Genomic DNA, 144179 nt, shown 5'->3' on the forward strand with positions numbered 1-144179 from the left:
ACAGCAGCTTGCAGGAGCTGTGGGTATGGATGGCACGAACACTTCACAGCTGCAGCTATAAGAGCAAACCTGCCCCCAGAGATGCACTTGACTCCTATTCCCCAGCCCCTCAGCAGAACAGGTTTTCCTTCGCTGTTTTTCCTAGATCTTTTGTGCTAATTGAAGTACTTCAGCATGGCCACTAAGCAAGAAAAGCTTTTCCGGACAGATCAAATCCCTCCTAATCTCAGAAGGAAAAACAAGCAGGCCCTCACCCTGCAGCACACCCTCAGTCACAGACCTCATCCACCCAAACCACCACCCTCTTCCCCTTTGTATAGCTGGCAGCTACTCTTCCTAAACTTTGAACTTTGCCTATAAAAGTATGCAAACACAATCTTTTCAATTCTTCGTGTTATTTCTTAAAAGTGTAAGTTATATTAATGGTTTTACATGGAACTGGCTTTAAGTATCATATAGTTAGGCTTGTGGCCTGGTTTTGGCTGGGATGGAGTTAATTTTCCTCCTAATAGCTGGTGAGGTGCTGTGTTTTGGATTTAGCTTGAGAACAATGCTGATAACACACCAATGTTCTAGTTGTTGCTAAGTAATGCTTACCCAGATCAAGGACTTTTCAGTCTCTCATGCTCTGTCAGTGAGGAGGGGCACAAGAAGCCAGGAGGGAGCACAGCTGACCCAAACTAGCCAAAGGGGTACTCTATACCACAGCATGTCATGTCCTGTATAGAAACTGGGGAGACTTGGCTGGGGGGGGATGATGATCACTGCTTGGGGTGGGCATCAATCAGTGAGTGTTGAGCAGTTGTACTGTGCATCACTTAGGTGATCTCTTTCCTATAATAATAAAAGTAGTTTGTTTCCTATAATAATATAGGAAAGGTATATCTTTCCAATAAAATAATAATAATAATTTTTATATTTTACTTTTATTCCAATTATTGAAGTGTTCTTATCTCACCCCATGTTTTTTGCCTTTTTTCTGAGTCTTCTCCACATCCCCCTGGAGAGGGGAATGAGCAAGTGGCTGTGTGGTACATAGTTGCCAGCTGGGCTCAAACTAGGACAGGCTGTCACACAGGAGTGCAACAGACTGGGCAGCGACTAAACCCCAAACCGCCCCACACCTTCCCCTTCAAGCGAAGATATAAATCAACAGATAACATGCTGCAAATTCTACTCGTTACTCTTGGGCAGAGACACGAATCATTTCTTTTCATACATCTGTCCTCCAGCTCCTCATCTTCTGCACTGTTCTCACACCAATTTCTAGCTCCTGCACAGCATACTGGTGGTGCAGCACCCAACACGGCATTGTTACAAACAGTAAAGGCTAAGGCAATGTGTAGAAAACCATGCCATTTACTGCCAGGGTATCTGACAGACATAGGCCAGGTAAACATGAAACGAATGGCTTAGGATAAATCAAGCATAATCAATCAGCACAACAGCTCAGTCTGAGGAGATAAAGCTACATTTGCATTTATACTCTAACCTGTTCTCTCTCCAAGAACATCAGGTTGTTTGCCTAGATGTTACAAATTACTTGGAAAAAGGGGTGCTTTCATTCAGGCAGCAATTATAGTGTGCTGATTGCTTTGGCTCTTTCTGCAGTGAAACAAAACACTAGCTCACACTAAGGGACTTGGGTGCTGCCAGGGGGATAAACTCCAGCATGGTTCTGCTGGAGGTTTGAAGCATATTGTGTGCTGGCAATCACAGACATACTGTAAGAATCTTTCCTGACAAAAACCAACTAGGATTAATCATTAAAATCATAGAAAGTGAGAGGGGAAGCACTAAATGGAGGATGAGATGAGACTCAGGTTTACTTTCAATCCTAAAATGAGTTTGTATTTTATCTGGTCAGATGCCACAGGAAGGCAGCCTGCAGCATCCCTGCTTGCCTGGTAGCAGCCTCTGTGTGTTAGACGGTATAACAGCAGAGTGTAAATGGCCCAGTGGGAAAGCTGGTAAAAGGCAAAGCTTTACTGGTAATCACAGAGTTTGCAAAAGGCTATGGCTGTTTCCTTTCAGCCTTATCCTGACCTCGTGATTAGCAATGCACTGATCATTATTTGCTTATTAAGACTTGAAAATAGAGGGCAGCAATTTACTCTTCTCCTCTTCCAATCAGGCAAGTGTTCATATGAGCTTTTAGATTACAGAGCAGATGCTGTGACTACTGAAGTGACATTTTCCAGGGACATTACAGGCTTTCAAACAAGTCCTGCTTAACTGGAATGAACCAAAACAAACATTTCCTCTTTGTTTAGATATTAAACTAAAGTGCCTTCAATCATTTCTTCCTTCATGCGGGGAGACATCTAAAGCCATGTACTCAGATACAGGCTTGAGATGAACTGTAAGGCTTGGTAGCTGTAAGCAGTTCTTTGACAGAAAAGGCGTAAGCCTCTTTGCATCCTTGAGTTAAGATCAAGGCCTAGGGAAAGTGCGATTTTCTTCAGTCATGTCCTCCTGCTTTCTATTATTAGCTAATCTGATGGTGGCTGTTTTGGATCCTATTTTAAGATTATTCCCTTAAAGTATCTTCATTTCTGCAAGGAACTGCCTCTCTGAGGGTAACTTGGGAGTCAATTCATCTCCCAGCACAATCTGAGCGCTCGAATTCTGGAAAACAGTTTCTATCTGTAAAAGAATGCACCTCTCTGAACACTTCATGAATGGTGCTTATATAATGCTTTCAATTTCTTAGACTGTAACATCCAACATTTTATATCATTTTGTATCGATGTTCTGTAAAGTAGCACACTCAGCCATTTTATTAACCTTGATGTACTCTGTAACAAAAACAATTAAAAATGTGTATATTCCTCAATGACAAAAATGGAAAATAAGGCCTCAAATTTTCCTCTCAACCAATTCCAAGTCAGTTCCCTAATGTGACCATAATATTAGAATAAAACACGGAAGACAAGGGTAATGCTATGCTCCATATTTTATTTATATTTTTATGTAAACATAATTTGCTTTGTAGGCACAATATAACAGAAGCTCTAAAGCAACAAATACAATCAAACAGTGTTTCAGTTCACTTCAATCAGGCTCAAGTTAAAGAAACGCTTTCACAGTTCCTTTAAGGCAAATTGAGAAATAATTTGTTTCACTTGAAGAAACGATCCAATTGTCTTAAGAGTTGTTGAAAAACACTGTCAGTAGTAAGCACAAACCTTCATTTCCTGTCTCAGTAACAAGTCTCTGCATCGTCATTTTGGATAGGGTGCCCTCTATCACTTCAGATGCGACACTACTGCTTGTGGTATTCTAAAAGGTACTTAGGACTTGTGGGCCAAATTCTGCTAGCACAAATCCTGCTTCCAGAACAGACACCTGGAAAATTTCCATTCATTTCAGTAGTAACATTCACATATGCCATGTTTATACCAGTAAAAGACAGAGCAGAGTTTAGACTGATGATGGGAGTGCTTATCTGTGTTGCACTTGGGTAGATCCAGAAGTATTCCTTTGTACTCACTGCAATTACCTGACATTCTGCTGATCAGAAAATGGCCCTAACATTGGTATGGAGCAGCATGAAGAGTATTCTTGCCTTGCTAACAAAACCAGAAAGAACTAGCAAAAATGATTTCACCTGATTGTTGTCTCTGTGGTGTCTGTGGCCATGTCCAAGATCACCCATCTTTCTTTCTCTCGAAGGGTAATTTAAGTCTACAGCCAACTATAACACAGTTTACAACAGAAAAATGGATTTGCTATTCTGCTTGCCCTACTAATTAAGGCCTTGAGAATGCCACTTTACTGACAGCTCTAAGGTCACCAGCAATATTGCTCACTTGGCCGTCAAATCAAAATTTCTAGTTTTGTTAAGGTTTGTTGCAGGACATCATTACACTAGCTGCAAAACAAAATTGGCCATGTTTCCTACTGTTGTTAGCTTGTGAGTCGTGAAAACTTAATGGTCTTTCTTAAAAGCCCAATTGTCAAGCCCAATACATGGAAACTCTCACTGAATATACATTTTTTTTCTGTGAATAAAGTCCTGTTTGGGCCTGATATGGCACTGGAAGTGCAAGCAAGTTCAAGTTGAAAAGAAATCAATTATAGTGAAGTTCTGTATCAACATCTAGAGAAAACTAAAGTTCTGGTTCAGTTAATATTTCAAAAGCTCTTTTGGCATTTTTCTCCACAGTTATTTCTTCTCAATATTTCTGAGTTTAACCCAAGGGAAAATCCTTCTGGATGAACATTCTGCACAATTATCTTGTATTAGAACAGCAACTTCATGAGTACAGTGTAACGAGATGGACATTAATACTCAGGAAGATGAAACAAACAGAAAAACAAGAGCCTTCTTAAATCACACATAAAAGTCATCCAGACCCACAAGTCTTCTCACTTTACGAAAAGCCTCAGGAGCCCTCCTGCTCCACTTTTCTGTATTAGTTTTTAACTTCTGTCACTACGGGACACTTGTAGATTTAGGTGAACAACTAACCGTGCCTGGGAAAATACTTTCTTTTGAAAGAAGAAGAAGAAAACAAATAATTCAAAGAAAGATACACGGCATTAAATAAGATCTCTGACATTCCTGTTTCTACTGTAGGTGACTGCAGTCCTTTTAGAATAATTGTTTTAACAAAACAATTGAGGACCTAAGTAGATGCTGCTTTGATAAGTGAAAGACATGGAAAAGAGATTTACTTTTGTCATGATTAGATATAGTTTCCACTAGTGGGAGGTAGATAAGACTAGCTGGTCTTTGAATACTTGATCCTGCAAATAATTACAAACATAACTTACATATGGAGCAGAGCTTTTGATGGAACTACTTACCTAGATAAGGTTATCCCTGTGCATAATTTCTGATGGGATTAAGGCCTAAAACTCATTTTTAACAGCTCGTAATTGTGTAGGAGCTCAGCTCCAGCTTGATAGTTAATCAACACATTAGCAATTTCAGAGCAGTTCTTTCCCCATACTGATGAGTAAGCCTTACCAATATGATTTAAAAATGAGATCTAAAATTGGTTTGTATTTTGGACACAGAAGAGTCAGCATGCCCTTGGCAGAAGATGTTGATCTGTCGATAACAATACCAACCGCTACAAGCAATTAAAGTTCTGGGTCTAAAAACAGTGGCTCACTGTCATTTTTCTTTGCCTGTAACGTACGGGGTGATAACTCAGATCAACAGGAAAGCATGATGAGTTGGCACTCAGAATGAAGTATTTAATTACTAGTGCTGATGAGTAATGTGATTATACAATATGAATTAAAGTCTCTCAATTAATGGTTTCTTGCCCAATTTCAGATTCCACAATTCTAAATGAGATATTTCTGAAAATAAAGATAGGATTGCTTAAGAAATGACAAAGCATGACTGAGGAAAATGAACCTCTTTTTTGCAACTTTCATCTGTGGTTCATGAAAGGAAAACTATTTTAACACTGAAAATCCTCAAACATAAAATCCTCCCTCCAGTTACTATATTCTTCCAGACAGCAAGTGGGTAATTTCTTCTTGTTACTTTTTCCAACTTGTGGAAAAAAAGCCCAAACTTCCCAAACAACCTTACGCAAAATGTTGGAATTTGCATGAGAAGGATGCCCATCTAAAATTACACAGTAAGTTAATAAGACTGTTAAACCAGAACAGAAAAATCCATGGGACTCCTACAGGGAAATTGGTATTACACAGGAATGTCATAATACTGCACTGGATGAGAATGGCACTTGAGTTCAAAACAACAATGATCAACAGCTCATAGCTCAGCTGACTGCAGACAAATACAACACACACTGTACTACAGCATTTGTTCACTGATGCACAGAATAATTTCCCAGACTTGTTCCCTTCTACTTCCCCAATCTGTCTGCTTCCACCACCTCCGGCTGTTACTGGATGAATGGCATGCGCTCTTTGTTCTCATTATCCCCTTCATGGTCTTCTTCTTCTTCTCCAGCCTCGCTTGTCTCTGTGCTGTCATTGGCCATCTGAAGGATGGAAGATGAAGGACATCTGAGCACTTTTTACACTGTTTCATTCATTCTTACTTCAGTTTGATTCATTTGAAAGAGTGACTTTAAAAATGAAAGAAGATATGGCTGCAACATGAAAATAAACATTCTGCCTGTGTAAAACTTTTGTTGGCCACTACACCGCTTCCAGCTAAAATTGTAAGCTATTCCCTCACTGCTCGCAGCTGAATTTGCGTAACAGAAAGCTGCTCTGTGGAACAATTGTACAAGTAAATCTGTGCGCTTGTACTGATATTGAGGCTCTAGCATAGGAAATACGACTGTGTAGGAAGTTCACAGAATGTGTCAGACCTCTGGTTTCAATGCCTGTAACACTGCTCTTTAATGCCAGCTAACGGATGGGATCTAGCCCCACATGAAGGCACAGTGTCATGAAAACTCAGAGGAGTGGATCTGTAGATGCTGGCACAATATACGCATGGCAGCACAAATGTTGGATCGGAGTGGGGAGAAACTGCATCTCTGTGGTTTTATTGAAGATGCCTGTACAGGTACTAGGCAGTTGCAGAAATCTGTAGTTCAGGACAGTATTTAAGCAGCACATAGTGTTTTTTCACATGTGAATATTTATTATAAGCTGTGTAAAGGTGCAAGACTCTCCTGTACTTCATACTGTCTCTGGAGGCACAACCAGAGTGTAAACTGGACAGGTGGCAATGTTTAACAGCATAGATTAGTATGACTGAATTCTCTTATATGCCAACATTACCTCTTTCAGGACACAAGAAGATTCCTGTATTAGCTTATAACTGTTTCAAAACCAACTAAGCAAATGGCCCATTGACTTTTTAAAGAGAAATGCAGTGACATTATATGTTTCCTGTTTGATTACTAGTCTCTGCTGGAAAAAAACACAACCTGATTTTGATGGAGAAAAGCAGTGGTCTGAAGTTACCCACGTTTTTGAATCAACACACTTTCATGAAAGTGCATCAAATTTGTTCTCACCTTTCAACCAATGGCTATTGTGAATATACAGTATCAAGAGAACAGGTGGAATAAATGTGTTAATGTTGTGTTATGGATTCTTGTTTATAGTTTCCAGATACAATTCAGCTGCAAAATAATGCCCAGTTTCCGTATGTGAGGTCCCAGAAGCTTTCTTTTTCTTTGCAATGGTTTTGTATGATTTCTTGAGCCAGTTTCAGAGCAAGCACAACTAAGAACTTAACTGTAATTCCAGGCTCTTTTCTGTTATTTTAAAACAGAAGCTATCCCAGCAAACTTCAAACATCAGTATTGATCTAAAGTCAGACTTTCATTATCTTCTTTACTGTTCATCATCATCATGCGAACATGTAGGCATGAGTCTGACTTCCTTTTACTACTGCTCTCTAATGTTTCAGTGCCATGTCAAGTGCTCCAAATGCAGTGGATCAGAGCTCCATCACAACTATCTTCCTTCAGAACATTTCTAGAAGGGAGTATTTAGATATTGTGCTTCTTCATATATTATAAAAATTTACAAGACATTCCTACCAAAACTATACTCTGACTTACGCGAGGGAATCAGAAAGCACTTCTACATTTGTACACTGCAGTAATATTGACTGTGTCTTTTTCTGTTCAATTCACATATTAATACAGGAATTTTGCATTATGTGAAACGTCTTATTTGTTTCCCATCACAGGGACAGAAATAGATGTAGCAGTTTTATCCTGATCTAACACTTGTAGACGTGTTTCACAGAGGAAGATAGCTATTCAGTATAGAAAGTGATTTCTGGGACTCTAGGAATTGCAGTTGTATTTCACTTTGTGTTAAGTAGATAAATTATTATTATTGGTTGTATTTAGGTGCTGTGGATTTAGAAGAAAAACAGTATACAACCAAAATCATATCGGACATGTCTCCAAAAGTCCCTACCATGTTTTAACCTTTGTGACTGTACACCATGTACATAGTGCTTTGCACTCACCAGAGGAGTGGGTGTTTTCTCCACATCCAGAATCAGTTTTCCTATATTTCCTCGGTCATGGATTCTCTGCATGGCTTCCTTCACCTGAAAGACAGATAAGCTACTGATAATTTCCAGGCACAGACTAAGAGAATTCTGAACTCCTTCCTTCCAAAACCAGCAATATTTAAGGCATGTTATGTGCAAGGTCATTCAAACAGCTGTTTGAAACAAAATTAATAGTAACACATTTTTCAGACAATTTGTAAGGCCTGAGTTTTGCATTGTATTTGTCAAAATGGGATATAAGTCTTGATGACAGTTCCTGAATAGCATAATACATATATAATGTTAATGGAGTACAAAAGTAATGGTTAGCTGTGGTGAAGAAAGAAATACATGTTCAGGGAGTTAAGCCTTAGAGGTTGCTTATTAGATATTCCCTTTGCAGAGTACTTATCCACAAACACTACTTTCACTGAAAGCATGAAATGTTTCTCTAATTGACCTCTGATATATTCTCATTCATTACTTTTTCATTCCTATAGAGGGAACGCCGTACCCAGGCAGTGGCTGTGATTAACGCAATGCAACGGTGTATTTCTTTCCTTCTTTTTTTCCACCTTTTTTTTTCATTTTAAATAAGTAGTGTCCTACAGATACCACTAAGACTAGACATTTAACAGCTGGCTGCAATTAGCACATGTGAGAAAGGAACAAAAACTTCTTACTAGTGCACTGGGGAGGAGTTTATTTTGATGTATGACATTTCAAAACTCGTAAGATCTGAGTGTTGATGAACTGAAATAGTGTGTGCATTGCACTGAACGTTCAATGTGCAGCATGTAGACCACCATTAAATCACTGAAAACTGGAAGACGTCAAGAGTTCCCTCACTTTCATGGTGGGAAACTTCAGGAACTGAAAAAGTACTGTCTCATATCACTATTTTTTGCTGGCATAACAGGATATGTTGAGACAAGAAACAGTTTTATGTTAACAGGATCTACCATCTGTGACATAGTTTTATTGAATATTTTAAGAATAATGGTATAGAAGTTTGAAACGATACGCTGACTTGGGAACAAGCAGGTCCCACAATATATTTAAAAGCCTGAATTGGGGTCCAGACACCTAAGACAATTACTGAATGTCTAACACAGAAGGAGGTACGAGATTTTTAAAGATACTAAGTAAACACAGATTTCAACTTCCAATTAAATTTAATGGATGCTGTGCACAAAATGTCTTTACCATCTGTTAGCCTTATTTTGAAAGCCAACTGCAGTGAACTCAGTATTACAACCTTAATTTTGCAAAGTGGTTCCTTCAATTAGTAAACACCAGACTTGACTTAAAACAAAAAAACGTTAGAACAGAAGAAAAAATGGACTGGAAACCACAGTGACTATCTAAGTTAGGGCATTACTGTAAATTAACCTCAGAAAAAACAGTCTGACACTGGATAGAATGTTTACCTCTAATTGATGAAGTTCCCTTACAGTATAAACAATACCTAAATATTCTGTAAGACTTGTTCTGCACAATGGACAATATTCTTTTAAGAATATCCAAAAAAGACTCTGAAGAAGCAGCAGCTCCATTACTTTTTATTACTCTTATTAGCCAAAATCAAGGTTTTAGAAGTCTATAGCACAGCATAAATAACCAACCTGTATGTGACATAACTGGAGAAATCAGCAAACACACTTGCTTGTCCACTGAAAGTTATTACCAGAACTTCATATGGAAAGCAGGGGATGCAACTTTCATTTTAATTTGCATCATATCACATTAAGCAACACAAATTTGAGATAACGCGCTTTCCCTGCATTTTTACATGCACAATATCAAATGTAAGACTCTGGAGAAAGGTTCAGGAGTTGTTTCCAGGACACTTGTAAGTAGCTTGTAAATGCAAACAGCAGGCAGAGGCAAAGGGAACAATAAAACTTGCAACAATAATAGTGGCTGTGGAATCCAGAAGGAGCTATTAAAATATATTAAAATTCTGAAAAAAAAGTTTGAAGAGCTGATATAACATCTTGTCACAGTTTAAACCCAGCCGGTAAATCAGAACAATGCAGCTGCTCACTCACTCCCCCAACCCCTTCCTTCTCCCCCTCCTAGAGGGATGGGGAGGAGAATGGAAAGAATGTAACTCCCATGGGCTGGGATAAGAACAGTCCAGTAACTAAGGTATAACACAAAACCACTGCTGCTGCCACCAATAATAATAATGATAAGGGAAATAAAAAGGGAAGAGAATACAACCGCTCACCACCCACTGACCAATACCCAGCTCAACCTGAGCAGCAATCTAGACCTTCCGGGTAACTGTCCCCAGCTTACATACGGGGCATGACGTGCTGTGGTATGGAATACCTCTTTGGTTTTTTGGGTCAGGTGTCCTGTCTCTGCTTCCTCCCGGCTTCCCCTCCTCCCTGGCAGAGCATGAGGCTCAGAAAGTCCTTGGTCAGAGTAAACATTACTGAGCAACAACTGAAACCATCGGTGTTATCAGGGCTGTTCCCAGGCTGAAAGTCAAAACCACAGCACTGCACCAGCTACTAAGGAGAAATGACTGCTACTGCTGAACCCAGGACAGTATCAACCCCTTATTATTCCATATCATTCATGTCATGCTCAGATCCCACAATTTTCAATATACTATCACTCTTGTCTCATATATATATATATATGTACATCCACACACACACAAAGAGAGAGATATCATTCCTTAGTGCATGGGCCAATCCCTATAAAGCTGCTGAATTCATCTTGTCCATGATGTCAGGCTCCATCTCTTTTAACAGTCTTTCAGAGCAGGACAGGCTGTGTGCAAGGTTAGATTGGTGCCTGCTGCTGGCCTCGCCTGGTCCCTGCTGAGCTTGTCTGGTTTCGTCAAAGTTCATTCTTTGTTGGGATGATAGTCGACAGGAAGTCGGGGCCAGCTGATGGTGACCTGAAGACATCTAGTTGGTGGGCTATAAAAGTGCTACATAGCAGGCAACAGTATACAATTAAGTTCATTGGCTGTTTTCCCCTAAAATCAAATCTCCTTGAGGTACACATCGGACGTCCGCATCTTCCAACATTACCCACCAAGTTTGTCCTGGTCCGTGAGCAAAAGAAATCCCACGAGTGGGTTTGCCTTTACCTGAAGCAGAAACAACCCAGACTGTCTTCCCCATCAAATTCTTCATGTGCACCACAGGAACTTGATCCCCTTCTACAGTATGTAAAAGTTCTGACTGGGCTGGGCCAGCTCTGTTGGTGTTGACCAACCGGGTGGCCTTTGGTAAATGTGTATCCCGATGTTTGAAAGTCCCACCACCCATTGCTCTCTGTGTGGCTTTTAACAGCCCATTGTACCGTTCGATTTTCCCAGAGGCTGGTGCGTGGTAGGGGATGTGATATACCCACTCAGTGCCATGCTCTTTGGCCCAAGTGTCTATAAGGTTGTTCCAGAAATGAGTCCCATTGTCTGACTCAGTTCTCTCTGGGGCGCCATGTCACCACAAGATTTGATTCTCAAGGCCCAGGATAGTGTTCCAGACAGTGGCATGGGGCACCGCATGTATTTCCAGCCATCCGGTGGTTAAAATCATTCTTCCAGGTCACATGACAGAGAGGGCTTACAATCAAACTGTAATTTGGGATGTGCATTCTCCAGAACCCCACAGCACCCAAGAAAGCTTGTGTTTCTGTGTTATTAATTGGTGGAGACATTGCTGTTATCTTGTTGATCACATCTGTGGGGATCTGTCTACGTCCATCTTGTCATTTTATTCCCAAAAATTGAATCTCTTGTGCAGGCCCCTTGACCTTACTCCATTTTATGGCAAAACCGGCTTTCAGCAGGATTTGGATTATTTTCCTCCCTTTCTCAAAGACTTCTTCCACTGTATCACCCCACACGATAATGTCGTCAATGTATTGCAGGTGTTCTGGAGCTTGCCCCTGTTCCAGTGCAGTCTGGATCAGTCCATGGCAGACGGTAGGGCTGTGTGTCCACCCCTGGGGCAGTCGGTTCCAAGTGTACTGGACGCCCCTCCAAGTAAAAGCAAACTGTGGCCTGCACTCTGCTGCCAAAGGAATTGAGAAAAATGCACTGGCAATGTCAGTCATGGCATACCACTTGGCTGCCTTTGACTTCAGTTCGTACTGAAGTTCTAGCATGTCCAGTACGGCAGCACTCAATGGTGGTGTGACTTCATTCAGGCCACGATAGTCTACTGTTAATCTCCACTCTCCCCTAGGCTTCCGCACTGGCCATATGGGGCTATTAAAGGGTGAGCGGGTCCTACTGATCACTCCTTGGCTCTCCAGTTTATGGATCAGCTGATGGATGGGAATCAGGGAGTCTCGGTTGGTGCGATATAGCCGCCAGTGCACTGTTGTGGTCGCGATTGGCACTTGTTGTTCTTCGACCTTCAGCAACCCCACAACAGAAGGATCCTCTGAGAGACCAGGCAAGGTGGACAGCTGCTCAGTTTCCTCTGTCTCCAAAGCAGCAATACCATAAGCCCTTCTGGGTCTTTCAAGTACCCTCTCCTGAAGTAGTCTATGACAAGGATGCATGGAGCCTCTCAACCCGTCACAGTGGGGTGCTTTTGCCATTTCCTCCCAGTCAGGCCGATTCCAAGCTCCATTACAGTCAACTCTTGGGATCCTCCTGTCACTCCAGAAACATAGATGGGTTCCACCCCCTGACAGCTTGAAGGCATCAGGGTACACTGTACACAGGTATCTACAAGAGCCTTATACTTCTGTGGGACTGATGTGCCAGGCCATCTGATCCACACAGTCCAGTAAATCCAATTGTCCCCTACCTCCACCTGGCTCTAGGCAGGGCCCCTCTAATAATCATCACAACGTTGGACACTTAAGTCTTGTAGAAAGGGATTATTCTTCTTTATCACAGGAGCTGGAGTAAAACCAACTCTTCCACTCCATCTGGGAACCTGCTCACCTGAGACTGAAGCCGCAGCTTTCATGGGGTGATCATCCTTGACCTTTGTTCTCCTCTTCAATTCATGCGCCCGTTCCTCTAAAACTGAAATAGGTTTTCCATCCCACTTCATCATGTCTTCTCCGTGATCCTGCAGGTAAAACCATAGGGTGGCCCGTGGCATATACCTTCTGTATCTCTGTCGAGCAGTAGGACGCCTCTTGTTAATAGCTGAGACGTGTGTTGGTACACGTGGGGAGCTGGATAGATCAGATAGATCGTCTCTCAATTGTCTGAACTCCTGAGACAGTTTTTCCACAGCCCAGATGATGGAAGGGGTGAGATTGTCTTTGAACTCTCAGAGTTTATGAATCATTTCATCCACTGTTAGTGGTACTATGCCATTCCGGGTTATTGCTGCCAATGAGTGTGCATATGATGATGGTGTACTCCGTGTAAATTTCTGCCACATGGGTCATGTGCATTTGACTACATCTGGATCTACGGATGCATTCACAGCATCTGGCCTGTGACAGATCATCTCTACAATGGCTGATTCCCTCAGAGACTGGATGCCTTTGTCTAAAGTAGTCCACTTGGCTGAATGACTCATAACATCGTCCTTGTAGGGAAACCTTTCTTTCACAGCTGCCAAGAGCAGCCTCCAAAGGCTGAGGGACCACTTCTCTTTTGCAATTGCTTTGTCAATTCCCCCTTCCCTAGCAAGTGATCCCAGCTGCTTGGCTTCCCTACCTTCTAGATTTAATGGCTCAATGTCCGACTGGAGACCAGTGATGAGTGGTGTCCCTCAGGGATCGGTGTTGGGACCGGTCTTGTTCAGCGTCTTTGTCGCTGACATGGACAGTGGGATCGAGTGCGCCCTCAGCAAGTTTGCCGATGACACCAAGCTGTGTGGTCCGGTTGATACGCTGGAGGGAAGGGATGCCATCCAGAGGGACCTTGACACGCTTGTGAGGTGGGCTGATGCCAACCTTATGAAGTTCAACCACGACAAGTGCAAGGTCCTGCACCTGGGTCGGAGCAATCCCAGGCACAGCTACAGGTTGGGCAGAGAAGAGATTCAGAGCGGCCCTGCAGAGAAGGACTTGGGGGTGCTGGTCGATGAGAAAATGAACATGAGCCGGCTTCAGTGTGCCCTCGCAGCCCACAAAGCCAAGCGTATCCTGGGCTGCATCAAAAGGAGCATGACCAGCAGGTCGAAGGAGGTGATCCTGCCCCTCTGCTCTGCTCTCGTGAGACCTCACTTGGAGCATTATGTGCAGTTCTGGGGTCCTCAACATACAAAGGACATGGAACTGTTGGAGCAAGTCCAGAGGAGGCCACGAGGATGATCAGGGGACTGGAGCACCTCCCATATGAAGATAGGATGAGAACGTTGGGGCTGTTCAGCCTGGAGAAGAGAAGGCTGCATGGAGACCTCAGAGCAGCCTTCCAGTATCTGAAGGGGGCCTATAGGGATGCTGGGGAGCGACTCTTCATCAGGGACTGTAGTGACAGGACAAGGGGTAACGGGTTAAAACTTAAACAGGGGAAGTTTAGACTGGATATAAGAAAGAAGTTCTTTCCTGGCACTGGAATAGGTTGTCCAGGGAGGTTGTGAGTGCTCCATCCCTGGAGGTGTTCAAGGCCAGGTTGGACGAAGCCTTGAGTGACACAGTTTAGTGTGAGGTGTCCCTGCCCATGGCAGGGGGGCTGGAACTAGGTGATCTTAAGGTCCTTTCCAATCCTAACTATTCTATAATTCTGTGATTCTATGATCTTTTGTTTTCTTCTTGGGTGGCAATGTACTGGGGCTTAGCCTATGCTTACAGAGCCCTGTTCACCACTGTCCGGTGAATGTCTCCTTCATAGGTTGACCACCCAAGAAGAAAACAAAAGATCATAGAATCACAGAATTATAGAATAGTTAGGATTGGAAAGGACCTTAAGATCACCTAGTTCCAGCCCCCCTGCCATGGGCAGGGACACCTCACACTAAACTGTGTCACTCAAGGCTTCGTCCAACCTGGCCTTGAACACCTCCAGGGATGGAGCACTCACAACCTCCCTGGACAACCTATTCCAGTGCCAGGAAAGAACTTCTTTCTTATATCCAGTCTAAACTTCCCCTGTTTAAGTTTTAACCCGTTACCCCTTGTCCTGTCACTACAGTCCCTGATGAAGAGTCGCTCCCCAGCATCCCTATAGGCCCCCTTCAGATACTGGAAGGCTGCTCTGAGGTCTCCATGCAGCCTTCTCTTCTCCAGGCTGAACAGCCCCAACGTTCTCATCCTATCTTCATATGGGAGGTGCTCCAGTCCCCTGATCATCCTCGTGGCCTCCTCTGGACTTGCTCCAACAGTTCCATGTCCTTTGTATGTTGAGGACCCCAGAACTGCACATAATGCTCCAAGTGAGGTCTCACGAGAGCAGAGCAGAGGGGCAGGATCACCTCCTTCGACCTGCTGGTCATGCTCCTTTTGATGCAGCCCAGGATACGCTTGGCTTTGTGGGCTGCGAGGGCACACTGAAGCCGGCTCATGTTCATTTTCTCATCGACCAGCACCCCCAAGTCCTTCTCTGCAGGGCCGCTCTGAATCTCTTCTCTGCCCAACCTGTAGCTGTGCCTGGGATTGCTCCGACCCAGGTGCAGGACCTTGCACTTGTCGTGGTTGAACTTCATAAGGTTGGCATCAGCCCACCTCACAAGCGTGTCAAGGTCCCTCTGGATGGCATCCCTTCCCTCCAGCGTATCAACCGGACCACACAGCTTGGTGTCATCGGCAAACTTGCTGAGGGCGCACTCGATCCCACTGTCCATGTCAGCGACAAAGACGCTGAACAAGACCGGTCCCAACACCGATCCCTGAGGGACACCACTCATCACTGGTCTCCAGTCGGACATTGAGCCATTAAATCTAGAAGGTAGGGAAGCCAAGCAGCTGGGATCACTTGCTAGGGAAGGGGGAATTGACAAAGCAATTGCAAAAGAGAAGTGGTCCCTCAGCCTTTGGAGGCTGCTCTTGGCAGCTGTGAAAGAAAGGTTTCCCTACAAGGACGATGTTATGAGTCATTCAGCCAAGTGGACTACTTTAGACAAAGGCATCCAGTCTCTGAGGGAATCAGCCATTGTAGAGATGATCTGTCACAGGCCAGATGCTGTGAATGCATCCGTAGATCCAGATGTAGTCAAATGCACATGACCCATGTGGCAGAAATTTACACGGAGTACACCATCATCATATGCACACTCATTGGCAGCAATAACCCGGAATGGCATAGTACCACTAACAGTGGATGAAATGATTCATAAACTCTGAGAGTTCAAAGACAATCTCACCCCTTCCATCATCTGGGCTGTGGAAAAACTGTCTCAGGAGTTCAGACAATTGAGAGACGATCTATCTGATCTATCCAGCTCCCCACGTGTACCAACACACGTCTCAGCTATTAACAAGAGGCGTCCTACTGCTCGACAGAGATACAGAAGGTATATGCCACGGGCCACCCTATGGTTTTACCTGCAGGATCACGGAGAAGACATGATGAAGTGGGATGGAAAACCTATTTCAGTTTTAGAGGAACGGGCGCATGAATTGAAGAGGAGAACAAAGGTCAAGGATGATCACCCCATGAAAGCTGCGGCTTCAGTCTCAGGTGAGCAGGTTCCCAGATGGAGTGGAAGAGTTGGTTTTACTCCAGCTCCTGTGATAAAGAAGAATAATCCCTTTCTACAAGACTTAAGTGTCCAACGTTGTGATGATTATTAGAGGGGCCCTGCCTAGAGCCAGGTGGAGGTAGGGGACAATTGGATTTACTGGACTGTGTGGATCAGATGGCCTGGCACATCAGTCCCACAGAAGTATAAGGCTCTTGTAGATACCTGTGTACAGTGTACCCTGATGCCTTCAAGCTGTCAGGGGGTGGAACCCATCTATGTTTCTGGAGTGACAGGAGGATCCCAAGAGTTGACTGTAATGGAGCTTGGAATCGGCCTGACTGGGAGGAAATGGCAAAAGCACCCCACTGTGACGGGTTGAGAGGCTCCATGCATCCTTGTCATAGACTACTTCAGGAGAGGGTACTTGAAAGACCCAGAAGGGCTTATGGTATTGCTGCTTTGGAGACAGAGGAAACTGAGCAGCTGTCCACCTTGCCTGGTCTCTCAGAGGATCCTTCTGTTGTGGGGTTGCTGAAGGTCGAAGAACAACAAGTGCCAATCGCGACCACAACAGTGCACTGGCGGCTATATCGCACCAACCGAGACTCCCTGATTCCCATCCATCAGCTGATCCATAAACTGGAGAGCCAAGGAGTGATCAGTAGGACCCGCTCACCCTTTAATAGCCCCATATGGCCAGTGCGGAAGCCTAGGGGAGAGTGGAGATTAACAGTAGACTATCGTGGCCTGAATGAAGTCACACCACCATTGAGTGCTGCCGTACTGGACATGCTAGAACTTCAGTACGAACTGAAGTCAAAGGCAGCCAAGTGGTATGCCATGACTGACATTGCCAGTGCATTTTTCTCAATTCCTTTGGCAGCAGAGTGCAGGCCACAGTTTGCTTTTACTTGGAGGGGCGTCCAGTACACTTGGAACCGACTGCCCCAGGGGTGGACACACAGCCCTACCGTCTGCCATGGACTGATCCAGACTGCACTGGAACAGGGGCAAGCTCCAGAACACCTGCAATACATTGACGACATTATCGTGTGGGGTGATACAGTGGAAGAAGTCTTTGAGAAAGGGAGGAAAATAATCCAAATCCTGCTGAAAGCCGGTTTTGCCATAAAATGGAGTAAGGTCAAGGGGCCTGCACAAGAGATTCAATTTTTGGGAATAAAATGACAAGATGGACGTAGACAGATCCCCACAGATGTGATCAACAAGATAACAGCAATGTCTCCACCAATTAATAATACAGAAACACAAGCTTTCTTGGGTGCTGTGGGGTTCTGGAGAATGCACATCCCAAATTACAGTTTGATTGTAAGCCCTCTCTGTCATGTGACCTGGAAGAATGATTTTAACCACCGGATGGCTGGAAATACATGCGGTGCCCCATGCCACTGTCTGGAACACTATCCTGGGCCTTGAGAATCAAATCTTGTGGTGACATGGCGCCCCAGAGAGAACTGAGTCAGACAATGGGACTCATTTCTGGAACAACCTTATAGACACTTGGGCCAAAGAGCATGGCACTGAGTGGGTATATCACATCCCCTACCACGCACCAGCCTCTGGGAAAATCGAACGGTACAATGGGCTGTTAAAAGCCACACAGAGAGCAATGGGTGGTGGGACTTTCAAACATCGGGATACACATTTACCAAAGGCCACCCGGTTGGTCAACACCAACAGAGCTGGCCCAGCCCAGTCAGAACTTTTACATACTGTAGAAGGGGATCAAGTTCCTGTGGTGCACATGAAGAATTTGATGGGGAAGACAGTCTGGGTTGTTTCTGCTTCAGGTAAAGGCAAACCCACTCGACGGTCTTGAACCAGATTCTCTCCTACAGTGGGCCTAACGTCTTCATTCTCACAGTCCCTGTGTCTGCCTTCCAAGACTTGGATGGTGTGGTCAGAGCATTTGCCAGTAAAGACTGAGGCAAAGAAGTCATTGAGAACCTCAGCCATCTCCAAATCCATGGTAGCCAGTTCTCTTGATTGCTTCCGGTGAGGTCCCACGTTGCCCCTCGTCTGTCTTTTAAAACGTGTAATTGCTAAACACTTCCATTATATACCTCCCAAAGTACAAAAGTGATGACCACACTGGGAATGCAAGCCAGACCACTTTCACAATCAATGAGTCTATTGTATTAGAAATCATGACCAGGAGCTATAGTGAAAGAATCCTAGCCCAAGGCCCCCAGCTGATAAACATTAACACAGCAAATACTGGCTGTAAGTAAGGTATGACGCGGTGAAACTGTGAGATCAACAACTTTGAGAGCCAATAAATCAGCATTGTGATGAGTGACTATTAATCCAAAACAATGAATGCTTATCACAAATACGATTAGACACACTCTGGTCAGATCTGCCGTTATCTCAACCCTTCGTGCCTCCATGTTGGGCACCACAAAGAACTGTTGTGGTTTAAGTCCAGTCAGTAACTTGGAACAACGTAGTTGCTCACTCACTCCTTCCCTTTCTCCCCCCTCTGCTGCAGGGATGGGGAGGAGAATCAAAAGAATGTAACTCCCACGGGTTGAGATAGGAACAGTCCAATAACTAAGGTATAACACAAATCACTACTGCTACCACCAATAATAATAATGATAATAGAAATAACAAGGGAAGAGAATACAACCGCTCACCACCCACCAACCGATATCCAGCCCGACCCGAGCAGTGATCTAGACCTTCTGGGTAACTGCCCCCAGTTTATATACTGGGCATGACGTGCTGTGGTATGGAATACCAATTTGGCTAGTTTGGGTTAGGTGTTCCGTCTCTGCTTCCTCCCGGCTTCCTCTCCTCCCTGGCACAGCATGAGACTCAAAGTCCTTGGTAGGAGTAAACATTACTGAACAACAACTGAAAACATCGGTGTTATCAGGGCTGTTCCTAGGCTGAATGTCAAAACCACAGCGCTGCACCAGTTACAAAGAAGGAGAAAAATGACTGCTACTGCTGAACCCAGGACACATCTGTATATTTTAGTGTTATATGGAACTTACCTAACCAGTTAGTCAAATTCTGTACTAGTGCAATGCCATTCTGAGTTAAGAGACCATTTCATAAATGAGTAATTTTTATATTTATGGCTGCTGGCAGTCCACTTATTCAACCAAGACTGCAACTACTTCTTTCCCAGGGTGCCTGAATATTAAAACCATTTCCTCTTATGCTATAGAGAGCAGAGAGCACTGAAAACCTTCTTTGCTATGCAAGTATGGTTAAGGCTTAAGTTGTCCTATGCAGACTATATAAAATTATTTCCTTTTCATGTGAACATTTAAGTGCTGCATATATTCTGCTCTCATTGAGTGTGGTATGGAGCTTCTGCTACATCTGTGCCCAAATGTTTGCATGTTATCAATGAAGACAGTGAATCACTGTGCACTTGGTTAAAATCAGAACCAGGCTTAACTGTCAGTACAGTGAGATTTGGGGGTTCTCAGAAGTGGTTGAAATTTGGTTCAAAATAAATATCCCTTCCAGTAGCAAGGATGAAAAGGGTTTCCCTCTTATTACAGAATAGTACTTCTCCCCAGTTATTCTATATTGTCTGCTTTTTTCATTTGTCAGCTGAAATCCAAGAAAATGGACCTGATGTATTTCTGTTTATATGAATGAGTTAACTGAATTTCATATTCTGTAGTATCATCAGCAGAAAGCTCTTGCATTGGAAATAGTGCAAAGCAGTGTTTACTAACATAGTTTCCACCAGAATAAAGGACAAAAAATTTGTTGGCCTTTGTTTGCTTTCAGTATAGCTCAGCCCTTAAAGGGTTTGTGTAGAAATTAACACTGAACTACAGATTTTAGCCTTGAGAGGCCCAGAATCGGCACAATTATGTATCACAGAGCCCTGCACTGGAGTCAGATTTTTATACATCAGTTGACAATTGGAAAATTCTTCCACTTTCCATGTTATTTATGCAAGGAAAGTTGGCAGACCAGTTATGGAAAAACAAGACCAACTCAGAATGCTGTACAGCCATGCACTGTCTGATGAATCCAACATAGGCACTCCTAGGCAGCAGTTGAGAAAAACAATCAATAGCAAAGAAGAAAGAAAAGGAATCCCAAGTTTGACCTTTCCCTCAAGCCCACTTACATTAATTCGTATTTTAGTGTGACATACTGCTTTTAATCGTACTCTAGAGCAGAATCATCTTCCCCTATCTACTCAGCCTAGTGGAAAATGGTAACAAACACAGGCAAAGGACCTTTCTAACTCAGTTTGAAGGAATTTGTGTTTGCTCTAGGGAATATGCTTTTATAACTGAATATTTTGAACAACTATATTACTCCCATCCCTTTCAGCTCTACAAACTGTACAGTCAAGGATATGTTATCACATATCCTCATTCAAATGTTTTTCAGCAATGACAGCAAACTTGGAAATTAAGATGACCTATGCAATAATGAGGTCATCTGTAAAACAAAACCGTATGATCTTAGACAGAAAAAAGCAATGAACCTCTAGGTCCTTTACAAGTCATGTTTACCCTGTCAGAAATAGTCAAATACTTATTTTTCATCATAATTCCCCAGGTACTGAAGGTTTTCTGAGCCTTCAATGAGCTCTTTCCTCACACCACTCTGCTGGACCCAAGCAGAGAAGAAAGCAACATAAAATACATAGAGCTCGTTTGGGAATGAATAGAACCATCACACTGTGTTAATATTATTTAGCAGCTTTAGCAATTCTAGGAAAATTTTAGTCTATTAACACACATTTGCACATTTAGAAAGGTGTTATGCTACCAATGCTACCAACAGAATTCTTTGCAGAAGCCTTGATACAGAGGATAAAAAAAATCACAAAGCCGGTCTGTTGTAAAAAGACCTATTTAAGTGTATTTTCCTAAGGGGATGTTACGGTTGGGATTTTGGAGCTTCCCTTGGATCCAATCCATTTCTGTCCATCTGTATTGTGCATCACACTGGGAAGAGCAACAATTACTGTCAACAGACCTTGGTAGGAGATTAAGGGCAGAAATACCTTCGTGTTACCAGTCAGAGAATGTTCTAAAAGAGGTTTCACAACAGCTGTGTTCTCTGAACATACAAATTTTGACAGCTGTACTGAATCCTCTCCAACACTGCCATAGTGTCTCCCTTGAGGTACTCCTCAAAAGTATCAGGAAGTTTGGCTATTTTACCCTCTTTTAAGATTTGTTAAAATTGCAAGTGCAAGCTTGTATAAAAGAAAAAAAGAGAGAAGCAAAAATTATTTTGGTTTCTTACTAGCATTTCTAAAATAGTAAAGAACCAATAATAGCAAAATACTATTAGTAATGCACTAATACTGCAACTAAGAAACCACCTTTTAGGAACTACATTATATTAAATTACTTAATAAATTCAACGAAGTGCTCTGTCAGCACTCCTGACATATAATTTGCAATATATTTCTATATGATAAAACTATGTAAAAAGGCACAAAATTAAGCATGCTATTACCTGTAACCACTCAGACTGGGAAAAATATCTTCATACTGAAATTAGAAACTGCAGCCACAACACATTTTTTTACCCAAATGGTTTCTGCAAATCTAAAATCATGAAAGCCAGCTATATTCCAAACACAGCAAGTAACATAATATGCTATCAGATTATGCCATTATATTTGAATTATCTGTAGCTAGTTTATGATTACATTGGTTTTCCACAGCTTTTGATGGAAGTGTGTAAAACCAGTCCATTTTAAATCGACTAAACCACTTCTTTTTTTATCCCCTGAAATGCACCTTGTACGCCTGCCTTAGTACTAGGGGTTTTCCTATGTTCTTGGTTTTTTCTTGTTTATTTTTAGCCCTGTGTTTTCCCCAGGTGAAGTGAGTAACTGGGACAGATTTGTTGTCTAGCTTTTCATCTGAAGTCATTCATTTCAGGTCCCCACCTCTAGTGTCCTGCTAGTGCTGGCACGGATCCTTCAATTTGCTGTAGCCTGCAACTGAAGTGAGACAAAGAAGGAGAACAGTGCCTTAAAGAAGATACCTTACGATTTAACCTTCGATCACCATTACAGAACAAGCTAAGCTCCTGAACAGGAACAAGGGAAGCCTCTGAACAGAGATGTTTTCCTGGACATAAGTCTGACCCTTCATAAATAATGTATGCCTGAAACAATTACACTCCAACTTTGTATTGCTATAGTAAAGCCTCCAATTGTTTACTCATTTTACTTCAAACTACTTTGCTGGCTGTTCTGCATTTGAAACCAAGAGCCAAGAGTAATCTCAACCGAGGCATTCATAAATGCTTGCTGACATTCAGTTGTCTCTTGAAGTTCATTCTGTTGTTAGAATATAGCAAAAGCAGTCTACTGCTTTATAAATACAGTAAAATTTAAATGCAAAATTATCTGTTGCACCATTCCACAGTGTGAAAGATAAACACAGCCTGCCTAAGAATTGAATGCCATTTTCAAGCCTTTGGATATTATTTTAAACATAATGATCCATTTCTGTATTTGGCTCTTGTAAGGAGCCCACCTCAGGAGGAAAATAAAGAGACTGTGAAGCTGGAATACTAAACCGCTTGCTAAGCCAATATAACACATTAGGGGCTTTAGGCCCATGTCAGTAATATGAATGTTTAGTAGAGAGAAACAATGAAAGCAACATGCCATGGAAAAACATCTTAGTAGAAATGTCAATACTTAATGCTTTCATCATCGCACATGAAGCTGTTCAGCTTAGTAATATAATGAATTTTATCTTTTGTATTTAGTAAAATCATACATTTATTTCAGAAAAAAAAAAATTAATTAAAAGACACTGGTGCACTAGAAGAGTAGCTGTTAATTTCACGAGGTTGAATGCAGTTTATTGCACAAAGTGCCATCTGCAGAGTAGAGTTCCATTTTTATAGATGCCTTCTTTACTCCCCCACTGTCAGCTAAGACAGGTTTATTGGACAGTGGCAGAGGACTTCATACTTTCTTTTCTTGGGTCCCTGTGGTGATAATGAGGTTTATCTTCATTTCCCTGAGGTATATTGAAAGTTTAGTCTTTTTACAATAAAGGTATCTCATCCCCCTGTCTGGTGAATTAGGCTGTAGTATGAGAGGCTGAAGAATCTTATGACAAGTTACAAATTTAATCCAAGCCAGAAGCGAAATTAGTTCAATTATCTCAGTGTAATATGTCAAACTCACCCATTGTTCTAATGATGTATCATCATGTGCTGTCAAAAAGGTGATCAGTACCCAAATAAAGAAGACGTTCCTCACCTCCAGATGGTCACAGTGGAACAGAGCATCAATTTAGTTTATGATCTACAATCATAATTTCCCCTCCCCTCATTAGTTCTACACTTTTAAGTTCAATATTGCTGTTTATTTTCACACGTCACATCAAAGAATCTCCTTTTGTCCCATTTACACACTGAAAATGTCCAAGCCAGCCTACATGTCAGGACTGTTCCCCTCTAGTCATGAAATGATCCTCTCTCATCCATCATAAACTGCAGTGCAAAGGTCACCCCAAAGTCTTACTTTTACAGCTATGTCCCTTCTAGCATGTGCTAGAACTTAAATTAGAAGCCTTGGTTCACAAATAGGTTGGAAAAGAAAAAAAGAATAAGTCAGATTATCTCATGGGATCTAACAGCATCATCTTTTGTTTGTGCTGTGCAAAACAGAACCAAAATCTATGTCATAGTGCTATTGTGAGGTTCAGTAGAGGCTGGAAAGGAAAGCACACAGCATGACAGCTACTCTTTGAGGAGAATCTGAAATATTCTGTGTATATGAACAAATGTAACTCTCTGTTCCACTGCTGTAACTTCCCTGACATCACTAGGTTGCATGTGAATGACAGAAACAGGTACTGGGAGAGGATAAAAATCTCAGTTGATAAAGGAGTAATGGTAGTGTTCAACAGGCTTCAATTACTCAAACATATGTTCTGTAATGGAATATTATTCTTCAAACATGGTTTTCATGCAGGTCAGCACTTGGAGTACTCTTCCAGTCTTGGCAGAGCATGAACTTTCCATTAGCAGAACTCAGTATTTTACTTCTGAAAGCTGAGAGAGCTTCCTCCTATTACCCCTGCGCTAGTCCTCTATGTTCAGCTATAAAAAAGAACTTCAGCTTCTGTGTTACTTCCATGCAGGCTCTCTCTGACATAAGAGCTATCTGCAAAAGAATTCCTTACCAATAACTAATTCTTCTCTTGCTCACTGTCGTGTGTCTGAGAAGCCTGCAACTGCATCACGTCTGCAAAATCACATGGACAGGATCTCCATGGTGATAGTGTCATGAGGTATGCAAACATCAGCTGGCAAGTCAAGGTTACTTTGGCAACCCAAGTGCCACAGGTAATGATCCAAATCTTGTTCAGGTTTATGAAAGAATACTCTGATTGAAAAACTTGACCATTTTCCATTGTAGGGCTGGTTCTGTTCTGTTGCTGTTCACACCAGACACTATTTCAGTGAGCCCAAAGCCATTCTTATTAGGATTACAAACACTAATATAAATAATACTTAAGCATCATTTGTATGCAGTAATAAAGCAAAAGATGCATACTGCAGTCTATTCTAGCTGACATACTGCATAAGCAAAGCTTTAATACTAAAGCTGTCATTAGCACTAAAAGGCAACATGATTTTTACTATCAGACTCACTGCTTTGGTCTATTACAAAGCTATGTAACAGGACTTGTGAGCTGCATTGTAATTCTCAGACCACGAGAAGAGTTTTCTTTCATGTCATTGGCATATACAGCTTTTAAAACTGAACACAGAAACCCATGCAAAGGAAAAAAACGTAGTCTGTCTTCCGGATTACGTCTGTTTAGCTTTGGTCTGTGGAAGGGAGGAAACTCAAGAAACCAAGGATAACAGTTTCTTAACTTGCTGGCAGTTCTGAGGGAAGTCGGCTGGTGAGCTATTCTGTGCAGATTTTGACAGGGCTTTAGGGCACGAGAAGTACAGAGTATGTAGCAGGCCTGGCTATGATCAGCAGCATAAGGGGTCATGGAGTCCCCTTGCTGGGAAGCTAACACGTCATGTCATCCTGCTCGTACCCATCTGAAATCAAAATCAATTTAATCCAACTCACCTGTTTAATGCTCAACTATTGCGCCAACTGTTTTGCCTGCGTACATGTAAATATGAAGTACTTTTAAATCCCTTTCATTCCTCCAGTGCTATTCACAGCTGCAAAGAGCAGCTCTGGCCTCCATTCCCTTCTGCTGCCTGTCAGTGAAAAGAGACCTTTTCTCTGGAATACCTTTTAGCCTCACTGTATGTTGCCATAGCAGCAAGACTAAAACCAGACCCTGGATAAGAAAAATGTCAAAGGAATAAAATCTGACGCCAAAAGCGAATTCTGACTCTGAGTCCCCCCTTGGCTACTGAAGATATCTATTACGTTATACATCTTCTAGATGGAGAGCTACAGCTGCAGCACTGTGCTGTTTTCACTCTTTCCTTATTCCTATAAGCTCCTGCTGACGTCAATGTGTACTTGTTTTGCCTCAATAAATTCAAAGAAAAAAAAGAGATTTAAAGCCTTGTAATTACAGAATAACTGAGCCAAATCTTGGCAGCTTTTACTTGCGGAGTCAACATGGGTAAAGCAGAAAAAGGGCAGAACCAACATCAAATTAAATATTTAGGAGTACTAAACAGCAGTGCCTCGATTACCAGTTTGGTGGGAGCTTTCCTACACGGTAAAAGAGAAGAGGCCTTCAAAACTGATCCATCAACACAGAGAATTCCAGCAAGTTAAGACAGCTCAGGGGGATTCAGCACTTTCACAGTTAAAGACTAGTGTTTTGAGTGCAAAGAAGTGCTATAGAAAGAACATCTCTATAAAGACTATGTGTATTATCTCAGAAAAAACTTCACGGAGTGAGAGGCAAAGCTATTTTTGATCTTCACTGGCACAGCACAGCTTTTTCCATTATCATTTGTTATTAACATAAGCTTAAAGAAAAAGGGGATTTTTTTTCTTCTGTATTAAAGCTATGAGTAGAGGAGGTCAGAACATTCACAGCACTTTTCTCCATTCTAAGCAATGATGCATCTTATAGTGAGTTGCAGCCCTGTGTGCACACAGGGATACCCAAACACTCCAGAACCTTAGGGTATTTAAAAGTGTAGTGGTTCAGACCCCACTCTAGTCTGGTTTCATCCACACCAGTAGTCCGTACACTGGGCAAAATTCCTTTGTCTGCAAAGGAGTTTTGGCAGCCACAGGCAAAAGAAACAGGCCCTCTGCATTTGGTTAAGATGCAGCAATCTCCTGCCTAAATTGAATTCATATATAATGTTCAGTTTGGTGTATTCCTGTATTCCATCACAATCTGTTGTAACAATTTATGACAGGAGATAAAGTTTATTACATTCAACACTATGCAATTAAAAAGAAAAAAGACATCTTATGTTGTTACTGACTATCGAGCTCCATGACATCAATTTTTTAAACTCTTGCCTCAGCAATGTTGCCCTGTGATCTCCTTGAAAAAAACGTTTGGAGAAAAACTGCACCAATCCACAAGTATGTCTCATTTGTTCTCTTTCATATGAGCAGGCTTTAATAGTTTGGTGTCATTAAACTTTCCCCCTCTTACACCCCCAGAACATGCAGATTTAATTAAAAGCATACTGCTTTGCATAGTGTTGTATTGTTGTCTTTCGAATTATAATGCCTAGGCTGTAGAAGGTGAATATTACTGATCTCCTCTGCAGCAGCAGTCCTGTCTGGTTACTTCTCTGGAGAAATCTGACAAACACAGAACCCTCTTCATACAAAAGTGAATGATCAGACAGCCCTTCTGGAACTATGCTGTTTCACAGCCACACAAGAACGCAAATCTGAAATACTTCCAGGACCACGGCTTTTCATACAGACTGTCTAGACACTTGCAGGACACTACTTAAAGACACAAGAATTTCTGCTTTGACACCATGTTCTGAATTGCCTCTGAGCTAACTAGCTTCAAGGTGTTCCACGCCAATCCATGTCTTAGCTCTGCCTATGGGCAAACACCACAAACACTGTCACCTGGGGGGTCAGGGGGAAACCAACAAACCAGCTTGCAAAATATTAGGGGATTCCTGAACATGCATTTATCAAGAAACAGTGCCGACTCTACCACATTTTGTACATGTGTGCAGTTACACCAGAATATAAATGAAATACCAAAGACTCTGCTCTTTTCTGCAGGGACTCTGCTTCATCTGAGCAACACTGGGGACTATAGGGTCCTGACTGCCGAGGTTCCAGGCGCAGCAATTTTACATTACTGACAGTGTTGAACCTTTGCACTGATAGCACCTGTGGATATTACTTGTGGATTTAACACTGCTTCAGTGTATGGCTGCTTGCAAAACATTTGAATTACATGCTTTGGTTTCTTTGTCTTTATGACAACATGTAATACTTACATAGTTAAATGGCAGTATTTCTCACCAACACTTTTAAACCTAAAGCACTGCAACCTGCATGACAGTAGTTTCCTTCCCCCTCACCTTGATCCCTAATCAGTAGGCCAATTATGTAAAATTCTGAAACTCATCAAGGTAAATCCCAAAGGTCTCTAAAGATCCAAATGAGAAAATATTTCTCCTTTGATTTCTGGCATATTTTGGTTTGTTTGTTTCAGAAAGTGGCCCCATGAGGATTGCACATCTGATTATTCGTAAGTCATCACTGTGGTTTTATATTATTCCAAAAGCTCTCTAAGTCAGAGTCTACCACCGGGTGCCACTGCATAACTTCATTAAAGCTATATTTAAACAAAATCAAAATCCACTGATATATTAAATTGTAATAGAATTATAATGCTAGAGAGGATTCATGCTTATCCTCAGTTTGAGCTACATCAGTTTACATCAGTAGGATCGAAATCATTTTATGTAGGTGAGAGGAAAGATACCGGAATTTATCTTGTTTGCCAGATGACATTTTTACAATATATTTTGCAGCCTATTTGCTTTATTACTTAGCATTTCTCCTGGCACTGTTAAAAAATGTCTCCTTCTAAGGCTATATTAAAGATCTTAACTCCACATAAATATTGTACCAATGTGATTGCTATAAAAATTGGTTTAGTTTACAAGAAGTTTAATGCTCATGTATGAATTCTCATTCAGCTCAGCATTACACTGTATCGACTGAAATCAAATTGCTCTGTAATTGGTAGCAGGGAGCCAAAGCAGAAGTGTTCATGTGGTAGAACATCACCACATGACAGTTTCTAATCTAATTCAATTAAACTTGCATGTGTAGATGCACCAAAAAAAAAAGGAAAACGCACATATACCAGTTACAATAATTCAGGAAAATAGGCAAGAACTTTAATAACACATTTTGCTAGTTCTAGGCTAACGCAGGCTTAACTGTAGGGACCCCTATAATTACTCTGGATGTTTCTTTTAAATTGAAGGAAAAAATACAGCATTGTGTTCTTCCTGCTAAAGAACTCAAACCTTTTTCCTCAGGAAGGTTTAAGATCTTGAAGGTATTTTACCCAGGACCTAACCATAGCATACAATAGAAAAGAACGTAGGTTCTTCTCAAGGTTGTTGGTATTTGGTGGTGGTAAGGAATTCACTTTTACACAATCTTTATTCTACTAAACTGAACACATATTTGGAGCTGTCTGATGTGTGAGGCTTTATTTCTTAGAGATACTGTCCACATTTTCAGATGTGTGCACTTCAATACCACATTCAAAGCCTGAACTTCGATATTCAAACTAGCACAGTCAGTAAAATCAAAACACTGAAAAATCAGCTGCTCACTTGAAAATCTTAAAATTATGTTGCTTCCTTTTGGTATTGTTTTCTCTACATCAGTGATCATAACAAAAAACTGCCCTACAAAATATCTTCATGTTCAATCATTCACAGCAGGCTAGTACATGTAAGAACCTTTTAGTGCTGACAATTTATCTGCTCTGCTGCCCTGGTGTTAATTTATATTATCTGTAATGAGTAATACTATTATTATTAAACTGCAATACTACCTAAAATTCCATTATCACATTAAATTTGGATTATATTATGCTAAGAGATGTCTTTATGCCCAAGAGTAATTTTGCTTTTAAAACTCATCTGTGTTCAAAACGATTGGAAAGAATATATGAGCCATTTTCATTAGGTGAGAACATTTACCTTGATTGATGATTGTTATGCACTAAGATAAAGTGTAATTTGGGATACAATCATTGCATTTTGTTCAGGGTAAAATTATATAAACCAGGAAAGTAAGCTTGCTTTCAACTAAAGCTCCCCACTATTAGGAAAATTTAAACATAGTACATATCAATGTTACAAGATATTACAAATTCTTAAAGCTTTAAGACTTTAAAAATCATGTGACAGGGAATTCTGCACAATAATAATTAAAAAAACCCCAAACAAATCAGAACAGTCTAATATCTAGATGGCATTAGAATTGAGTTGTATATAGTGTGTGCTGCTGCTACAACTGCTAAGTGCCCATGACCAACTTTACAGCCTTTCGGTAACCTGCATAAGGCTCCTGGTGAACCCCAAGAGTGGGCTGAAAGCACAACCTGGAAGATGCTTGTTTCCACTGACTGGGATATTTATTCTCTTGCTCTCTAGAGCATAATCAATTAGTATATTTATGATGAATCTCAAGGTGTAAGGACTCAAGCACTGGAATACACTGATTCACTAAGTTTAATATTCAACTGTCCTTCCTAATTATAATCAATATCAGCAATGGATCACATGGTTAATATGTAGAAGATTACATACATATTACATGTACAAAATTATCTTCTCGACAAATCTTGCAGGTAAGACAGTAATAAGTCCTTTTTTGGGGGATATCAGCAAAGCTGGTTGAAATAGAACACAAAACGTGTGCCTTCTTTACAATAAAGAGAATCTAGTAACCTAATCAGACTATTACTATGAAAACGAAAAAAAAAAATGCAAACAACAACCCAGGAGATGAATTTTGTGCTACTGCTCATGAGATTTCAAAAATTGTGTTAGTCTGCCAAAACTAGCCATCAACACAATTAGTTGCTGAGACACAAACTTGGTTTTGCTGATGGAACTAATAATTCACTTTTTCTTTGGCTACTGTTACACAGATACACTGATAAGAACACCCCACGAGAAGAACCGGAATGTTCACTTTAAAAAGGCATTTCTAAAACCAAAAAGACCCAATTAATTTCATTTACCAGAGTTTTGTGTCAGATGTTACTTGTTACTAACAACTAAACATCCTTCTAATATAGCTAAAAGCTTATGTCAACATTATCTCTTTATAGAGCAAGAACATAAAATCCCCAGAAGCAGAAAAACAGGATCTAGAATATACAGCAGAAATGCTGAAGGCAAAACATCTACTGATATTTCCCACTTTTCAGCCTCTGAAAAAAGCATCTCATTCCCTTCTGCTCTATGAACCTCTCTGTTCACTGTCAGTCATGGAAGACAACCACAGGTACCAATGCTGCCAATGCAGCATCATTTAGACAAAATAGACTTACCACACTTAAATAGGGAGAGATATTTTCCTTATTCTCATCTCCCACTCTTTTTTGATTCTTTTCACTTAGATGGCTTTCTAGGCATTCATTGATTAATGAAGTCATAAATTATACCCAGCCAAAATAACTAGTCGGATTTTTGCAAATCAGAGGCCAAAATGTCATTCAAAATCATTAGGGATCTCTTCCCAGTCTGAAAATGAGAAGGTTTCAAAGGCAGGATGAAGCAATTATTTGTATTCTGTATTGTTCCACACATACAAGGATGACATCTCAGCTCTCTCAGCATCACCAGGCAGACTTCATTAATTCTGTCTCAGGTATTTTTTAGATGTTTAGCACCTGGGAAAATAGGTCTTTTTAAATTGGAACCGAGACTAAAACGTTTCTGAGAGTATGAAAATCCCTAGGAACTGTTTTAACACAAACTTCAGACTTCCCCTTCATGACATCCTGGGAGAAAAGCTGAATTTGTCACATTTGCAGCCCCTGCCAGTTCAACTTGAACAATTGAAAGTTTTCTTTCCAAACCAGTCAACTAATTAACAAAGAAGCGTGAGTGGAATTTTCTGACAGAGAGGAAAATCCTAGGTTCCATTCACAGGCTCTGTGACTTGAAGCACACACACTAACAGCTTGCGTGACAACAATCAAATAGCATCTAAATGTGTCTTTGAAAAACTTCATTTCTAATGCTTTCCCTCTAGTACCTGCTATGTATCTAGTTGTTTGCATTTATGGCATTCAATAGTTACCTCTCTGAGTGACAGAAAACACTCACTGTTCCAAATCTTAAAAGAGTTCCTTGCCAGTCAGTGGTACTAACAACTCTCTGAAACAGGAGATAGAAGTAATCTTTCTGCTAGAATCCATTTAAAATTATTTCTGCTGGTTGATGTAGTGTATTGGCATATATTTAATCAACCTGCATGCAAGACTGGGAGAAGAAAAGGCAGATGTTTGATGGCATTAGCAGGTAGGAATAAAAAGGAACAGATTGACACGTTTGGATCTAGAGTATAAAAGCAAGTATCTTTTGTTCTCTAATACTTCGTGAAGAATTTATAAATTGTTTTTGAATAGGCAAATGACTCCCTGAAATCCTATTTTCCTGACTCTTGAGAACAGATTAAATTCTATGACACAAACTGTGAAAATGAAGTGTAATGCAAATGTGTTGAGTCAAACATTCAAGATAAACATAGAACAAATATACTCCTGGAGTTATGCATACACATTGGTGTTTTTAAAGGTATCCTTGAGGTCTAAAGTACATCCCTTCTGCTTTGCCAAAGCTTTCCCTAACTGGTTATTTTTTTGCATGGATACAGTATCACCATATCGGTTCAATATACAAGGAATGTGTGCCAATCCATTACTTAAAACCTAACTAATACATTTCAGACTACTCCTATAAAATATGGCTTCTTCACAGTAATTAATCACCAGCTTGCTCCATGTAATAGCTTTGTTCTTATTTTTTCTAATAAGTGACAAACCAGTTTTTCCCATACCCAATCTCTTGTCCCTAATTTAATTAACTGGAAGCATGTGATCAGTTTATCTTTAATAGTGCACATTTGAGTGGAATCTACCAGTGCTTCCTGTATTATTTTTCTGCCTACTTTCCCCCCACCCTCATCATCCGGAACCAAGTCTACATGTTATTTTCCTTTGGCCTGCAGTTACAGAAAGCTATTATCTCTGTGGCACGCAAGGGCAAATAGAAATGACAGTCTGTCCTGACCCAGAAACATGTATCATGACTCACCACTGCACTTTCAATTTCCAATGTCTCATGTCTTCTAAAAAAGTATTTTCTGCCTGTGTATCTCCATAACTAATTAATTCTTAGCAGAGTGCTTACTAAGTAGATCAGAAAAGTGCTGTAGCTGCAGGCTGTATTTATGTTAATTGAGAGGTTTAGTTTCACACTAGTCAGCTTCTAACCTTTGTAACAGCAACATTTGAACAGAGAATCAATGTTCATCAGATATATTGCCAAAATACTTTCCCATGTCAGATACTTGATTCAAAAACACTAAGATACCATTCCCCTGAATTGAAACAGCTTATTGAAATTTGATAGAACACACACCATTCTGAGATTAGAGCCCCCAGTAAATGGACTGAGTCACAAAAGCTCACAGAGATGCTGAGATACAGCCCTGGGGCTTGGCTGTTAGAGGCCAGAACTCAAAATTAGAGGTTTTTAGGCTGAACCACCATCTTTTCCCTAAGATGCTGTACGGCACTGAGCGAGTGAAGATATCCGCTGTCTCCTTTGTTATTCATCTATTAAATGAGTGTTATAGCATGAATATTCTCAGCATGCACAAAGGAACATTCTGAGGACTCTAGATGGCAAAATTGTTTAAACACTTATTCAACTGGCAGGCTAGACAAAACAAGCTACATTTCAGAAGCTGTAAAGAAAATAAAAGAATGCACAGAGCTGAAATAAATTACTTGTTTAATTAAATTCTATTTGTGTAGCTTGAATTTCATGCAGTGTTAATGAATAATATATAGCAATTGAAAATAATTGAGTTTTGCTCACATACTAAACAGACGTAACAAATGAAGTCCGAGTTTCCTAAAAAAAGACAACTGGCTTACACCATCACTTGCTGATACAGGTAGGAAGGGTAGAATGAATTATGAAGCAATATGAAGTCATGTTAAGCAGCCTTAAACAGAGAAGAAATGTAAATGAAATTACATAGGCATTTGGTAGGAAATTAATTATTATAAAGAGCAGGGAGGATCACATAATCAGGTATACACAATTTTTAGAGAGAAACAAAATTGCAATACTTAATTAATCTCTTGTACTTTCAAGGTATGCTTTATTCCTCTAAGCACATAGCATTGAAATAATCTGGAGTTTTAATTAATATTTACTTCAGCTAACCATCTTGGGAAAACTCCATTGCAAAGTCTTTAAATAAAGTCTCCTAACTCATGGCTCAATTTTCATCCATTTAAAACTTGTATTCATTACATCTAATGTGAGTGAAGTAGAACTTAAGTGGAATGGCTTCTCCCTTATTTTCCCCAGGTTTTTAAAGATATTTTAGCCTTCAAGTGCGTATAATCTGACTGTGAATGCAGAAGCAAGCTACCCTGAGTTACGTGGGGTTTGCTTCTCAGTCTGCTTTCCCTGTATCTCTGTTTTGAAACCTGTTACATCAGTAAGCCATAGCTCCTTGCATTTTTATATGCTTTGATATCTGCATGAATCTTGTATTAAACTTGTGTTAGAACTGTTTGCATGCAAAGAAACAACGGTGAGGAACAGATAAAACATTTAAATTTACTTTGACTGTATAAAATAAGCACTGTAGTTCAAAGGCAACAGAATCTCACACACAGGAAGAGCAGAGTTCTAAGGCAGCATCACAGTTCAGTATGTATGCAGAGCTAAGACCTGTGAATCAGGAAAGCAGTTTAGGAACAACTGCAAATGAAGTACTGTCAAAGAAATATTCATAGCATCAAAACAAGCAGGCTCTCTACCATAGTGCTGGATGAGCAACCATAGCAAAGGGAACACCAATATGCCTGTGGGAGCTTTCACAGAATGAGTTACATTTCTCTCTTTATACAATATAATGCTGTAAATTGTTTTATGCTAATGAGAATAAAGTAATTATCTTCTGTATTTCAGGGTGGGTTATTACTTTGGTTATAAATGAACTTCCACTTTTAGCATTTTACTCTAGATAATTCTGCATACCTTGAAGAACAAATACAGATGCTACAAAAGTCCTTGACTTCAAAAAACAGGTGTAGTTTGCTCAGCTGAAGAATCTGTTTTCATCAAGCAGCAAAGACAAAAACCTGCACACGTCATTATTATATTATCAGCAAAAAATACCAACCCCAAAACACCCAGACAAGCACGAGATGGCATTTAGTATTCATAACAAGGTACCAGCCTGATCTGATATTATTAGATTGCCCTCTTACTATGTTAAAAGTAACTAATGGGTCAATTTTCTCTGTGTCTCACTACAGTGATACATGAAAGGCCTTTTGCCCTAAAGCTAAAATCAGTGGTGGGCATAAATAGCTTCTGAAGAAATTAAACCCCCTCTGCTTTAGGGGGTTCACTTCTTATTCTGCTATCATGAGTTTGAGATTTCCTATCCCCCTGTCCTGAATAATGCTCCTATCATTGATATCTAAGAGCATGCATTAAGATGGTAATTTATACATGAGGATGAGTTTGGTGGTTTATAGTACCTGTACCCTTTGCAGCCACAAAGCAGTGCTAAAATCAGACACATTATGATGGCTTTGCTCTCCCCAAAACATGGTATAAATTCTGTATGAAGGGTGTTCTTTTGTCCAGTTCTCATCACTGAACTGCTGTTTGATAAGGCTGTGATCTTACGTTTCTACTGTTTTCCTTTGTAATTATTAACACTGAAAGCTAAGGCAGAGAACAGAAAGTTTGGGAGAACAGCAACATAGGAGAAAATATTTCTTTTAAAGGACATTACTGTGTCAGCAGGTATTCTATAATGTTACTATAATGTGATCAGTTGCACTGCACTCCTTTAGGTTAAGGTTCTTGGGTTTTCCTCAGCAATTTACTATGGAGAAAGGCTCTGGCTTCAAGCCAAGGAAATCTCACATACAAAAACTGTACTTAAAACTACACCTGCAGCATCTCTTAAAACTATTCAGAAAAAAAAAGAGCAACTGATAGTTAACAAACCAAATTAAGGTGCATGGCTCTTTCCAGTCAGAAATATTCTATGCACTGCCCATGACATACAGTTGTTAAGAGTTCTCTGATACTCATATCAAGATCCACAGGGCTTGATTCAAAAGTGCATTTAATGTCTTGATTCCAATGATTTCGATCACAGCTGAGTGCCACTGTATATTCCTGGATCTGGGCTACATACAGTTCTTGCATTACTATTTCCTGAGTAAGGAGTTACTAAAGACATTATTGCATTATCACCACAAAACAATGACATGGGGTGACATTCAGTGCCTGCTATAAGGTCTGATCTTTTAATGTTATGAGATTATCCTTTCACTTTTTAAGAGTTAAGTAGCAATTCTATTCCACAGGTTTTAGTATCTTCATAATTCTTACGGTCTTTAATACCATTATTACTATCTAACAGTGCACTCCTTTAAATAATTTGAGAGACGAGAAAGCAACGGATCTCATCTGTAGTCAGGATGTTTTTTCCCTAATCTCACTGATCACACATACTGACCAACATAGCCCAAATCTGAAAACTTTGACACACTGAGATGTTAAAGCCATGGATTTGGAACAGGTAGAGCCTGAGTGAAAAGCGCCTACAGATAGTTTGATGATGCAAACCATATTTTTCACTGTCATTTTACTGACTAGCAATTCATGCCCAAGAATTTCCAAGTTTTGGTTTACTTGCCACCAGTGCTACTTTCAACTGCTGCAAATCACCAAAGAAGGTGCATATGACTTCCATGTCAATAACCCTTCCTACCTGGAGTGTGCATTTTCTTCTGCAATTATAATAAGCTTAAGAAAGCAGAATTTTAATTGAAAAGTGCAACATGTACATTTTTATTTAACACACTATCTTCTGAGAACCTTCAGTTTTCATCCTGCTTAATAATCTAGAATCATCTACTACGTAAAGCCAAAGTTTCACAGACCCTCAGGAGAATGCTAATGCACAAACGCACACTGCAAATTAATCAGAATGAAGAAGAGTAACTGCAAATTAAGGATTAGACAAGTAGTAACAAAGAAACAACCAGAAAGCTCAACAAATATTCATTGAATACTAATTCTGCTTTAAACTCTATCATTTGTAATGAAATGGCATCTTACCAATCAGCTTTTTACTACAGAGCAGTTTTCTAAGCATGCACCACCTACAAATTATCTCGTCTTCTAAACACTTGAATACATAAACAAAAAGCTGCAAAATAGTGAGACATCTCAACAGCAGCTAATTTATTGTATGACTTTACTTATCTCATGATGAGTAATTCCCCAGTTAGAGTTCCATTTTAAAGGATCTGTGGATTTTGTTAGTCTCTCTTAGTTAATCTTTCTTACATTAATATCATAAAATGGCTCTAATGACCTACTTGAGAACAGGTTTGACTTTAGTAGAATTTATGGAGGTAAATTTGAGATAAAAATTACCCTTTCCAAGCCAACACCAACAGATAATACAGAAATGCAAGCAGTTTTGCTCCATAGCAGTAGTCAATACTCTAGATCCTGATCTCCCTTATGTCAGCAATAATTCAATGCACTGAAGAAAATGAAGTAACTTCTAAGTTTCCATCCAGATGATACACTCAGGTATTTAACACTGAACATCTGTCCCATGGTTAAGGCTCCTCAAATATTTTTCCTTATAATATTTTCATCCTGAATGTAATAAAGTCATACTCAACTCCATAGCAGAGTAACTAGTCAGAGGACAGATTCTCCCATGAGCCTCTGGAGAGGGTGATATTCTTCCATAGAAATCTATTCAATCATTCATTTTCAAATGCTATCCACGGAGTCAACCTTTCTGCCACCATCTAGTTACAACATTCACAGCTAAAACATGCTGTTATGGGTCAGGAAATACCCTCCTCAAGAAACTTCAGGGGTATAAACTGGTCATAATTGGTCTATTCTTTCCTGAAGACTACTGAGAATGGTGAAATGAAAATGGACCTTGGGAGAAAAATCAAGCTTAGAAGGAAGTGAAAAGAAATAAAAAGTCATACTCTGAAGGGGGAAGACGTTAGAGCTATGGTGTTAAAAAAAGAAACCTCCCAAAACAGAACAAAACCACATAGCAACCTTTCTTCAGTATGGTTCCATTTAGTCCTCAGCTGTGACACATTTTTCTATGTATCATATTAACTTGAGAGTCAACCATAAGTTATTTTTATATGCACAAAAATATATCCCAAAAATGATATGAATAATATTTCAGTAATACTTTGCAATCAACTAAAGACACCTCTAGCACTATAAAGTCCCTGAAAATACTAGCCAGACATTTCCTTTGTAAATTACCAGATCGCTGGTGGAAAGTGAGCAGGCGTGATAAATGAGCTGTAGTTTTCTAGATTGTGCTTTATAACAGATGTATTTACACATTTCACAATCTACCGGTAGGGATGGTGTGTGTGACTGCCAAATGTTAGATGAAATGTTATCAAACAGAAGTCTTCCAACAAATTCCCATCATGTTGACTATTACAGTCCTGCCACGTGTGATTTTTCATGTTCTAGGTGAAGATTTTTTAAGCTATCGTTACTATTTTAATCCTTCTCTTACTCACCAATACATGAGAAGTATATGAACACAGAAATTACAGAATGCCTAAACACTTGTGCCACTTACATTTTTTAAATACTTCATAGGCTTATTTAGTAATTAAACTAAAAACCCACATCAAAGACCAGAATCTCATCCCACTTCTATTTTACACTTCTCTTCAAAGGGCTCTCTTTCCCTTTCAGACAATAGCAGAGGATTTTGTCTTGCCTGAGCCAGCAGCTCTTTATCACAACATCTGATTTTCCTTAATCAATTCCATGGTGAGAATTAGCCACTCCCATGCTGCTGGCTGGTAAAACCCCCAGTGCTACTGAGGGTCAGCATGGCACAAGGCAGACATTTTAGAAGAACAGGAAAACATTCGTGGGGAAGCTGTCATTCCTCTGTTTTGCTGGAGAGGAACAGAGCCCATATCCTGACGGACCATTTGCATCTGCTGTACCACAAAAGGGGCATGTTGGTGTACATGGGGGCAGACGTAGTGATGGCATGAAGAGACATACAGTTCCCACATGAGCACAACCTGAAGGCGGTACATGCCTCATCGTATAACCTGGCTCCAGCACATACCCGCACCAGTGAGCATTCAATGCATCCTGCTCCAAGAACTGAAACAGGCAGGACACAACTCAAGGTATCTTACCTGCGTCCATGACAACGGTGGTGCTGCAATGCCACTGGAATAATGAACAACAAGCTGGCTCAAAACCCTGCCCATAGGGTATTCAAAATCTTAGTAAGATACAACAGTATTTATTTATTAAGTCTCATGGCTACTATTCTCTCATGGATGCATGGTAGTATCAGCTGATATGTCCAGACACAGAATTTTGTCGTAGCAACCACACAGACACAACCACAAACAACATTCAGCAGAACTCTTACAGATCATGCATCTTAAGTGATATGCCAGGCTCAGTGGCTTCACAAACATATAAACCACAAATACTAATCTGGCAGTTCTACTACAATCATGCTCTTTCTTTACATGTTGATATGTGTGCACACCTCCAAAAATACTTATGGTCATTTATCAGCATCTTAAGTATAAAGGTCTCAGAAACAGTGCTTATAGTCAAGCAGCTTATAATTGAGCAGGCTATGATCAGATCAGTTTCCTTACGCGTCTTTAAGGGGAGCTGAGCAATCAGAAGGAAAAAAAGAACCAAAACCCTCACACCCCACAGATGTGTCTTACATTAAAAGTGATTCCTCATTTGACTGCCTGTGATACATTTTCAGTACTTTTCTGAAAACTTCCAAGCTTCCATTTGCTAGCAAAAATATAACACTGAAACCAAAGTTTTTATGTTAGATCTTTTCCTCAGAATAGATTTAAGAGATTTAAGTTGGTTTTAATTATGTTTGCATTTGACATCAGACTTGTTAGCTTCATGCTTCATGCACTTAGAAGACAATTTTCTGAGACTGTAAAACCACATTTCTTCATAGTATCTTTAACTTTCCCCAGAGAATTTGAAACTGAAGAAATATTTATTATAGAAATGTGTGGACAACTCTGGATCATGAAGTTCTGAATAATGGGGGCTTTGGAGACAACTATGCACAAACCAAAAAAGCAGAATACATTAATAACTGGAAAACACATTTAAAATTGATTTTTCATCTAAAAATGCATATATTTCAGAAATACCAAAATGAGGAAAGAGATTTTGCTCCTACCTCTTCCAAAGCCCATAATGAATCAACCACAGGCTTGATCTTCTTACTGTTATACAGATCTAGGAGTTTGTCCATCACACCCTTGATGAGACCACCTCGATTCTGTTTGAAAAGCAGATTCAACAGGGAAAATCCAGCAATGACTTTGTTCTCCTCATACAGCTTGATAGGATTTACTTTCTCAACCTGCCACCACTGGAAAGGAATAAACAACAGCAGGGTTAGAAAAACAGTTTCCAAGAAATGCACAGGGAAGTTCACAAGAAATCTGTCTGGGCAGATGTGATACACGACTCATCTCTCAGATCTGAAGCAGCAGCCAAGAGAAGCCATAAGGATTTTATTTAAGGAAAAGGCACAAAAGCTGACTGACAATGAGGAAATAAAACAGACTTGTGTGGCATGAGATTAGGGTGTTCGAACAGTGAACAGATCTGGCTTTAGGAAGTGGATCTAAAAGTAAGGAATCTGGACCTCCCTTCCTACTCGTGCTATCCTTCTGTTATCTCAAGAGAGCCATGCCAGCTTCCCAAATGTTTACAAGTGTCTCTTGACTATTACTCTTCTCTCAAATAGAGGAAACCATGCACTGCTTATCAGCCTCCATTTACTTGTCATCCATTATTGTGTTCATGATATTTGAGAAGCATCATAACTTAAGTCATTTAGCACAAGAGCATCCTTGAGACTGAGATCCCACTTCCTAGCAATTTTTATCTGAATGGGGCAATATCTAATCAAAATTTTCAGATCATTTTATAATTACAACAAGAAACTAGTTACACTTTTATACAGAATTTTATATGTTTTTTATTAATTTATTCATATTTATCCAATCAATAAATATCAATACTATCTGGAAAACATTTCAGTTGAAATTGATTCCATTGGGCCAACCTACCCTACAAATTCTATGCACCTGCAGATGTTTTATTAACAGTAAAAAGGCTGAATAGTAAGGATTATCTAGTTTAGTTCGTAATTGTATGACAGTAACAAAGATCATGCCACTGCATCCATTTACAAAATGCAGGAGGCAAGGAAAAGCTATGGTCTTTGAGTTGTTTTCAACTACATTAAGACTTTTTAAGCCAGTTTCTCCTGGCAAGGGGTTGTTACTGGAAGCTGTAAATCAGCTCTTGGCAGAAATAACATACAATAGATCTTCAGTCAAGATTTCTCCTTCTGTTTTTCTTGTCTCAAGAAATCACTCTCACTCCAGGTTAACTCATTTCTCACTAGCAGTTTTTTTGATATATTTGTCCCTTCTCCAATCTCAGCGATTTCTGAGCAGATTTTTGTCATTGTAGTAAGATGAAGAAAAACATCTAACATTTGAATTTTGGATTTGTTGACATCATTAATAAGGAAACAAATGCAACATCTCTCTGATGTCACTTGACGCTAACATGGAGAACTGTATTTCTGTATGGAATTGACTTGTGAAAAGCTGGAAATGACTGGACACTTAAGTCCCATCTTACGAGATACATCTCCTTCAGCACCTCCTTTAAACCACTGCACTGACCTGACAGTGTGTTCAAATATGAGGAACCTATAGGGTACACTTATCATGGATATGATATTTTGCCTGAACCAAATAAATAATGAAGTGGAACTTCATACTTCATAGCATAAGAGATATATGTCTGATAGCTAACGATTTAAATATGCATTGTACACAGATCCAATTCCTGCCCAGGTGTCTCATCAGAAGAAAACAGGTCAGATCACACCATAGACAACAGTCTTTTTAGCAACATCAGATGCAGTAACTTAGTAGAGGTGAGAATGATAAAGATGAAAATGCTACAGAAAACACTAGAGTAAAAAGAATCGCAGCACTGGCACACTTACTGATTTTGCAAAACTGAAGAAGCTTTTGGTTTCCCCAGTAACCATGTTAGATGAACCTGTAAAAGATAAGTACATTCATGCACAACTTACTACACGCTGACAAGCAGACCATTTATGTAAAATCATTTTCATGGTTCATATATAAGTAAAAAAAACCCAAACATTTTCCCGGGCTTAAAAGGGATTAGTAGACATCCTTATACTTTGGGAATAAATAACAAAGAGGTCAAGGTAACTGAACCCTACAAGTCTGCAGGTATTCTGAGATGACAAAAATAATCTATCATCCAAAACCAGGAACGAGTTAAATGTGACTACGTCTCTTGACACCAAAGATCTTCTATGTCTCTCTACTTCTCTGCAGCTAAATGCCATTTGTCTCTGGCAGACTATTATTTAGCAGCAATTGTCACACACTTGTCCTTTCTCTGTATCTATAGATACATTTATCTGACCACTACATGTGTGAACATACATATGTTGTACACTACAACATGTCAGCAAATGTAATGACAATTCACTGGCAGGGACTTCATTACAAACACGCAAACAGGTTGCCTTGTACAGCCCAAGCAGATACCCGAGTGGCCATGTGTTTGTTATTGCCACCCTGCCAGCTAGATGAAAGCCCAAGGAAGCAGGCATGTTCATCCATAATGCCACTGCACCTTCCACTTCCATACGGTTGTATTCTTCATTTCAAAAGTTTAGCAATCCCTTCAGCTGTCCTCCTACAGAAGCTTGGCCTGTTTTATCAACACACAACATGGCAACCTGGCAGAACTGCAGGGAAGACACATTTGCTCGGTATCGAGAGCAGCCCATGGACATGGATGCATATTTGTGAACAGAAGCATAAGCTTCAATTCCTCAAAGTCATCTCAAGTAAATCTGACCGCACTCCTCCTGAAATCTTCCTCCAATCATCCCTCCCACAAGAACAATATTACAGTTTCCTTGGCCACACTATGATTCCGATGGTGTGTAGAATGAGAGGTCCAAGCCTTCTCCTACGCTTCTCCTGTATTACCCAATGGTGTTTAACAATCTGAAACACATGTTCAGTTTTACTTTGGGATGTTTTATTAATTTAGAAGTTTCTCTGTATTACCTATTTTTCCTGAATAATTTAGTCCATGCTCAACTTCACTAAATTCCTTGATCAGAAAAGGTCAAATTGAGAAAGCATAACATGGTGGCCTCATTTCTGGAAGGAGTGTCATGGATGATTTTAAGGGATTTTAAACTTTGCAAAGCTTTAGGTTTGAAATACATACTTGGCGTTTTCCACTCACCATATAAAATGTAAGTCCCAAGCGGTTTGAGAAGACTGAGGCCTTTCCCAGTGTTTTCTCCACAAAGACAGTCCAAAACAATATCTACTCCATCAGCAGAGATTCTAGAAAGCAAGGAAGAAATCTCACTTGGCAATCAGATCCACAGGACTGGTCAGCCAGGATGACACAGGCTGATTGTTAAGATAATACTAACATTTTCAAGGGATTTTAGAAAGAACTCTACGGCTGAGGCTTTGACTACATGAAAACTGTCTTGTCGTCAAAAGATTAATCAAGTTAATTCAGTGCTGGAATGAAGTGAGTTCGTTGGGCTAGCCAACCCACGCCTTTCAGGCTTAGAAAAGTGGAAAACCATCTTATTTCCCCTTTTTGAGGGCTTTCAGTAAAATTACATTATCAAAAAATAGGTGATAGAGGTAAAGTTCTTGAGCAAATGTAAATGCCAGAAAATGTCTTTTTTTTTTCAGTCAATGAATGTCATAAAGAAAAAGGACATTTCTGTTATTCACATCTTACATTCTTTTTCTGAATGCATAACAGATCTTCTTATCTTAGTTCTTCTCTGATAAAATGAGGTCCTTGTATAATTATTTAAAAAGCCTTCTGCTTCCAACTTTGTATCAACTAGACATCAGAGAAGAGTTAAATCCAGCATAAAGAGAAGTCACCAAGAGGCAGAAACCCAGCTCTAAGGATGCAATCACGCCATATTACAGAAAGAAGAAAATATTTACACCATTTCAGTAGCTTGCACATTTATAATTTTCCAGTAAATAGCTTTGTGAATGCTTTCTGCAGCAGTATAACTGAATTAGAAGTCAGGAAAGAGAGAAAGCTTTATGGCTTGTAATCTTTCCATTTCCTCACAAGACAAAGGTGATGCTCAGGCACCCAATGGTTACAAACATGAACAAAATCAGACACCTTTACTTTTTGGTACTGCTGCCATATGTGGGGTTATAAATTGCTTATATTCAGGCCACTGGATGAGCTTTCACTGTAAATAAATAATAACTTTGCAACCAAACAGCTTTCAGTGGCTTCTACGGTTGAACTGATTCCTCATCGCCTGTGAACGTGGAAATGTTCCTATCACCTCTGGGTGTTTTTTTGTTTGTTTGTTCATTTTGTTTGGAGTTTTGGGGGGGATTGCTCTGCTGCCCCACCAGGAGTCAGGACTAAGGTTGGTGCTGAAAGCTGATTAATTTTGTCAAGTGTCCTGTCTTGCTAAATTAATGCTTCAAAGTAGGGATTGCCACAATTCAGTCTTCATCTCACTACAGCAATTTTCCAGGGGCAGTAAAACACTTAGTTATGTACACTTCCCCAAGAGAAAGGCTATCAAAGGGCTGAAGAAATGGGCTGCAATTGTGAGCTGTAAGGAAGCAGTAGGCGTGTCATCTGCTAGACAAGTTCTATCTTTTTTTGGTGAAACTTCCCATATGGAAAAAAAATTCTTTTGATATAAAACATCTTTTGTTATGGACCATTTCAAATGTTTTCATAAGCCCTTGGGAGTGGTCCAGAAACAGTTGCAAGACGTCCTTTTTCCTCCAACACCAGTCTGGATTGCCAACAGCCCAGGCAAAAGCCTGCTATGCACTGAAGGCTCTCTAAGGGCTAGTGACCCTCATGCTTCTGAGTCTTCTGAGACTTTCTGAGACTTTGCATGTCACTCTGAGGAATGCATAAGTTTGACAGGAAGCCTGTCAACTGTACTTATGTTGGCATGCCCCTTTGAGAAATTCGTTGCTTTATGCCCAGCTACATAATCTAGTATTTTGACAGATACAAGATGAAGAGAAAACATTACTCTTATCTGACAAGTAAAATAAAAAAGACATTTCTTACTGAGATTTTCTTATAAATTCTAAAGTTTTTCCACCTGTATCAACATCCATATCCAAAACCAGCTAGAAAAACTGTAAAACAAAGTATTTGAAAGCATACAAATAGAAACACATGATGACTTCAATAGAAACACGTGATGACCTTCAACAGAAACACATGATGGCTTCAATAGAAACACATGATGGCTTCAAAAGGCAACAGGATGATTCTAATCTGAATGCAAACAAACAAAATCTAAGGATTCAAAGTTAAAACAGGCATCATGTGCACTGATATTAATCCCTGGCAGAGGATAAAAACCTGGACAGATAGAAACACACCAGAGAACTCCAAAACCTGGATAACTTAGAGATCCACTGAAAATATCTTACTCTGTGCATTACAGAGGGCTACTACATACGCAGATAACTGTAAAGTACCTCCTTCTCTTAAGACCTTTATTCTTTTTCACTTGATTTACTTTGCTTGCAACAGCTGTGCAAGAATGAACATGGACTAACAAAGCTTACATTGCTTATAAAAATATAGGGAGATGCTTGCTTTCTTGGCCCTTATAGTGGACAGAAGGAATATATGGAATGTATTCCCAAACTCACAAATGTAATCTTTTCCCACAAGTATGACCAGCCTTGTGTCCCTCACAGTACTATACAACCCTTACTCAGGAAAATAAGGGATTACCTTTTTACTTCTTGAACATAATCCGCATTTCTGTCAAACAGGTGAGTTACCGAGTCTTTGATTGCTTCATGTTTGAAAGATGAAGCTGTTCCAAAAACAGTGACATTGGGAACAGTTGAACATAGCTGAGCAACAGCTTGACCCTGCAAATACATCTTTACGTTAATTCACTGACATGGAAACTGGTTGACAGACTTTGTAGCAGCCAATGCACTTATGACACAGCAAAATCCGAGACATGTGCAAGGAGTTCCCAAACCAACTTCTTGAAAGTGCAGTGCAGTTCAGGAGCAAGAAAAATACATTTTTAGACCAAAAGGTTATGCTGAAGACAAAGCAACTGCCGGGATAAAAGTAATTTAGTGTATCAAAAAATGCAGTGGAGAAGAGTTCTTGATCTTTTAACAAAGACACTGTAATTTAAGCAAAATGGCATTAATTTACAAGGACAACCAAAAATTACCCACAGAGTGCTAGAGAAAAGTTTCTCATTTTGCTGCTTGTACCCTATGTGCATCTCACTCTGAGTCCCTTAGGTAATGTCAGCTCTGGGGGAAACGAATACAGAATGCATGTAGCAAATGAATCAAAATGGCCTAGAGCATTTATAGGAAAATCATTTTCCTAGTGCATCCCTCCCGCATGTGGGCAGAAATCCTGTGAAGTCAATCAGATGCTATGTCAGTGTCTAGGCAGGACCTGGAGCATTAGAGAATTTGTGCCTTCAAATGTCTGTACTTCTACTTTCCGGTATCAATCCCTGGCAAACGATAAAAGCCCAGAGGTTTACTTTCTGGCTTTAGGTCCCAGAGGGCTTTAACTTCTCTAAGGTTTAACCTCTAATTTCATGAGGCTGAGAGAAGAAGAGAAGCACTGCACAAACGCTGAGCCATTCAGATTTCAAAAAGATCCTAACAGGTCGTGCTTTTACAACCCTGGGTTGTGTTTTAGTCTTAACACACTAAGAACTGGAAGACAGGCATTTGGTAGTCACATTCTGCCTCTTGTTCTAACCACATTATTCCACTGGAGCTAGCACAGTTACACGGATATGCCCAGAAGCCAGATATGGCACTATCATTCTAAAAATGTCGGACATTCAGCAGATTCTTACTTACATTTACAGCCAAAAGATTGTAATTTGTAAACTGTATGCCTGACCAGTATGATCATCCATGGATAAACACATTCCTGTTCGTGCCAACCAGAAATCCTTATTATCAGTATGTAAATACCAGCAATAAGTGCTTGGGTTTTATTTACATAATAATTACACAACCCTGCATACCCTGGGGGCTTTGGCATCCTCACATGTAATGCTGAATATAATTGGTAGTGACAATCCTCTGAGCTGAACATGGCAAGAGAGGACATTATTATTTATATACGGTGGCATCCAGGACTGTCAGATTGGTTTCCTACTGGATTAGTCAGCAAACACCTACACAGCAAGTATGTGATCCTTTGGACAGGTATCAACAGACATGGAAAGGACAGCAGGGGAAGGAATGCATTCTCATTCTTACTTTACAGGAAATGAGGAATGGACTAGTACAGCAAATTGAACAACCTGGCCAACAACTCAGAGAAACTTATAGCAGGATGCAGGTATGAAAGCTGATTTGTGGCATGGTAATCCAATACCAAACACAAGTGACTTTTTCTGTTTAAAATCCTCCACCATTTTCTTGCATTGGCATCCATAATCTCTTAGAAATTACAGGAGACTCTATTCCTGAGGGGCCTCGTCTCCCAAGATGTAATGTCTTCAAGGAGCAGCAAGGATTTCACTCTTCTCATACTTCATTTCTCTATTACTTACCGTCTCATTCTGAAGCCCAGGTTTTAGCCTCCACAAATATTGTAGCATAAAATCACAATAAAACAAGTAATCTGGATTTTGTATCTCTCCTTTCCTCAAGTCATTTTCACTAACAATCCTCTTTTCTCACTGTGTCTCCCAGAAAGCCATCACCAACAGTGATATAGATAAGTCAATATGTTATAATGTATGCTAGTTGAGTGGAATTCTGACATTATTGATCTATTCTCTAATTAGTTTTCTGCATTTTCAATCTAACTTGGGAAGATGAGAATGGGAACACTGAATATTTAAAAGGTCAAATATTGGAGTGGAAAATAAGTTGATTTTTATCCTGCAGAAGACGATTAACATTTAACAAACTGACAGTCAGGTGAATAGGAGGAATGCACAAAAACCCCAGGATGTACATAACCTATTTTCCTCCTAACTCGAACTTGTTAGCACACCCCTTGCTCCCACCACAGATAAGATTATCTAAAATCCCAGATTAGAACACTTCCCAGCTTTCTGTAGATATTTAAAGCCTAAAACTGACTCATATGACCAGTACTTTTATAATTGGATGAAAAACATCACTGAAGTATTTTGAGGCTATTCCACAAAACATTCTTCAACAGCTTTCTGAAGATCTTAATTTGACATTGATTCGTACTTATTTTTGTGCAAAGTATTCTTAGGTTTTGTATCTCAGAAATCTAGGAATAAATGCTGATATTGGACATTTCATGCTTTCCGCATTAAAATAGGGGAACTGAACGCAACCTATGAAGCCAAACATTTCACTAATTTCTGTGGAATTCGGCTAAGCTCCAAAAGAGTACTGTGGCTACACAAGTCACACTTAAATCTCTTCTAATCCCTCAAATCATCTAGCTACCTCTGGATTAGCAGCTACTGTTTAGAGGGCTATACATTCTAATTGCAAGTACGTGAGGCCCCAGTGTTCAGAATGGCCACAGTTCACAAATGAAGTAGGCACAAAGGAGGGTTGCAGCTGGAATGAAGAACTTAATTTTCACAGGGTGGTGGAGGGGCAGGCGAGGTATCCATGCTGGTTCCTGTCCCCAGCACACTCATCAGGCAGCACTCTGTGGTCACAGGGGCACACAAGCCTTTTCCTGTCTTTCAGTTTCCAAAGCCATTCCCCTCCTAAAATCTGCTTTGTGACAGACACAGAAAAGAGGGCTTTTGTCTTCTCCCTGCCCAGAGAAAACCACATCATCTCTGCTACCAGCTTTCACTGTGGAGACCACACAGATATAGAAGCAAGCACCATGTTATCAGAAATAGCATCTGAACTCTGAAATGAACTCTGAAAGCATTCTTCATGCTTTGAAAAATGAATACTCTTCTCCCATCCAATTTTCATATAGGATGCAAATTTCTACATGTAAGTACTGACTGGATTCTTGCTTTGTGAAGCTCAGGAAATCAGGAAGTGGCAAAAAATAATTCTCACTTGGACAATTAATTTTACCTTTAGAAGCATTTAGCATGCTTTGAAAAAATTATTAATTGCTTCACTGAAGGAACAGATATGGTTACAAAATATTCCCTTAAAATTGAATTAATTTCTTTTAACGTATGCATAATTTATATACTACTTATAATGCAGAACTCTACATGGTGAGTCTTCAAAGAAATGAACGACTTGGATTTAAGTGTTCTGTGGAAATGAAGCACATCACCTAATACTGGATTTGGCATAGAAGTCTTGTGTCTCCTCAGCTTCAAAGTCTGTTTGATGAAATCCTTTTCAAGGTGTCCTGGCAATTTATAAAACCAGTATGACAAACCTAATCTACACATACTATTATTACAGAATTTATGATAAATGGATATCCTTACGTTAGTTTTAGATCCAGTAAAACGACTGAGATTCCTTTACAGTCCTTTGCTTTAAAACCAAACTTTAAACCTGCAGGACTGGAAACTTCTCCTACTGAGATAATCACATAAAAGAACAAAGTAGATTCTTAAGAAGTAAAAATGTAATAGCTGTTCTGTCCATTTAAACAATTTCAAAATATTAAAAGAATGCCATTGACATTTAAAAGTCAATGTAGAAAGCACGAACAGAAGAAAACTTCCTAATCTAATTAGCTCAATAATACTGAATTAATGCTGGATGAAACAGAAATAAAGGAGGTGGATCTCTGAAGGGTACCTGACCTAATGGCACCAGCCAGACCTCAGCCTGATGCGCAAGCTGTGCACTGAACTACAGTAGTTAAACATCAGTATACTTTCAGGAAAGTATCTTTTTTGCTGTTATATAAACTGAGGCCAGCTTTATGGCGAGAGAGAACAAACCATCTAAAAGCCACCACCCTGCGAAAATACATCTATTAGAACCAGCCAGAAATTATCACTTCTATGACATATTTTGCAGCCCAAAGATGCTACAGCATTTTAAAAACAAATTATTCAGACTTAATCTTGTGCAAGAAACTGGTCTGGAACTGAACATGAGGAGAATTCACATTTCCAGAATGCCTGGATGCAACATAACCATATCTGAGGGTGGTATAAAATACACAAATATAGTAAGAAAATTGCAAGAGAAAACATCGACTGATCTCCTGGCATCAAAGAAAACTTTCCTCTGGTGTCAGAAGTCAGATTTACAACATTCCATCTCCTGAAGGTGTCGTTTTTCCAATTACAGCCAAGGAAATTGGAAACCAAACACTAAGGTGAACACTGCAGAGTGAGCAAACTGAAACGTGACTCTTGAACAAGCCTAAGGCAGCACTTTCTACACTCAGTACACCACAAGTAAGTTTTGGAGTAGACGGAGGGGAACAGAGTCACCATCAGATAATGACCCCTTCTACCCTCAGAATCTCTTATTCTCTACAACAGTTAGCAGGGTGTGTGTTTCTTCCTACTCTCTTATATGAAACCGTGCAGCTGAGGTACATCCCAAACCCAGTGCTGAACCTCCACCGGCTGTAAATCCTCTTCAGTTTAGTAGAGATACAACACATCCCAGCCATGATCCTTGCCCAGAACATGTAAAATCTGTCTGAAAACTTAAAACAGACAAGGAAGAGTTAAGCACTGCCTGTCTGTGACCTGACCCAGCCAGTGATTCAGGGGAAGGACACGTGTCCTCTGGGGAGCACAGGGCTTCAGGGGCAACAAGAAAGTCCTTCAGAGACTGCAGCTTGCTTTGGTCAGGGAAATAGGTTTTTGTGTATGACTGCCAGGCTTTTGTGTTTGATTAACACATCATGCTCTGAGGTAGTGCCTGGAAATAGACTCAGGCATGGCACTGGGACTCTCCTGAGCTGCTGAGGGAGCACATCCACTGCTTCAGAGACATTCAGCGGTCCAGGGCAGCTCAGTGCTGAGATACCCCGTCTGGCTTTAAGTGAGATAGCTTGATTACTTAAAGCTGCCTAGACATGGTTACACAGAGCTCTGTGTGAGCTGATTTATTCCCTTCCTTGCGGCTGGAGATGAAATAAGAGGAAAGCACTTCATCAAATGCTATGAACTGCAAACACAAAAATAGCAGGTGCAGTCCTGAGAGGTATTGGGTAAAGACTGCAGCAAAGCAGAAAGCACTAAAGCCAGTGTACAGTGTGCTGGCTGGTGCCATCAGAAGAGAGGACTAAATTCTAACTATTCACATTCAGGAAGGACTGACTCAAACACCAGAGTGCTATTTAACATGCTCCTACCTGCTAGGTGCAGACAGACCTAAATTCAGTCTGCTCGTACAATGTTTAAAAGCATCAGGGATGCTGTGAGGCCTGTATTAAAAGGCTCTGGCTTTCATGCTAGCTTACTTCTGCTTTACTCCCAACCATGTATCTGCCTGGACCAGTGTCTGTAGGATGACCAAGGAAACAGACATCTGACCTTTCAGAAGAGGAGTATGAGCAAACAAATTTACTTTCAGCCTGAAAAACATAGGCTAATAAAAGAGATTTGATTCTCAGCTTGTCCTAGCCATAAACACATACACAGCCTTACCAGAAACACTTGAAAGAAGTGCTGCAAGAGCAAAGAATAGCTGATTTCAACTAATAGCACTATAAAGACACATTAACCGCCCACAAAGAAAGTCTGGACATTGAGAAAGAGTTCTCACTAAGCAAGAAAGAGCAGAGAGGATTTGAATGGATAAACATATGGGTTTTTTTAAGAAGAAATTTTATAACTATCTAAGGGGTCCTATATGCTGCCTGTGACAGCGGGTGACTAGATTTATTAAGAAGCGTCAGATTTTTGTCAGATAAAATATCACCACTTCAGAGATCCAGTTTGGAACACGTACTCAAATATTTGCAATTTATGCAGGGGAACACAATAAAAAAGAAGGTTCCTGCCAAGCAGTAACCAATCCTGCCAGGATGATCTAAATCTGTTGCCAAGTCAGATTTACCCTTCAAATTCACACCTGAGAACTGCATCTGTAACTTACTCTGCTTGCACTTCCTTGGCTGCTAAGCTTGAAAGAGAAGGTCAAATCACAGCTTCAGCAGAATAATTGATGCTTCTGTGTTAAAGCAGCTTAATTTTAGCATCTGTGAGATCAAAATGCTAAAGAACTGGCTAATAATTCTGTCTTGCATCAGAGGGATTACGTGATGAAACTGAAGCATTTACACAACCTTGGTAAATGACCAAAGTTTTGTGCTCTAAATATTCAGAATAGGAAATACATAAAGAGCAAACAAGAAGCAAATGAGCATAATGGCTGTCTTTCACAAATCAAAGTCCCTGAAAGAATTAATTTTCCAGGTAGATATCAGAGATAGAGACTGGATTTGTTAAATCCAGAAGAGAAGAGCCTAAAGATTCTTTTTGCTTTTTTTTTTTTTTGTTTTGTTTTGTTTTGTTTTGTTTTGTTGTTGTTGTTGTTGTTTGGGGTTTGGGGGGGTTTTGGTTGTTTGGGTTTTTTTGATACCACAATCCTATATTCATACTAATTCAATAACTAATCCAGGATACAGTTTACAAGTTTACATTAAAAACTTTCAGAACAACTTTATAATCTCATACAAGCCTCTGCTGTGACCTTCACTGAATGTACTGATTTAAAACTTTTCATTTTAAAGAACTAATTGCTTCATACAGCCTATCAGTGCCAGTGGGGTGCATGCTACTGCTCAGTCTTCTCGTGTATTTTCTTCAGTTGACACTTTGCTTCACTTGAAAATAAAGACCTAGGAGCATATTTGTGAAGGGAGTTACTCCACAATTGTCTCACAGTCATTTCAAACACTAATTGAAGGGCTGTACACTGAAGATAGGCCAATGTATGTGCTACAGTAAGTCATACGTTCCTGCAAAAATCATATTTCTAAGCATTAATTTCTATGTATGTATAATAGGAAGTGCCTGAAGTTCAGCTTTAGCTGACTTTCTCCATATTTTAGGTATCAGTTCAGAAGAACGTTTCTGTAGCATTAAGTATTTAAACTCTATTTGTATTACACAATTATATCTTTTGTTAATTATCGAACTGCCTTGCATCTCCATGTAATGGATTAAAGGGGCATGTTAAGCACCCTGCCAAGTAGAAGCCTGAAAGAGTGCATGACAACTACCGTCCTTGTACGATCCTGGTCAGTAGCAGCTCAAGAAATAACAACAGAATGCTTTGCAAGGTATTAACGTCTTGTCAAAACCTGACTGAACTATGTAATGCAACTATGAGCCTGCACCTTGCTTTCCTAGAAGGCCCGTAGAATTTCTCCAGCCTACTTCACAAGTCAGTCTTTATTTGCCCCTGCCTCAAGAGGGAAAGAGAGACAACCCAAACCAACCCCCAAAGCAGCCCCCTTTCCAAACAATCCAAATCAACAAGGAAGCCCTAAGAAACAAAAGCAAATACAATCTCTCTTTTCAAACCCCCTTCTAAGCACTGCAGCTAGTCCTCCTCTTCAGATGGAAGGCTACAATATACCAACAGTGTCAGAAAGAAGAGTCTGTGAGCATCCGCCTCCTGGTTCAGAGAGACAAGGTGCTTCTGTACAGCCAGCCACATTTCCTACCATGAAGAGGGAAGACTACATGATGCCCTGACCTTTCAGCTGAGTGGTTCTCATTTGGTTTACGGAGCAGGACCCAAATTTCTGTAAGAGAGATAGATACGTAAGACTTTTATCAAGGTAAGTTATTTTGGTACATTTCCTTCTTCTCTACATCATTTTCTGATGTCCCCTGGAACTTCTGTAAGTAAGCAAACTGACTTCTCTAAAGCATCCTGTCAGACATTAAGGATTACCATCACATGCTAATCATACCCCAGGCACAGATGGGAAGACAATTGCTATAGTTACTTCACTACTAAAAATATTTAACACAAAAAATAAAGCCACAAAAATAAACCGAGGCAAGACCTAAGTAAAGGTCCTAGAGAATTTTCCCTGACCTACTGAAAAAGCCACAGGATCCTCCTGAAGAAGAGAATGAGCCACGACAAAGAACCTCACAAACACTTTTGAAGCAACAAGTTCTTTTTCATAAACTGCCTGCAGCAACTAAAATAATGAGATCTCTTGCATAATGAGAAAGGAACAATTAAAAACTTCTAGTCCCACAGTGAGCCTATTGTCTCTTTAAAGTTCTGGAATTTCTATGACATTTAGAAACAAACTGGACAGGTTTCCCACTTGCTGAAAGTAGGAATGGGTCTTCAATCGACTAAAAGCAACAGCACAAAAACTACCTCTTCCCATAGAAATGTCAGTGCCAGTTTTCTGTTTTATTAACTAAGAACTTTGGTTTAGCGTGAAGTGTCCCTGTCCATGGCAGGGGGGCTGGAACTAGATGATCTTGAGGTCCTTTCCAACCCTAACTATTCTATGATTCTATGAACTTTGTGAGAATGAATTGTTCAACTGAGGCTGTTAGATTTTTCAAAGGATTAGCAGACAGATTATTAAAGAAGTTTAAAGAGCAACACAGACCCCTCTGAAATCTTTATGTCTCGTTAGCAGAAAGGAAAGCATTCCATGCATCTCCGGAGTGATATTTTACGTGTAAGACCTGTCAAGCAATGGGCGAAGTTTTTCCTTCCCAATTCTAGCTATACATGCTCTTCCCTTAAAAGGAACAACAGCCTGCATGAGGCACTCTCCACCATGGCATCCTGCAGGCAAGCCAGCCCTGTCTCCCTCTGATGGATCGTACACAGACCTTTATCAGATATTGGCCAACTTGGCTGTTCCTCCTGTACTTTTCCCTTGGAAACTCTGTTTTATTTAGCTATTTAGCATGTGATGGATCTGGTTTCTCCTTGTTCTCCTGGCAGCCACACAGGATCCATCCTTCATCCTTCTGCATCTTCTTTCAGAGAATATCCACAAGCAGTCACAGCAGAGAACCAGTCAAAAACTGTTCATTAAGCATCTGTGATAGAAGAGAGGAAGCCAGCTGCTCCGTACAGACACAGCCCAGCACAGAGGCTGAGCACTAGTGAAGACACCTACGTGAGAGTTGGTAGAGCATTAACGGCGCTCAGGGAAGAGAAGGAAGAAATAACAGAGATGGTTACGTTAGAAGGAAGAAGAGAAAAAGAAATAAAGACATTTAGCAAGGACACTTTATCTCAATAAGGAGGAGTTCATTTTCTGTAGACACATGCATATATATATATCTACAGAACAGCCAAAAGCAAGGATTGTGTGGCCTCTTGTTTCAACAGTCCTAAATTCCCCATAAGAAGATTTAATATTAAAGAATGACAGCCAGCCATAATGCTCTAGGTTGTACTGTGCCAAAGCATAATACGATTATAAATTCCATTCATTTACAGAAGTATTCCAAGAGGACCATTTACTGCAAGTAGGATTACTGTTAGCTAAAAATACTTTGTACAGGGAACTCATGAATTTATTCCTTTGATTACAGCCTTCTTTTACATGAGAACCTGAAAAAAGGTCTAAGGGCATACAAGTAGGGATAAGGTGTCTGGGCTGCTCACCAGACCTCAACAAACAACAGAATATTAATGTACCATAAATAAGGCATAACAGGAAGAGAGAAGAGGCATTGCAGTTTGGAAGGCTGAGATCTGCTAATGTTCTCAGGTTGTGAAAGCTGCTTTATGGAAAAGCACTGCATAATTTCAAACATAAACAAACTCCTCTGACAGTATCTTGATAGTCTGCACAAGCTTAAGTACTTTCCAAAGGAGAGAGATTTTAGTAAAAGATAGTTCAATGAGCTGGTAACACAAAATGCTGACTTCTTATTTCATTGCATGGCCAGGTATTCCAACAAACCCATCCCACTATTTCTTTGCCCATGTAACACAGCAATCCCTTACTAATGATCCAAACTATGACATGTAGCAGCCACCACCAAGTGGGATTCAGCGTCTGTGTATTTTCTGTCTATTGACTGGCACAATACTGCTTCTCACTGCTTTCCATCCTTCTACAACAAAGGGGAAGAAGAATTTCACACAAAAAACGCCTCTTTCACACACACACAGCATTTGCAGGAGTATTCCAAGAGGGTCATTTAGTGCAAGGAGGATAATGGTTACCTACAAATACTGTGTTCAGGGCATTGATTTATTTATTCCTTTCATTCTTGCATTCATTACTTCTTCATTCCTTTCAGCCTTCTTTTACACAGAAGTACAAGGTGCTTCTTACAAGTTCAGAAATGAGATGTTTGGGACAGCACTTGCTCCCTGATCTCCGACAACCAGTCAGGGGGTCTGGGAGGGGTTTTGGGGTAGAGTTTATTGTCATAACACTTTTATTTCACCCAAAGCTCCCGCCAACCATTTGCATCAGTGTTTTGAAGGGAAAACAGATGCAGTTTCACTGCAATCCCTCTGACAGGGAAGTCTGATCTCAAATCAAACTGTAGGGCCTGGCTCGTTTCAGAAAATGAGATGCACCAGTTACTTGGTGACAGGAAAGTAAGAAAAGTTCAAACTTACCACTCCACCTCCTGCAGAGTGGACCAGCACAGACATGCCTTCTCTTAGGTTAGCAACTTCAAAGAGCATCATGTAGGCAGTTACAAAGTTCATGGGAAACGCAGCAGCTTCAGAAAAGCTCATGTCATCTGGGATCTTGTAGACAAATTCGACTGGGGTACAAACCACTTCAGCCCATGCACTGTAGTTTACGAAAGCCATGACTCGGTCTCCAATCTACAAACAAGGAAGAAAAGGTTGAGGATATGGCTGCGAGTGAGACTGTAGAGAGCAACTCGTGAGATCTGCAACTCTCCTGCTCAAGCTGTGGGTCACTGACTGTGAAGTTAATAGTGCTCCCCATCTTTGGAAAATAGCAGTTAAGCTCAGCTCTGGGTTTTTACCAAGTTTTAATTGTGTTTATTTAAAAGGTTGGATTTAACAAAAATATCCAAATAAAGCCACCTCTTCTTTTCCTGCACTGCTCCTCTGATGGAGCAGACTTTCATCATCACCAACACAGATTATCTTTTTCTAGCAGAGTCCCTAAATAACAAATGTGGCTGTAAACAATGAAAAGAGCAGTCTTGCTAATAACCAGGAAATTTGCTTACAGAAAAAAAGACCCTCAAAACAAGGAAAAGAAAAAAGGGTTATAAATTATCTATTAGATGCATGGAATAAACAAAATTACACCGAAGATAATTTTCACTCTGCTTTCTCAGTCTTCACAGTAATTTAGACCTACTTTTGCTCTCCGTGGATCGAGAAGGGGAGGCCTTGCACTCAGGTACCAGAGTACATGAAAGGGTTCAGACACCACTCATTTAGAAGATAACACCATCTGTAGCCTCTCTCTACTTTTATTACCTTCATAACTGATTCTAGCAATACATTTCCATGACTGTAATTTCTCCAGTCATATGTCAGAGCAGAATTTGATCCTGCAACTTCAAATAAGCCACCTTAAATGTCAAAAAATATACCTCTGGATTCCGAGGCACTACTAAGCCTACAAAATTAATTTGACAGGATTTAAAGGAGCAATGAAATACTTCATTTGAAACATCACTCAGTTTCTTTGGAAATATAGAGTAGTGAAAGGGTATTTCACTATGGAGAAATAAAGATTTTATATTAGTATCAGATACAGTTGGTTGCTCCTAGGAACCTCTCAGAACCTCCACGCACATCAAATCTATGCATTTGTATAATGGCCTTCATTGCAGCTCCACGTTTTTAAACTGGAGATAGTGACACCCCACAGACGGGCAAGAATAATAACAAAGCAATTGGAGCTGTGAGGCTCCTGCAGAGGCACAATCAGACTTGGAAAGCAACTCATGTAAAAGCAGAAATTGGTCTGCTGGCACTACTAGGGAGAGCCACAGTGCGCAAACCTTCACAGGCAAAGCTCTCAATAACTGCTTATCATCAGCAGCTCCTTCACATCTTTTACCTTATTTTAGACTTCTTTGCCTTTCTGTAACACACCAACAAAAATAGCATCCTTAACCACGAAAGGAGCTCTTCAGTGGGGCCACAGTGTAAGTAATAGAGCAGGAACAGCATCATACATAACAGTATTTAATGTTTTAACTAAAACTAACAGCAGCTGTCCCTCTAAAATACCTTATCTGCCTGATATTCTGCATCTTACATTCTGCTAATACACTAATGTTTTAGAAATACTGTGGGTATGGATATGGTATACTTGGACTACTTCAGCTATATTCCACAGCAATGGGTTAAAGCTCAAGACTTCTACCTTCACGGATGCATTTATAGCACAAGCTCATTTTAGTCTCCCAGGTACTTGTCATTAGTTTGGGCTATTACAGGTTTGCTAAAAGCTAAGGTGCTGCTGACAGTTCTGAAAGGTTTGTGTCTTTCAGAATGAGGATGCTGAAACAGAGCTGACATTCCAGTTTTCAACAGAATGCCTCCTCCTTTTGAAAAAGACATTCAAATTAGTAGTGCCTCACTGGTAACCACTCTGTGGTTGCCTTTTCCTCCTAGAGAAGCATCTAAAACCTAAAGTCTGCTAGGATTTATTAGTGAAGATGTTAATACATCCTATATCCTTGCAAACAAATATAAATGATTACCAAAAAGAATGCAGAGAAGTCCCTCTTGGTGATTCCTGAGGAATTTCTTAGTAACAATAAATAATTTATTTTACCACAAACACTATACAGAGCCTAGTCATCATCTGAGATTAGGCCTTACCTCCTGAGAATCATCCCCACAACTAGAGTTAACAAGGCCTGATACAGTTGAGCTCAGCAGAAATCAGCTTTTCCTTTTAATGGGAGAAGGAATTGGCATTACACCATTATTCCACAAAAAAAGGCTTTATTTCATTGTAAGATGTGTTTTCACTGTCAAAACAGACTGCCATTCAATGCTGACATTTCTCATACAATAACACAATCACAGCAAACGAAGACAAGAAATGACTGGCAATCTCTCAGGTAATATCTCAGGTGTTACAGGCTATTTCAGGTAATACAGGCTAAGGGCCTGCAAGGCATGTTTTTCCAGAGCATGAAATGCCCACTTTAAAGTGGCTTCAACTGAAAGAGATCTTCAAAGGGAAAGGAAGTCAGAAGATGTAGGGCCCAGTCTTTGTCTCTCCTGCCACTGCTCTGGACAGTGAAAACACCTTATGTCAAGGACACAACAAGCATCTGGCGTGTTCCTATTCCATGCAATAAATCCATGAAGAAACTGACAGAACATTTTTGCATCTTCTTCGTGGCACTTCCTCCTGCTTACAGGCTTATATCACTGCAGAATTATTCTGAGTGTTGATCCTTCTTCTAGATCACTCAAACACTACCATGGGTATGCAGGTCACATACAAAAAAATTAAACATCACCCTAGTTTCCATTTCAGGGAGTACTCCATGGCACAAATGCATTCTGCAGTCAGAACAAAGACCTAACCTGAAAAGAGATCCACTATATTCAGTCAGGTGCAATGTTATTCATAAAAGCACCATATGCTATAGCCTCACAATGCCCTTTAAAAATAGATGGGACTTTTAAACTGAGACTGCTGATCTAGAGCAGAGACAGTGCTCCTTTCACAGAAAATTCTTTGATATGGAGTGTAACTATGAAGCACAGATACTAGAGTGGAACAACTGAAGCAGTAGAGTTTTTAAAGCAGAAAAGTTACTGTTCAGTTATTGTTTGTCACAAAAAACATTGGAAGATTATGACCTGTTTCAAGGCAGAGATGAGGCAAGAGGGGGAAGGTAGAGAAATGTCCTAAGAAGAGCTCATCACTGAGATCCTCCCAGAAACTAAATTGGCCATTACCTTCACTCAACTGAGAAACTTTACATCTTTTCCAGAAGAGCAAAAATGTTACCTTTGAATAAAAATATTTTAGGCAACTGCCTTATTTAAGATGCAGCAAGAACTGAGAAAATGCAATTACTTGATGACATGACTAAGATAATCCAGATTCCTGGATTTGGAGAACGCTGAGGTTCTGAATGACTTCTTTGCCTCGGTCTTCACTGGCAAAGGCTCTGACTACACCATCCGAGTCTTGGAAGGCAGACTCAGGGACTGTGAGAAAGAAGACCTTGAGCCCACTGTAGCAGAGGATCTGGTTCGAGACCATCTTAAGAACCTGAATGTGCACAAGTCCATGGGACCTGATGAAACCCATCCGCGGGTCCTGAAGGAGCTGGCAAATGAAGTTGCCAAGCCACTGGCCATCATATTTGAAAAATCATGGCAGTCAGGTGAAGTTCCCGACGACTGGAAAGAGGGAAATATAACCCCCATTTTCAAGAAGGGGAAAATGGAAGACCCGGGGAATTACAGACCAGTCAGTCTCACCTCTGTGCCTGGCAAAATCTTGGAGCACATTCTCCTGGAAGGCATGCTAAGGCACATGAAAAACAACAAGGTGCTTGGTGACAGCCAGCATGGCTTCACTAGGGGGAAATCCTGCCTGACCAATGTGGTGGCCTTCTGTGATGGGGCTACAGAACTGATGGAAAGGGGTAGAGCAGTTGATGTCATCTACCTGGACTTGTGAAAAGCGTTCGACACTGTCCCACAAGACATCCTCGTCTCTAAATTGGAGAGATATCAATTTGATGGATGGAGCACTCGGTGGATAAAGAACTGGCTGGGTGGCCGCACACAGAGTTGTGGCCAATGGCTCAATGCCCAGCTGGAGACTGGTAACGAGTGGTGTCCCTCAGGGATCGGTGTTGGGACCGGTCTTGTTCAACATCTTCATCGCTGACATGGACAGTGGGATTGAGTGCGCCCTCAGCAAGTTTGCCGATGACACCAAGCTGTGTGCTCCGGCTGATATGCTGGAGGGAAGGGATGCCATCCAGAGGGACCTTGACACGCTTGTGCCATGGGCTGATGCCAACCTTACGAAGTTCAACCACGACAAGTGCAAGGTCCTACAGCTGGGTCGGAGCAATCCCAGGCACAGCTACAGGTTGGGCAGAGAAGAGATTCAGAGCAGACCTGCGGAGAAGGACCTGGGGGTGCTGGTCGATGAGAAAATGAACATGAGCCGGCTTCAGTGTGCGCTTGCAGCCCAGAAAGCCAACTGTATCCTGGGCTGCATCAAAAGGAGCGTGACCAGCAGGGCGAAGGAGGTGATCCTGCCCCTCTACTCTGCTCTTGTGAGATCTCACCTGGAGCATTGTGTGCAGTTCTGGTGTCCTCAACATACAAAGGACATGGAACTGCTGGAACAAGTCCAGAGGAGGGCCACGAGGATGATCAGGAGACTGGAGCATTTCCCGTATGAAGACAGGCTGAGGAAGTTGGGGCTGTTCAGCCTGGAGAAGAGAAGGCTGCGTGGAGACCTCATAGCAGCCTTCCAGTACCTGAAGGGGGCCTATAGGGATGCTGGGGAGGGACTCTTCGTCAGGGACTGTAGTGACAGGACAAGGGGTAACAGGTTAAAACTTAAACAGGGGAAGTTTAGATTGGATATAAGAAAGAAGTTCTATACTGTAAGGGTGGTGAGGCACTGGAATGGGTTGCCCAGGGAGGCTGTGAATGCTCCATCCCTGGCAGTGTTCAAGGCCAGGTTGGAGGAAGCCTTGGGTGGGATGGTTTAGTGTGAGGTGTCCCTGCCCATGGCAGGGGGGTTGGAACTAGATGATCTTAAGGTCCTTTCCAACCCTACCTATACTATGATTCTATAAATAAGATTGACGTGCAGTTTCTATTTCAATATTTTTCTATCTACTTAGGAAATAAAATGCTAGACTGGGGGGAAATATAGATGTTTAACATCAATAACAGAATAGCAGATAGGCCAGGATGCTGTTTATATGTAATAAGAGATACAAAAGAGTACATAATGCCAACCAGTTATGAAAGCTTTATTATATAAATTAACTCTTTGTCATTTATCACTGTTCTGTTAGATGAAATAGATCCTTTTGCTGAATGATTGTAAGTCATACACACGGAATCAGGGCCCCAGTTCTATCTGTGTTTCATGAATGCACGTGGTTGTAAGATCCCATGCTTATTGTAAATGGGGGTCTTGTTAACTTGAGATCAAAAGCTGGAACTAGAATCAGCAGCACATGGGCTTTGAGGGACAGAGTAATACTGACAGCAAACATGGCAGAGAAAACTTAAAAAGTTAACTCAATTTATTTTACTTTCCCAAAGCATGTAAGTCATGCTTTCCAGTTCCATTAACATATACACATGGCACAAGTGATTTTTCAGGAACTGTTTGATGGAAATGACAGTGGTAGCTTTAGAAACTAAATCAAGAGGTAATTCTCATGCTTGGGAAGCAGCAAGGAAAAATTGCCCTTTCAAATATCAACAGGGTGGTGAAGGCTGCTGTCGCTGGCAGACCAGAAGGGATTAGGGACAACATACACAGTGAACCAGTGATTATTTAGTCTTCTTGCTCTGAAAAGAAAGAAATTATTACCTCGAATCCTTTCACACTATCTCCAAGAGCTTCTACAATTCCAGAACATTCAAACCCAGGAATAAGTGGCGTCTTCGGAGGGTTGTCAATATTCCCCTGTCTCACCATCAAATCAATAAAGTTCAAACCACTGTAAAACATAAGAAAAAATAAAAACAGCAATATTATTATAGATAATATAAGGAGGAAAACTTGACCCGAGTGATGGGAAAGACATAAGACTTAAGGCCATCATTAAAAAGCTGGGCTCCACCGCATAAGAGGGACTTCAGTAGACATTTACATTCTTCACATGTGGAACAGTCTGACTTTAGACTGTGCTGTACAGGCCTTGGAAAGAAAAACACACATACATTGGCCCTAAAGCTTACAAGACTTTTTAGAAGTCACCTGAAGGGATTCACAAAGGGCATTTCAAAAGTCAATACAGTGAAACATTATGATTTCTATGAATGCATTACTATTTGGCAAGTAAACACAGTGCAATGTAAGAAAACCCCAAACATCACACATTATAGATGTTTTGAGCCAAGAGCAACCTGATGCAACTCTTCTAACCTCTGGTATGACTCCAGGAATTAATCTTGTGCTCATTCCAGGCAGCAGCCCACACTTTTGACATGAACGTATTAAGTATTAGATAGGCTGTTGTTTAAAAACTGTTCCTGCTGGATCACTTTTACACAGTTTTGCAAAGGTTATTTAGGTCTTTGGAGCCTCAGAGCTCCTACTCAGAAAAAACACAGGTCTTTCCCTGTAGTCTCCATTTCGCAAAAATCTTGAAGCATCTTTGTTTTGTCTTATGCATACCATCCAACTTTATTAAGTAAAATTTTATTGTTTTCTAGGCAGCCACAAAAAAACACAACCAAGAAAGGTACCGTTATCTACTCTATATATGCATATATATGTACTGATTACAGGCACAAATGCCATACGTAGCTAAAACTCCTCAAACTCCTAACTAGACAATGCTTCAGCATGAATCCATTGTTCCAAAACACAGCCCTGTATTTACTGTTAGCCAAAATTGCCGCATACTAACTCCCCCGACTCCCTAAAGCTATGCACACAGCTAGTCCTACTCACGCATATGATACCAACAACTGCTTGGATGCATAAAATTACTGATGTGCACAGAGCTTTAGTCAGATACTAATGAAGCAAACAGACTGAACAGACCCAACAAACAAAAAGACAGAGTAGACAGAGGACGTAAGCTCAGAGACAAGACAGCATTCATAACATGTAGGTCACTGGGGGGGGGGGGAAGGAAATTCCACCAAATGTAAATATTTGTAATTGTGGTGGAGGGTTTAAGAGCAACCTGAGCTCACAACTCTATGCTCTGTGAAAGCAAGATTAGGAATTATATTTGAAAAAGATGATTTTCACAGTCTAGCTTGACAAACTCAGGAAAAAAAAAAAGAAAAAATAAATGAACAAAGAAAAACCCACCACGCTCATACACAGAGCTCATAACATTAACCACATGAGAGGTGAGGAGGTCTGGCACAATTAAGTTGGGAACTCTGGAATGATTTTAGGAAGGTCACTTCTTACCCAGTGGCTAAGACCACCTCCTACATCACCCCTTTAATATTCATAATGAAAGAGAAATCCTAAATAACATGCCTGCTAGGCAGTCATCATTTGGGAAGAAAACAAAACGAAAACAGAGCACAAAACCAAAAACCCCACACCACACATGGTGCAACCACTGTCTGTGTACATTAACTCCAGTGATGATCTTTTTAATACATCTTTTCACACCGCACACATTCTACAGTTAACTTTTCCTACACTCCTGCAAGAAAGGGCAGCCAAAGGCAGAACTGTGATGTGAAAACCTGTGTAGGAACACGAACCATGATGTAACAAGCAGACAACAAGCAGACAGATGGATATGGAAAAGACTATAGCCATTTGACAATGACATTTGATTACAAATACATTACTGATGCTCTTCCTAGAAATATTCATTCTTGCAAAATAACTTGTCAGACAATTTTTGAAAGGCACATACTCAGTTTTGCACGTAACGACATAATACTAGCAATTCTGCTCTGTTCTAGTTCCATTTCTCTTTCATCTGTCTTTATCCTTAATAAAAGGCAGCAGTGTTAAACAAAACAGAGAGCTCATCTCTATTAGAATGAACTTACAAGACTAGATACTAGAACAGGTGCGATAAGGGAAGGAAAGACACTGCACAAGGTATGTACCTAATCACATCTTTTTATCATTTTAATTACCAGCTGGAACATAGAGTGTTAATAAGCATTTCAAATAATTTCTAGTAACTTTTCAGGGAGTTTCTTCCTCATTTGCTTCATCTTTTATCTCCTATATGTTTACATGTTGTCATATACCTATTTCTCTCATACATGTATTTATTTCCATTCTTCTCCCCTTTCAAATAAGGACAGAAATAAGTTGTTTTATTTTACCTTCCAAATTTGAACAAGCCTTATCAACACTAATAGACCTAAAAGCACAATCACATTGAATACTAAAACCAGCATTTTATTTTTTTTCCCTTTGAATAATCTGGAGGTTATTCAAAGATGGATGGCTGCTTTAGTAATTATCTCGAAGACACCTAACCTTACCCAGTCCCCCACTGAGATTTAACCTGCAGCTGACACAGGAAAAGGGAAGTTTAGATGGACAGAACATCATAAGAAAATGCACCTCATGAAGAGTGATGGTTTTAGAGAATAAGCACAATTTGTTTCTTGTATCAGTACAAAACAGAGTAACCTGTTCTGGTGTGTAGCCAGAGAAACTGGCTGAACTTTAAGTAAGGGCATATGTAGAAGGAGGAGTGTAAATGCAAAGAGATCTAGTGACAAAAAGTGCAAAATTTCTTCTAGTTGTGCTTTTAATCCAAAATCAACAGCTAGATGCAAATGAAGATAGGGAAGGATACAAATTACCAAGATTAATACACTGACACAGGGGCTCTGCAAAAACCTCTCTGTGAAAGAGCACAAATATTAGTGCGAACTGCACAGACTGAATTATCTACACATCTCTGGAGGCAGAGTTTACCAAACATGGAAGTATCTTTAAATCTGACTGTCAAAATCTGCAGTGTTCCACCCTAGCATCAATTTTGAGGATTTTGAGTATCATTTTTCTATATTTGTGGTTTAGCTTTGCTGTATTTTTATTTTCTTTAAATGTTGAAAGTCCTGTGGATAGAAAGCTGTATTCTAGACTTGTTTCGTCATCAGACCAGCAACAGTCAGCTTGGTCCAGCTAGCTCTGTCCCACACACTCCAGGATGCCCAGTATCTTCCACTGCAAACTACCAAATCAGGCAGACCATTCTCCACACTTTGTTCTGGAAAGGTGCTGCTTTTGATCAGTCTCTCCTATTTCAACGTAAGAGTCCGCTGAAATTAGTTACTGAAGTTTATGAAACACAACAGAGCAAGGACCACTGAGTTTTACCTTCTTAAAATCCTTCCTCTTACCCCTGCCCAGCAAATTGCCCACTAATCTTTTGATAGATGATAGGCAGATAGATAGATAGATGATAGATAGATTAGATGGATAGATAGATGATGATGACAGATAGATAGATAGATGATAGATAGATAGATAGATAGATAGATAGATGATATAGATGATAGATAGATTAGACGGATGGATGGATGGATAGATGATGATAGATAGATAGATAGATAGATAGATAGATAGATAGATAGATAAACGGAAAGGTTTAAAATTATCAGATCTCATGCTTTTTATCCAGAAACACCCACAGTATATGAACAAGATTGCTTTTAAGAACAAAATTGATACACTATCTGTCCACTACTCTAGTATACCTAGGACTTCTTTTATTTACTACCAGTTTTTACAGTGCTGTATCTCACAGCCAGCAGGGTCACTTCTGCCTCATTCCTCATGACGCACACATACAGTATCACAAGTAAGAAACCATCAGAACTGTGAAAAGAAAAATATAGGCAGTTAATTACAGGACACCATTCCTTACTCACAGGACACCATTCCTTACTCACACACCCTACCTGAAATATACTGTGGTTTGTTCTAGCTACTTGTTCAATATTTTAAACTATGCACAGTGTTCTGCAGATTGCAAATTACCACACAAACAAATACAGCAATTTTGACTACTTCATCATTATCAATCAAAAATTATTTCAGGAGATATGCAGAAGCTGTGACTCAGCTTGGACATCGATGGCTGTTCCATTTCTTAGTCACTGAATGAGGCTAACACATGACTCATCTCAGCTGACACATTTTCAGTTGGATCATTGATATTCCAGACCTTCAAAAGAATTATTCATCGCATGTCTTAGTGTGAATTGCAACATAGCCTCCCTCTCCTCCATCTACAGTACCATACTACAAAATGTATACATATGATTCAACTGGTTTCACCCTCCAGTGAATGCAGAGACCACACAGAATTTGGGCTTTAGTCATTCATATATACTATTTATCATGGATGAGCATATTTTACTTATAATTAGGATTATTCTTCCCCATAAGTTAATGGACAAAAATAATCACTATCTATAATGATTGTCAAGTACACAACTGATTCAACTAAAACATTATTTGTCATCAAAATGGCTTACCAGAGCCCATCTCTGCATGTTCGGCATGTGCTTACATGTGAACTACCTGTGTACTGCATGCTACACTGGGCAGAGACAACAGTCGTTTTTCTCGCTCAGTCTCCCTGACCAGACTGCAAGTCCATCATCATCTTGATCAATCTTCTGTATTTACAGACTCACGACAAGAAGATCAGCAAATGGATTTTGCCTTGTTTGGAAGCACGCTTTGGTGACCTGATCACATTTCAGTCCTGTGGCCGTTTCCAGCCCAGACTGCCAAGCAGATAGAATGGCAAACAGATGCTATACAGTCTATGGGCTCTTCTGGCATGAAGGGGAGCTTCCAAAACACACATGGCATCTTGCAACCTGGCAGTAACTATGAAGCAGTCAAGCAGGTCTGATGACATTAAACAGCGAGTGCGCAACTTGCACAGCTCACTAGTGATAATGCAACCTGGGAAAGCAACTGTATTTGCACCAGAGCTAACTGATTCTATTTTACAGCCAAGTGTTCTTTTGCAGGTAACTTGCAATTTGTGATACAAACGTTATCTACTGCTTTGATGAAACTGTAATTCATACTGGGGATTCATACTGGTACTAGACAGTGCTGTGAAATCCCCATGCATTTAAAGGAATATGGCCATGTGCTCAGAACAATTTTGCATGTTAACTTTAAGTCAACAGCTGGGAAAAAAAAAATCATTGAAAACAACACAGCCTATTCTCAAATGGAATTACAGCCCTGCTTGAAAGAAAAATGAGCTACCCAGCAGCTACTGTGTTACCACTATTGCTTATATTCACTTAGCATGGAATTTCTTGCATTTCCCATTTGGACTTAGTAAAGAAAAAAATAATCAAATGAGAATGCAAAACACCTCAGCTCTGTTAATCCTCATTTAGAGTCATGGATATCACAATTTTTTATAGACAACACCTCAGGGTGGGGGGAAATACTTGCACAGGTCATTTGTGACTTGTGTAAGTATTATGATTCCTGTTACATACAGGATGTAAAGTGCAGTGTCTGAACAGGCCAAGATATTTGGCTACATTAACCCACAAGGATGTTCCAGGATCCACTAGATACGCACCTCAAAACAAGCTCACTGCCCCATACCAGTATTATTTTTAACTAAAGTTAGTTCCAAAATAAACAACTTGGCCTTCACCTTGAAATTTATCTTCCAGAAGCACCATGTTTTCACACAGCGGAAAAAGGACAGCAAAAGGTAAATCCCTGCCTAGGCTAAATTAATTTGGGGTTTGGTACATATCTAGTTGTGAAAACAACCCTATTTTCATGAGAAACAAGCGCAGTGAGAACCAGCTATCAAGGAAGAATAGTCTGCTCCAATCGTCTGGGGAAAACAAAAATAAGCCTTCTAGGAAAGCTTATTGCAAGATGCTACCAGATCGCTAACCACTTGTCAACCAGGCACAGGCATCGAACACTGGAGAGTTATCCCCAGTTCCTCTGCTCCACCACACCAGTGCTGAAGAAAAACTATGATAAGTGAAGTGAGTGATCCCCAGGAGAAAAATAACAGCCCGTATGAGAAGGGGAAGGGACGGGTGCTGAGCACCACATGCAAGCTGGCTCCCGCATTTTCTCAGAAAATAGCAAACCCCCAAGCGCAGTTAAACAGGTTTTCCCCATTTACCCCTTTTGGTACCGTGAACATCGATCACGTTTCTTTCCCTGCCCAGCCGCTACTGACAGCACCCAAACCCCAGCTTCACCCCATGCCCAAGCGGCTCGGAGCCCATCGCCGAGCATCAGTCGCCGCCCGGGCATCAGTCGGTACCCGGGCGCTCGGCGGCCCGCGGCGGCAGCTCGAGCGGGGTCCCCGCCGAGAGGCAGCCACGAGTGAGGGAAGTTGGTGCCAGCGCAGCAGCCTCCCGCCCGCGATCACCCCGCACCCGGCCCCTCCGAACCCAAGCACAGGCAGAGAAGCCCCCGGCCCCGCCCGTCCCCAGAGCCAAGGACAGGGTAAGGGGTGATACTAGACCAGGCTTTGACGCGGATCTTCAGCTCCCCGTCCTGCGGCTCCGGCATGGCTTTCTTGGACACGCGGAGCTTGTTGAGCCCCCCGAAGGCGGACAGCACTACGGCTCTCATCTCCTTCGTGTCCGCAGCCCGCAGGCTGCCGGCGGCGCTGCCTTCGCCCGCTTCCTTGCCGCCTTCCTTCTCGATCATCTGCTCCGTTTCCTCCGCACGCTGCGCTCCCTCCTTAGCCATGGCGACTCGTGCCGCTGGCTGCCGCCGCCGCTCCGGTGCGAGGCGCGGTGTGCAATGGCCGCGGGCGCGGAGCGGTGCAGCGGTCCCCTCCCGCCGCCGCAATGCACCGACTAGCTGCGCAGCACCATCCGCCGCGGCCGCACCGGCACCGCGCCGCCCCTCGCGGAGGGAGCCAGGGGGGCCACTGCTGTGCTGAAACCCGTGCCGAGTGCCCGGGCGCAGCCGGGCGATCCACGCGCACTGTCAGCGTAGGCCCGGGAACAGCCCGGAGCCTTCGAGGAGCTGGTGTGCACTCTGGACCGCGTGAAAGGCTGTCATATCGGACTGGCCTTCACACACCTGGTCCCCTCCATGCCCCACACCTGATGGCATCGTGACTAAAATCATCACATTAAGGTGCTATCAGGGCTTGAACATTCCTGGTCCTGAAGCTGTTCTTAGGGCCAACTATGTAAACGCTGTCAGCATCAGGATGATCACACCAGGAATGAGTTATGAGCAAGAGACCCAAGTTTGAAACTCTGCTGTAATGCACACCTAAGGCTTTATACAATAGTTCTCTTTGTGGTGATAGGAGCCAGGCAGCTGAACATAGATTTTGGGGGTCGTTGGTTGTGGTTCCATGGGTGTCTAAACTTTATCTGTTGACTTCAGCACTAGGTGCCTGCATCGGTTTGTGGATGGCCGCTTGGTCTAAATAAATCCCCTTCTTGCAAGCCTATGCACCTATATATGGAGTCTCAAAACTTGTTGCAGGATTTCATGCACCTAGTGAGTACTCCCGAAGACCTCTTTGTGAATGCAGTTCCTCCACTAACCCCCTTGCAGCAGGTTAAGAAGTTCCAGGACCTTTCTGACTTATGGTAGAGATTATCACCACCACATCCTTGGGCTGTGGATTTGTTGTGGTCTAAGTCCATCTATAGTCCTTAATTTCACAATATGCGTTTATTTCATCCGCATTATGTGTTATTTCATGTTGGGCTATGTATTCAGTGCATTGTATTTAGAGGAAGCAAAAATCCTTGGAAATGTCTTAGCTATGATAAGTAATGGGGTAGAACATTTTCATTCACACTAACAAAGAAAGTGAGATAGAGGACTGGGCAGAGCTTTCCTATTTCTTTGTACTTTGTATGTAATACTTTGGAGGATTTTCTGTCTAGGCTGTAAGACATGTGCAGACAAAGTATTTTTTAAAGCCTGTTTCTCAGAATTTTTCATCTAAGCCTGTCCTAAATGAAGCAGTAAACACACGTTAGGAGCAGAGGAGGAGTACAAGCCATAGGGAAGCTCCACTAGCTTCGTTATCTCCAGAAGTTCAGACTGATTTTATCAGAAGTCTGATGCCTCAAACACCTCTTACATCGCTCTTAAAGTATGTTTTGGACACAGATTCAAAACCAGCTCTTAAGCACCACTGAGAGTTTTCTGTGTGATGTGTTAAAAGTGATGCCATCCACTTCATTCTAAGTAACAGCTTGCGGAGCTATCTAACTGTTTTAAAGGTCAGGAAGCTTTTTTCTTCCCTTGCTCCCCTGGTAATACTACAAATATTCTCTTCCCTGTTCCCTGTCCTTGGCTAATTCAGTGCTGCAATGGGGAATACAAAGTTCTGTCACTTTAGATATGGCCATTTGAATGCAGGACCAGGTGGGCAGCAGCTGAATAAAGAGTAATGTGCGTTTGACTCCAAATGATTCACTCAGCTAGCATCTTATTATAGTTCTAACTCAAATGACTGGTAAAGTGTGGAGGGATGGGGGAAAGTGAAGCTGACAGAGTGTGTCACCTATGTGACATCCAAGAGTAATGAAGAAGCTGGGAAGCAGCTCACTCCATCACTCCAGCAGACTGGAGAACCCAAAGAAGTGAATTGGGATCTCTAGGCTGCATTGATTTTGTTTTGGTTTGTCTGCTGCTCTCATGCTGGTTTATGCTAATGCCTTGGGAGACTTGTGATTGACCCTACCTGTAAAGGTTTAAAGCTGTCTCTAATCCTCCTGAACCAAAAATAATATATCCCAAGTGATTCAACCATGTACTGTTGGCAAGTCAAAATGACTGAAGGATGGCCATTTTGCAGAAACATAATGTCCTGCTTATGGCAGAGCCAGTACTTATATACATCTGTTGTGGCAGCTGGAGTAACATGTAGCAGGTATTTTTGCATAATCCTGATTCCATTATTTTGATTCAATTCATAACCACTTCTCTAAGAATATTAGATGATGCAGTACAGAAGCTTACACTAAGATGTAAAAGCAGGACTTATTCTGACAGTTGGCCGTAAATTTAACCACTCTAGCAGTAGGCTGTGGGGTGGCCATTCACATGACTTAAGACTACAGTAAAAACATCCTAGTATTGGCTTTCCACTGACTTCCATGCTGGTGGATTAGATTGCAAAAGTGAAGGGCTAGGACTCAAGCTGATGGGTGTAGTTGAGTACTAACAATATTAAAGAACATGCTGTGAGAACCTGAACGAAAGGGAATGAAGAGTTCTTTGGTCATCATCTTTAGCTGCGGGTCAAGTAGGTGGCAGCTGTTCTTGCAACAGCAATTTTTAAAAATGCTGTGTAGAAAAGAAGGGAAATGGAACAATGTGCTCATGGATAAATGCTGGCACTTGGAGACAATCTCTCTCCCTGATTCAGATCCTTTATTTTCAGAACATAATTTGTTCAGCAAAAGAACCTATCTATGACTACATCAGGGACAAAACAGTCATCTTGCACAGATACTGTTTTGAGGGCTCATGCCTTAACTTCATGGAGGGAGCAGCCATTCAAGGTAAATCTAATTGTAGCATTGCCATTCTCTTGGAGCACGACAGCTGAAGAAATTGAAGTTGTTACTGGAAACACGGACCTTGGGCAATGTCAATCAAAACCTAAAGTAGGTGAGTTAAATGCAAGGTTTGAACCTGTGCGAGGGTAAAAAAGAACCCAAGCCATACCAGCCTCAGACCCTTGCAGAAAAGAACTATCCTGCTTCAGATACTTATTATGTACTCTGTATCAGAGGGGGTTTGGAAGAAGGAAAATGAGGTTTGTGTTCAAGAAGGACTTCTTGTCATTGTATCATCAGTTTTCCTTAGCAGGAACATTTGAGACGCTGAATAATGGCAAATCCCTTACAATGGAGAATTTTGCCTTTTTTTTTTTTTTTTTTTTAATCTCTGGGGCATAAATCACATTTTGCCTTAGAGAATAAAGTATTAAAAATATTTTTAAGCTAAATGATGTATGTTTCTAATAGTTACAAATTACATTAGTAACATCACATTGATATATGTCTTTTCTGTTTTAACACGTAAATGGGACAGCTTTTAATACGTTCAGCTCCAAAATGTTGTTTTCTTTACAGTCTACTGTTATGAAATTCTGTTTAGTGCGGGGACAGAAAAATCCTCAGGACTCTCTTAACTTTTCAATCTTATTCAACATCTTCCCCCTACAGATTTGTGTGCTATAAAACATCCCTATTGCTTGACAGAAGATGCATCTTATGTATTATGTTTTGAGAGCATGTTCAGAATTCCCATTTCAGACTCTGTTATAACCTATAGTCCACAACATCTCTTAACAATATGAAAATGGTTTTAGTGACTTTCACCCTTTATACCCATGTGTAGAATGTATTAACAAAGACGTTTCCAAAAGAATCTCTGAGAGTATAGGATGCTAGATCTATTTGGGCTTTTCAAAAACAAAGGAGACCTCTATTTCCTAAGGTTAATTCACATTGAGATAATTGTTTTGTTTTATTTGATTTTATTTTATTTTAGCCAGGAGCTTTATCTGACTAGGGGAGCTACATAAGAATTACAGCAGCAGTGAAGCAATTCTCTGTTTATTGTCACGCTGAAAAGAGCTGTACATTTCCCTTCAGTAGACAGAAGCAGTTTAAAGCTCCTCAGAATCATCAGGAGTAATGAAAATGTGTTGCGTTTTAAACTAAAGGGGAAAAGAAATCAAAGCATTCACAGAGGATTTGGCTAAGCCAATAGATGCCAATATGAGTTATCCTATTGACTGACCATTTACTGTGTTACTTCATTACTTTACTATTTGTCTTGCGTGGAAATTGTGCTCAGATAATTTAGTGATGGGTACAATAGAAATTAAATAAATGGATCACACTGTTGTTGATCAAGAGATAATACAATTCAGGAGAATTTAAATGGATTTGAAATCTTTACATCATGCTGATGGTAGTCATTAATAAAAATGGGCAGACCAAAACAAGTCCCCTTAACAAAGCTTCATTTATATATTTATATTTAGAGCCTTAATATCCATTTGTTCTGCTAAGTGAATATAATAATAAAAAAATACTGTTCAGCGTCTTTACCTGCTCTCTGCACATTCTAACACTTATCATGTGTTTTCTGAAAGCTCTAAGTATTTTTTACATTGAAAAAAAACTTTTATATTATTTTTTATAGTAAAATTGAAGCTGTATGTTTTCCTTCTGGACTCAACTCTGAGAAATGAAGAAAAAGAAAGCCAGAAAACAATTACAGAGATGGATAGTAAATCACAATGAGCAAAGTTACAGGAGATGGGCATATTACTTAAGAGTTCACTTATAGTACTGTGCAAATGCAAAGTACCCTTAGACTCTTTTAGGATATTAAAATGCCATCCCTGAATTCCAACAGGTTCAAGATATTATTCTTACCTTGCTCTTTAAGGCAATTCATGCAATTCATGCAACATGCAGAAAACTATTGGAGATATTAAATCTCCTGCTGAAAGTGCTGTGGTCCATAACTAGACTGTTATATATCTGGGGATACACATGATGCTTTATGTACTTACTCTGTGTGACTCCAGGCATTAAGAAAGAGTAAACCCGCTTGGCATTTTGACTCAATTTGGTCTCAGTAATTACAGATCCAGAGTAACTTGTTAGAACCTTGTGAAAAAATTGTCTCTGAGCTTTACAGCAGAGCTGGTGTTCAGAAGAATAAGAATTCAATGAATTAAATACTGAGAATAAGTTTGAAAAGCATAGCCAATTGTTATACTGGATATATCCAGTCGTTATACTGGATATCTCCAGCTGTTATCCACTGCTGCTATACAGCACACAATATCCGCAGGAATATTTGTCTGTGAATGTTATATTCCAGACTAATTACATCAAATAATGCATTTGTGGCTTTGAACAAAGTTGCCTTATACAAATTACAACTTATTTTACCTTCTTGTGGCTCTTGTTTTTTTCTCATTAAGTATTTATATGCATAATATAGGTAGCCCCTGAATCTGTTCAAGAAAACAAAAGTGAGCTTTTAGGTTTACTAAGCTGAGCTCTGTTTTGCATATTTCTGAAGCTGCAGTCCAAGAGCATGCAACATCAAGGTTGTGCTCTGTAAGCAGCGATGCTTCCAGCCTGAATTTAAATTTGAAGGCATGATATTAATTTGCAGCTCTCGAAGAGCTCTGTCACAGCACAGAATTTCTGTAGGGCTTACAGTACAAAGACGTCTCTTTTCCTCCCCCAAACTCTTGGTGCAGCATTCAGTACCCCTCTGGCTGTGCCCTCTGTGATGGGCGTTTTGAAGAAAGGAAGAGGATGCTCTTTTGCATAATTGCATTTCCTATGGGGTGTTTTATCATGGGCTCCTCTCGTCAGTTCCATAGCTAGTTACTGTGTTCTAACTCATTGATTTTAATAAACTAACTGGGTGTGCTGCTGTATTCTCTTCTACTTTCCTTCTGGAGAAAAAATATGCCCATAACAAAAACTACAAATGCCAGTTTATAGGGGATAGTTTTTCCCTGAGATCTCCTAAGATGCTGATGGAACTGTTCATTAAAAAGCTGCTAGGTTGGGTCTCACCTGGGGTGGCAGAAACATGGATTTTCTCTGAATAAAAACGTAAGGGTTTGCAGGCAAGGTTTAGAACCTGTATTCTTTTTTGCTGGAATTGAGTTAGTTTTCTTCACAGCAGCTGTGTTTTGGATTTGTGACCACAGCAGACAGTGCTGATGATACACAGGTGGTTTAGCTGTTGCGGAGTAGTGCTTACACAGCCTCAAGGCTTCCCATGTTTCCCATGCTGGCCCAGCAGCAAGTAGGCTTGGGGGGGGCACAAGAAATTGAGAGGGGACACAGGTGGGGAAGCTGCCCCCAGCTAATGGAAGCGGTATACTACTCCGTATGACATAGTGCTGAGCAATATAAGTAGGGGGAAAAGAGAGAACAGGGACATCCAGGGTTACGGATGAGGCCCTGCTTTCCCAGAAGTAGCTAAACATCTGCCTGCCTGGGAATCAGTGGATAAATTCCTTATTTTGCTTTGCTTGCATTCCAAGCTTTGCTTCACTTACAAGAATGTCTTTATCTCAAACCTTGAGTTCTCTGTTTTGACCCTCAGATTCCCTCCCCTGCCCCACAGCAGGGGAGAGATTGAGCAGGTGTATGGAGCTTATCTGCCTGTTGGAGTTAACACACAACACAATCAAAAAGACAGCTCTCTTCTTTTTATAGTCGTTTTAGCAGGTCAGCTAGTAAATTAGGAAACAGACCTGAAAAATCTTAGTGCTTTTTCCACCCAGAGAAGTAGTTTCTTAGACTACAGTTAAGCATACTAGTGAAGTACTTTAGGTAAGCTCATAATAGTGATAAGGGCCCTGTACACCATATTTATAATAGCACTAGACAAAGTGTTTTAGTTTTATGACTTATCATGTCTGCAGCTGTATTTCATAGTACTGGAAAACAAGTGTTGTAGTCTGAAATGGGACTATTTTCTGACACCAGTGTTGCTACACAAGAGGACTGACTGTGCCATTCTGTTTCTTAGGGGCTTTGAAGAAGTATTGGCTTAATTTTGAAAGTGTTTTTCAGTAGTAATCATCTAAATGTTAGACAAAGGTGATTTCTGGAGACTAAATTAATGTAAATCTTGCACAGCAAACCTTCATAGCAATTGAGATAAATGATTCATCAGTGCTCCAGTTTTCTGAGAAATCAGATCTGGCCCAACAGACTCCATGTTTTTTAAATGCATTTGGAACATTTTTGGGGAAAGAAAGATCAGGAGCAGAGAGCTCATAGAGCTTTCTCACACTTCTTACACTGTCACTAGGTCTGTGCAGTAACAGACACACTTAGTAGCAGGGTGGGACATGGTTGTAGACTCAAGGCAGACGACATATCTTGTTGCATAAGGGAAGCAGCATATTGTTGCTCCCTCTAGAAATATTGTGCTCCCTCTAGAAACTGTGCAGATGGATTCTAATTTTGATAACTTGTGAACCATCAGGAATAAGTATTCAGAGAAAGTATTGAAAACATGAATTGTAGGACTAGGCCACAGTGGGACTTTGAAGTCCCAACTAAAGGGTCTAGGGGGGGACTGCTTACTACCATGATGCAATCGCATGGTGTGATTGTGATCACTCTGCATTTCAAATATTTCTGTCTTCTTGAGACATTGTTAAAGGGCTTCACAGTCCTGACAAAATGGTTTTGCATGTGGAAGCTTTAAATCATACCAGCTGTCTTCCTGTATGACCTAACACACTTAGATATCCAAGTAAACAACCATTTGCTTGATCTTTTGTCTGGACTAATAAAACAAAAGCAAGAAAATTTGTGCACTCTGGATAAATCTTTTTCTTTCATGGTAAAATGGAAGCACCACAACTAATTCCTGAGCGTGCAGTTTGATTCGCCCTCACTCTGAGATGATTTTATATCTAAAGTCTTGTTGGTCAATATGTCAGATGATTTAAATTAAAATTGGAAACCATTTTAGGCAAGAGTTTGGAAAGCAGCCAAGAGTTGCTCTGTGAAATCAAAGCACAAGGTGGACTACAAAAGTACTGGCATTCACCTTACTCTTTAAAGAAATCATTCAAAATGCAGCCTACATCTGCAGTTCAAAATAAAAGTCAGGAAGGGCTAACATGGAGGATGAATTCAGGAGAAAAGAAATTGTGATTTCTAGGAAAATGGGTATTTTGTACTGTTCAAATGTAAAAACAGGTTTTGATTTTTGTTTTTTTTTTTTCTTGTTGCATATGGAAAATAAAGAGAAACTTTTCTGTTTGTTATTTTAACCATGAGCCAAGCAAAGTACTTTCATGGTAAGCAACCAGCCAGCATCTGTCTTTAAGTGCGGAGATGCTGACTAGTATCTGGAATCTCAGGTAGAAGAGAAGGGGGATTGTGTTACTAAATCAGATCCAAATACCAATACTATCTTAGTTAAGCTGCAGCATCAGAATAATTTCTGCTGAATGTCACCCAAATTTCCCAGGACCTTGGATTTGGCTTGTCAGACATGTGCAGTCGCCAAAAACTATGAAAAAAATATTTTTTCCAGTAAGAGACCTGACCTCTTGTCACCTTGAAGTCACCTCCTTATTAGTAAGATGGAAGAGGCCTAAACTACTTTCAAGTCTTTAACTAAAGGGTTTAATTTCTCCAGTTTAGAAAAAATAAAGCTATGGTTGAATTAATGAAGTTGAAAGAGGAGCAAGAACCTGTCTACAATTATTAGCTAGGTTCAGAAATGTTGAACAGTGCTCCAAAAAGTAAACATTGTAGGATTTTCCTCTTATTACATTTAACAAGGTGGCAGTGGGGTGGGTGCTGAACTTTCTGTATTTTGAGAGAAGCCTGGGTAAGAACATGAAGGAATGAAGAAAGAAGGCAGTGCCCTACGGACACACCTAAGCTAATGAGTCTGGTATCATTTCATGGGAAGCAAAGACATCAAGAGAAATGCATATGAAGCCATTCAAAAACAGTTCATGGGTGACTTTTGAAAATGCACGCCCTATCCTTTTAGATAGACAAGAAATATTTTATGTAGCAGGAGGGTGTTCAGTGGTCTGAACAGCGGTACTGCAGCGAGGACCGTCAGGGATGTGGATCTTTAGTGATGCTTCTGCTCCACAGCTACCAAGACTGACCTCTGCAGGAGACTTCAGAAGTTGTACAGAACCAATTGCACTGAACATCTATCAGCAAGCTTCCTGGATCACCAGGCACCTGTGGATTTTGTGGCCAAAGCCCTACTCATATGAAACTACAGAGCCAGGTTTTGTCAGGTTTTGGAAGGAAGTGCCGAGAATTTTAGCGAAGATTCTGATGGACAGTTACAAGGATCACAACCCATGCTGCTGGTGAGCAACATCAGAAATTGAATGCATTTAAAAGGGAAGAGATCAATTTAATCATTAAAACAAGAAGAAATTAAGAGGCTTTTAGTTGGGAAACTGTGACATAGACATGTCAATGTCAAAAACAGTGACAGTACATTAGCTGTATATTACACTATTGCTATGCAGGAAATAGAATAGCCTGGGGGAATAAGTTCCTGCCAGGCTCGAGCACCTCAGCTAGGACCTGGGTTTACTTTCCTAGAATGGAGAGCAGGAGGTTCCTTCAGCAGGAAAAAGCCATTCTTAGAGGGTTGGTCCAGCCTAATAGCAGCATATCCTTATCCTGAAAGTATCTGCTCCTGGGCAGAATGACAGGATATGCTTAATGATACATCCTGATAGTAACTCCCCTTTATCATTGCTCTCTTTGTTTGAATTATGCCATCTAAGAAGAAAGTGCTTGTGCTGTATATCTTGTAATACACTGCCCAGTGTTCTCATGATGTCTGTATGCATATGCTGCTGATCAGTGACAGTGCTTAAAACAGCCCCTAAGTCACAACTTCTAGTCCTTCTCTTAATGATTTATGCCTGTGATTGATATCATGCCTTGCTGAGTTACTTCCTACCATCTGAACTGCTGTAATGGATTTTGCACATCCGCAGATCACCCAAACTGTGACGTACTCTTTTTCAACCAGCCTAACACACCATAACTCACAGCTGGGTAGGAAAAGAGCACATTATTAGTCCAGAAAGAGTGGATTTGTTTGAAGAAAAAGTGCAAGAAGAACTTAGAAGAACAATTTCCATACTTTTTCACTCAATGATCTCTTACCCAGACCTTTTCATTTCCTATACGATACCACAGACCCTCTTCCGTAAAATGTCAACTTATATGCCAAACTGAGGACAAGCAAAGGTGCAGGATTCTTTGCTGTTAAATACTTTCCCTCTCCCTGCAGTTACAAAGATGATACTCTTCAGCCAGGACTGGGCCTGATGCTGCAGCTCTTCCTCTACCTTCCAGACACTTGTCCATCTATCAATACTGAGATTTCAGACTCAAGGGAACAGGCTTCAGTAAGGAGCACTCGCAAAGACAAGATACTCTAAAGTGAAAATCACCACTGTGACTTGTGCTGCTTTGCTTAACAAGAGGAGCATCCCCATGAGCACCCCTTTTTGCATGCTCTCTAGCTCTGGACTCTTAACTGCAGATGTGCCAGTTGTGCCAAGGAATGGATTTCTAGCTGTGAATACCTGGCAGATTGTTCTAGGAAAAGGAAAATGCTTTGTTCAGTGGTAAGAGTTATCACTATGAATCCTAGCTCCCTGTAAATGAAACAATATTCACTTAATGTGAAAAAATGATAGATTTTATTTCTATACTCTGCTCTATCTTCCCTTCAGGTTACAGTGTATTCAACATTGAACAGTCAGTCATCAGTATTATATACTCAGAGGCTCTTCTGAGCATCATCATTCTCTTATGATTCTTTACTGGCTTATTTTGTAGGTTCTGAACATTCTGTTTTTTCATATTTTATGGGTTACAAGATGAAATACCAGCTCTTCTGGATGAGCCAGAAGACTGCTTCCAGCCTGAAGCTGAACTCGCTAAAATTAAGCTGTGGTGACCTCCTATTAAGTAAGTAATTACTAAGTAAGTAGTTGTTTTGGGTTTTTTGCCATTAAACCTACATTTTTAGAAACTAGTTCTAAGTAGACTGAATAGAGTTTGCCAATTTTGTTGGAGAGTATATAATAGTTTGTGTAGAGCCATCAGGTGCCAATGACACTGTAGCAGTTTAGACAAAGTAGTTGTCATGACAACTCAACTAAATAAACATACCTGTGTGCAGCAGCGTCATCTTTACCCCAGCACAAAGCTTTTAAAATACATGTGGCAAATGCAGGTGTCCCCCAGCCCTTTGCCTGTCCTCCTTCCCTCCCAACTAGGCAATGATGAATGTGAGGTACCACCCAGTACTGCTCACTTTTGAGCACCTCACCTGGCACCATTACAGGAGTGTAGCTGCTTCTGACAGTGCAGAAATCTAAGTCAAGTCACTGTCATCTTCCCCTTCCTCTCACTCCTACCCATTCTCACCTTGAGGTTGGCTGATGAGGGCAACTTTCCAGAACCGGCTTCAAGTTCTACTATAATTAAAGGGAAAAGGGACTGGATAATGTGCAGCGAATTACCTGTTTGCCAATAAAATCTGTTTTTACGCAAAGAACTAGGACAATCAAATATAAGAGCCAGACTGAGGTTGTCTTTGAATCAGGAGGCTTTGATAATGAATGCTCCTTTAGAAATACATAGTATAGCAACTTAGATTACTTGGATAGCTCTACTCACCAAAGATCTATGAGCTCTGGAATAATTGACGTATCTAAGTGAATTCTCAGGTCACAGCTAAGTTTTAATTGCCTTCACTACAAAAGGTATGTAATGTTGCTTCCTAAACAAGTAACTATTCCAAAACCTCTTCAAAACACAAAGCACCAAGGAAAAGAACAGATAGAAAAGAAAGGTTCCTTATTACAAAGTTGTTGAGGTTACTGCATGTTGAGGTCCAAAGTGCAATATAAAGAATAGATAACATCCACCTGCAAATATCTAGCACCAATGGCTTTTTTCATGTTGGAAAGAACCTATTTTCATGTTCCCTCTCTTACCTACTGTATATTTTATCTGTCAGAAAATACTGTGAGGCACTTACAGCAATAAATAGAACCCAGGTAAGTAAGGCATAAACCAGAAGGAAGATGGATGAGAAATAACAAGCTAAAGCGTAAAGGTACAATCCCATAGTCTTATTAGAGCATCTTAAAGACTTTAGCTATTAGCACCATCATCCTTATTTTCACCCCTGTCACATCATAGTGCCCAGACTGATTTTTGATCCTGAAAGAAGCATCTTATTTATGACAAAGTCTCATTTAGCCCAGGGAAATGTTCATTGAACATTCACATTTGAATTTTAAGAAGATACTTAAGTGGACATTTTCTGGTTTGCATTATTCTGTGCAAACCAGTTTACACTGGTGTGAATTTTATCCAGTACTGAGTCTCATAGGAATTCTGAACAATGTAATATAGGAGTTCATTCAGGAAAGCATTTAAGCCACTTCCTTTTGTCCTTTTTGGCCTTCGTGTTTTTCTAATGGAATACAAGTTCATGCCTAAAATTAAACACTATTTTTTAAATGGAGATTTTTTTTCTCTCAAGTCCTCTTTGATTCAACCAGGACATTTTTGAACAGTCTAGCTCTCTGAGTTTTCATGGCATTGCTTTAAAAAAATGTTTTAAAAAATTTTAAAAAGGCAATAATTCTACCTTCAATATTTCTCCTGCTTTAAAAATACAGAGAGAGTAAGTGCCAACTCCTTCCTCAAAACCCCAGCAACAATCATCCCCAAAACCTCAAATAAGGCTTCAACAGTGTATTCTCAAAAGATAACATTTCAGTATCTTATTTCTGGGCTGTCAGATTCAAGGAGAGAATGATGGATGAACTAAGCATTTAGTTAAGATGCAGCCCTCACTTTAAGAGATTAGACATATGTTATGACTGTTTTCAAAGTGCATCCTCCCATTGTACTACTGTGAAAGCCTGAAGCCTAAGGATTCAGCCTGTTGTTCTCAGGCATGTACACCTGAGAGTCAATACAAAGTGCCAAAGTAAAGGAATTCAGCCCAGAGGAGGTTTTGTTATACAGAGGAGAAATAAAAGATCAATGAATATTTTGAAGAATTTCAAAAATGTTACAAGAGAAATTGTGAGAAGTTTTGGTTTTGCTGCACAGGATGGTGTGAAGGAATTGGGTGCTCATCTGCTTTGTCTGCCTTTGCAAGGTAGCACACGACTCCAAGTCCTTGATGGCTGAAAGACACTGAATTCTGTGCAAGTGTAAAAGGACTCATGATGACAGGCACCCTGAAGAAAATTCAGATTACCAATTCAGCAAGAGCTCTGGTCCTATTTATCTGATCAGTCCCATTGAACACAAGGAAAACTTTTTCAAGCTTTTGAACAAAGCCCATTTTCTGTATTGAATAAAGTTAGAATTTGCCATGCTTGCTTTTCTAATGGACAGCTCCACACTGCAGACGAATCACAGTATCTCTGGAACTGCACTAATTTCCACCAGCTGCAGATCTGACTCACAGTGCCTAAATGCAACTGAAATGTCTTTATACCCTGAGCTCCACAATACATCTCCAGGAACCATATTACTGCCCACCGCACCAAATTGTGAACCATCGGTCTGTCCTGCTTAATAAGCCTTAATTTTTAATAAGTAAATGAAATATTTAATATTTACAGAAATCAGGCTGCAGGCTGCACAGTTGCCAAGTGCGAAGTGGCCAACAAAACGTACACAGCTGCATTTCTGCCTCTGTGGATGTAGCCGAGCTTGTCCTCTGATGCCAGACACTTTCTGAACTTAACATTTCTTAATAGAATCATAGAATAGTTAGGGTTGGAAAGGACCTTAAGATCATCCAGTTCCAACCCCCCTGCCATGGGCAGGGACACCTCACATTAAACCATCCCACACAAGGCTCTGTCCAACCTGGCCTTGAACACTGCCAGGGATGGAGCACTCACAACCCCCCTGGGCAACCCATTCCAGTGCCTCACCACCCTAACAGGAAAGAATTTCCTCCTTCTATCCAATCTAAACTTCCCCTGTTTAAGTTTTAACCCGTTACCCCTTGTCCTATCACTACAGTCCCTAATGAAGAGTCCGTCCCCAGCATCCTTATAGGCCCCCTTCAGATACTGCAAATAAGCAAACCTCAAGAGCAGGAAGCTTCCCTATGCTTTTATTCAGCAGAAGGATGCTTGTGTGTTCAGCAAGGCTTCTGAACACAAATGTAGGTATTAATAAATAGTAACAATAGTTCAAGCAACTAAGCAACTTTTCTCCCATTTTGTTCCCATTCACTATTGTCCATCTTTCCCTGCTTGTCTCTTTGAATTCTAAATGCACTTCTTTTTGTTAATGTTACACTTATAAGCTAGTAAAAATGTTCGCCTAAAACCTTTCAGCTTGAACATCTGTGAATAACCAGTTCAGATATAAAAGACACAACTTGGAGGGTAAAAAGCCTCTATACTGACAGTTAAGAAGAAGGATATATCAAAATGTGGCAGATCAGCAAAATTAGATACAAGCCCCCATGTGGGCTATCTGGGCAGGATCTAACCAACGGCACTACTCAATAAAGTTTTACTGGAGCATTCATGTTGACTGATGCTCTTAAATTCAGAGCAATTTTTTATGTAGTACCTAAATTATTGTGTTAATTAGTTGTCTTTAGTCAAAGGTAGAGTAAATACCACTGCAAATTCTAATAACTCAGTCAGTATTACAGTTTTAAATAACAGGAATGTATTTTGAAGACAGTTCTCAGAAGAAAGAGATTTTTTCCTTGTACCTGAGATAAATATTTTTCCTAGCAGAGCACTTTTTCTTGCTCATTTCTAGGGCTTAAGAAAATCAATTGTCCATTTGTATGACTTCTAATCAGCCATATACTGGACTGGCAAGACAGAGTAAACCAGGCAGGCTAGGGAAATTTGAAATCTGCTGTTCATTCTCTCTTGAAAAGAAGCATGAATCCAGGCTTACGTTGTTTTCCAGGAACAATTTCATGCCAGGTGTATAACATCAGCTTAATTTCTTTTAACAGCATTCCCAGTTTTCCAAGCATTGGTGGACCTTCATTTACATCTGTTATTAATTCGTTACTGCATTTTTAATCAATGGTTAATAGCTGAAATCCACAAATAAGGCATTCTGTATGACTTCCATTTTTAGCCATGAAACCTGGCAATGAACTATAGCACTCCCATTTTAGTCAGTTTGTTTCACATAAATAAAGTCAATACTGTAGATGATCTAAAAAGACGCTGCTTTTAAATTTAGAATTACACCCTAGTATTTTAAGAACAACTGACAAATATTCTAAACAAACTTAGGCTTCATTAAAAATACTGATTTATTAAGCAGAACCATTGATTGCACCTGAATGCAAATGTTAAGAAATGAATAATGAATTGAAGATGCAAGATAAAATGTAGTTGAGATAATTTACATTATCAGTTAAAGTAGGTGTGCAGTGTAAACTGAAGCCTCAGAGCTTGTCCTTTGGCACAACTGTGCTAAGGTCAGTGAAATTACTGTGATTTGTGTCAATTACAGATCTGCAGCAATTAAACTATTAGAAAAATAAAATAGTTTCATGAATTATCTCTAAAAGACAGAATGAAATAAACACTATTTAAATGTCCCATTTGTCAACCTCTTTTCTACCGGTGTCTGTTTCTATATACAAATTCATCTGAATACAGATTTACATCACTATGTCCTTAATCCTTCAAACCTTCCTTTGCCTGGAATTGTTCGTTTTCATTTCAACAACTGGATAACTGACTCTTACCGGTGCTTTGGAGGGGCATTATGACCACAGGGCTCAAAGACAAATTCAGCTTTCCTCTAAGGAATAGTTCTTGTTTGCTGCCAGTAGTTCTGGACTTTACTATAGTCATAAAAGGAGATGCCAGCACTTCATTAAGAACAGATATGCACAGATTTTAAAGCAGCTGTGCTAGCAGTAAAGCACTGCAGCAGCTGCAGGATGAATTATAGAGGTATATCTTTAATACAATGTATGTCTAAACATACTTTATAATAGATGGGGATCAAGACAGACATAGGTCAATAAATGGTCATGACTGGATGGTCTAAAGGATTACAGAATTCAGGATAAGAAGAGGTAAATGTGCTCAAAATAATAAATCTGTTGCTAGCCAGTGAACAATCTTTACCCTGAAGCAGATTCCAACAAACAGGATGATAATTCTTCATTAATGGTTCATTATTACTTGGATGCTTTTCTTCCTGGCACTTTTCATGTTGAAAACCAAACCAAACCTACCTTAAATATGAAGTACTAAGTAACAGGCAACCAAACAGTACAGTAAATTTAATTCACATGATAAAGCATAAAGAAATTTATGTTGAAACTCAGAATCCCATCCACAAAGTGAGCATTCTGACTGCAGAAATATATCTTCTGCAAGGGATCACAAAAAAAGTGCATTTCCTTTTTCTGTCTCCCTTATTTCTTATATTACATTTGGGGAAGATAGAAGGTTTGAGGGACAGCGGGATTATCTAATAATCCTTTTTACTATAACTATTTTTTATTTAACTGGAGATGGTTTAACATGTACTTTTGTGAAAACTGCATTGCTATGGCAACCTACTAAAAAAATAGAATCACGGTAGGTACATCACATACGTATTGACATGTTAGCACTCACGTGAGGGTTTTCTTCAATGACAAAAACATCTACAGATTTTCTATTTCATATATGTGATTTAGGCACAGGCTGAATAGAAATAATTCCTTTCTTGAATAATTACATTCTTCTCTAACTAGAACTGCCTTAACCCTGCAGAAACTCTAGCTATGTGAAAGTGACATTCAATTTAACTGAGCAGTACACACTGACCTTCTGCAAATGAAGTGAGCATTTTATGTTTTCCCTCACACAGCATTGCTGTAAACAAGTATAGTTACCATACCCTTTTTAAAGTAATTTTAATTATTTTTTTTAGTATTGTTATAATTGTTAAATACCAATTTATGTATCAAATATATATAAATGTTAAATGTTCACATAAATGTTAAATACCAAAAGTCTGATTATTTGAGCATTCAAAAATGTAGAAATGTTAAATGCTGAATCACTGCACATGAACTAAAAGAATGACTAACATCTCACATTAAACTGTATGCCACTTTAGTAAATTTTATATCATATCAGTAATTCTCATGTTCTGATACAAGCCTTGGCACTCATTTTGCTTTCATGCTAGCATTACATATTCCATAGCTAGAGAATGTAATTTGGAATATATTTTTCGTACCTTTTTACAACTGAGCAATGGCTTTGGTTTGTAAGAAAAAGTGCAAAGCATAAATATATATGTATGAAACACCTTTTCAGACTGGAAGCTATATGAAAAAACCCCAAGGCATAAATGCATTTGCTATTTTTAATTCAAAGTAAAGGAGTTCTTTACAATCACTACATTCAAAACAAAAGTAGATACAAGTCTGTTTTAATAGTATTCAGGTATGACGCAGGACCACTAGGAGAGACCACTGGGACACCCAGGTCTTGATGAGTTCTTTGTTACATGGCTTTAAAGGCAGATCTGGGAGGGGCTGGGACTGTGAACATGGCACGGATCAGTTAGGAGGGCTGCCAAGGTTGGAGGGACTCATGTTCTACTTTCTGCATCAAGAACTGTGGAAGAATTTTATCCGAAGATAGCCCAAGGAAACAATTTCTCAGTAGTAAATGTGGGACTGACAGAACTGCAGTTTTAGTAACAAGCAGTTAAATTTTCTTCTATTCTTTTTATGCTCAAAGGAGCTCTTTGGGCTCTCAAATCCCAGATGGATAACTAAATAAAGAATGAGTCTTTTGCGGTAAGAAACTACTTCCTGAATTTCAAAACAAATGTCAGTAAAATTTTGTAGGATGCTTAATGTGAAGCATGAAGCCCCAGTGGTTTTACTGCAAATCACTCAATGATTTTTGGTTAGACTTCTTTTGTTATTCAACTAGCTCAAATGGCTGATTCAAAAATCAGAAAATTTGCATTTGCTAAAAGAAGCAACAGCTGTAACTGCTGTTGCTGTCCTTGCAGTTCCACACAACGATGTTTAAAACAAGAGAAATAAAAACAAACTGAGGTTTGGATTTGTACAATTTGTACAATTTCTGTGCCAGATCTGGCTGAGAGATGAAGGAGAAAATAGTCTGCTGGGAACAGAAGACGATGGTAAGTTAGTAATTATGTCTCTTGGTACCTGTTTTGTTTACTAATCAAAGTTCTAATTGCTATGCTTTATTTTAATTAACAATGTACTTATTTTAATTAGTTACTTTTCTTGCATACATTAGCATTGAGAGAAGCCACCGAGGATATGCATAATATGATGAAGAGTTTAAAGTTAAGCTTTTAGCAATTTCATAAGTGTTTAATAATGAAAAACAAAGTGATGTTCTTCATCAGTGTGGCTACTACTTCTCCAAGGATTTCATCTCAGTGAAAAAAATCAAAAAAAGTCTTTTTTTCTTTTAATTTAAAAAGTCAACAGATACCAAATATAATTAACACAGGCACCAAAAGAGCTAATGTAAGAAAATTACAGGTTTGATAGCAGTTAGATATGCTAAAATGTTCAAACTGGGTGCATCTGTGAAACGTCCCAATGTAACAGCCACTCTCTTAAGAACTGATTTCAATGTTATTAGCAATTATGTTTGAAACACAGAACTGTATCCTCTTCCCTAACAGAGGCTGGGAAAAGGCAGACAGTGTCCTCTGAAAGAACTGGAGAACTCATAAATTCCTGGAAGGTATCAGGAGAAGTAACCTTTATGTAAGTGGTTTAATTAACAAGGTCATATGCAGCAACTGTTGTCTTTTGCTATGAACTGGTTTTGACAACTGTATTTACTCGCTCTGTGGCCCAGGTAACAGGCTTGGTGTATAGGGAGAAGTATAAATCCTCATGTTTTGGATACAGAGCTGCCCAATGTTCCTGTGTGCAACCTAAGAAGGGCTGGTCTATATAAAACTAATATCAGTATGTTATGCAGCTGGTTAGAAAACTAGGTAGTAGCTCATTGTCAAAATGGCAAGTATCAAGGGATTCTGCAGAGGCCTGGTCTGGGTGAGCTTACTCTAAGTTGCAAATGAAACACAAAATATATTCATTAAATGTGAGGATAACAGCAAAATGGAAATGTCTGAAAAACACAGCAGTAGATCATTTTAATTCTTTTATTTTTTTTTTTTTAATCAGGATGTAATTCAATCAGGACAAATGCAAAATGCTACATTTGGTAGGAATAATCAGTTGTTCAAATACAGCATGCAATAAATATAGGAACAATTGGCAGCATTTTCAGAGAAGGGTAAGGCAGCTTTAATGGAAGAAGTAGAATATGAGTCAATACTATTATGCTGCTTCACAAAAAGCAATAACAATGGGTTATGCAAATAGGAGCTCTGGAGTAATTCTGTCCTATCCAACCCAAACAAATGCTTAACTAGAAAACTATGACCAGGCTTGGTTTAGTTATAACATACTTGCTGGGGGGTTGGGGAGGAACTGGAGGAGGAAGGTTCACTGAAGATTTTGGAAAGCAACTAAAATGGCAAGAAGTGTATTGAAAAAGCAACTGACGAAAAAAACCTGATCATGAAGCCTAAAAATGCCTCAGGAAGGCACAGTGATGTAGTTTCCAGAAGTGCAGAAAGTAACAGGGCAATACAGCTGTTCCTCATTTTGCTGTGTACAGAAGATGTAAGTGATCCTTGCCGCAACTCTAAAGCATGGCTAAAGGACTACAGTGGATTGCCCAGGGAAGCTTAAGGAAAAAAACTAGTACTTACCAAACTATCATGTACCTGACTCCATCTGTAGATGGCAAGACATTAGGCAAATTTTTGAGATTTTTTCCAACTTAGTATTCTGATTGCCAATCCTGTACTTTGTAGAATCATCACAGAATGATGATTTGGGTTGGAAGGGAGCTTAAGGCTCATCCAGTTCCAACCTCCAGCCACAGGGCAGGGACACCTTCCACTACAGCAGGTTGCTCCAAGCCCCTGTGTCCAACATGGCCTCCAACACTGCCAGGGATGGAGCAGCCACAGCTTCTCTGGGCAACCTGTGCCAGCACCTCAGCACCTTCACAGAGAAGGACATCTGGCTAATGTCTAACCTATATCTCCCCTCTGTCAGCTTAAAGCCATTCCTCCTTGTCCTGTCCCTGTCCTGACTCCTGTCTCTGGGCGTGCTCCAACAAGTCCCTATCTTTCTTATGCTGGGGGCGCCAGATCGGGATGCAGGACTGCAGGGGCAGAGTCTCATAAAAGCACAGTAGAGGGGAAAATTCTGCATCCTCATGCTGTTGAGGATGCAGCCCATGACACAGGGGGTTTCTGGGCTGCAAGGGCACACTGCTGGGTCGAGTTTCCCATTAACAAACACCCCCAAGTACTCCTCCTCAGGCCTGCTCTCAGCCCAGTCTCCACTCAGTCTATATTTGTGCTTGGTATTGCCCTGACGCAGGTGCAGGACCTTGCACTTGGCCTTGTTGAACTTCATGAGGTTTGCACTGGCCAACCTCTCAAGCTTGTCGAGATCCCTTCCCTCCTACATCTTGACTGCACCACACAGCTTGGTACTGTTGACAAACTTGCTGAGGGCACACTCAATCCTACTGCAGATGTTGCCAGAGCATGAAGAATGTTTCAGGCAGAATACTTACCACTGAATTACCTCTGGGAGGAGACAAATAGTAAGTATCACACAGTTGTAGCAAGGAGAGGAGGCAAAGTGAAATTCAGTTCTTACAAGATCTGTATTGATTTTAGTCTTGATTTGTTTTGGTCCCCTTCTGTCAGCTGAGTGCAACTCCAGCATCTTTCTTTGCTTCAGTAAAAGGTTATGCTGCAGTTACCACCAAACACAAGCTGGTATTTCAGTGCCTAAATGCTACTCCAGCACAGCAGCCAAATAATGTTATGGATGCAACTACGAGAAGCTAAAATAAAAATCTAGTAATTGGGTTTTCTAGAAAATCATAATTAGCTATTCAGGCCATACTTGGGAAACACTTGTTTGTAAAAAGGATGAATTTTCTAAAGTCACAGCCAATTTAAGCATATTACAGAAGCTGTTTACTGTATAAATTTGACTGCTGCTCAATTACAGCACAGTTCATAGCAATTGCCAGCAACTTTTTTATCACTTGCATCTGTTAGTGAATAGAGGGGGGGGGGAGCACAAACTGCAAACACCGAGAAGAACAACTGAGTGGGGTTTTTTTTTTCACCTTATTCAATACTAACACTAGGGCATGTGATCCTGAGAGCCACTGAATACTTTCAACTCACACATGCTACTCAGAGAAGACCAGCTATTTAAGGACCAGTAACTTACTTAATTCCAAACTACACCTCAAATCCAGCCAAAGTCAATTTTGCTTTTAAAAAATGAACCATTTGGCAGTGAGATCATGACCACTGTGAATAAGCTTCTAGTTCACTAGCAATGAGGAAGCAAGGATTCACAGCACAAAGAACCCCATGTATCTGACATTGCCAGGGTGACTTCTAAAGGTTCAGCTACAGAGAAGCATTTTAGTCCTTATGAATACTCAACTCCACATTTCTTTCCTTAAGATGACTCCCTCTAGGAGCTGGGTGGGTGATGCTAACAAGGTGCTGAGGAGCAAATTCAGTACTGTTGCCTGTACACTGTCTTCCATAGCCTACAGAATCTCCTTGTGAAGAATGTTAAATTAAGCAAAGCTAACAAAACCCCATTAAATCTTCCTCTTCCTTCCATGAGCCCAACCAAAACAAAACAAGATTGTGAAAGCTTGTGCCACATTTTAGATTTTTATTGTGTTTTGTAAGTCCTTAAAGCTACCACACAAGACTGTGCATTCTTGTCGCATGTAGTATGCCACAGATAAACCTCCAAAAGTCTTCATATTCTAATTCAAACACATAAAAATTACATAAAATAGTATTATCTCATTATACAGAAGGCAGACCACAGAAAGTGTCTTAGGTACCATAAAACAAAGGCAGAAAGTGAAACACATCTTCCAAAACTGTATATTAAGTCCATAAAAAAACACATGTGGTTTTGGCAGCTCTAAACTAAATTAATAGTTGTATTAATCTAGTTAGTGGTTGTCAACTTAAAAATGTCATTTAAAAATAATTTTCAATCAGTTCCTAGTTTGGAGGAAATTCAAACTAAGAACTGGTATAAAGGTAATAAACAAAACCCTTTTTCCTCCTTCAGTATAAATTAATTGCCAGACTAATTTGTTATATATTACTCTTCTTTCTTTCATACACAGATGCATATAAATTCATGAAGTAATTCTCAGAGGATGAAGTTAAGTTGTCCAGATCATAATCAACTTCAAAGGTAGGTCTCCTTCTAAAAATTACAAGAGCAAGAAACACAGCAAAGTGGGCAGTAAGTCCCCATATCCTGAATGACATTTCATGTTCCGGGTCATCATACGTAAAGGAATGCATCCGACCATGGTAACCAGATGAGGTTTTATAATGCACAGTCTGGTAATTTAAGGGCTTGATAAAGTATTCCAATGGCATGACAAAAACATTGCTCACTTCATCAGGATTAGGAGAGGGCTGGAATGTATCCTCTATAAATCCTACAACTGGTGTTACCAAGTAATTCATCTAAAAGGAAAAACAAAAAAATAAAAAAAAAATAGCCAAACACTGAGTTTGTAACAAGTAAAAGAATGTTCTTTATTTTAAAAACATTTCAGAATTATAAAATAAGAAACCTAAGAAATATTCAGTTAAATATAAATAAACTCCATGCATTCTCTCTCATGAGTCTTCCTTACTTTGATAAGTTCTGATTTTAATTCAGATTTTCCAATTCATGTACACTTTATCATATCTCTGTGTCTATTTTCCCCAGTATATTTAGCTATATATGTAAACTTTTTCTAACAGCTAATTTATAGACATTTTTATTTTAAATACAATCCCGTTTTCCACAGGGAGGCAAAATCTATTGAAATGATAGCCTGCACAAAGAGGGCACCAACAGTTTTAAGATACATCGCTAGTTCTACTTATTCTTACCAAAAAAGCATCACTGTTAAATAAAAAGCAGTTACACTCAACATTTGGGCTATTTTATGCACGTCTGGACATACTACACCCAAGTCAGAATCGCCTGGAATGTATATACAGAGAAGTAAAATCTACAGGTAAAATTTCTGTGGTCCAAAACCACACTATTTTTTCTATTAATTGAGGCAATTTGCTGGAAAACACTGAGGAGAGTTATAAAAACTAAACTGATTCTTTCTACATATAGCCTCTGAACTATGTGGCTTTAATGTTATCTCTACAGAAATTACAACTGAAGGATTAAATAAAGCATATGCAGTACAATTTTAAAACTATTTTCTTTTGGCTTTTACTGGGAGAGGAGGATGTTATTAACAGTGAGTAGCTACAACATACAAAACCAAGCCTTAGGCATATTAACAAAGAGAAACTGTTACCTGAAAAACAAAGTCTTCTGAAACAGTAACCTCTCTGCACCATGGGAGAAGGGACCCCATGAAATATTGTTACTGAAACTGGCAGCCTGTCAATTTACAGTGACTTACACTCCAAAGACATCTCCAGAAGAGAAGTCTCCTTGCTAGAGTTCCATACAGAATCACAGTCCACGTAAGCTCCAGAAGTCCCTTTTCACCCGAATTAACCCTGCCTTTAGCAGGATATTGAACAAGAAGACTTTTCAGGTTACATCAGGCTGCTGAGGGACTTGTCTGGTTGAATTCTGCAAATCTCCAAGGATAGAGATTATACAGCCTGACAGGAAAATCAGTTCCAGTGTTAAGCTAACCTTATGGTGAAGACAATTTTTCTTGCATCTCATCAGAATTTCATTTGTTGTTGCCTGTGTCCACTGTCTCACGAAGAGTCTAGTATTATCCTCTCTGAAACAACCAGCAGGTACTTAAAGTGAGCAACTAGATCCCCTGCTAGCTATCTCATCTTCAGGCTGGGCAAATGCACTTCTCTCAGCCTCTCCTCATACTCCATGTGCTCCACCCCCCCTTACTTATCTCTGTGGCTCTCAGCTAAACTGTCACCAGCTTAGCACTCTTCCTGTGCTCTAGAGTGTTCATAACTGCACACGGTACACCAAACATGCTTTCATAAATACTAAACACAGAACAAGAATCTCCTCCCTTCCCTGCTGGCAATGTGGGCTGTGCACTTCAAGAAGCAGTGGTTATTTACAGTTACAGGTTTTAAGAGGTCATTATCAACCCCACAAAAAAATAACCAAGCTTATTTTCTAACCATATGCTGACTTACTCAGTTTATTCCTTACTTTATCAATTCCAGGCACAAGCCTACAGATGACTTCCACCTTCTCTGGCTGGAGTCCCACTTCTTCCTTAGCTTCTCGAAGAGCAGTATCAATTTCATCTTTATCAGCTGCATCACTTTTACCTCCTGGAAAACACACTTCCCCTGGCGATCTTCTCAGCTAGAATTTAAAGGAGTACTACTGTTAAATATAACAAATTTACATTTCTTCTTGGATACACAAAAATGCTTGATCTTACTGCAGATTCACTTTACGTTTATCAGTCAAAGAAGCTGGGAGTGGTGGTTAAGAGTTTCTGCAAGCTGAAGAAATGTGCCTTATCAAGAGCTACACAAGAGAAAGCCAGGCTTATACCCAACTAATCCATAAACCCTCTCACTATCAGGATTACATATATCACTTGTGCAGTACTGTGTAATTCCTACTATACATTCTAAATCTAGACTTTTCATCATCCTGCTTGCATGAGAGATTGACAGATGAATCTAGGCAGACAACTTGAATACTGAGATTGAAGTACTTAAAAGTAAGAAGGAGAACTTCTAAAATGCACAATTAAATCATAGAATAGTCTGTGTTGGAAAGGACCTTAAGATCATCCAGTTCCAAACCCCCAGGCACAGGCAATGATGACTCACACTAGACCACGCTGCTCAAGACTCTGTCCAAACTGCTCTTGAACACTGCCAAGGATGGAGCATTTACTGCTTCTTTGGGCAACCTGTGCCAGTGCCCCACCACCCTTACAGTAAAGAACTTCTTCCTTGTATCTATCCTGAACTTCCCTGTTCAAGTTTGAGCCCATTACCTCTTGTCCTATCCCTTTAAATATATCATAGTAATAGGCCTGGATATCAAACAGCAGTAAAAAGCCCCTTTACAATCAATTTATCAGCTAAGTGACTGCAATTATTAGGGTCTTAAAATTTCTAAGACCCCAAAAACTTCCACTTTTCAGCCACAGAAAAACAGGCAAGTCCCTGGATAGAGGCAGCTGATCGGGGAGGGTGCGGGGAAAACGCTGGCAGAAATCTTCTGGGGATGTAGGCTGCTGCCTTTCACACACGAACAGGAGAAAAGAGTAATAGTAAATGCAGATTGAAAGTCACATTAATAAAAACAGGACTGAATTGTGTTTAAGTCATAGGAAACAAAACCAATTTCCTTTTCTGATCCAGAAGTCACCTTTTACTGTCATACTCTTCTGGGTATCCAGCATTTTTGTGGCATCTAAATATAAGAATCATAAGCAGAGAACCACAGAATAGTTAAGAAAGGAGCTTAAGATCACCCAGTTCCAACCCTCCTGCCATGGGAAGAGACACCTTGCACTAAAGCATGTTCACCCAAGACCGCATCCAACCTGGCCTTGAACACTGCCAGGGATGGAGCATTCACAGCTTCCTTGGGCAACCCATTCCATCACCTCACCACCCTCACAGTAAAGAACTTCCTTCTTATATCTAATCTAAACTTCCCCTGTTTAAGTTTTAACCCATTATCCCTTGTCCTATCACTACAGTTCCTATACACTACAGCACCGGAATATCTGCTTGTAACCCCAGGCACACTGCTTGGCATTAGAGAAGCAGACCCTGGCACACGAGACGGGGACGGGAGCCAAGCCACACGGCGGGAGGCAGCACACAGGGAGCGAGACGCCGGCAGCCATCTCACTCCCCGGCCCACCTACCTGCATGGACCGCACCGTGAGCAGCAGGTGCAGCTTCCCCGCCCTCACCATCAGCGGCAGGAGAACAGAGGCTCTGGCCAGCGGCAAGTGGGAGAACCTATCCCGCACATCGAACTCCCTCAAGCGCAGCCTGGCCTTCTCTTTGATACTGTTTCTAGGAGCAAACAGAAACGACCGCCATGACACAGGGCAGGTGTCTGTCCGCAGCGCTGAACCCAACAGCCGCGGTGCCTAGGCCGCTGACACACCGCTCACCGCCCTTCCTCTAACCGGACCTGCTTCTGGCGGACCCGGGCAGGGCTTGTTGCTTGCGGCAGCGCAGCACGGCCCGGCCGCGAGCGGAGGAAAACTATGGATGTCCGGTACCTTTCCAGCTCCCCCTCCGGCTCCTCAGCCGCCATCTTTGTCACCCCCGACCCGAGCGGGGACCACCCCTTCCGCACCGCGTCCCGCCCACCCGCCGTGACTGACGGCCTCCTCCGCCAATCAACAAGCGGGGGTCTTCGACGGACAGCTGGGCGCAGGGGTTCCGCTCAGGGGGTGGTCGCTGACGGGACGGTCAGGGCGAGGGCAGTGGGCGCGGTCCGTTCCGGGGCGCAGGCTCCGGGGCTCAGTGTACTCCGGGAAGGGCGGCAGCAGCAGCCCGCAGTGCTCGCTACAGCTGGGAGAAGCAGGAGCCGTGGGGCGGTGTGGGATCGCGGCCCTCCCTCGGGGGATGTAGGTGGGTGGCAGCGGGCGGGGGCGCTGGGCTCCCGTGTGAGCCGGTCCCGTGCCTTAGTCGGGGGTCTGGTCATACAGGCACCCCCGTGCTCCCCTCACCTGCTGTAAGGGATGGCTGAAGTGAGAGGTGGCAGCCTCCAGCTGCCGGGGGCTGTGGAAGGAGCTATGGCACGCCTTCGGGAGCGCGGTCACCTGCGGTCTGTGAGAGCTACAGGGCATCAAAACACCCTCTTGCTCTCAGTTTACAGTGGAATAAAACCAAAACAAACCAAGGTCTCAGAGCTTATTTTGATCATTCAGTACAAGTAGGAAACAGTGTCAGAGACCACCACAGCTTGGTGCAGTTCCTGGGCAGCCTGGGCAGTAAAATCGAACTTCCAATTCTTGTTACAGATGCACAAGTAGCAGAAGTAGTTTCCTGCTGCATTGTTTTATCATCTGGTTTTAACAGCTGGTTACCCGCGTTTAACGTGACACCTCCATAGTGCAATCAACATCGGATCCTGCAAAACCCAAGGCACAACACCCCAATTACATTCAATGTACAAGAACTAATCTCAGTCTAGCTACTTTAGTGTTTACTTTTTAGATTTTTTGCTATGTTTACTTGTTTTATTGCATTAAGATAAAGAACCAAATATGTTTTCCACTAGGTATGCGCTTTGTACAGTTGACTTAATTAACCTCGGGTCCTGAAATGCTTATTCAGCCTATTTGTTACACAAAGAATTGTGTATGTATTTATGCACACAAAAGTCTCGTAAAAATAAGCACAGTTTATATACAATATGCCTAATGTGTTACATCACGTAGCAAGTTAAAACTGAAACATAATGGCATACACATGTATATGTCCTGTGATTCCAGCAGACTATAATACATGGCTATTGCTCTGTCGAGGTTTCACTGGAACTTGGACAAAACTGATTCACCTTTAAACTGTTCTACATAATTATTATAAGAAAAAATATGTGGAGTAGTATCTTAAGAAAATGTAGTTCTTCAGTGAGAAGAGTGCAATTAGTAGATTACTTATTATTCAGACATTTTAGTGTTCCAGACGACTGATATTATCAGATCTTATACTTCTCTTTGGCTTTCTCTTTCAGAATGCAGATGTGCTAAAAAAAAAAAAACAAAAAAAACAGTGAAAAAGTACAATTTTAGTCAATCTTTACCTTCAAAGAAAATGCAAGAATGTATTTCAGTCATATTCCAAGCGTTGTAAGCAAAACACAGAACAGTAACCCTTGAGAGGCAGGTTGCAATTTACCACTTGCAGTAAAATTGAGGTGTTTAAATTACAGATGGGCTTGGAAGCAATACTTAGATTTGTATATTCTGAAGAGGTCAGGTCTGTTATTCATATCACTTTGCAATAGCATGGATCCAATATCTGTCTTATTAAAAAGACTTCAAAATGAAAAACTGCATGCTTCCAGCCATCCTGGAGGATTCAGAATACCGGACAGCAGGGCTGGGCCACAAGACTTGTAGAGTAGATCCAACCCTAACTATTCTGTGGTTCTATGATTCAAGGAAAGGTAAGGCATAAGAAGTTCCACATTTACATTGAACTATCAGTTTAGCATGCTAGTATTGGTTTTGCCCCTTTAATGGAACTTTCTAGTGATATTTGAATTTTGTTAATTGTTGAGAAGTTCTGAGTATAAGCTAATATTCTTGCTTGTTATCTGAGGTAGCAGTCATATGTAACAGTTGAGGCACACTTGTGTGTACTCACGTTTAGATCTCTGAAGTATTCATTGTAATCGAGTGCATATCCAACCACAAATTTATCTGGAATTTCAAAGCCTATGTCTGTAAGAAAATAGAATTATTTTTATACTGGGGTGGTGTAAATTGCTTTTAAGCACACAATTTGTATTCAGCTCATGCTTGACCTGTTTAAGAGTAATACCTAACAAATATATCATCCTGCTTTCAAGGTACTTAGCATGATTCATTAAAAGTCAGAGCCGTAATTTGATGGCAAAAGTTAGAATCTGTGCCATCCTCATCACTTAGTAATACAATTAAAATGCTAAGAGAATGTGTTTTAAGAACAACATAATTATTTAAAACCTACTTATGAAATAGTCTTGGGAAAGGCAGACAAGGAGTGAGTAAAAGTCTTGAGAGTCTTCACTAGGGGTTTTCAGTTTGAAAACAAGGCAAGTTTAATGTAGAGTCAAAACAAATTCCTTCTAGGATCCAAGCCAAACAATACATGTATAATGTTTGGTTCTGTTTCTGGTCTCTGGTAACAAACAGCCAAACCCATGCTCAGACCAATGGTGATAAAAAAAGGTGGTGGTCGTGAAGTTTCAGCGTGGGATATCTGGTCATCAGTTCAGAAACTGTATGTATTTTCTCCCCATTTCTTTTGGCCTTCCTGAAACTTATATGTCAATTGTCAGACTTCCTACATGAAGTGAGATTAGGAGACTCTATTTTGGACAACCAGAAAAATGCAATGCTTACAGTCTGGTCTGTAACCTGGATTTCGATGCGTCCTTTTAACGAGCAGGCTGTAAGGCAAAGCAGAGAAGGTTAATATTTTTTTAAAATATGTCTTGCTTTAAGATGTATAGTTCACTTCTACCTCCCATCCCTATAAACTTCTATAATCATGCAGTTAAATTAAAACAATGAGATTGCAACAGGAAGAAGCAGGGTTCAGCCTTATAACTGAGGAAGAAGTTAAGGCGCTGGTCTAGGTTCGTTATGAAGGTCCAAATTACTCCATTGTTTTATATTTAATTATTTTCTATTCTGTATCCAAAATCATTATGTCCTCATGTAGCAATGTATCAGATTAGCACAGGCAGGTAAGCATGTTCAAGTGGCATTTAGATTTTAGCAGGGAGGGAGGGAGAAGAGGACAAGCTGTGGATTTCTTCCACAAAGTCGCATCCATTCTTGCTTTTCCTAAGCGCTTCTGAACAAACTGAGGATCTCCTGGACAGTCATTAGGACAATCACAAATGGTACATCAAACAAGAAGTGTATTTTCAAAGTATTGTGATTACTTGACAGACAGGTCTATTTCCCAAAAATTCCTTCTAGAGACTGTCTAAAAGCAGATCTAGAATGCCACTGGAAGTAATCTTGCGCGTGCTGACAAACTCTTAGATTCTGAAAACCAGTATGACTGAGGATATTATGGAAAATTCCGAGTGTTGTCATTCTAGTATTGAGGCAACTGAAGTGTTAGGAAACCTGTGGAAAGAGCTGATTTTTTTCAGACATAAGGAGGTAAGAAACAGGGAATCCATCAGACTTTATGGACTATGCAGAAAGAGTCAGGAAACCATTTTTTTATTAATTTTGAGAATGAAGGTGGTAGTAAATTTTCTAGTTTAATAAATACTTAGTTTTTTAGTTTTTCACCAGCTGCATAAGGATTGCCTCCTGCTTTTACTTCCTCTTCCCCCAAACTTCAGACTAAACAAAACCAAGCAAATACCCACCAGCATACGCTGATTATTCACCTAAATGACTTTGCTATATCTTACATTACAATACATTAGTAAGTGTCCATAACAATTATACCTTACAACTTTTACCATCTTTGGTTCATTGTCTTTTAGTTTTGAAAGTAGGGCTTTCATTGTTCTACCAGTCTCAATAATGTCCTGAAAGAGAGACAAAAATAAATTGCCCTCTGAGACTGAAAGAAAAAAACAACTGTGAGTGGATTAATTTAAAGCCCCAAAACCAGCCAGCCACCCTGGCAGCAGAGTAACGTAATAAATTGTTTGTTTATATGCAAAAGGTATTAACTTGAAAAACATGGGGGAAATGTGTTCTTCCCCACTATCCCTTCCTTCCCTCCTCCTCCTCCCTCCTAATCTTGACTTACCTCTACTACTAACACATTCTGGAAAAGATCATGTAGGGAGAGAAAAAAAAAAAAACAGAAAAAAGGTATTTACATATCAACAGTGAATTACAGAGTCAGCAGAAGTTTGCACTACAAACCTCAGTTACAGAGTTTTCAAAGGAGCTTGTCACTTTGGTTATTTTAGTGCTTTCTGAATAGTCTTTCAGTTGGTATTTACAGAAGCATAAAATATCTTGAGAAAGCCACCTATGTTAGGTTTTACATATTATTCTATGTATAGCAATAGCATTCTAGAACCATACTGCAAGAGTCAGTTTTAAGATGGTTCATTTCCAGGAGCTGGATCAAATGGGGAATAGAAGCATTCAGTACTGATCATGTTAAGTTTTCACTGAGACCAGTGGGAATTGCTCCCTGTGTCAAAGGATAGCAGTTTAAACCAGTGTTAAGTGGCTGCAAGTAAGTAGTGTCAAAATTTCAATAAAGATGGACTTACTGAAAGATACACAATAACTGTTCTTTCCCCATAAAAGCTGAATATGCTAATCATACCTTCCCATTTAATGTACACAGTTCCTCGCCTACAATACTGATTTTTTCTGTAGGTGAATCATTCTAGAAGGAGAAAGAGCAGAAAGAAGACACACAAAACATTCTCAAAAGTGTTATTTTTTTACGTGTATGAATGGTATATTGCTCTTGCATTTTGCTACCAAATGACACTTGCAAATTTACACAGCACTCCTTCAGTAAAACAGCTTTTAAGCATCTGAGAGCAAGCACAGATTTGTTTAATAATTCCATGAAGAATTTCTAGGATATTGTAAACTGTTATATTTAGCAAAGGATAAATTTTGATCAGTGCACAGAGTTCTAGTCTTCAAAAAGGGGAGAACATAAAACAGAAAAAAATGGCATAAGTCATTGCTTTACAATAGTTGGCTCAGGTCAACTACGATTGGTTCAGGTAAAAGATGCCTGTCCTCCACACACAGATTATGAAAACAAGTCTCCAATATTATCCATAGGAATAAAAAATAATGCTGAGAGAGACAATAAGCAAGTCTCTGATGCTATACTCTCCATACTCCCTCCCACCAAAGGGTACCATGGTACAGACAAAGAATCTGTGTGGAAACTTGGCAGGAGAGGAGGACATTGGAAACCTGACCCTGGCTTTGCCATATTAAGTGTTCTACTATATATTCACTCCAGTGACTGTACAATATTCATCTGGTCGTTCGGGCAGATCAGTAAATCAGCATGTAACAAATTGAGTTGCTTTGAACAGGATATATACACAAACTCATTCTGAGGTGGAGTTTTCATGTAAACTACCAGTATTCAGAATGTAAGTCTATAGAGAGTCTATTTCAAAAGAAAATAAAGTTGCTTACACAGTAGCTTTTTATTCTAACAAAATCCACAGTAATAGGCACAGATTTATCACCATTTTGATTTAGTGCTTTTATATGGTCCAGCAAATCAGCAAAGAATTTATAGCCTCCTTTAAGGACACAGAGTGCAACTATATGGTGGCTTCCCATATCTTGCATTATATCTCTAGCCAAGCGTTCTGTCCTGGAAGGGAAAAAAAAAAAAAGAGAAAACAACACAACAACCCCCCTAAGTTTTATAAGACCCGTGAAGTGTTTTATATATCATGTTAGTTTGTCCATATAGTAAACAATGTCCATATTAAAATTTTGATCATGCAAATTATGGACATGCTAAGACATAGAAAAGTTAATTACATACTTCCCGTTCACAAGATGGTGCCTACCTACTCCACTTGTCATACTGTTGATTTAATCCATTTATCTAAAGAATGCAGAATATGAAAGCTTAAAGATATTTGAGATAAAATGGAAACTTAACTGCGATTGTAGAGGAATCCTCTAGAATGCCCTTTGTATTAAACTCCAGAATACAAGTACTGTAGCTGAAGGGTTTCTATGTTTCTCAGCCTTTTCATTTGGATGGAAATGAATCACTGCCATTCCTATCACTATTTTTTGTTGTTTACCCTCATACCTGTCCAGGATGAGTCCATGAGGAATGAAGACTCTTTCTAAATCTTCTTCATAGTGCTTAGGAATGCAAAATAGGTTTTTGTTATAGCCACTTTCTTCATCTTTTATCTGCAAGTGAAAGGAAAATAGTTCTTAAGAGTAACTACTGAACCATACAGGAAAAAGCCTTTCATTCTCTGATAATGATAAAAGACTCCTGTCCCCACCAATAATGTGTCAAACTAAAAGTATATCTGAGAGCGCTGAACTTTCTGATAGAACAGTTCACAATCTGTCTGATAATTCAGGAACTATTGTGCTTGTCTGAGGTTTGAATAGATACATAACTATTTTACCACAGTCGTAGTAAGAGAAATTCTCAACCATCATAAACTAATAAAAACGACCCGAAAAAACAAACCACCCTCTTCTATTCTCCTTTTCCTCTTCTGTGGAGCACAGCAGTTTGCTCGTGTGCTAGACAATCAAAAATTAAAATTATGGCTCAAAGCTTCAACTAGTGTGAAATAGGTGGGTTACACACTAGTTGCATTCAACGGAACTCAGTACAGTGGCTCATTAACAGACAGCACAGAGCTGTGGACTCGGTAGTAATAGCTTAAAGTATTGCTAGCAAACAAGTTAATACCTGCAAACTCTTTAGACAGATGAATTGTTTTTAATTCTTCTTTTTTGGCATGTGGGAGATGAGCACATAGGTAGAAAGGAAAAATGAATGTAGGGAACAGGAATAGGTTATCACTTGCAAAACTTACAGCAGCCACAAAAATGAGATAACCAGTTGCTGCTGTTTATTTTTAACTTGGCCACAAATAGCCTACTTCTAGTTAAATCTAAAGAGACAGATGTTAACAAGAATTGCAAAGAACAGATAATCATAATATGAGGCAATGTGTATAGAATCTCGTCCTGGCTGAACTTGGGGTAATCTGCAAATATTCAAAATTGATAGGCCTTGGTGTTCCAAGTTAAAATTACAGAGCAGCCGCAGTTGAGCATTGTTTAGAATGTCAGCAGCACTATTTTGCCTGGTTTAGTTATTATTTTCTTCATGGTTGAAGTCAGCGAAGTGAAAGCTTAGTTGAATGATTGTGTTAAATTAAGCCTGTGCTTTATTCAGCTTGGAAAAGATATGGGCAGTTACACTGGTGTCAGCTGTAGATCAGGCTAGACAGTAGCGTCTATGAACAGGCTTTAATACGGTGCCTAACTGGCTATTATTGTTGGAGTATTGGCCAGTTTGAAATGGGCTAATTTCTGCCTGTGTGAGGTTGCTAGTGGTGACAGACAGAAAACACATACAGGATATGGGGTTCTGTCAACATGAAGCTGTGACAGTGGGACATAATTAGAAACATTGGTCAACGTGAAAAGATGGTGCTTATTTGTTTATTTGAAACATAAAAGCATAGTTTTCATTCGGAGTACGGAAAAGTTTAAGGATAGTCATTGACACGAAAAACAGTTTAAAAACTGCTGTAAGTTGGGTTGTTTATTTTCTTTTTTTGTTGTTTTTGTTCTGGTTTGTTTGTTGTTTTGTTTCTTTTAACTAGAGTCCCCATCTCTACTGCATTCTGCATAACTGCAGCTGAAATATAATGACTATGCCACCTGTGAATTGAGCAGTTTTTCTTTCACCCAGTCATGGTACTGACTGCCATATTTAATGGATATCAGCTTTACAATTTGCTTTTGCAGCTATAAATTGGTCTTTCATCTGCACAGCGAGGTAAAGTTCAGCCTTGTTGACGATGAATTTCACTTCCTTCTGCATTTGATGAGAGGCAATACAAATGGCTCAGCTCGAGTGAGTGATGAGCTTTGTCCATGTTAATGTAACTATTGAACAAAGCTGATCTTGATGCATATAGGTGTGTGTAGTGATTACTGCTTCTAGGTACTCTGACAATTCAGTTTAGTACCTTCTGTTTGGCTAACAGCTATGCTCACTGAGATTATTTTGCACAATGTCTGCCACGTTAATGTCTTGTTTGTTGCTATGTGTGAAACATTTTTAAGTTCTGCTGAAAGGTTCATGAACAGAACCTAGAGGATTGCATCAACTTGAGCTCCACATCACCATAGCAACATCCTGCATATGCCTTATAGGCTCATAAAAGCATTTGTATTGTGGCACATGCTAAATAATACAGCAGAACTGCATTATAATAAAGCAATCTCCTAAACTATTACACAAAGTTGTTAAATTTTTAAATCATGAGCTTATAAGGTGAAGAATCAGTTGTTTAATTTAGATTCACTCTCATCTGTTGTTCATTTACTCATGTAGCTTTCTGAATTTAAGGAGGAAAAAAATCCCAGCAATTTTGTACACTAAAGAGATTCATAAATAAGTATTGTTTCATCAGCACTGAAGGAAAGAATATGAGATAGGTATATTAATGTAAAATTAATAGTGTCATAAGTTTGTAAAAAAAATTTAGTCTATTAGTATGCCTCTGTTCTGAAAACCATTTTTTCTCATGAGTAGATATAAGAAACAAGGCCTTTCATCAGTCAGTATTTCTAATGTTCTAGTATTTGGCTGAAGCTAACTTCTTATCTCATGCCCAAAGCTTCCTTCAATTAAATAAGCAAATATGAGTGCAATATGTTGTCTTACCTGCAGTCCACGAGCCATAATCTTTCCTTGAACTATGTTACTGTAGAATGAGTTGATACTGTCACTGCAGTTTGTCTTGCTCTATTTTCATCTTGCAGTCAAATCATGACCTGCTTCTAAAAGGTCAAAATTGCCATCCTTCCTACACGAAGCATTACTTCTTTCTGCTAATGCACTGACATCACAATCCTAGGTTCTTACTTAATCAGATTAATCAGAGATAAAATAGGCATGAGCCCTGCTATGACCAATCACAGAAAAGGTATGGGGAACAAGAGAGATGCAAAAGGGAAGCTCATGAATCAAATTAGTAAGAAGGGCTAAGTAGGGTAGGGTTTTTTTAATTGAAAACACAAATTGGATAATGAGTTATAGCAAATGGTAATTAAGTGGTATATGTGCAGAAGGTAATTTTGCATATCAGTTTCTTACATAATATCTGCACATCCATGGTTGTGATAAAGCCCACAGCTTTTTAAACCTAAGATATGCTAAGTTGCTGAAAAAAAATTGGTATTTGAATAAACAAAGCCATGTTTTTAAAGATGACTTGAAGCAGAGAAGTCTGGAGCTGTTGAGACATGGTGAACCCTATCTGACATTCTTCCAGGCCATCCTTTCATAAAATGAGGGGGTGATAGTTTGAGTAACATGCTTTACATCATTTAAAAGCAAATCTCACAGACTTTCACTGTAATCTGATTAGGGTACCAAACTGCACTATTATCTGGGATTAACGTGAAGGTTTTAGATTTCTAAAAATTAATCGTACTAACAAAATGAGCTAAAGCCAGCTTGCATGCAAAGTCACAGAATGTTCTTACCAGGTTGGGTACATTTTATTAACTCATCAAGTATTGTGTTTTCTTGGGGAGAGGGCACATTTATTAAAGAAGATTTTTCTTTTTTCTTTGTAGTCTTACGGATGCTCTTCAGACTGTGGTTGATAACACTTGGGATAACATGGAAGTGCTCTTCCAAGTGGATTAATGGGCATATCCACAACTTTCAGTGATACATTAAATAGTAGTACTATTTGGGAACTACTAATGCCTTGAGACTACTTGGCTTCTGTTTCTTGCAGTTAGCAACACTTTCCTTCTACAAATTCCAGCTGTATTCCCTACCTTACACATGTGAGCTCCCTATCCTGTGAAAAGCCTTGCTTTTTTAATTCCTAGTGTAACACAGTCCTTTCTAGCTGGGAGTAAATTGTGTTCAAAAACCTGGAGAATTTCCTCAACAAAATCCTGCTTTGAAAGGAAACATTAACAAAACCCATACATGCAAAGAGCAATTGCTTGAGCAGATACTCTCCCTTCATTATTCTCAGAAGCCAAAATGAAGGTGAACAGCAGCACTGCTGGGGAGCTCATGCAAACATGCATTGCCTCTGTAAGTGTTTGTGGAGAAAAGTAAGAGAAAAAGGAGGGAATCTCAGACTAGTTTGTGTGTTTTCTCTCTCCTGAGCATTTCAGCCCAGAGTAATTTGAATTTAGCTACGCTGAAAGGGTGTTGGAGCTCTAGAGTGCCCTGAATGGATGATGCCGTGGTAGAATACTAAATGCAGCAGTATTGCTCATACAGATTGCCCATATATCACACCTACAGCTTTAGATTACTAGTTCTAGGATTTGAACTTTTTTTTTCCCCCCAATTACAGGCAAAACCAACATATCTAGATTTCATGTTTGTTGATTCTCCTGTAATTTTCCACATTTAAACAGAATTTAGTGTAGTTTTGCCAAGATCAATAGTATGCATGAGACTACTTATTTAAACCTCCTTTTAATGAAGGGGCTAATTATTAGTACTATCTCAGTCTGCAGTTTCCAACAGCCTAACTGAGCTGAGTTACTGAAATTACAGTGAAGAAATAAATATTGTGTGCATATCTGATCTGATCTGTAGCACCCAGTTTAGCTCTGCCCTTTTGTTAAATGCTCTGTTCTTCTCTGTATTATGAATTTTTTTGTGCACCTGATCTCTGTATAGCAAAACCTTGACTGAAGATCATACATCCTAGGCAGCTTTAAAATATTCTCAAGTGTAATATGGTCTGTCTATTAGACCACCTCTATGGTGTAAATTACTTTTATAAATCCCTGAAGTCTATAGTGCAGGCAAGTTTGATTTTACATTACTCATATTTTTACATACACTGGACCTTGCAAAGCTTTGTCTCCTTTAGGCACTGTTGTGTTTGATCTCATTTGAACTGAGTCCAGTTCTAAAGTCCTGTTTAACTCTGTTTCAGAAAAAGATTGCAGAAAATCCCTCCCATTGACTTTATTTCTGAGTTTTTGCTGCACTGGCAGTATTATTGTCAGAGCTACAAACTTTTTTACTAGAATCAATGTTTAGAAAGAGCAGAAGAATTTCATTTATAAGTGGTACATGCATATATATGCATATATTATATAATTATAGTATTATTACATTTTCTTAGCAAGTACTGATTTCTCTTTAGAGAAACTGACAACAAAAGAAACTGTTGTGATATTGCTTTGTGATGTGGGCGTCTGTTCAGCTGGAATGAGATTCCTGTAATTGAACTGGGAAAATAAGTGTATTCTACTAAAATCCCCATAGATGGAAAGTGTCAGACAGGCCACCATGTAGCCTCCAAAACTTTATGAAAGGATTCATGAGAAAAAGTCAACAGCCCACCAGGGATTAAAAAAACCAAACCAGATTTTAGAACTCTGGGAGGCTTGGAATAGAAAAGTTTAATGTTGGGAAGAATATACGCTTTCATTAAACTTTAAGCTCGTTTGAGAAACCTCTGCTTACTCTATCTAAAACTCAGAAAACTACTTCCCAAATAATATTTGATTTAGGATTCTCAGTAAATTCCATAGAACCATAATAGTAGCCACATACCACTATCAGCTGGCAAGTACTTGAAGATCCAATAAACGTGTTAGTGGTCTCAATTAGTGGGCTGAGATTTGCATTATGAATGTTACTGCTACAGTGACTATTTTTATTGTCCCATTCTGAAGGAAGAAAAATTCACAGGTGAAAGGTTCATGCTAAGAAAGCCCTTTGTCATTGCTGAATAATGGAAATAGAATGTAGCCAGTTGGCGTCCTTATGCGGTGTCTCAGTTATATATAATGTGATCATACTCCCATAGGAGAGAACAAAAAAGTGTATGTGCTTGTGTTTTTGTTCCATATAGGAGTCCCAAGTCCATCTTTTTATAAAGTAAAATGTTTTGAGTAAACCACCAAGTGAATGTGCTCTCAATCTACTGCCCTCCTCTAAACAACACAATACTGAGAGAACCAGTAAGGTGACAAACAGACTGAAGATTAATTAGATCAAACAGACTGGAGATTAATTAGATCAGCACTGATAGCTTGATAAAACAGCATCCAGTCAATACAGAACAACACTGCTCTTGTCTTTGAATCTGTTCTCTGAACTACTGAATCGATAATTACTTTTTTTCAGGGCATGATTTTGCTGTTTACATACCTAAGTTCATTACAGTTTGAAGTAAATGGTCTTGAGACTAATGCAATAATTTCAAAGGTCCTCAAGAAACATTGTATAGTCACTAATGAAGTCCTGGCATTTTCTTTTAGTTATTTTGAATTGGAAAGCAAATTGGAAATATCATACAAATGTTCCATTAGATTACGAAAACCTTACAAATAAAACATCAGAGAAAGTGTCCACTAGAGGGAAGCCTCTACCATGGAAGACAGTACTTGCCAAAGGGGAAGAAAAGCCTACATTTTACGAAGCAGACTTTCCAGACTAAGAAACTGTGTTCAATTAATAACTGCACAGATATCTCAAAGAAATGCAAATTTAAAACAGGCATCTTAAATATTTAGACCAGTTCTGAACTTGTATAATTGTGGATTAAAGGAAAACTACTCTGATTTCCATCACTGGAGACTTGACCCATGGGCTCCATGTTCCAAGTGGCTAATAAAACCTTAAATTAAAGCTGATAGTTTGTATTCAGTGACTGATGTGTTATTAGGAAACCTAATTAATACACTTTGAAATGGCTCAACTTTAGTAATTTGGAGCCCATCCTAAATCTGTTTTTCGTTTGTCACTTTTAAGTCTAAGATAAGACCAGCTGCTTAATTAGTTTTTGTTTGGAAAAATCACAATGCACATCCCCTGGTAAACAGTGCAAGTTTATGATTAGAAATTAGAAACACTTTTGCTATTTTAGTCTTTATCACATGTACTCTTTTTATTATATGACTCTTACATAAAAAAATTAATGGGTAAGAACCTTCATACTTTACTTGACTCTTTTCTGTCTGGTCTGAATAAAGATCTTTCTTATTTTACTGAAGCAAAAAGGTGGTAGACATCTTGACAGATATTGGATATTTATAAATGTTGTGCTTGAAAATGTCTGCTTTTACAACTCTTCCAATACCCCCAACATCTAGACATCTAGCAGACACAGACTGATTGATGGCAGAGCTTGAAGGAAACACTCCTGTAAAAGGTGGCTCGGATTGAAGTTTGGATAATTCTTGAAAATACACTAACACCAATTCCCAAACAGACAAATGACAAATTCTGTAGACTTAGGCATTCTGATTGTTGACCTGGAGGAAATGTACAATATTTATTAGCAATGTCTTTCCATCCATAACATAAATGGTGGAGTAACTGTGTGAAGGAAACCTTTATATAGCTTTTGCTACATTTGTTTGGTATGTAGGAAAAATGTTTCAGTCTCCTGTATTGTCTATGTTAGGAAGTCATTTTGAGCGAGGATCTGGTTAGGACTGGGGCAACAGGGCAGAGAGAAAAGGAATCAGGACTTCTGGATTTTATTCACAGCTCTGACATACCGTTTATTTGCTGTACGACTGTGGCCAATTTATTTTCCTGACTGCTCCTGTTGTACCTTTGACCTTCCCATGTGCCTGCTTTTCCCCCGGTGCCTCCTGTAATCAGCTGACCTTAGTTTTCTGAGACTCTTCTCCTGTGGGCTACATAGGTCATGGTTATTCTTGGGAAGGTGCCATTTAAGAAACACTGTTGCTGTCATTAACTAGTGGGCAAATTAATGCTTTGAAAAAAAAGACTGTGGTCTATTTATTTGAATGTTAAAATACAGTTGTTACAGTTCAGTGTGTCAGTGAACAGGCGTGAGCTGCTCCATAACTGCCATAGTGTCCAGTGTGCCTGATCAAGTTCCCCCCACCCCCCAACAGCTGGTTGAATTGTTTTACCTAGGGAGCAATGGGTGGTCCAGGAAGCAGCCTGCTCTGCTCTTGGGGAGCTGGACTCATCTTCACTGCAGAGATGTTTAATAAAAATATTTGTTAAACAATGGCTTTATCTGAGTGTGTGATCACAGCTGTTTTATTTTAGCAATGTAACAGCAATAACAATTAAATCCATATTCCTCCTTGGATATTTATTTTCCTGAACTCATTCTTAGTGCGGCGAAAGAATTTGGTGTGAATTGCTCTTTTAAAATAGAACTGCATGTAGTGGATTTCAGATTACTTGTATTACCTTTGTATGATTTTTCTATTACTTGAGACCTTGAAACGGTATAAAAATACATACCACAGAGAGGCCACATTTAAAAATACTCTAAAATTCTTCCCTCTAGTTTTTTCTAATCACTGATTTTAATTGTTAACAATGTTCTGTTCTGCAAAGCCATGCTTGACTATTAGAAAAGCTAAGTACTATCTTCCCATAAGCAGCATGTAAGAAAAATGTGGATTATGCATTTTGATAAAATAAATAAAAAAAAAAGCTCTTTTAAGATACCATGCAATTAGTGCATTCGAATAAAGATAGCTCATCTCTAAGCCTCAATTTTGTAAAACCAAATATTTCAGTGTTGCCAGTGCCTTTTGTTGAGATGTTGAATAATGAAGATGATGCTTTTGTATGAGCTTGCTTAGAAAGATTTTACTGCTGCTACTCTCCTTTACTTATTCCAGTGGTTGGCAGCTTGCAGTGAAAACCACTGCTAGTGGCAACTAGCCTTGCCCACAATCAATAGGACATTTAGTGCTGGTCAGTACAGTTTCCTAAGACAATGGAGGGGACAAAATGAAAGCTTCTGTTACTGATTCTGAAGTTTTCAATTACTTGCTCAGATCTCCATTAAAGTACTGAATCTACTGGCAAAGGTGACTCTTTGGAATCTGTTTACCTAGTCAAGCCTCTCAATTCCATTGAGGGCCCATGCCATTGTGAAGTCAGTAAATTGTAGTAAAAATTTTCAAAGAATCCTAAACCAGCCCAGGTTGTAAGGGACTTTGAATGACCATGTGATCCAACCTTTCTGCGGGAAAGGGAGCCTAGATGAGATTTTCTAGCACCCCATCCAATTGCACCTTGAAAATCTCCAGTGATGGGGACTCTGCCACATCCCTGAGGAGGTTGTTCCATTTCTTATATCAAGATGAAACCTCTCCCAGTGCAACTTGTATCCATTGCCCTTTATCTTCTCCATATGGCACCTTGTGAAGAATAAACCTCTATCCTCTTAATGGCTACCTTTTAAGTACTGGAATACTGTGATGAAGTTCTCTCTGGGCCTTCTCCAGGGAGGAGGGGAAGAAGACCTTAATTCCTTAAGAAGGCCATAGCTCATTAAGTCTGTCCTCATCGGGTAAGTTCTCCAGACCTTTGATCATCTTTGTGGCCCTTCTTTAGACACTCTCCAGTGTGTTATAATATACCTTTTTCATACACTGAAAACTGTATTTTTCCACTTCCACCACTCAAGTTTCGTGCCTTCACTCTCCTTGCAAGTTTCCTCTTATTCTGGTAATGAGAGAAGAACGTACCTTGTCCTAATATCTTGTTATCCAATTCACTAAACTCATTTCCACCTGGTTTTGGCATCTCACAAGTAGTATTAGAGCTTTTCGTTGTAAAAGCATAATTTCATTCTTTTCATCTTCTGCCTTCTTTCCATTCTCCTATCAGACATCACTTATAATTTCTCTCCATTCACTAAGTTACCTTCATGAAAAATGTTCAGGCTCTCATTTCCTAATTCGGCATCATGGCAGCTTTTGACCTGCTTAATATTTTCCTCCTTGAATGCTTGTCCCTATTTTGCTTCTAATTTCATTGCCTCCTTCCACTCAACAATTTTTGATCTCTTCTAACATATTTTATTTTCTCACAGATTTTTATTTTAATGAAAGAAAGCTGTAACACAAATATAAGAAAAGTCTGCTTTTAGAATAATTCACTTTTATCCTCATTAGAGATAGGGAGACCTTAGCTCAGAGGAAAAAGCTTGCATGCCACCAACAGGATCTTCCAAGCCTGTTAATAAGGAAAAGCTATGCAAGATTTTATGACACAGTGGACACAGCAGTTGTTTTTCAGCCATTCATGAGAGTATGTCATAATGAAGATAAAAACCATGGCTGAATATTAATGAAGGGAAGCAGCATACATTTTTCTACTCTTAACTAGTCTTCTCCATATTTTATTTGAGTCTATGCCAAAACTGACATCAAAGTAGTAACTAGGAGGGAGCCATTATGTTATGTAACATTGTATGATGCCCTCATGTGATGTAGCAGCTTACTTTTCATTTTGCTTTGTTGCTGTTAACGTGCATTTCAGAAAGTGCCATCCAGCACTGACTAAAAAAGAGAGGATGACTTTGTAGAAGGTATAATGCAGTGGTAATCAAGAAAAAACAGAATGTAAGACTGTGGGCTCAGATTCTGGCTGAAGTTCACTCAATCTAGCCACAAATCTAAAAATGCACCACTGTATGGTGAAGCTGGAAAATCTCTAACATCTTGGCTTTTACTGAGAGAAAAGAAGAAAGTTAAACTCATGGAAGACAGCTGTGATAACTTCTGTCATTTCCAGACATGTTAAGTTTTCATTATAGAAATTATTCTTTTAATTATCTTCTTAAACAGCTTCGATTTTAAAACATCATCCACCATGACTGGCTTTTCAAAAATTAATTTTAACCAGTAGGGGTCCAATTTAGGAAAGCACAGAACTGCAAGGACTATCTCTATTGAAGGCAATGGTTAAAACCATTCTTAATGTCAGGCATGTACTAAGGCTTTAGTCACGAACTGAAGTCACTGGCTTCAGTTGTGGAACTAAAGAAGTTTGAGTGATTCAGGCATAGAGTAAACTGGAACTGAAAAGTCCCATTTGCAGTTTTGCTGCCCCTCATCTTCTCAGAGGTTATCTGATGGCTGCACTATGGAGTGGCAGAAGGATTGGTTGTCCGGGTGTCATAGGTGTAAACTGAGACAAGACATCTTCACATTTTCAGTTCACAGAATTCCACAAGGACACTGTCAGTGAGAGGCTGTAATAGCAACATTTTTGTATGGCTAATATGGTACGTATAGTGAGTCTACCCAGGAAAAACAAGGGAAAATATTAAAAGAAAAATAAGTTTTGGACAGCTAGGGTGTATACTAGTACTCTCACACAGCTGTGTCAATGGGCTCAAAGCAAAAGCTTCTGTGTTGAGTTAAAACACACAGTATGCTGTTACGCTTAAGTGTACTTTTAAACAAAATCCATCATCTCAAGCTGTGCTTCGTATCTGGAAGCTAGAAAAGGTTGAGGAATAGGCTGCCAGGGAGCAGGAACAGAAAACTGCTGACTAAAGGGCGAGGAGTCAAGCATGGTGACATAGCAGGCAGAGCAGCAGCCTCACCAGCCAAGGCTTAGACCCAAATTACCTGACTGAGATGAACAAGACAGACCTGGGGATGGGACTGGAGTCAGCCAGGAGTCCAGATCACCAGAAAAGATTGTGGTGATGCAGCAGGTCCAAGGGCAAGCTGGGAAGTAAATCCGCAGGTCAGGCACAGTGGTCATCACACAAGTCCACAGCAGCAAGACAGTTCTGACTGAGCTGGTGACAGCTCTACATATGATACGGCTCTGACAAGGACTAACAACCCAGTCCTGAGCTTAAATGGAGTTGCTGGGCCCATGGACAGGGGTGTTGGTGGAGGCCTCAGGTGAGATTAGCCATGGCAAGTATTTGTCTTGCCTATTTGTGCACAGAGGGCCCTGACACAGGCCACATGTCATGAGAACCCAAACTACAGGGGATTTTCTCTTTAAAGAAACCCAGAAAAGTCATGCTTAGGGTAAACCAGAAGAGAAAATCACAATTAAGACCCACCTTTGATAGTTTTACACATAATAACTACTCATGGTTGATATGCATACCAGGAAGACTGGAAAAGAACAGCAAAAAGAAGTTTTATTTACTGTAGCCAAAGAGTTTTGAGATTACACAAAATCTGTTCAAACCATAGAGGAAATAGTAATATCCAAAATCTCTCATATTACAATAAGCATTCAGGTTTAGCACTGAGGCTTTGAATTGGTTAACAATTCAATTCAAGAAGCTAATCTCTTTCCATCAAATGCTTCCACAGCTGTGCATCTTCAGAGGAAGTGAGAAGATAAATGGCATGATGTAGAACGGGGCAGCTGGTTTGGATCCTTGTCCCCACATAGGCTGAAAGAGCATTAGAACTATTATTCTTACTGTAGGCATGTTCAGACAGCCCATCATCATAAAGTTAACAGAAAGCATATATATATCTCTGAGGTATCTAGTGAACTGCATACCTCTCAAGCATTGTCAGAGATGTTATTTATATTCATATCCCAATTCCTTTACTTTTATCATTATTCAGAAAGAATGAGAAAAAGGCCAATTTAATCTTTCATTAACATAGACTTTTCCCTGCTGTAGACAGTGAACTTGGATTACAACGGAGTCTTACACGGATTTTTGCATCCTGCATCTGTGTATAGCAACCTTTAAGAAGAATCTGGGGGGAATTACTTGCTTTTCTATGTTTATTTGTGTGAGGGAGTAATCTATCATATATGTGCAGTCAGGTGTATTAGTGAGGATAACAGGGAACTGGGATAGGTCATGTAATGGAAAACTGACATCAAGCAGGTATCAAGCAAGATATGGAATCTCCATGCAGAGATTCCCCAGGAGCTATCTCTGTGCAGTTAGTTCAGTTTTGGTGCAGCTTAGCAGTGACCCTCTTAGAAATAGGCTGTATGCAACCTCTCGGGGAGTCTCCACACTGTGTATCCTCACTTCTGAGGGTTCTTGCTAGCTTTGATCCACAGTAGAGAAATGTACAAAAAATCCTTTTCCATTTGTTCTGTTGCCAGCCCAGAGACACAGCCATATAAGAAAAATGTCTAATCACAGAAATCATTTCAGCTGGGAGCTGGGAGGTAAGCAGGTTGTCAGAACAGTGCAAACTTCAAAACTGAAATAGTCCTGAAAAGAAACTTTGCGTAGTGCCTTCTGAGAAATGTGAGATAATACATAGAAAAGAGAATTAAAATCCTGGTGTCTAAGGAACAGGAATAAAAAAGAATATCTAACAAATAATTTATATGATGACCAGTTTTTCGTTCAGTTCTGAAATGTAACTTGTCACATTGTATGACATTAATTTTTTATTCCCTTTCCACGGTTTTCTTCAGTGTGGATTTGAAAGTAATAAAAGCTTTTTCTTTCTTTTTGAATCATATGTCTGATTGTCAGGTTTTGTGCATAGATGTTAATTTGAGTGTTTTATTGTACATATCTGGATAAATTGCCTTATTGCTATGCAAAGAGAAGACTGAGTGTTACAGGTCGTTTCTGACAAACCCGTAGTGTAATACAGGGACTGACGTAATCCCCTTAGTCATAGTTCATGGTAACTTTGGACCACATACTAATATCTTCATTTAACTGACACTGCAGGTAGCTACAGATTTGTTAATATGTCTGCTCCTTGAGCAAGGAGTTAGTCTGCCTGTGTACCAATGTACATTTGTAGACTCAGTACCTGGTCTTATAAAACAGATTGAAAATCCCGTCTGAGGAGCAATCTCTGACTGTACTATGAAGACTTTACTGTGTTAGATACATGCCAAAGGCAGATCAGGTTCTTCTCTTGTTCCAAAAGCAAAGGGAAGCTTGTACTTTTTATCATCTTTTGAATGTTTGCTTTTCCCCAAGGGCCCACCTACCTCAGCTCTTCAGCATACCATGAAATTTCTATTCCTTTCCCAGTTTGTTCTGTTCCTTCTCTATGCCTGCACTGCACCCACTGTATTGCTCAAGGTGCAATGATGAATTTAAAACCAACTTCGTACTGTCAGGCAGGAAGTCAACGTCTTTCTTTCCTCTTGCACTGCTTCAGAAAGGCCAGCAACAAGCTAACACAATGAAATCAAAATAAGTAAATGCCAGCTTGCTCATATCCAATATGAAGAGATACAGAAGTGATAGTGACTAAATCTAGAGAGATCAGGCTGATGTCTCTTGGGTGAACTGATATGATAGTGACATTTCTAAATTTATCTTCTCATGTTCTGTGGAAGTTGGGCTTACTAATTCAAGATGAAGTTCTTAAATGTGTGTGTGTGTGCCAGGCTCATTGATTTCCTATGACTACCTCTGAAAACTTTGTCTTTAATCACTCTATAGGAAGCCTCTTTTCCCTCGTCACAGATGATAGTGAACTTCTGAAAATGGGAGCTGTCTTTGGCTGGTGAGTAGATGATCATAATGTAAGGTGATCTTACGTCATAATGCAAATAAGTAATGGCAAAAATACTGCTATGGATGTAACTCAAAAGCAGGAAACTAACTGTCAAAGTATCAGGAAAAAGTATGGAAGCTGCTTTGTGCATATACTAATTTTTTCTTGTTTGCAATCCTTAGAAAAGGAAATTGAGCAATATAAATTAAGCAGTATTTTATAGTAGTATAGCTGTGAATGAAGTTAATTAGCACTGAGAAAAAATGATCCTAAAAATAATGTTGGAAATGAAGTCTAGTTAAAAAGATGATAATGGTTTTGCTGGCTGTGTGACAAGCCCCAGTACAAGATGTCGTCTGTAGATTTTACCACTGAATACCTCATTGCCATACTTCATGTAAAACAATACAATTTTATCATTCCTCCAATAAAATTAACTACAAACTGGGCTTGTAGTGCAGCATTTATTCTAGCCTCTATGCCCCAAAGGTCATTGTATTGTCTGCATAAAATGTTTGAGTCATATTTGAAAGAAGAGTAATAGGATAAAAATGTCTTTGTTGGAAGTGTTTGCTTCCCTGGAGTGTAGGAGCTCTGGAGTACTAAACCATAGTTCCATAGCAGATAGTGAGCGGCCAAGCCACTATAATGGGATGAGAATCTCTAATGTCAACATTGGCTTCAGGGATGAAAAAGACAATTTTTTTATAGAGAGAGGTCTTCCTTTCATCTGCAGTGTAGCAGTAAGTGTTAAACTGCATTTTAACTAAATGGTTTTATTTCCTACAGCAACTAAAGTGTATGTGTTAGGATAATAAGAACTACCATAATTATGCATAAAAATCTGGTTCTGCTGATTAGTGGTAAGACTACTTGATTTCAGTGGAATTGAGACTTCGCCAATCCATTTAAATGTCAAATCACAATAACAGGCCTTTGTGCTTTGAGCAGAATCAATAATATTCTGGATATGCTAGTGGTTTTAAACCAAATGAGGGACTATTCAGGCTGGATGTGAGGAAAAAATTCTTTACAATGAGGGTGGTAAAATACTGGCACAGGTTGCCCAGGGAGGTGGTGGGTGCACCATCTCTGGAGACATTCAAGGCCAGGCTGGATGTGGTTCTGGACAACCTGATCTAGTTGAAGATGTCCCTGCTCATTGCAGGGGGGTTGGATGAGATGAGCTTTGAAGGTGTCTTCCAACCTAAACTACCCTATGATTTTATATTCATAGAATCATAGAACAGAACCATAGAATAGTTAGGGTTGGAAAGGACCTTAAGATTATCAAGTTCCAACCCCCCTGCAGGAGACAACTCACACTAAACCAAGCCTCTGTCCAACCCGACCTTGAACACCACAAGGGATGGAGAATTCACAACTTCCCTGGGAAACCCATTCCAGTGCCTCACCACCCTCACAGTAAAGAATTTCTTACTTATATCCAATCTAAACTTCCCCTGTTTAAGTTTTAACCCGTTACCCCTTGTCCTGTCACAACAGTCCCTGATGAAAAGTCCCTCCCCAGCATCCCTATAGGCCCCCTTCAGATACTGGAAGGCTGCTATGAGGTCTCCACGCAGCCTTCTCTTCTCCAGGCTGAACAGCACCAACTTTCTCAGCCTGTCTTCATATGGGGGGTGCTCCAGTCCCCTGATCATCCTCATGGCCCTCCTCTGGACTTGTTCCAACAGTTCCACGTCCTTTTTATGTTGAGGACACCAGAACTGCACACAATGCTCCAGGTGAGGTCTCATGAGAGCAGAGGGGCAGGATCACCTCCTTTGACCTGCTGGTCACACTCCTTTTGATGCAGCCCAGGATACCGTTGGCTTTCTGGGCTGTGAGCGCACACTCAAGCCAGCTCATGTTGAGTTTCTCAGTGACCAGCACCCCCAAGTGCTTCTCCGCCGGGCTGCTCTGAATCTCTTCTCTGCTCAACCTGCAGGTGTGCCTGGGATTGCTCTGACCCAGGTGTAGGACCTTGCACTTGTCATGGTTGAACTTCATAAGGTTGGCATCAGCCCACGGCACAAGCGTGTCAAGGTCCCTCTGGATGGCATCCCTTCCCTCCAGTGTATCAACTGAACCACACAGCTTGGTGTCATCGGCAAACTTGCTGAGGGCGCACTCAATTCCACTGTCCATGTCAGCGATGAAGATGTTAAACAAGACCGGTCCCAACACCGATCCTTGAGGGACACCACTCGTTACTGGTCTCCAGCTGGACATTGAGCCATTGACCACAACTCTTTGTGTGCAGCCATCCAGCCAGTTGTTTATCCACCAAGTGGTCCACCTATGAAATTGATGTCTCTCCAGTTTAGAGACAATGATGTCTTGTGGGACAGTGTCGAACACTTTGCACAAGTCCAGGTAGGTGACATCAACAGTGTATTAGCATCAAAATTAGATGTCATTGTAAATGACAGTATATCAGCATTCACTATATGGTTATCCTTGTGCCTAATGACTCATTTTGAAAGTGGGTCATAGCAGTTCTATGAGACAAATCATTCTTAAGCCTGAATCTATGTGGGCAGTATGGGAACAGAATTATTTTTCTCCAGAATAAACAATGCTGGAGGAGTCAAGCTTATGCTGAGTCTTCATTCTACCATTTAGAGAAGAAACACAAAGTGGAATTCATGCAAAAATATTACAAAAGTGTAGGCAGACTCAATTGCAAGTTGGTCTTGCTCCCTGCCAACCCAAATAGGGAGCACTATAGTCACTTCCACGCAGAGCTCACTCTTAGCTTGCTGAGTCAGCTGAGAGCACTGTCCCCTCTAGCAGTACCACACACTGGGACTGTCGCTGTTAGAGCAGTGTACATTGTGTGGAAGTGTTTTTTGAACACTTTAGCTCTGCAGGTAACAGAATTTACCTGCTATCCAGTTTAAACAGGACGTGGTATATGTAATTCTCTCCTCCCACTGGGAAAATACTTTGTTTCGCTCTACTGTTTTGTTCTTTGCCTATCAGCTGCGGTTGCTGTTTTCAGACTATGAGAAAATGCTTTATTCTGGTTTTGCAGCAGAAATACCTACATTCCCAAATCCTATCACACACACACACACATGCAGACACTTTGCTGCCTCTTTAGTTAAAGTTAGGCAGTGAAGCATTCTAACATCAATATCCTCATAACAACCAAAAAGTTACGATCAGTACTAAGAAGTACTGTGTCTGTGCAAAAGGTTTTTAGCGTATTAACCAACAAAATCACATTTTACCTTAGTTTCTGAGGTGGTGGGAAAAGGAATTATGCTTGCTGGGTGAAATCTGAAATGGTTTTACTCTGAACCAGCTGGGAGTCACAGAACTGGAATGACAGGATCAGGAGAGCAGAGACCATTCTGGTTTGGCATGAAAGAGGAGACAAAGACAGATGAGGGACTTGGAAAACATCAAAATGTCTGAATAAACAAAAGGGCTAGACCTCAGCTGGGGTAAATCTGAGAAGATGCAATGCATTCAGTAAAACCTACTCTGGTTTACTCTAGGCCCACAGACTTTCCAGGGTTTGGCTGATCTAAATCATACAGTCATTCTTTCAAAGTTTATTCCCGCACCAGTTATTTGGTGTATCTAAGGGCCTGACATTTGTTTTGTGAGGCTTTTTAAGACCTGGTTTTACCAAGAAACCACAGGATTCAGGGTCACATTTTTTATACTGCCTGGTGTCAGTGGTGGTTTTTGTCTTCGAGGTTTGCTTGGTTCCACAGCTGTGGTTTTATTAAGAGAAGCTTCATGTAGCATCTGGTTTTTCATTGCCTGTTCCTGGTGATGTTTGCTGGAAAAAAACATAACATTTCCAAGTTGCAAGTGAAGAGTGTGTGCACTGTCTGGATCCTTCCCCCAGACTTGTTAGAGTGCAGGTATGCTAGCCAAATCCTACTCAGAGCTCTGATATTATAAATAGTGGCCGAAGTACAAAAGGCAAAACCTAAACAAACCTGAACATAAGTCTAAAAGCTCTAAACCCAAACAGTCCATAAATCAAATGATAAGATTCCACAAGATGAAGAATTCATGAATAAAAAACATGTAAGTTTGCTTGGTAGCATGTTGGAAACATGCCACCTCCAGCAACTGGTAATCAGATCCACCTGAACTAGTGGTTTATGACCTAAATAATGTGAAATATTTTCCATCTACTGTATTAGAAGCTAGATTAGAGAAATCAAAAAGAAAGGTTTAACTACTCTAAAAAATAAGAAGAGAAAGTTGTGTTTTCACAGACATTTCATTCATAATAAATCAATGTTTGCCTCGTTTTGGTGTCTGTTTACAGGGGAGGAGGTTACCTTTCATTTATCAGAGGCAGCAAGATATTTCTTCTCTTGGAAATGTTGCTGTGAACTAGATGTGTCTCAAATGGAGTCTAATTTCTCATTACCTTTCTAACCTTTCAGCCTTTGCTGATTCCCAAAATGAGGAATTTTTAAATGTAAGCTCAGAAGCAAACCATCTTTTCAACAGCCCTCTCTATTTAGTCAGATAAGGACATCTGTGCAGTTTTAACGGAAACCTTCTTCCAAAGTGTTAGTGATACACTGATTTTTTTATTTCAGTCGGCAGTTGACTTAAATAAACCCAGATCTGGACCCAAATGCATATTTTTTTTAGACTTCATTTTTTCTTTTCTTGAGTTTCTACATTTAGGCTTGCTGGTGAGAGATAAAAACATGTCTGTAGATGAGCACTTCTTATGGCTTAACTTGATCATCAGGTGAAACTAGATGAAGTACACCTAACAGATGTAAATGAGATGCTGAGCACAACTCATTCATAAAAATTGCAAGTCTCCAAAAGAAGGCTGCAGTATTATTCATAAAATTCATTGCTTTTTCAAGTCTATTAATTAGTGCTGTGAATGAATGCAGTTGTTGGCACAATGTATTTATTTTTTGTTGTATTCAGGAATAGAATTGGAGCCATATTAAAATCTCCTGTCATGATAGCAAAATGTAAGGAGCTCATGCTGTGAACTGCAAACCACATCAACCTCCAGAACTGGAAACAGCCAGTAGTTGTCGTAGATAACCATAAGAAAACATGTGGTATCATGCATATCACTGTATGTTAACAATTCATTGTTGCTGATTTTTTTGCATGTAACTAACACGTTTTACTTAGCTACTTATGCAAATAGTTTGATTTAAGTAAGTCATTTAATTAGATTTAAATCTGAATTAGGTTTAGTTGCCTCACATTTCCAGATGTTAGTCTTCCAGTGAAATGAATAAAAATTTTAAATGTTGTGCCTTGTATAAGGTAGAGGCATAGGATGGAAGCTTGCTCAGGATCCTTCAAAATAGCTGCACTTCTATGTAGTGATAGGAGAAAGCATTATTCCCAATGTGTAAAGAACTGACTACGAAGTGTGCTCTTTTGAAAATCTGAGGAGAGTAATAACAAAATTTCCTCCTTGAAAATCTTCCAAATAAGAAAAATTAGCACCATGCCACAGGCTGTTCTAGATGCTGTTGGTTGGTGTTTTGTTAGACCTCTTGACAGATTCACTAGGGGGAGATGAAAAAAGGCAAGTTGCCTGAAAAGAGTAGCTCCAAATCTGAAGTAGTATTTAAATGGAGCAAAGATCTGTAACATGTAGCCTATTTGAGCATTATATGGATCAGTGACTATCAGCTGTCTTTGGCGAGGTAATATAAAGGACAATGTAATGCAAAGTAAATTTGTAAAAGTTACTTTCTAGTAAAGAAACTCTATATCAAAGCAAACCTCATAGCAATGAAAATTAGTATAATCTTTGCCATGCCAAACAGTCAAACCAAACCCAAACTATTGTTTCACTTTGTTGGGTTCTGGAAAAATATTTCCCAACCATTAATTTATATCATGAAGTACTGAATACCATGTAAAAACAGTACACAGACTTGTACTATTTAAGAGATGGTATCACTTTCCCCTGTAATTTTTGTTTTAATTTTATGGCTTTTTCATGGTTTTCTAGAAAAGTGCTGCAGAGCACTAGGGGAAGTATCAGAGAACTGGCATAAACCAAGACTGTTCCTATATTCTTTTAATTCCAAACATCAGGTTTTTAAAGAAAAATAATAATAGTAAGAAAAACAAGCTCCTTATTTGTGTGGTGGTGTAGTGGGCTCAGATCAGGTCAAATCAAAAGCCCACTAGGCTTCATTTGCTCTTGTTCTGTATAGGACTAAATGTATTGCATTTACACCTTTACCTATGGAAGTCCAAACCTACTGACTCAATTTCTAAACCATTGTGCTGGGAGGTGGTCAGGCAGATAACATCTCTTCCCAAGCCTGCACACCATCTCAGTGAACTTAATACACTGTCAGCACCCTGGCACAGGTTGCCCAGAGAAGCTCTGGCTGCCGCATCCCTGGCAGTGTTCAAGGCCAGGTTGGACACAGGGGCTTGGAGCAACCTGCTCTAGTGGAAGGTGTCCCTGCCCGTAGTAGGGGGTTGGAAATGAATAAGCTTTAAGCTCCCTTCCAATTCAAACCATTCCATTCTATGATCTTCAGGTGCTACAGACCAAGAAATGTCTTGACTTGAGCACACCTGTCAGCTCTTCTCTTGACCAAGCCCTTCAATAGCTATCGTGTGCTTTTAGCATCCTTAGTCTCCAAAAGAATGTGTTGTTTTTTTCTTCTCACAATGTCTCTTCAGCTCATAGTGAAATGATCACAGATATAATCACAGTTTTCATTTCTAAATGTTTTTAACTCATCGTTTGAAAGAAAAACCGCAAAAACTGAAAGATGACAGCATCTATGGATAATTAAGAATAGAAAAAGCATAGTGATACATTCCCAAAATAATCAACTGCCAAAATTATTTTGTATTCAGGAACTTTCTGAGCTAGAGGATAATCTTTGTGTTTAAAAGCCTTTATTAGATGTTTCTTCAACAAATTTGTTCAATCCTGTTCAAGCCTTTGCAATCTTCCAGCATCCGCAACATCCTGTGGAAAGAAATTCCATGAGGCAGTCTGTTAGGCTGATGATTGTGCTGCTATTGTGTTTCTACAATGCATGGAAATTAATGGCTCTGTTATATTTTCCTGCTCATTATCTTAACACAGGAAATCACTCAGATACTGCTCAGAGCACTAAGCTAGGTTCTTGACTGATAGAAATTGAAATCATGGAACTAGGATAACTGATAAAATAGTATGTTGTTATTGCTGTGCAAGAGCAGTCTTGAGTTTCAGATGAGGTCAAATTTTTCCATCTATCCACACAATTTACCTACAAAAATTCTTATTAGTTTGGCTTTGTGAGCAACCTGCTGGTACTCCCAGGAGGAAATAATTGGGTGAGTCCTCTACTATGTGGAGTGCTGACCTGCTGTCAGGACTGTACTTTCCGTGGTGATCTAATCTATCCTGTCTGACTTTGCAGTGCTTTCAATGGCAAATATGCAGGACATAAGGTGACACAAAGTCTTTCTTAAAAAGGTCCCAGAATTTTTCACCCTAAGGACATATGACATCTGTAGAAAGTCTACATTCTGGTTGCTAGGCAGTGGGAAAAATAACATGTGGAACTGTGTCCTGGGAGGATTTCAATCTGCAGTATTCTTGGTATCTCAGATCTTACACATAAGTATAGTTCCATTGCATAGGACTACTCCTTTCTACTCTTGTTTCTTTAGGATGGAACTTTCATTTCATCCTTATTAGTAAGAATGCAAGTTTATGTGCAGGGATCTTGAAGCCTTGAGAGACTTTGTCAGGCCAGATTCTGTGAGAAGCTTCTCAAGGGAACTTGCTTATGAAACCAGTGCAGACAGCCTTTAAGTTAGGAGTGTGAAGAGTATATCAGATTGGGCATCTTTTGAACATTCAATACTTAGAGGATTTCATGCAGGACTGCATAATTTACGATACCTCACTGCTAGCAGTACTTTGGCTGCAGAAGCAATGTGCTTAATGCTGGCTAACTGCCCAAAGATGTAGACTTTCTGGGCAAATTTTGCAGCCTGTGACCATATCTTGAAGCAGGTATTGACCTGGATTGGAAGTTTACCTCAGCAAGTACCTTTTATCCTGCAAATTCTGCCTTCTATATTCCAGAAACTCAACATGTGTCCCACCTGTCTTGCTTCCTCCCAGTTTTAATTGCTTTTAATTATGAGTATCAGATAATCTTTTCCCCTTATTTTCCCAGAAGACAGTTATTCATGGCAAAATTTTTCCTGATGTCTGGCTGTGGGGTGGATCATATTCCAAATACAAAGGGTGACCTAGTTTCAGTATGTGGTGTGGCAGTATTCCTCAACTCTGACTCTATTTCAGTAGCACTTAGCACCCTCACCTAACTCCTGCCCGCAGACAGTTTCCCACTACAGGAGTGTTCATTTTCAATATAAAAATATCCCTAACAAAATGACAGATTACCCACATTACTGCTTTTTAATGAAGCAGACTCTCTAATGTAAAATAATCAGTGTGGTTTTCAGTTTGGCTCAGAGGTGGCTTACAATAAAACATTGAGTAGTAAAATGGTAGGTCAGAGTAATGCTAGAGTAATACGAAATTGTGCACGTCTATCACATTTTATTCCCCTATTTGAAAGGTTGCTCTGATTTTACTTATAGCAGGGCCTTTTTACCACATTGGAAAATATCCATTCCAGGTTCTAAAATATCCATTCCAGGTTCTATCTGCACTGACTTTCAGAGGACTGAATTTATAGCCTGGCTCTCATTTGTGATCATAATTTTGATTTTTAGTTCAACATGAGCAGCTCCTATGTTCAAGTCCTTTGGACAGCTTTGGTAATGCTTCCTGTGGCGGCAGGATGGAGGCTTTCATGCCGCTCTGGATGCCCTCCAGCACAGAGTGCTCAGTGACAGTTGTTTAATACCGTGTGTAAATGATGGAATACCAGTCATATGCTTACTTGTGCGTATGCGTGTCAGCTACAGGGATATCACGGAGCTTATCTCTCTCAAACAATCTAGAACCCCCCAAAATGCTGATGTAGGAGATGCAGTTACAGAGCTTGTTATGTAGGCCCTAAAAGGTCCTAGTCAACTGTCTAAGCTATTTCTGATTTGAAAATCTATTCTACTTCTTCAAAAAGTGCTATGTCAGTAGTTTCATGTCCTGTCCTCAAAAGTACTGAGTGCTTCCTGTTAGTATCTAGGTTCCCTTCTGTTCTCTGTCTGCATGCTAATGCAGTTCAAACTGCCTAGAAATATGCAAGAGCAAGTCTTAAATTATCACCTCACCTCATCAATTAATATCTGCTGGCAGTGTCTTCAGTGTCAGTGTACATCCTGTGAAAACAGCACCAGGTATATGTACTTCTTAAGGTCTTCATGAACCCTCTGTTTTTCTTGTGATTGCTACCACTGTTAGAAGTGTCACCCTTCTGGAGCAACAAGAAAGTGTGCCTCTCTCATTTCACAAAACCATTAGGGGATCTCCTGGTGCTGCTAATGTTTTTAATTCTTCTGACTTCACTGACTTGACCTAGATTAGGTAATGGTAATTAGAAGCATGTTTTGAAGATTACCATCCAGGTGGCAGAATGAATTTTTGTTTATTATGAGCTGATAATCAGCTATTATTTATTTTACACAACAGCTGCAAAAGTAATTACTTGAATATATCGAACAGTTATGTCTATAAAGGTAGACTTATAATGACAGCTGCATTCTGAAGTTATTACTTATAAAGCAATAACCAGAGTTTGGAAAATTTAGGACAAATTCAGAGCAAACATCTTGTCAAGGTTGTCTTAAAGAGTAAGTTCTGTTTGAAGTCATTTAGTGCGACACATCTAAGTTTTTGCTGCTTCTTCAGAAATATGTGCTTTATTAAGTGGTGGAAGGACAAAAAACTAGGTTAAATTATTGTCCATGTGAAAACTAATGTATTACGTACATTGCTGAATGATGTAGATACAAGAAAAAGAGTGTGATTTTATTTATTCAGATCGGAAGAAAGCATAATAGTTGGAGGAAAGTATTTGCCCTGTAACAAAGGAGCTGAAATATGGCTACTTGGTGATTTGCAGAACACTTCTCAGGTTGTCAAAATATATGGGGCATGGCCTTAAACGTTCATAGGCATTCTATGTCTTTGCTCCGTATCAGTAGATATGCAAGCTGTCTTGTTAATTCTTTCTCTGATCTTTGGTATGATTATATCACAGTAAAATGTACGTGGTGTGCCTTGCTGAGAATCACACCGGTGGAAAGCATGGCTGAATAGAACACTGGGTGCATTCTGAACTCAGTTCCTGGAGGGATGATTATAGTATCAAAGGGGCAGAAAAGAATCACAGAATCACAGAATCCCAAGGGTTGGAAGGGACCTAAAAAGATCATCTAGTCCAACCCCCCTGCAAGAGCAGGGTAACCTACAGTACATCACACAGGAACTTGTCCAGGCGGGCCTTGAATATCTCCAGTGTAGGAGACTCCACAACCCCCCTGGGCAGCCTGTTCCAGTGCTCTGTCACTCTTACAGTAAAGAAGTTCTTCCTGATGTTAACGTGGAACTTCCTATGCTCCAGTTTACACCCATTGCCCCTTGTCCTATCACTGGATATCACTGAAAAAAGCCTAGCTCCATCATCCTGACACCTACCCTTCACATATTTGTAAACATTGATGAGGTCACCCCTCAGTCTCCTCTTTTGCAAGCTAAAGAGACCCAGCTCCCTCAGCCTCTCCTCATAAGGGAGATGTTCCACTCCCTTAATCATCTTTGTGGCTCTGCGCTGGACTCCTTCAAGCAATTCCCTGTCCTTCTTGAACAGAGGGGCCCAGAACTGGACGCAATATTCCAGATGCGGCCTCACCAAGGCTGAGTAGAGGGGGAGGAGAACCTCTCTTGACCTACTAACCACTCCCTTTCTAATGCACCCTAAGATGCCATTTGCCTTCTTGGCCACAAGAGCACATTGCTGGCTCATGGTCATCCTCCTATCCACCAGGACCCCCAGGTCCCTTTCCCCTTCACTACTTTCCAGCAGGTCACCCCCCAACCTGTACTGGTACATGGGGTTGTTCTTCCCCAGATGCAAGACTCTACACTTGCCCTTGTTAAATTTCATCCAGTTTCTCCCCGCCCAACTCTCCAGCCTGTCCAGGTCTCGCTGAATGGCAGCACAGTCCTCTGGTGTGTCAGCCACTCCTCCCAGTTTTGTGTCATCAGCAAACTTGCTGAGGGTGCACTCAGTTCCCTCATCCAGGTCATTGATGAAAATATTAAACAGCACCGGTCCCAGCACCGACCCCTGAGGAACTCCACTAGTCACAGACCTCCAGCTAGATTCTGCGCCATTGACCACAACTCTCTGCCTTCTTCCTTTCAACCAGTTCTCGATCCACCTCACTACTTGATCGTCAAGCCCACACTTCCTCAGCTTATCTATGAGGATGCTGTGGGAGACAGTATCAAATGCCTTACTGAAATCAAGAAAAACTACATCTACCGCTCTACCATCATCCCTCCACCTAGTCACTTCCTCATAGAAGGCTATAAGGTTGGTCATACATGACTTCCCCCTCATAAAACCATGTTGGCTGTTCTTAATGACCCCCTCATCCTTGATATGCCTAGTGATGGAGTCAAGAATAAGTTGTTCCATCATCTTTCCAGGGATGGAGGTAAGGCTGACCGGTCTATAATTACCCGGGTCCTCCTTCTTGCCCTTCTTATAGATTGGTGTGACCTTTGCCATCCGCCAATCCTCAGGCACCTCGCCCATTTCCCACGACTTACCAAAGATGATGGAAAGTGGCCTAGCAATGACCTCCGCCAGCTCCCTCAGCACCCGTGGGTGCATTCCATCCGGACCCATCGATTTACAGATGTCCAGTTTGCATAGCTGATCCCTAACCCAATCCTCATCTACCAAAGCAAACTCCTCCTTTGTCCTGACTCCTTCTGGGGCTATAGAAATCCGGGGCCCTCGGGGAGAGTCTGCAGGAGTAAAGACAGAGGCAAAGAAGGCATTCAGCACCTCTGCCTTCTTTATATCCTCTGTCTCCAGGGTACCCACTTCGTTCAGCAGTGGGCCTATATTGCCTCTTGTTTTAGTTTTATTTGCTATGTATTTGAAGAAGCCCTTTCTATTGTCTTTAACCCGACTAGCAAGATTGAGTTCCAAGGAGGCCTTAGCTGTCCTAATTGCCTCCCTACATCCTCTAACAACTGTCCTATATTCCTCCCAAGCGGCCAGCCCCTCCTTCCATAATCCATAGATTCTCCTTTTCCACTTGAGTTTGCCCAGCAGCTCCTTGTTTAACCACGCCGGTCTCCTAGATCCCTTACTTGACTTCCTACTCATTGGGACGCTCCGATCCTGAGCTTGGAAGAAGCGGTCCTTGAATGCTAACCAACTATCTTGAGCCCCTTTACCGCCTAGTACACTTTCCCATGAGACTTCCCTTAGCAGTTGACTGAAGAGGCCAAAGTTGGCCCTTCGGAAATCCAGAACTGTGGCTTTGCTAGGTATTCTATTCCTCCCACACAGGATCCTAAACTCCACCATCTCATGGTCACTGCAGCCAAGGCTGCCATTGACCGTCACCACTTCGACCAAACCCTCCTTGTTGGCGAGTACTAAATCTAGCAGCGCTGCTCCCCTAGTTGGTACGTCCACCATTTGCATTAAGAAATTATCATCAATGCACTCGAGGAACCTCCTAGACTGTGAATGACTGGCTGTGTGAGTCTTCCAGCAAATAACGGGGTAATTAAAGTCCCCCACGACGACTAAGGCATGTAGTCGCGAGGCTACTTCCAGTTGCCTGTAGAAAGCCTCATCAACTCCTTCGTGCTGATCAGGAGGTCTGTAATAGACCCCCACAACTGTATCACCCGTGCCAGTCAGCCCCTTGATTCGTACCCACAGACATTCCACTTGCTCCTCATCCGACCCCGGACAGAACTCAATACATTCTAGTTGCTCTCTCACGTAAAGAGCAACTCCACCACCTCGCTTCGCTGACCTATCTTTCCTAAAAAGGACATAGCCATCCATGACCACATTCCAGTCATGTGAACTGTCCCACCATGTCTCTGTAATCGCCACTAGATCATAACCTTTAGCCCGCACACAGACTTCTAACTCCTCCTGTTTATTCCCCATGCTGCGTGCATTGGTGTACAGGCATTTCAGGGAGCCAGTCCTAGTACTCTTTTTCCCCTGCGGGACAGGGTCTAAAGAGCTATCCTTTCCCACAAGTGAAACAAGAGATTGATAGTCCTCCTTAGCCCGCCACCCTTCAATCCCTAGCATGTTCCTCTTGGGCTTGTCCCCAACAGGCCCAGTTAAATCCCCTCCCCCCTTCCTAACTAGTTTAAAGCCCTGTCAATAAGCCCTGCTAACTCCTGCCCCAAAACCCTTTTTTTTCTCTGGGACTGGTGTATCCCGCCTGTCACCAGCAAACCAGGTGTCCCATACAGCAGCCCGTGACTGAAAAACCCAAACCCCTGCCTTTGGCACCAGTCACGTAGCCATACATTAACCTGCAGAGTCTTCTTATATATCCCTTCACCCTCGCTTGCAACAGGTATGGAGGCAAACACCACTTGCGCTCCAGACCCTTTAACCAGCCGTCCCAGGGCCCTGTAGTCTCTCTTCATTGCCCTTACGTTCCTCGTAATAATTTCGTCACTGCCAACCTGAAAAACCAGCAGTGGGTAGTAGTCAGACGGCTGCACCAGTTCAGAGAGCTTCTTTTTAACATCTCTAATCCGAGCCCCAGGCAGGCAGCAGACCTCCCTGTGTGGTGGATCCGGTCGACAAATGGGCCCTTCTGTTCCCCTCAGAAGGGAGTCACCCACCACAATTACTCTTCTTTTCTTCTTGGTTGGGGAAGTTCTGAGGCATGTGGGTGAGTGACTAGCCCTGGGTGACTCACTAGATAGATTTGCCTCACCATCTCCATTCACCTGGCCCTGAATTTCCAAGACCTCATACCTGTTATTCAAGGGCAACTGGGAGGGAGGAAGGGATTGTGAGGGTTTTCGCTTACCTCTCCGAGGAGGAACCTCCCTCCATCCATCCTTGTCCATTAAGCTCTCTCCTTCTGTCTGATGGTAGGAGGGAAGGGGATCCATATCTTGTTGAACCACTTCCCTCTGCCCTTGCCTTAGGGTGTGGTTCCACCAATCTATTTCACTTTCACACTCTCTAATGGCTCTCAACCTTTCTACCTCCTCCCTCAGTTCAGCCACCTGCCTGAGCAGGTCATTTATTTGCTCACAGCGAACACAAGCAGTGTCACTGGCTCCCTCCAATACAAGTGCCAGGCTCAGGCATTCGCTGCAGCCAGAGACCTGCACAGCTGCATGTCTGCAGGAAGGCTCAGTCTGGATACCCACATTAGTACTCACTACAGCTTTCGATCGTGTTGTAACCATGATCTATCTGGTCAATCAATCCGTCTACGTCCCTCAGCACTTGGGAATTGTGATAGGAATATATCTCTGGCAAATGGAGGAAGGAAAGATGAATGAGGACTTGAGCTGCGAATGAACTAGACCATTTGGGTAAAGTTGAAAAGGAGTTAATAAGAAGTAAAAAGACTTACCTGGGTAGATCCAGTGTATATTTTGTTGGAATCTCAGAAACTGAGGCCTTTCATCTCTTACAGATCTTTCTTTTTCTATAAATAAATAGCTCATAGACTCCAAAACACTGCAGACTGTTTAGCTCCACTGCATACTTGTAAAATCTTTTGCTTGACTTCTGTGGAAGTAGCTGTGCATCTTTAGTCTATAAGCACTGCAGAGCTATGATGGTTTAAATTGTTTTATGTCCAGGATGGCTGGCATTGAGCCATTTTCTCCTGTTCTGTGTTCATTGTACATGTACAATGAACATGTGCTAGTTCTGTATACATTGTATATATACGAGTCCAGAGTGACTAGACTCTCTTCTGCTTTTCAGAATGTCATTGAAACTGTCTTACTATGGAATGCATGTATTTTTCCTTTAAAACATGATCTTCTGCATGCCACCTTATGGCATTTTTATGTTTGAGACCTCCTCACTTTTTAACAATTTATGATAAATGTGATTCTGTCACTTCATAAAAATTATGGCTTCATATGATGTAGCATAATGTCCTAAATAGCACATCAACAATGAGGCAGACTTCTAGCTGCTCTGATTGTCAGCATTATTCTCTATCGGGATGCCAAAGTAGGTAATTTTTGTGCAACTCATAGTGGCTCAGCAGTGCATCACACAAGGAATTAGAGTAGAAGCAGTGTTTTCCAGTCTCCATGCTTTAGGGCAAACCCAGACTGAAACTGAGATTTGGTCTGTAAGTCAGATAATTCCTATCAAAGAAGGAGAACAGTAATTGTTCATTGCTGTCAGTTTTGACAATCTGGTTTCTTTTAATTGCATTAATTTGAGCCAAAGCTTTTTAAAGTCCAAGTTTCATAAGAAATGTTTTCACAGGCACAAGACAGCAAATGTCAGGTTGACCCACAGTTCTATTTTTCTAAATGTCTTCAGTGCTGCTTTTTGCTCAGTAATGAACACAGCTGCATAGTAACAAACTATTTTTTCATTCCGTGGAACGTGCAACAACCTGAAGTGGAACTGGGATACGTTTTACAAAGGACTGCACAAATAGAGCACAAAACAACAAGCAGTAATCCTTGCCTCAGTTCCAGTCTGCAGTTTTTGTGAGGGATGAGTTGGGAGGCTGTGCAGTTTGATAGATAGGACACTGAGCTAGGTTACCAAGATTTACGTTCTTGTTTCAGCTCAACCCTTGACTGTCTATATGACTTCAGACAGGATTTTTTATTCTGATTCTTTAAGGTCCTTTAGGACTTGAAGTTGTAGAAAAAAGCAAGAGCATGATTTTTCTCTTGTCTCAAGCACTTATCTTCCTGTCTTTTCCACAGTGATCTTAACATAATTCAGCATTAATGATAATGCACTACCTTGGATGGGATTTACCTAAACAGCTTTAAATGCTAGAAAGTTCACTGGGGAAGTGTTGACTTCAAACTCTTTTATGTAAGCTTGTGAAGTTAAGCGCCTAGGTCTTAACTAAACACAGTAACTTAGTGCCTATTAACAGGATGGACTGCTGTGGTACCGTGATTTTAAAAGGATGCAAGTGCAAACTTTGGTGTTTAACTTTTAGATACAGAAATGTAATAGAAATCTAACCTTTTGCCTGTGTGTCTTTTACTGTACATTGTTTGTTGCCAAGAGCTACAGTTTTAGCTGCTTGTATAATGGTATATGTTTACAGTATGTTTCTTACACTCCCCTCAGTTGGGGGCCCTAAATGGTCCTGTACTAATAGTTAAGAAGGCCTCATTTCTCAATATGTTTCTGACATGAACGATCACTTGAGCATCAGGCAGCTCTGCTAAAACTTCAGGCATCCCAACTGTGAATGGCCTTAGTCAGCTGCCATATTTGCCATCTCTATGATGATTTATTTTCTCTTCATTCTCTAAACCCTGAGAGATAACATCTTGTCTCTCCCTAATGTCAGTTTATTGATTGTGACAATTACATCCATAGCTGTTTAGCGCTGATTGGTCAGAGAGTTAACCTGGGTATGTAATAAAGCAGGTCTTGTGATTTTATTATGCTTGGCATATAGATGACTACTTTTCTCTCACATGAGGTAAAAACATTCCCTCTATTAATGTTTATATTTGCAAATATGATCAGTTTAAAGATAAAAATAGTAGGCTTTGGTTGAATGTGTTGGTGCACATTTGATCTGGATGCTGATAAAACACAGTAAGCCATGATTTAAGCTGTGATGGCTGCAGTGTACTTCTGTCTCTGTGGAAATTTTTAAAGACAGCATATTTCAAAAAGCTTTTAAAATATTTTATTTGTAACTTGAAGGCTATATACTATGAACTCATTAAAATCTCTTACATCATTGTACTCATTAAACTACCTGTAAAGGTCAGGGCCTGTTATCTTGATACAGTGACATCAATGACAGCATTATATGGTTGAGCAAGCAACATTCGACTCTAAATCATCCCAACTAATAGGGTAGATAGGTGTAAGAGCTGTTGAAAAAACCCTCCGAGGTTCATTACACTGTTAGTTCAAGCTTATATTACTCAACTTGAGCCTATGCTTACACAAAGTCCTATGAATTTAATGGAGAGGCTTCCATCTTGGTCCATTGGGCACTTCTGCATTCCAAATAATGGAAAGGAATTCAGGTGCTTAAGTGAGCTTTGAGTATGCAAAATGTATACCTTGCAACCTGTATTGGCATACAGTTTTATTGCAGCACATTTCATGTAAGCATCTTTGCAAATTATAGACAGCAGATTCCCTTTCTTAGTGAAAAACTTCTGACTCCCTGTTCCTTTTTCTTACAACAGCAGAGTGTTTGCAGTGTGAAAAGGACTACAGTGCACATGTTTTGTGAGGTGACTAGCGTATACTCAATGTGAATGATTATGCAGTTGTTCTGTAGAGGACGTTTTCTGTGGGTTCAGCCTAATGAAACATATGCTTCCTATTATCTCAAATACATTTTTTACAATAACCATTTCAACATTATAAAAACGTTTAGATGTTTTCTCTATAATTTATATCCTTCTTCAAATCTCACCTCTTAAAACTCATAATCATTTTATGAAAAAATATTTCAGCTCCTTTAACAATTATTACATTCAGAAAACAAAGGAAAGCCAGTCGTATGCATTCCATTCCAAACTGTGTTTGACCTCATTCAGAACTAATAGGATATTTTTTATAAGATTTAAAAAAAAAAAAAAAAATAACATTAATCTACCACTCAATGCCATTATTCTTCCTTAATTGTCTTCTTCAGTTGCTCTGTCTGTGTCTGCCCTTTCGGCTTTCTTTTCCTGTAAAATACTCTAGCAGCCTATTATGGAGGAAAGGAATGAAGCATGTGAAGACTGAAGTACCGTCTGGCTTTCTTTTTCTGTGCAGGGCTTTACCAGAGTGTTATGCAGGGCAGGAGTGAAACACATGATGAAGCAGTTTGTGGAACCCTGGACTTCTTGCTTTGTTTTCAGAACGAACAGTGTAGTGGTAAAGTGTGCTTTAGAATTGTGAGTTTTTCTTTGCTGGAATGTGTCTTCTGGATTTCAGACAGATGGTCCATGAATACACATTTGGACTGGGCTGTTTTCCCCCCTCCTGTATTTCTTTTGTCTTCTAGGGCTTAGTTCCCATTTTCCTCAAAGGGCAGTGGGTCAGGACTTTACAATTTCCTATAAATTTGATTTTTGTATTCACTGTAGTTGACTGCAAAACAGGTTTGAAGGGGGAGATTTTTTGGTGAGCAAATTTTAAATAAAATCAGTGATATTTTGTTACTTATACTACTTTTTTTCCCACTGCTTTCCCCCCCTTTTTTTCTGGCACCTTAAAATGCTAAAATACACACCCAACTGTAAATCGAGTATCTTTCATTTATTTTCTTACTATATAAATACCAGTATGTACATGGGCTTTGAAAAAGCCACACAATAGTGAAATGAATTGCTGTACTGTGGGTGTGCATTGCCTCTGTAAGATGATGAGAAAAAACCAGCAAGAAGTAGTCATGTTGTGTATAACATCTGGGACATACTTTCAGTGTCTTAGGGAGAAGAGAGGCATAAGATCTTTCTCTTGTTAAGCAATATGTTTCTTTACAAGCAGATTGATCACAATGAATCTACTCATGCAGTTTGTTATTATTGCTTACGTCAAAGTCTAGTTCTAACATTGTAGAATTAAAAATTATCTTTATACTTCCGGTTTCCTTGCAATCCTTCTGATCTCCTTGAGCTAGATTAACACATAAAATATGACTGAAAGTGAAGATGCAGGACAGAGGGGATCTGTCGGCACACCATAAATTAAAACTCTCTTTGAGTTTTGTTTTGTGAGAAATCTCACCAATATAAAGGAAGGTACAATAGCTGTGGGCCTGTTGGCAATACTAAACCAGTAAAGTGCGTAAAGAAATAGCTTAGTTTGCTAACAGATAATTCAGTAAGACTGTGTATTGCAGACTGCTTACCTGAGCAAAGAGCTCAGGGTAAGGTACATTAATACTTCCTTCGCTGAAAAACAGAAGTAGGAGCTTGTCTGAAATGAATTTTAACGACGCTCTTTGTTGCTGCCCAGGCTTCTCTATGCTTCTCTGTATTCAGCGGCTGCAACTACAATGCAGTTAGTGTGAGTACAGCATTAACACAGCCTCACACCAAAAAATGCTACTGGTTTATTGCTGATCTTCAGTTCTGCTTTTACTCTACCTTAACACATTCACCATGTATTTGTCCAGGTAGATGGGACTAATATTTTCATTTAGATTAGGAGCCTATGTCCAAATAAGGACAGCTACAGACATTTTAAGGTGTAGGTGGTAACATTTTGTTGAATGTGCCTATGCTCAATTTTAATTGCATGTTCAAACTGCTTACATGTATTTGGAGATCACATTTGGTTTCCATGTGCCTCTCGAAGTGCCTAACCACTGTTGAAAATTGTCTGCAGGACATATTTGAAAATGAGACATAGAATGTCTATGGATGTTCACAACCAATTTAGTTACCAAGATTTAATGAGTTTGTAAGCTGAAGTTTTACTTTACCACTGGGGATGACTAGGAATGCACATAGCCTGTGAAACTTAGTTGATGAGCAGAGGCTTACTCTGAGCACTTGCAGTCGTCAGTGCACACCACAAAAATCGTATTTCAGGCTCCTGTACATGCTGTGACAGAGCTATGTCTAAAAAACACCGTTGTTTTCATCACTGCAATTGCAACCAAATGATGAAAAAATAGACACCTAACCCCCTTTCTGGTCTTAGAAGTTGTAAAAATAGACCAAACCCCTGAATTATAAGCTTTAGTAGCTAGAAGATGCTATCACAGGAGTCAAGCCTCTTTCAGCTTGCTATGCATGAAATTGTAGAGTGGGATCCTACCCAGTTTTCACATTCATAAATACTGATTAACTAACAAAGAATTTTAATTTCCAGATACCTTATTCTGATAACATTTGGAATATAACTACTTTAGTAATTTTCCTGCCTAGGGCAAATGTAAACCCTGGCTGTCCTACACCTTTTCTAGATATGACATGTGATGCTGAGATATATTCCATATTTCATAGTGTTTGAGGGCCGAAGCATTACAGAGACCATATATATATGCTTTCTTTTTCTGTTTCTGATTCCCAGACTTCAAGGCTCCTTTGAGCTTTTTTTATTTACTTCACAAAACGTGTGTTGGTGCTACTTTGTCACTTTGGTCCTAATGTGGGGGCACCAATGTGCAAAGTGTAAGTGATGTGTGTTAGGGACCTAGTGATATTTAGTGGCATGATGAGAACATAAATGCAGGAAGAGTGGCTCAAGGTCCTTGGCAGTAGTCTAAGCAGTGATCAAGTGTATGTTCTTACCCTGGATTTACAAAGTCAACTGCCACTTCTGTATTCCAGTGTAATCACCTGGTTAACAGCAAGGCTTTTCTCTCTCAGTTCAAGATAAATAACTGTGTATGGCACTGTTTTCTGTAAAGCTAGCAATGCTTTTTCTCATCAGTGATACAGTGCAAGTCTTAGGAAGATGATAAAAAATCAAATTTTGTATGGACCTAGCTAATCAATTACAATATTGATGATTATCTCGTGTATGTGTAAGTGAGATACGGCTTTTAAAAGGTGCTTCCTAGTGCTTTCTGAGCTAGGAAAATATCTGATAAATGCTCCTGGATGGGAGACAGGATTAAAATTCCAACTATTTCTCCAAGTTACAGACTGTGAGATAGAGCAGGAAAAAAAAAAGGGATTAAAAAATGGTCCTTCTTTCTTCTCACTTTTTGCTATAAATTGTTGTGACTAAAAGTAATTTAAAGGTACCAGATATTGCAAGAGTTCTGTGCATTTCTGTTTTCAACTGGGGTATTGTAAATAGATAAAATTGTTAAGAAATTGTTGAAAGCAAGCTAGCTTTTTTCATGTTAGTTGTAAACACATACAATATGGTGAACTGACTTTACCGTTACAGCAATTAGAAAACATGATCAGAATGTCCTGTGAGACTAGTACAAGTGCACTGCTTTGGTATTTTGTGCTCTTGCCACATGGACTTGCTAACAGTCCACATGCATTTTGCATCTTCATGCTTTTTGGATTTCGGGAATAATTTTCTGACAGCCTCAAGGACAATCTTAGGGTAAAATGTTAACCATCCATCAGATATGTATATACATAACAGCAGGCTCAAAAACACATAAAGAAAGATTGTCCATTGATTTTTAATTTCAGACTTATAAAACAGTGATAAAATTAGAAAGGTCTGCTTGTATATGTGCTGTTATAAGTTCCTGCACCTTCACCAGTCCAATATAACAATTTATTACAGGCAAACCCCATTCTGTTATAACAATTTCTCACTGGTGTGAATGTTAAATTATTGTGAACCTTGACAACAATAGAATTAGCCTGGTGAAAAAATGGTAAATCAGACTCAAGGTAAACCAGTGCATTCTATACCTTATATATTCTCTGTGAAAGTTGGTATGAAAAGTAATCAAGAATGATATGGAATTTCATTCCACCTCTCATTGAAAGACTGTGACATGTTTGGAAAGTATTAAGAATGGCTCCCAAGACCATGAAAAAGGTGGCACTCAGAGCCACCCATTATCCTGCTCCACATTATACTCAAATGTAAGTAAAAAGGACTTGGGACATTTCCAAACTTGCAAAAGCATGATCTGGAATCTTGGGACTCGATTTATCCTCCATTTGAATTGCATCAGAATAAATCTGGCTTTCAGTTTGTTCTGGGTCTTGACTTGAGACTCTGGAAATGTTGAATTGTTTGAAATGAGTTCAAGCCTGAGACTCAATAATCACTTCTCTAATAATTAACACAATTGAGAGAGTACTGTGTAAAGACAGTTAAAAATCTTGCATAGATTTAATTTACATAGAATCAGTCCCAAACAAAGCAAGCTGTTAGCTTATCCATTAAGGACGATAATGTCAATTCCTCTGTGCAGACAATAATTAGCAAGTGCTAATATCTGCTCTGATGGATGTTGGTAGATTTTACAATTTGGTTAAATGAAGATTGGAAAATCAATCCACAGAAAGGCATTTTCTTCAACAATCTGTTCCTAACATGAACTTCATTTGTGAAATTCAATAGCAGCGTAAGAAAACAAGTCTTTGATATGCCCTCGTATACATCCTGTAGGAAGGATTGTTTTGCTGTAGAGGGTAAATTTGTACCAGCAGACAATGTTATGCAGTCAAACTGCTCATTATTTATCTATGGCCTAACATCTAACATTTGATGAATGAATTTACAGCAAAATAAGGTTACTGGAGCTTGTTCAATTGTTTCATGTGGTTAGGACAGCTGTAGGCAATCTGTATAGGCTCTTTTGCTATTAGAAAACTATACATGTTTAGGCAGTATGTATTTCATTTATGATCTGCCAGAAAATATATTAAAACTGAAGATCACTGTAGGAATATTCCACTATGAATGCTTACAGCATAAGAGGAATTTCCCAAGACTAAAAGTAACCACAGTAATTTCATCTGAACATCTCATCTAAATGAAGTCTGTCTTGAACATGTCTTCTACATGTACACTTTATAACAAGCAGGTCACTTAACACAGATTGTGTCACTCGGTCTAATCTGCTCTTAAATTCCAAAAAAAGTCTTTACTTTGTGTCCACATATGTAAAATATCCTGTTTTCTTAAAGACTTGATTAAAGGCTTTGGATTTTAGCCTTTTAACAAACCAGGATTATTCAGCCAGAACCAAACATCACAGTTCTGGCACTCCAGATGACGCTAAATGGAAATAAAAGTAATCAAAGGTCGAGTCACATAACAATCAAATACATGTGAAACACAGTCCCCGGAATCAAACTCTATCTATTTTACCCATCCTCCTCCATCTCCCCATAAGAAGTTTTCCAGACATATGCTGATTCTTTCAGTTTTGCGTCTCTTTAACTTTGCATCTGTTGTCGATTATTTTGTCTTTGTCAGCTGTTCAAACAAAATCTAAAAATACACTAAAACATCCACTTGCAAACCTTTCTGTCCAGAAGGAACCAGGAGGTTTTCGCCAATGGTTAGCTCATCATTTATTCCAAACCAAGGAATGAACCTCCATCTTTCTTTCCTGCCCGGGAATCCTTATAAGTAAAAACATAATCTGACAGCCTCTATGGTTCAAAGTGCATGAGAGTACAGAGGGCTTCTGACTTACATGGATATACACAGGCAAAATTATTTAATTCAAGAAAAACAGGCTTCCTCACGGGTAAAGATTTAGCGACATTAAAATTCCTTGGAATTTTAAGGATTTGCTAAGGATAAAAAAAAATATCGTCCCATTTTTGGTGAGCTTCTAATTGAAAAGAGAACATTATACCTATGTCCTAAAAGCATTAGCTATGAATTATTGCCTATCACATGACTCGGAAGAAGCTATTTTGACATCCAAAGAATTCAGGATGAAAACAAAAACCCAACCCAAAAGCATCATCAAACCATGCCATTTTGAGGAGTGTTGCTGCAGTTTTAATTGCAGTCCACAAGATGGTACAATAAAAAGAGCAACAGTGTGCCAAATCTGTCCATAGAGCTTGTTTTTCTTGCCTGAGGGGCTGAATGCCTACTGCATTTCCACATGCGTGTGTGTTCTGTACTGACAGTTAAACAAGTGTATTGTGTTTGTTTATATTTAGCTCTTAGTGGTTTATAAGCGTGTGTTTCTATAATGAGTAATTATAAAATCATACCACTACTGCTGCACACGTACTTTAAAACTTTGTGATGATTTCTTCTAGTTGTACAAAATAACCATAGTTGTATACTTGCTTCCTCTTCTGTAAGTAAAACCAGGATTCACCTGACAAATGAAACGTCAGCGCAGCACCCATTTAACCTCTGAAATCCAGGAAACTACTCCTTTGCTTGCAATTATGTAGACAATCCAGGATGTTGGGGACTTTGAAATTACTTCAGAACATGTAAGTGCACACAATGGCTAAGCAGCACTTAGCCTTAGTTAACTAACTCACTGTGCCTGGTGTTGCTGTATGAGTTTGCAACTGGAATACTGTTGAAACAAATAAACAAGAATTCCTGTGGCATCTTCAGATAATTAGCAGGAATGCCACAAACCACTGTAAGTTTAAAGGTATTTATTTTCTTAAGTCCCACAACCTGGTGTGAGATGCCATATTTCACCACGCCTCTTGGTTTGACATATGAGGCAGTCCCAGCAGCATCTCAAAGTAATACTTCCCTCTGCATGAGTAGTACTTGTTATTGATCAGCTGGACCATCAGGGAAAAGTGAAAGTAAGATACTGGAGTATAAATTAAAACAAGAATACATTTTATTAATTATGTGGAAATGTTAGCTGAACTGCTTTGCTTTCTTATATTCATAGACTATATTCAAGCTGCACACTCACTGCTATGCACCCGTTTCAGCTGAAGACTGCAGGAGCAAAACCCATATTTTACTAATATCAGTTACCAGCACTTTATTTGTTTGAAAATACAGCATATACCATGCCAGCAGAGACAGCACAGAAACAGTGAGAGTCATGACGCAGGACCCATTGCCCTGTGTGGTAGGATGTGCATCTGACTTGTGAGCAAGTGACTTCATAACCCCTGGTGTAGTCCTCATGGCATGTGATCTCATGCATATGCCTATGCCAGTTTCTTGAGCTGATGTACATTGTGTAATAGAGGTTGCCTACAGCTGGGTTATGAATAGAGAAGGAGCTCTTAGACCCTGTTGGAAGACTGGAAGCCACTTCTTTCTTGTGTCTAGTGTGCTTTCAGGAAGGGCAGCGGCAAGCACGCGTAAGGTCCACCTTGTTCTGTGGGGCTGACCTTGTTCTCTGGGTTGTAGACCATGGTTTAGCCTCTAACTTTTCCATTCCATTTATTACCCTACTAAATTATGCTTGTATTCATGCCTGTATTCTTATTCTAATACTTCTGAGTTCATCTGCATGCTTCGAAAAAAAGAAAACATAAGCATGGACCATTGGATTCTGCAGAAGAGAATCAGGCACATTGTCATATTCTTATAGAATATTTTCTGGAATTCTAAGTGGGTTCCCATATGCAGAATGAGCTGGTGTGTCCATGGGGTTGTCATTAACACAAGTTTTTTTATCAAAAAAACCCCACCTTGCCATACAGATAGCTAGTGCAGCATTTATTACAATCATTGCCTTTCCAGTTATGCATGTGTGAAATGTTTACACAGTTTGCTTCACGAATTTCTTGTTTTGCAAGTTTGCACAAAGAACCAGAAATGGCTCGCTTAAAACGAGCCATCAAAAGGGAAATGGTGATAATAGATGAATGCTTTTAGCCAGCGACAAATTCAGCTACCAGCAGCTTGGGACAGGGCAGATGCAGCTCAGGTGGGAGTCTCTGGTCAAAGTTCATGGGTTGTATCTATGGGAGGGTAAGTTACAGAGTTCAGTTGTGAGGACATGTGCTGAATATAGAACCACCGGTGCTAAAATGTCATGCTTAATGCCTGGTGTACTTGTCCATTCATACTTGTAACCATAAGTCTGCTATTTGGTAGCTACCAAATAACTCTTCCTTTGGAGCAAAGTAGGGTCCTTCCATGTGAGGTGTTCATCCTCCCCCATCATATAAGACTTTGGAGGGTAGAATCAGATGTAACATAATCATTCCAGGCAAGCAGAAGCCAACAGCTTTAAGACCTGGAGATTCAGAAGACAACACTTAAAAAATATTTAATGGCCTGACTTTGAAGATCCAAATTTTAAAGACACCTAAAATTGAGGTTACAGAGCTACTAGGATTTCCAAACCCCCCTAAAATATCTAATTTATAGTGAAAATTAGGATCTTGGGAATCTTTTGAGAATCTTACTACCTATGTAACTACAATTTTGGGTGGTTAAACATCTTTCCTTAAGTGAACTGGGAGCTATAGTGATGCTGTGTTTCACAAGAACTTGCACTCCAAGATCACTTAAATGATTCCAGATGACCATAGAAAGGGTCAAAGACAGTTTTTCACATTCTTAGCAGAATATATTAAGAAGCCTAAAAAGCATGTAAATGTATTTATGCTGAGTTACTGTTTGGGTAGATGTTGTAGGGAAAAAAAGTTGGAGGCATGCAGGCTGTATTATCTGTATTTTCAGTTTACTGCCTTTTGGTTTTTTTACTTGCAGTCTTGTTTTACTATGAACTTAGTTTATGTACAGTATTCAATACTTTGAGTGGATTCCATTTTTAAATGGACGTTCAATTGACATGCATTGAACATACCTCTAAGATCATATATGTTTCAAGACATAGTCTAAAGAGTGAAGTGCTCTTTAGATCATAGCAGTGATCTTAATCTCAACTTGAGTACAATGGAAATCAAGTGGAAACCTACAGGAGACTGGACTCCCTAATGGTGCCGGTTTTCAGAGATAACTTAAATCTTGCTAAGTTGAAAAAACCTATTCAGTTGGTACAAGAGTTCAAACCAAATACAGACTGTTATCATTAGCAGTCATCTGGAAAGGAAAACGCTCTTAATGCACTGCCAGTAAAGAATATTCCCTTGAGCTTTCTTGCTCTGAGCTACTGTAGCCTGTTTATGTTCCCCAAAGAAACTGTGTGAAATCTTTTACACACAAAGTCAAACCTTCAGAAAAGCTTCAGGTACGATTTATGTATTTAGAATATTCTGATGTGTTTTCCTAAAAATTAACATTTTAACCATAAGAATTCCTGGATCATGCTTCCTCTTTTTCTCCCATGTATTAATCACTGCAAGAAGCATTAAACATCTAAGGCATTTTATATTGCGAAAGTAAAAATAAAACTATCTAGCTGGTCAAGGTGTGGAAAATAGTAACAAACACCTGATGCTTCTACATATGGATAGATTTTTCACCGAAGTGGAAATCACTTAGCTGAAAATCAAAGCACTGCTGGAAAGTGTATCAAAGCAGCTAAAACCAGAAAAGCTCATAGAAGTGTTTTATGAGAAAGCATGTCGGTTAGAGTGTTGAACTTTCACAAATAAATGTGCAGAGTTAGTTAGCTATTTTGTCTCTTTCATTTGCTAATCAATTTTCCCCAGTACCAGCCTATGACAACTAGTAGGCCTGCACATTTGTTTCATATGGTCAAAGAATGTTAACCCCCTACTGACCCTCCAGTGTTTGCTCTCTTTCCCTCAAGGCACGGAAGGCTTTAAAGTAGAAAACTGATGAATGAAAAGAATTAATCTCTTGGGGGCTTTTGTCATGAAAGCTTGAAAGGGGATCAGAGCAGTCTGACATGTTGACAGCTGAAGTCAAGAGGAAAACTATGATATAATACAGCAAGTCAAAAATGTTCCATGCCATCATATCCGAAAGGCAAACAAAGTGTACTTATTGCCTATTGCTTTTTTGACTGCTCTTACTACTGGTAACAACAGTAAATTCTACACTGGAACCCCTTGAAAAACAGGAAGGGTATTCATGGCTACGTTTTAAGAATAAGCTGTTGAGCACCTCAAAGATGGGTGCAACATGTAATGAGCATCTTCTGACCCTTGTGTCTTAACCCTTTTACAGCCTATTATAGATCTCTGATTGCTGCCTCTGTTCTGGACAGTTTTGTTTATGCTTTGTCTTCTAACTAGCTTACTTTGTTTGGAAAGTGTGAGGCTTCAACTTGATAGATTTAAATTTTTCTCCCTGAATACAGCATTGGTGAACTCCTCATGCCAACAGTGACATTGTTTACTGTGAATATTTCTTGTTGGTTTTGTTGTGTGGGTTTTTTTTTTTAATGCAATCTTGCTCAGATACCTTTCCATATATTTTTATTATTAATTTGAATTGGTGATTTCCCTAGCAATTCTAAAAGTCATCAAGAGTGTGTTTGTAACTTAAATGGCAAGAGAGACAATGTTTATGTACATTTCCATGCAAAGATGCCAGAAGATACAAAAAGAATATGACAAGACAGCCATATTCTTCCCTGTCGTCTTTAATCTAAGCTCCTGGAGTGGCCATTACATCAAACAGAAAGGTGTTGATAAGCTACACCAAACATAACACATGCTCCTGTGTCTACTCCCTTTCACTCTGCTCAGCATGGAAAGCCAGGCACAACCACATCTATTCTCAACAGCTACTGGACACTGACAACAAACCCAATTAGATTTTCATATTGCATTTTAAATCTGTGGCTGACTTGCTGGTTAGTATAATTTTAGGGGTCTCCTGAGCTCCCAGCAAGCTTTGCCGGT

The 144179-nt window shown here is 40.0% G+C and overlaps 3 protein-coding genes across 3 annotated transcripts; all 3 read right to left on the bottom strand.

Annotated features, from left to right (window-relative positions):
• Positions 1 to 2938: 2938 nt before the first annotated feature.
• VAT1L (vesicle amine transport 1 like) lies at positions 2939 to 69440 on the bottom strand. The gene is made up of 9 exons (XM_065663410.1): positions 69023 to 69440; positions 62401 to 62530; positions 56469 to 56684; positions 45727 to 45869; positions 43192 to 43295; positions 41897 to 41952; positions 40040 to 40234; positions 7937 to 8020; positions 2939 to 5972 (listed from the first exon to the last, which is right to left on the bottom strand). The coding sequence occupies exons 1-9, from the start codon at positions 69250 to 69252 to the stop codon at positions 5874 to 5876; spliced, it is 1257 nt and encodes a 418-aa protein (XP_065519482.1). The 5' UTR covers positions 69253 to 69440; the 3' UTR covers positions 2939 to 5873.
• Positions 69441 to 90892: 21452 nt separating this feature from the next.
• NUDT7 (nudix hydrolase 7) lies at positions 90893 to 95514 on the bottom strand. The gene is made up of 4 exons (XM_065662824.1): positions 95389 to 95514; positions 95114 to 95344; positions 93421 to 93579; positions 90893 to 91730 (listed from the first exon to the last, which is right to left on the bottom strand). The coding sequence occupies exons 1-4, from the start codon at positions 95512 to 95514 to the stop codon at positions 91347 to 91349; spliced, it is 900 nt and encodes a 299-aa protein (XP_065518896.1). The 3' UTR covers positions 90893 to 91346.
• Positions 95515 to 96906: 1392 nt separating this feature from the next.
• On the bottom strand, positions 96907 to 104354 carry LOC136004951 (hypoxanthine-guanine phosphoribosyltransferase-like). The gene is made up of 9 exons (XM_065661973.1): positions 104337 to 104354; positions 101715 to 101821; positions 101078 to 101261; positions 100233 to 100295; positions 99699 to 99716; positions 99389 to 99471; positions 98318 to 98364; positions 97578 to 97654; positions 96907 to 96954 (listed from the first exon to the last, which is right to left on the bottom strand). The coding sequence occupies exons 1-9, from the start codon at positions 104352 to 104354 to the stop codon at positions 96907 to 96909; spliced, it is 645 nt and encodes a 214-aa protein (XP_065518045.1).
• Positions 104355 to 144179: the final 39825 nt, after the last annotated feature.

Source organism: Lathamus discolor, chromosome Z (assembly GCF_037157495.1).
Source record: "Lathamus discolor isolate bLatDis1 chromosome Z, bLatDis1.hap1, whole genome shotgun sequence".
Classification (NCBI taxonomy): domain Eukaryota; kingdom Metazoa; phylum Chordata; class Aves; order Psittaciformes; family Psittacidae; genus Lathamus; species Lathamus discolor.

Bases quoted from the DNA above. Each gene is read 5' to 3' on its own strand.
- VAT1L (XM_065663410.1), bottom strand. From the start codon at position 69,252: ATGGCTAAGGAGGGAGCGCAGCGTGCGGAGGAAACGGAGCAGATGATC. The intron at 41,953-43,191 runs GTGAGTGGAAAA...TATCTTTTACAG, and splicing joins TGGGACTTACATTTTATATG to GTTCATCTAACATGGTTACT. The intron at 40,235-41,896 runs GTAAGTGTGCCA...ATTCCTTTCCAG, and splicing joins TCTTCAGTTTTGCAAAATCA to TGGTGGCAGGTTGAGAAAGT.
- NUDT7 (XM_065662824.1), bottom strand. From the start codon at position 95,514: ATGGCGGCTGAGGAGCCGGAGGGGGAGCTGGAAAGGTACCGGACATCC. The intron at 95,345-95,388 runs GTCCGGTTAGAG...TCAGCGGCCTAG, and splicing joins CCCGGGTCCGCCAGAAGCAG to GCACCGCGGCTGTTGGGTTC. The intron at 91,731-93,420 runs GTAAGGAATAAA...TTTTCCTTTTAG, and splicing joins TTGTGCCTGGAATTGATAAA to ATGAATTACTTGGTAACACC.
- LOC136004951 (XM_065661973.1), bottom strand. The intron at 100,296-101,077 runs GTAAGCAACTTT...TTCTCCTTCTAG, and splicing joins TTAGAATAAAAAGCTACTGT to AATGATTCACCTACAGAAAA. The intron at 96,955-97,577 runs GTGAGTACACAC...TTTTTTTTTTAG, and splicing joins AATACTTCAGAGATCTAAAC to CACATCTGCATTCTGAAAGA.